This window comes from Trichosurus vulpecula, chromosome 2 (assembly GCF_011100635.1).
Source record: "Trichosurus vulpecula isolate mTriVul1 chromosome 2, mTriVul1.pri, whole genome shotgun sequence".
NCBI lineage: Eukaryota > Metazoa > Chordata > Mammalia > Diprotodontia > Phalangeridae > Trichosurus > Trichosurus vulpecula.
This window is the reverse complement of record NC_050574.1, coordinates 121,512,205-121,656,383: the sequence shown is the minus strand read 5'-3', so window position 1 is coordinate 121,656,383 and position 144,179 is coordinate 121,512,205. Positions and strand designations below refer to the sequence as shown.

General features: G+C 41.6%; 2 protein-coding genes across 2 annotated transcripts; one reads left to right on the top strand and one right to left on the bottom strand.

The window, feature by feature from the left end:
* The first annotated feature begins 15,001 nt into the window (after positions 1-15,001).
* LOC118837774 (calsequestrin-1-like) lies at positions 15,002-21,655 on the top strand. Its single transcript, XM_036744867.1, has 3 exons — positions 15,002-15,093; positions 18,538-18,825; positions 21,450-21,655. Exons 2-3 carry the CDS (start codon positions 18,543-18,545, stop codon positions 21,581-21,583), a joined length of 417 nt encoding a protein of 138 aa, XP_036600762.1. The 5' UTR covers positions 15,002-15,093; positions 18,538-18,542; the 3' UTR covers positions 21,584-21,655.
* A 31,752-nt stretch (positions 21,656-53,407) lies between these two features.
* MAP6 (microtubule associated protein 6) lies at positions 53,408-125,088 on the bottom strand. The gene is made up of 4 exons (XM_036742630.1): positions 124,239-125,088; positions 123,698-123,779; positions 61,087-61,300; positions 53,408-53,614 (listed from the first exon to the last, which is right to left on the bottom strand). Exons 1-4 carry the CDS (start codon positions 125,044-125,046, stop codon positions 53,408-53,410), a joined length of 1,311 nt encoding a protein of 436 aa, XP_036598525.1. The 5' UTR covers positions 125,047-125,088.
* Between the last annotated feature and the right edge of the window lie 19,091 nt (positions 125,089-144,179).

Sequence of the window (144,179 nt, the reverse complement as noted above, 5' to 3'; positions counted from 1 at the left end):
GCCAATATACATAGGTAGTTTTCTCTCTCCCTCATCTTTTTATTTTAATGCCCCTTTGATTAGATTTGCAAGACATGAGACAGATACATTTTTACCAGGCATGGTTAGATGCTCTTCATTCATGCCAGGAGTCTGTCATGTTTTCAGCTGTGGTCCAGATGTCCAAATCCAATTTTCAGGCACCATCTTCTTTTGCAGCTGTCCACTTCCAAAATCAGATTTTCTCTTTTGTATCTCTTGCCTTCATTAGGCAGGCTTAAGAAAAAACACAACCTAGTCCCCTGTGGTCTTTTGGTTCTTGTCTAAGACTGTAACCTTTGCCAGTGCATTTAAGGCTCCTTTGGGCAGTATTATTTTGTTTACATAAATCACCAGACATGTATAGTAGCCACCTGCCTTGAAAGTTCTTGGGGGGTTCTCTATCATGGCTTTTAAAAAATAAGTTGTCAATGTTTTCTGTTTCTTACATCATCATAATTATCCCTGGTATCCTTCCCTTTCTGTCCCAGAGAGCCATCCCATACAACAAATAGTATTTTTAAAAAATTTGACTTGATTTGTTGTTTTGTTGATTGTTTAGACTTTAGAAGAGTAATGGAGAAAAAGTTAATAATGCAAATGAGATTTGAAAGCCTATCATCTATACATCTCTGCTCCTCCCCCCCACCCCCGCCCTGCCTGTTCCCAGCCAGTTGTTAAATATTTGCCAGCATAACACCATATCTAGCCCATTGTCACCACCTCCTTTTCTTGCTAGACCATAAAAAGCCAGATGAGTTTTATTCTGTTCGGTCACCAAATGAAACACACAAACAAAACAAAAGCAAGGTTGTTTCTTTAGCAGATTCACATAATGGACTTTAATGAGGGATTGAAGAAAAATGTCTGACCTTTTGCAGTATTAAGTATAGTGCAAATTGATCCAAGTATGGTGTAAGCCAGTGAAATGTAATCCAGTGTGATGTGATCTAATGTAGTGTTACCTAATGCAATGCCATCCTGTGTGTGGTCCAGGATGGTGTCATCCAATGAAGGAAAACCCAATGTGTAATACTCCAGCATAGCTTAATTCAGACTGGGGTGAGCCAGTGTACCATAAATCTAAGGAAATAGGAGCTGGCTTGGAAAAGAAGAGAGGCCATCTGAACTTTTTGTTTCTTATTTATGGAGCCATTTATACATAGACCAGAGCAGGGGATTTCTAACCTTTTTTGTGTCATGGTCAAATACACAGTACTCTGTTTAAGCCAATTGATCCCTTCTAAGAATACTGTTTTTCTTTTTCTTTTTTTAAAATTAATTGATTAATTCCTAGTTTTCAACATTCACTTCTGCAAGATTTTGAGTTCTAAATTTTCTCCCTCTTTCCCTCCCCAAGACACTGTGCAGTCTGATATAGATTCTACATATACATTCATATTAAACATATTTCCACATTAGTCATGCTGTAAAGAAGAATTAGAACCAAAGGGAAAAAACACAAGAAAAAAGAAACAAAAACTAAAACAAAAAAAGAGAGAAAATAGGATGCCTCAATCTGCATTCAGACTCTGTAGTTTTTTCTCTGAATGAGCATAACATTTTCCATCATAAGTCTTTTGGAATTGTCTTAAATAATTGCACTGATGAGAAGAGCTAAGTCTATCAAAGCTGGTCATTGTAAAATGTGCTGTTACTGTGTACAGTGTCCTCCTGGTTCTGCTCACTTCACTCAGCATCAGTTCATGTAAGTCTTTCTAGGTTTTTCTGAAGTCTGCCTGCTCATCATTTCTTATAGAACAAAAGTAAAGAATACTATTTTTAAATGCATAAAATAAAAGTGCACAAAATACACAGGGTTGCAAAGGAAACCAATTATATTGAAAGATAGTCTTCAAAATATATATAAAAAAACCAAGTTTATAGACCCTAGGTGTTAAAGTTGGGCCCCTGGACAGCTCAGATTGTACCCTCAACATTATTATACTTGATGAAATTCTTGTTTGACAGTAGATTGTCCCTTTTCCGTTGACACATGCTTTATACCTGTCTTTTAAACTTTGTGCTTCTCAGAAGGATGAGATACTGGTTATGATGTTATGCTAAGAGGTGTAGCTCACAGCAGATGCTGACACTAGACATTGAGATTACCTAGGCAATATCCTGCAGCCAGATACTCTGTGGCTCTGAGTCACAGACTCTGGTAATGGATCATATAACATTTTGTGTTATTCTTTATTTCAGGTATATTTCATCTCCTTAGGAAGATTGTGAGCTTCTTGTGGGAAGGAACTAGACCATATTCTTTTCTGTGTTGTCTCAGAGACTTACCACAGTGCTCAATCAATATTTGCTCAGGGTTCAAACCAGCCTTTTCTCTGAGGATCTAGTCTATTTAAATCTAGCAAGCTGTTGTTCTCTGGCTTAAATATATGAGAGTGTCTGCCTTTGGCAAATAGACCATTAATCCTCCAGTTCTCTGAGCTGCCAAAGTGTCAAAGAGCTGTTTTTTTTTTCATGTGGAGATATAGAATGGACTGAAACCTGGAAAAGTTTATAGGCTACATAGGCATATGAAAGACCAGGAATGCAATTAGTCTGGGAAAGACAAAGACCTTGCCTCCTGGGTCTAGTTTTGTCTCAATGTCTCTTTTCTTCCTCTTCATTTGCATAAGATTTATGAGCAAAAGAGTTTTGGAAAAGAGAAGTTGAGAGACTTCAAATTCTGAGAGCCCTTGGAAGTTTATTGTGGGGTTGGGGGGGCAGCAGCAGAAGCCGCTAATGTTGACAGAAAAGCATTTACCAATTTACCATGTGGAGATTAAGCAGTGAATTACATAGACTTTCTGACATGTGAGAAACATGGTTTTGGGGATCACTGGACTTCCCCAAATTGTGAGAACACACGGCTTTGGGGACCATTGGACTTCCTGGGCAGGGCCAAAGTCCTGAGGAAGAACCCTGTGATAATCCCTAGGGAAGGCTGTACAGACCACAGGACTCCCAGAGGAAGACCAAGTGGTAGCCATCCCTTAATCTGTGGGGATCACAGGGTCTCCTAGGGGTTAGACCCTAAGGAGGACCCAAGCGATGGCCCCTTAGGATGGCAGTAAGATCACAAGGCTCCTGAGACAGGGCCGGAAGTCACAAGTGATGTCCCCTTAAGAAGGCTGTGCAGACCACAGGGTTCCCCAAGGGAATCCAGAGTGGTAGCCCTCTTAACACCGCAGTGGGGATCACAGGACACCCCAAGAAAAGATCCAGGAGTAAGCCGGGCAAGCTTCTGCTGCCTGTTGCTTCCCTTCGCTTGACCTTAGGAAAATCCATGTGATTTGCTTATTCTCACCCAAAGAACTCAAGACCAGAGTGGGCAGAGGAAGGCATTTTATTATGCTGCTCGAGAGAGTAGGTGTAGTGCTTACGGGAACACTCACAACGATACAGCTGCAGGAGCAGAGGTAACCATTCCCTCCACTCTTGCTAGAGTTATGGTTAGTTTCCAGTTTTTGTTTTTTTACATAGTTTTCCTAGGTTATACAGTTTATACAGGTAGGATAATAAGGATACAGAAGCAAAAGTGAAGTTAATTAGATTTTCCTTGTCTTAGTTACTTCCCCTACTTTCCCTCTTTAACATCTGCAAATTATGCAAATCAGTAGGCCTGGATTCTTGACCAAGACCAGACCCTAGATAAGCTTGAACTGGTTCAAATGGGTTTGGCCTCTCTAATTCCCCAGACTGCCTTCTCAAATAGCATTCATTTGCATACAAGCCTCTGACCTCTCACCAGACTGATCTTGAGGCCTGGTCTCTGCTAAAGCTGGCATGGGGGAGGTGGGGAAGCACACTTTTAGTTCTGTGGAAACAAAACTCCTCCTCCCATTTCTTACAGATGCTAAATCAGAGTGAGGCCCATCAAAAAGAGGCAGCCCTTGGTGACCAAGTGGTACAGGACAAAGGACCCTAGATTTAGAGTTTGAAGAGAGCTAAGAGGTCATCTCAGACTAAATCCCTTGAGACCTAGAGAATTCAAGTGACTTACCTAAGGTCATACACTAAGTGGCAGAGTAGGGATTTCAACTTTTTAAAAAGAACTTTTTTAAAGAGAAAAAATAATCACTGCAAGTGAGGGATACATTGAAAAAAATCTGAAATATGTTCAATGTACAATACCTATGGACCTGCTACCTCCATGAAGAGGTGACTTGGGGGTATCTTCTCCTAATTCTTCATTTGAGTCCTTCCCTGATGTCATTGTCCTCTTTGGATTGAAGAACAAACAGCAGTGGTTCTGATCTCTATCTTGTCACTGGACCCAGATGGCTCTGGTGGAAAGAATGAGGCTGGTGACTTTGCATAGCCCTCCCTCACCTAAATCCAATTCACTTTCATGTCATGGCATCACCTGATGTCATGGTCCTCTTCAAGAACCAAGGTCAAACAACAACAACAGCCTGATATTTATAGTTTTGCCACATTCACTTTTGATATTTTGTGTATGGTTGTTCTTTCCATTTACAAGGTTATAGCCATTGTGTATATTGGTTTCTTGGTTCTGCTTACTTCATTCTGCATCAGTTGATGGAGATCTTTCCATGCTTCTCTATTTTCATCACACACATTGGTTTTTACAGCACAGTAATGTTCCATTATATTCGTGTACCGCAGTTTCTCAGTCAATGGATATCTACTTTGTTTCCAATTCTTAGCTATCACAAAAAGTGCTGGTGTATATGGAGACTTTTTTCTGTTATGTCTTAATAATAGACTTCTCTATTGCTGTTATCATGTTGACAAATAGCTGCTTCTGTACCTCTCTACATGGAGTCGCCAACTGTTTGTACTCTTCTTTCTCTCACCTTTCCTTACTGTTCTCTCAATTAATGGTTTTTATGACTATCATTCCTTGGAGGACAAGCATACACCTCCTCCTCAGAACATCCAGCTCCCTTCTCTTCTGGACGAGCCTCTAACTTAGTTTTTAGTTACTCTCCAAGTAACTAAAGTCAACCATAAATAAATAAGATGCTTCCTAAGGAAGCCTAGGAGGGTGAGGCAGGGATCTATTCTCTAGGGGAAAGGAGGCTCCCTTGCCTTTCCCCATGATAACGTCAGTTGAGGGGGATTCATCTTCTTCCCCAAGCATTTGTTTGTTCTGTGAAATTTGGATTTAGTCAAAGGGCCACACTTGAGGACCTAGAAGGTCATGTGTGTCTTCAAGGTCGCAGGTACCCCTCTCCTGAGTCAGGCTTTGCTCATCCAGTTCTATTGATTGTAACTGATTGGTGATGTGGCCCTGAGCTGATCAGATGCCGTTGCATATCTATGTTTCTGGATAGCCTCCCTTCGGCAGCAGTAAGATGCTGACCCTTCAACAAAATCCTCTTGTTATGTGTGGAAAGACCCCAGGATTTAGGAGTTAATAACATAACACAGTTTCCAATTAGCTTTGGAACTAGCGTAACTCAGTTAAACCTGGGGTATTTTGCGTGATACTCTTTTGATTGACAGCTAAGTGGAGCAGTAGATTTGAGTGTTGGGCCTGGAGTCAGGAAGCCAGAGTTCAAATCCTGCCTCAGACTTAGTAGTGTGGGACCCTGGGCAAATCACTTAAACTTGATTTGCCTCAGTTTCCTCAACTGCAATGTGGAGGTAATAGTAGTGCCTACCTCTCAGAGCTTCTGTGGGGATCAAATGAGATAATAATTATCAAGTGATTGGCAGAGAATAAATGCTACATAAATGTCAATTGGTAGAGAGAATGCTGACAGCACATTGCATGCTTGCATAAGGAGTGGAGTTGGTAAGAGTGATTGGGAGAAGAACCACCTCCACTCTTTCTGCAAGAGCACAAATGTGGTTCCAGACTCTCTTTGGGACTGACTCCAAATATTGTTGGGTTTGTCCTTCATTCTCAAAGAGGAGCATAACCTCAGGGAGATGATGATGTGACTTGCAGTTGACTTTAATTTGAGTGAGGGAGGGCTGTGCAAGGTCACCAGCCTCACTTTCTCCTCCACAGCCATCTAGGTCCAGTGGCCAGATATTCATCAGGATGACTAGAGATGGCCCAGGATGTGGAGAGAAAGAAAAAGACAAAAAAAAAGCCACAGATACATAGGGAAAGTCAGCTCCTCAACATGCCCTTATTTCTAGCAAGGCAGGGCCTTAGAGGAACTTTCCTTTGAGTGATGATAAGGTTTCCTTCTTCACTGAGCTGAGATCTCATCTTTCATCTAACGAGCTCATTTACTCCTATGTATTTTCAGGTATATTCTAATATGTCAAAATTCTCCAGTTTCTGGGAAACTGGATAAAATATTTTTGGATAAATGGGTTTCCTTGCTTTTACTATGTGTGATGGTCCTTTGTGTAACCAGCATTTAGCACAGTGTCTGGCACATAGTAGGCACTTAATGTTTGTTGACTTCACTCAATAATATTTGGTGGGAAGAAGCCAAACTGACAAGTGTAAGCCAAGGGAAGGGGGGAGGGAAAGAAATACGCATATCTACATCTACATCTACATCTACATCTACATCTACATCTACATCTACATCTACATCTATCTATATCTATATCTATATCTATATCTATATCTATATCTATATCTATATATCTACACACATAATATATATACACACATAAACATATACATACATATGTGCACATATACACACATATGCATATATACATGTATATGCATACACACCAAACACACACACACATACACAAACACACACATGCATATATATATATATATATACATACATATATAAAATATTTGTTAAACCTCTACTATGTGCCAGGCACTTATCTGTAAAAGCATATAGCACAATGCCTGGAACATAATGTGTGTGTGCGTGTGTGTGTGTGTGTGTATTGTAAGACATGGGAGATAGAGCACAGGACCACCTAGCATGGTGTGCCCACATCAAAGAAGATACTGTACTCTATGAGCAAAGCTGAATTGCAGTAGCTCAAAAGAAACGTGAGATGTGCAAATTTAGAGGCATCTCCACTCCAAATGTACATATGGACTATTTGTGTCTGACTGGTGGTAGTGCATTCTGAGCTCGTATTGGTCTGATCAGCCACAGTTGGACACACTGTACCTTGACCTCAACATAGTGATGTCATTTTGGTCTTCTCTGAGAATAGACAACAACCAACCATGTGCTGTACACAGACACACACACACACATATACATATATGTGCATGTATATATATATATATGTATATATATCCATCCATATATCTACATATTTTTATTCTTTTCCCCTCTCCACTTCCCTGGTACTTTTACAGATATTCTCTTATTTGATACTCACAACAACACTGAGAGTTAGGTGTTATTATTATCCTCATTTTACAGTTGAAGAAACTGAGGCAGATAGAGGTTAAGTATCCAGAGATTAGCGCTGTGCCTGGCACATAGTGAGCACTTAATAAATGTTTACTGATTGACTGACTTGTCCAGGGTTACACAGCTAGAAAGTATCTAGGGGAGGGTGCATTTGAACTCAGGGCTGTCCGACTCAGGGTCCAGTGCTTTCTCCACTGTGCTACTCATTTTGGCAGAGGTAACTTTTTTTGTTCTGAACTTAAAACTCATGCCCTTAGACCAGGAATATTTTTATGGGGGCGGTGGGAGGTAGACATTTTAGTCTAGTACATCTCTCAGAGACTCGGGGAAAGAGTGCCCAGGCTTGTGGGCCTTCTCCTACTTCCCGTCAAGCCAGGAATTGCAGCATGTTTGGAGGAGGGGTGTGTGAAACCCCAGAGATGTCAGCGCCTCTCACTGGATAACCCATGTGGACACAGGAGCGCGGCACATACTCTTGCACCTGTATATTGACTATTCTTCCTCTTCAGTTTCCACCGAGAATTAAAAACAAAACTGCATTTTGCAACTGCTCTAGGACTCTCTGCCAAAACCAGAAAAGACCTGGCCCAGCTCTTTAAGCAGGTGGAAGTCCTTAGAGTGAGCATAGGGGAGGAGGGAGAAACAGAGTGAGGGAAAGAGGGAAGGGAGCCTTTAAGAACCAAGGCGTTGGTGGGACCAGGAAAGACAAGAGGGTCACCCTCCAGCCCACAACCAGAATTTTCCCTACCCCTTCCTTCTAGCCCCAACACCACCCCACCACAAACATAATTATATGTATGTGTGTGTATGTATACACACAGATACACTCTCTGACTACTCTATGTAGGTAAAGGCCATGCATAATAGGGTTGGGGCTATACCAAGATAGATAATTAATTCAACAAGTCATTTATCAAGCATCTACTATGTGCCAAGACATGTGGATACAAAGACAGAGAGCAAAACAACACCTGCCCTCAAGAGGCTTATTTTCTATTGGTGTCAAAACAAATATACAGACAAGTAAATATGACATAATATGCAAAATAGGTAAGAGGTGGGGTACTGGGGAGAGGCTGGAGGTGGAGCACTCCCAACTGGGGGAATCTGGAAAGGCCTTAGGAGGGAATGGGTACTTTTTTCATTGAAGGTCTGTTAGACAATACACAGGAGGCATTGGGGGTTTGGACTCCAGACTCTAACAGGTTCACTCTTGATCTGGTCAGACAGGAAAGACAGTTTCAAAGGGGTTAATAATAAGCTTTATTCTAGTCTAGTCTTCTCTAACACAGTATTGCTGATAATGGAAGCACCACAAACTCCTACAGCATTCCCTAATCACCCTTCTTGAAGGGACCACAGAGAAGGGGGACCAACAACTCCTAAGTCTCGATGGGGCCAGTCGAGATGGGCACAACTTGTGTATTCAACCCTAAAGGGTTCCTCTAAATCCCCTCAAGCCTCAGTGGAGGCCAGTTGAGGCAAACACAGATTCCTCCCTCCCAAGCTTTGATGAGGACCGATCAAGGCACACAGCATTCTAGCTTGTGCATTCAACCATAAAGGTTTCCCAACTCACCGACCATTGACCACCTGTTTTTATAGGACATCAGACAAAGAAGGCGTATTGCCAGCAGTAGCCTCACAAGTTTACATCACCTCATCCCTATATCTCACTGCGCAGTCGCAGTGGATGTTTACAGTTTCAGCACACATGTTTATATTATTTATGCTTATATAATGCTGCTCAAGCGTTGTGGAGATGTTTTGAACCATGGGCCTGGGGACTCATATCTAATACCTGGGAAACAGAGATTGTTATGGCCACGGATCCTGGGAAACAGAGATTGTTATGGCCACGGATCCTGGGAAATTGAGGTTGTTATGGCCATAGATCTTGGGAAACTGAACTCTAAGAAATAATAACAAAAATCCACTTTACACACACTAAAATCTACCTTACTTACCCTAAAATCCACCTTGCTGACAAGGTCTCTAAGCAAAGGCAGGATAATGAAACTTGTTGAGGATGTTGCACTGGGGAGTTCCCCCTGCCCCAAGGTGTCTGTTTGTTTGGACAGTTGGGATATCTTCCTACTCAACTCCATCCCCTCTCCTCTGCCTCACCTGAATTTGTTCCAGGAGCCAGAATTTCTAATTATTGCCCTTGATTGCGAGATCTTAGAGTATATTAGTGATATAATTGAATGCTGATGAAGAATGAGTAAGAGAACACTTTGAGTTGATTACCCTGAGAGCCTTTTCCCCCACATTGGGACACCTTTTCCTGCTTCCTCTTTCTAGTATCGAAGAAGACCTGACAGATGGAGTAGATTGAAAGATGGAGCATTTGTCAAGCACTCCATATATGCCAAGCACCATGATAAGTCCTAGGGATATAAGTGCAAACAAACCAGACACTCCTTACCCTCAAGGCATTTACACTTTGGTGGGGGAAGACTTCCTAAAAGGGAGCTGGAAAAGAGTGGGGTAAGGCTGGTGGTGGAGGTGGAAAAGTCCAGAGAGTGAAGAAGAGTGAAGTTGGGAGGGAAGCGAATGTGGGCACCTCGTGAAACAATGATGGTCCGGGCCAGAAGTGTTGGCCACCCTTCTAGGAGCACACGGAATCCATCCCGTGTCCTTTCGAACACAGAGGTTTTGCCACATCAGTGACAGATATTTTGTTCCTTTGGACCCTGGCCCGGTCCAGAGGAGCAACGTGTCCAGTGCAGTTAGTTACTCTAAGTCATGTAAGGCTCTGAAGACAAGCCAATTAATTGGTGCAATGCCTTTTTTGTCTAAAACTGAATATGACCTGGAGAGATCTCTCCATTATTCGGAGTTCAGCCATGGGGAGGACGCTCTGCCTGGGACCTTTTCCTAGTCTGTACTCTGGAGGCTAAACCAGGACCCCCCACATCATGACCCAGATGGAGGTGTTCCCCCTGATTTACTGATGTATGTAAATATAGTTATTATTCTGCTAGGCTTTATTTTTATATGTATAGTTCTATATTTCTTTAATCTTGCCTTATATTGTCCCTGTGTACAAAATAAATACTAATTCTAATCTAGTGTGAGTGTGTTCATTATACTGTGATCCTGAAAATGAATATATGCGGCTGTTGAAGCAGCCGCATATATCTCTTTAACGATACAACCACTAGGTGGCAGTTGTTTATAGACTCACCCCCTGGAAGCTCTGGAAAGAACGCTTAGGCACAAAATGTCAGAGCTGGAAGGGGCCCTAGGGTATAGAATAGACTCAATCAATTAACGAATATTTATTAAGCATCTGCTGCGTACCAGGCACCGGGCTTGGTGCTAAGGATACAAGAAGAAAAAATAAAACAACTCCAAATCAGAATGAACTCATTCTAATGGGGGAGACAAGAAGTACCTAAATACACACAGAAAAAATATAAAACCAACAAATGCAGATGTGTACAAAGTGCATCAATACAAAGTACTTTGGTTGGGAGGGCACCAGCAGAAAAAGCTTCATGGAGAAGATGGTGCTTGAGCTGCAGCTTAAAGGAAAAAATAGGCTCTGTCAGCAAAAGGGAAAGATTCCAGGCATGGAGTTCTGTGCATTCCAGAGGCACAGAGATGAGAGATGGGTGTTGTATGTGAGGAGCAGCCGCTGAGTGGTACAATGGATAGAGCTCTAGGACTGGAGTCAGGAAGATCTGACTCAGACACAGCTGTGTGACCCTGGGCAAATCATTTGCCCCAGTTTCCTCATCTGTAAAATGATCTGGAGAAGGAAACGACAAACCAGTCCAGTATCTTTGCCAAGAAAACCCCAAATGGGGTCATGAAGAGTTGGACGCAACTGAACAACATAAACAACAATTTGAGGAATAAAGAGAAAGTCATTTTGGTTGGACCACAGAGTATGGGGAGGGGAGCAATAGCTAACACAAATACGAATTACTTTGGCAGCAGTGTGGAGGATGGACTGGAGTAGGCAGGGAATGTTACAGTGGGAAGGGACCTTAGAACATAGAATAGCATAACTGGCAGGCAGTCTAGAACATAGAATGTCAGTGCTGGAAGAAACCATGGAACACAGTATGTTAGTACTAGAAGGGCCCTTCTATCTAGTTCTATCGCCTAGTCTTATAGATAAGGAAACTGAGGCCCAGAAAAGATACTGATTTGCTCAAGGTTCCATATTAAGATGGAGGCGGCAGGGCCAGTTCTTTTGGTGCTCCAGGTCTTCAGATTCCAAGTCGATTTAGTAATAGCTAACCTTTTATACAAAATCCAAAAGGAAAACTTCCTATCTTGTTAACCAACCGGCCAATAAACCAATTTAATAAGTCACATTAATAAGTCACCGAAGTTCTCTAAGTCCAAGGTTCCTTTTCAAAGTAGTAATTCATGCAAATAATTTACAGACCAATTGGGAAATCTTATTCTTCGAATGCTTCCTAACCTGTCCCCCACTGCTGAATTCTACGGGTATTAATGAAAGCGGGAGCGCACGAGGAATTCTCCAGCTGATGGGGTTTGGATGAAATGGAAGGAAGGGATGGACGAGTAATGAGGATGAGGATGAGGATGATGAAGCGCATTTATGTAGAACTCAAGATGTGCCTAGCACTTTATATTATCCTCACATCATCCTCTGAGAGGTAGGTACCATTATGATCCCCATTTTACAGATAAGGAAATTGAGGCTGAAAAGTTGTTTTTGCCCAAGGTCATAGAGCTAGCGAGAGTCAAGGATTCTTGACTCCAAGTCCAATATTCACCTAGCTGCTCAGATGTGATGTGAAGGAGTAACAAATCAAATGCCTGATTTTGTCTAATGCGACAGCTGCTCTGTCTCCTGGCACTGAACTCATGTCCTGAAAGCCTAGACCTTGTCTCTCACTAGGCCCTATCAGATCTCACTGTGAGTCTTTGTTTATTTGTTGAGACTGCCTCTCACTTCTGGGTCTTTTTTTTCAGCTTGCAAACCTGATGGGTTCCTGGTGTTAGTTTGTTGCACTGTGAAAATGGAAGGCCTTTGTTCCCTTTTCTCCTGACTCTTACATCACAGAAGGCTGGCTGAATACCAGAATGCTGCCTACCCTCTGTCCTCGTCTGTTATCAGTCTTGGTCCCCACAGCAGCCAGACCATAGGTACCAGCATAAAACAACTCTCTGGAATTCTCTCAGGATATCTTTCTCACCACAGCTGGCAAATTGACATCCACAAAACACATTTGATTATGTCATCCCTCCTAAAAAGTCTTCAATGGCCCTAAGACAAAAGTGAACTAATCCTGCCATTTAAATGATCCATGGTGTGGTCCCATCTACCTTTCCAGTCTTACTTTATTATCATTTCCTTTGATGCTATTTCTGTTCCATTCAAACTAATTCTACATCTAGAGCTCTTGGTGTATGAACCCCTGGAATGATGAGGGTCAGTCCTTAGTCCACTGAGAAAGATGAGGAATTTATATCAGGGACTCAGAGTCTATAAACTACACTGTCTTTGTATCATAGCAACACAGAGCTTAGGACTTAGAATGTTGGACCTGCAAGGGACCTTAGAATTGTCAAGGATTTGTTACTGATAAGAGAAAATGCTCAGCAGCTGTTTATTAAATGTCTATTATGTGTCAGGCTCTGTGTCAAATGCTAGGGATAGAAAGAAAGGCATGAGATAGTCCTGCCTTCAGGGAGCATACAGTCTGAGGGAGACAACTTATAAAAAACTATGTGCAAACAAGTTATATACAGGATAAATTGGATAGAATCCACAGGGGGAATATTAAGGGCTATTAGGAAAGGCTTCTTGCAGAAGGAAGGATTTGAGATGAGTCTTGAAGGTAGCCAGGGAACTGGGAAGGGAGGGGAGAGGCGAGCATTCCAGGTATAGGGAACAGTCAGTAAAAGAGTAAGGAGATGGAGGGAGACATGTAAGGAACATTATGGAGGCCATTGTCACTGTATATCAGAGTCCATGAAGGGGAGTATAAGAAGACTGGAAAGGTAGGGAGACACCGAGTTGTGAAAGGTTTTAAAAATCAAAGGATTTCATATTTATATTATATATATATATATATTTGGGGAGCCATTTGGAGTTTGAGCAGGGATGTGACATCTTTATACCTAAGAATTAGGAAAATCACTTTGGTAGCTCAGTGAGGGATGGAATAGAGTAGGGAAGAGTTTGGAGGCAGGGAGGCCAACCAGAAGGCTGTTTTAATAATCTGGTGAGATGATGAAGGCCTGTGCCAAGGTGCAGCTGTGTGAATGAAGAGAAGAGGGCTCATGTGAGAAGGTAGAAAAGATAAGACTTGGAAACAGATTGGATATGTAGGGTGAATGTGAGAGAGGAATTGAGGATTGCTCTGAGATGGTGAGTTTGGGTATCTGGGATGATGATGATGTCTTCGATAGTAGCAGGGATGTTCTGATGAGCAGAGGATTTAAGGGAAAAGATTAGGAGCTCTCTTTTGGACATAGGCTTACATGCCTATGGGACATTTAATTCAAGATATCCAAAAGGCAATGGCAGGTGTGAGGTTGGAGCTCAGGAGAGAGGTTAGGGATGGATAAATTAATTGGAGAATCATCTGCAGAGAGATGGTAATTGACCCTGTGGGAGCTGATGAGATTGTCATTTCCCTGGGCTCCCCATTTCTGTTTGGGCTTAAGAGGTTCCTGGCAGAGCCAGGGCTTCTGTCTCAAAATCCGTGGGGCTGACAGTTCATTTTGTGCCCTCTGTTGACCTCCTTGCTGTCGTGTAGGTGGTAGTGGTGGGGTACGGTGCTGGGTAGACAAAACACAGATGCAGGATGTGAAACTGAGATGACGTTGCTGGCACTGAGCACCGAGTTGGTGTTTCAGTTATTCAATAAACACTAAGTGCCTACTGTGAGACAGCTCCTGTGCTAAGCTCTAGGTATACAGAGAAAGACAAAAATATGGTCCCTGCTCTCAAGGGATTCAATTTCTAATTGCAGAGACAACATGCAAATAGCTATCTGCAGTAAAATCTACAGTACAAATGGAAGGGAATGGGTGGGGGATTGGGAAAACCAGCAAAGGCCTCTTGCAGAAGGTAAGACTTTAGCTAAGACTTGAAGCCAGGAAGTGGAGGTGAGGAGAGAGAGCATTCTGGGCATGGGGGACAACCAGTGAAGAGGCACAGAGTCAAGAGATTGATTGTCCCGTGTGAGAGACAGCAAGGAGACCAATTGCCATTGGATCACAAAGTCCAAGGAGAGGAATAGAAAGTGTGTGAAGACTTGAAAGGCAAAAAGAGACCACGTTATAAAGTGCTTTAAAAACTGAAGCATTTGACATTTGATCCTGGAGGTAGTAGGGAGCCAATGGAGTTTATTGAGTGGGGGAGTGATGTGATCAGTATTCCTTTCAAGTCCCCAGGAAGAGGAGATGAGAGCATCTTTTTATTATCATGGTCTCTTTTCTGGGTGGGGAAGTAGCCATGATTTTTCAAGTCAAGGTAGTGCTGAACCCTGTTAAGCCCTGTGATGTTGTGAACACTCCAACTGGCCCAGCCCCTGTTGACTGGCAACCCATGAAAGCTGGAAGCAGCTGCCTCTATGACCTCAGCTCTGCCTGGTCCCTCTGCTTTGTTTACCCTCCCATTCGGTGACCCTCACTAGCTCCCCTGGGGTTCGATTATTATCTCTGAGCCAAGCTCCCACCTCCCCACTATCCTCTCTGATACTCCCCCAACCAACACTGGAGTAAAGCTGTCCTTGCTGATGATTGGAGGGTAAGTAGATCAAAGACCCAGGAGTCTTCTTTAGGACCTTAGGGCTGGAACACTCGGCCTTTTCCCATCCATCCTCAGATCAAACCATCAGGATCCTGGATCAGGACCAGGACCTCAACACAGATCTTTGTCATCTGTCCTTACTGCCGCAGTCCTCTTGCCTTCAGGCCCCCCTTCCCAACTACCTCTCTTGCTCAGGGCAATTGATAGAGATGCCCCATCTTTCTCTGTGGACCCAGTGACAGTGGCCTTGTTCCTTGTGTGGCACTCCCAACTCCCAACTGCTTTGAGCTGGCTGTTCCCACACCCACACCTCTTCTTTTCACCTCTTCCTTCTGGCTTCTTTCAACTTAGCTCAAAGCCATCCTTCTGCAAAAGCTTTTCTTGTGTGTCTCCCACCCCCAACACTGCTAACGTCCACCCTCTGAGATCACTCTCCATTCACATAACTATTTGCACAGTCTAGTCCCCACTGAAGGCAAGGATCATACTTTTGTCTTTCTTTGTGTGCTCAGTGCTCAGCATGGTGCCTAGCACATAGTAGGTGCTTAATAAAAGCTTATTCACTGACTGATTGGACTAAGGCTGCCTCTAACATTTTCCTAGGTGTTGATTATACAGGCCACTTGATTAGGAATCATAAAATGGTTCAAATGGCAGCTCTGCTCTCTACCTATGTAGCCTTGGGTAAGACACTTCTCTCTGGGCCTCAGTTTCCTCACTTGTAAAATGAGGAGATTGGTCTAAATGACTCCTTCCTGGTCATTTGGAACAAGACTGGGAAGAAGGAGCTTAGGTATAGCAGAGACAATAACCTCAAGCACACTCTTCTCTGACCAGTCTAAGCCCTTGCTCTAAATTCAATTTGATTCGATTACATTAAGCCCCTGATCTATTCTAGGAAGGCATTGTGCTGGGTGCTGAGCATACAAAGACAAAAATGAAACAATTCTTGCCCTCAAGGAGCTTACATTCTATGGGGCTATGCGAACTTTACACAGATAACTCTTGGGATTTAGGTGTCATTTCTAGTGGAAAGAGCATGAAAACCAACCATCCTGCAGCTGGCAAACCTCTTAGAGTCCCTATAATTCAAATTCTTAGACAGCATAGGTGGTCACACTCCCTTCCCGTTACCTGCTCCCTGGTCCATCCATCTTCCTACTCTGCAGATGTCCTCACCCTATCTCCCATTATTCCCCACACAAAATCTCTTTTATTCCTCTCACCTAGGGACAGCTAGGGTGGCACAGTGGATAGAGCTCTGAAGTCCTGAGTTCAAATCAACTTATTAAGCTGTATGGCCCTGGACAAGTCACTGAACCACTTATCTGCCTCAGTTTCCTCAACTCCAAAGTGGGGATAATAATAGCACCTACTTCACAGGGTTTGTGTATGGATAAAATGAGATGATATTTGTAAAGCATTGGTAGAGTTTCTGGCACATAGTAGGTGCTTAATAAATTCTTATTTCCATTTCCCTTCCCTTTATCTTGTGCTCATTGGACCAGAACCAATAACTGTATTTTACATAATTATAACTTCAAATAGTATGAATTTGAATACATGCAACCAACCACTTCAGGGATTCATCATTTGCATTAATCAGGATCTAGCTCAGGGATGGGGAACCTGCGGCCTCAAGGTCACATGTGGCCCTCTAGGTCCTCAAGTGCAGCCCTTTGACAGAATCCAAACATCATAGAACAAATTCCTTCCAAGCTGTATTCCAGTCAGTCACTGGGAATGGGGGTATATATACCATGGCTACCTGAAGGATGATAGGAATGTGAATTTAGAGCTAGAAAGGCCCTGAGGAAGCATCTAGTCTCTCCCTCTCATTTTACAAATGAAGAAATGAAAGCTCTGGGGAAGTAAATGTCAGATCCTGGGTCAGACCCCCAGGTCTCCTGACTCCAAATTGAGTATCCTTTCTAAGGAAACTAGGTGGCCCAGTGGATGAAGTGCTTGGTCCCAGCTGGAGTAAGGAAGACCCGCCTGAGATGCTTACATAGCTGTGCAACCTAAATCTTCTCTTGACTTGGTTTTCCTAGCTGTAAAATGGGGATAAAGAACAGCACCTACATCACAGGGTTGTTTTGGGGATCAAATGAGTTAATATATGTAAAGTGCTTTGCAAACTTTCAAGTGCTATATACAAACGTGTTTCAACAATCCGGCTAGCAGCTGCTGTGGGGGTGGAAGACCAACACAAGCCCAGCAACAAGAATGCTGCCAAACCTAGGTTCTTTTGATCTGCTTTACTAAGGAAAGCAACGTTAAGGCATTGACAATCTCACTTTAATCCAGCATACAAATACTTAGTTCAGGGGAAAAAGCCAGCACCCTGAACTTCAGAGCAAATACAAACAAATTACAAACATCGACAGACAGGCCAAATACAATTCATAGTTACCAACATCTAAGTTCAGCCCAGGAGCTCATAATAAGGGCTGGCCCAGAGTCACATGCACCACCATGGCTGTGGGTAAGAGCACCAAAAAAGAGAAAGCCAACCCCTGCTTTTATACCTTCTTCAGGGTCAAAGGTACATGCAACTCACCCACATGACCTGAAATCGTCACAAAGAGGCAACTTAAACCTACGTGGTCTAAAAGCCTCTGATGTCCCAAACATGCCACTCAAACCCATGTAAATTTACTAGGCCCTCCCCTGAGGCAAGGAGGTCACCAAGGACTCCCAATCTAGTCAAGGAAACAAAGGCCAAACTCTTCAAGGGCACTTGATTGAACTGAGTGCTAAGAGCCCATTTTGATTGACAACACAAAATGCTAGCTAGCTATTAGCTGTGCATTAGGGAGATGGACTTTGTCAATGGCTTTGTCCTTCAACACTGGAAGAACCAGAAAACCAGAAAACCAGCCTCATGCAGTAAAGAATTTGGGCCTTGAAGTTATAAGGTCTAACGCCCTTATTGCTACAAATGGGTCTTAGAGATCAATGAGGTCAAACTCAATTTACAGCAGAGGAGGCAACAGAATCTGGTTCAAGAGGAAGCTGAGTGACTTGTTCAAGGTTACTAAGTCAGGATTTCATCCTTGCTTCTTTGACTCCAAATCCAGGGCCTTTTTCATTACACCATCCTACCTCGCTCACATACTCAGGAGAACTGAATTCTAATCCTCGTTTTTGCATTAACTTAATGTATGGTATTGGATGGACCACTCCCCTTTAAACCTCAGTTTTTCATTATATAAAAGGGGGCCAAGAGGTCATTCTCGCCTTATTTACTTCACAGTCTTGTTTGGATGGAGAAAAATGTTTTCCAAACCCTTAAATACTATGGAAGGTGTAGCCGTTATCACCATCACCACCACCATCATCATCATCATCGCTATTGTTATGGTTGTTATTATTTTTCTGTCAATACTTAATTTCCTCCTCTCTCAAATTTGCCAGGTCACCTCTTTCTTCCTCTTCCAGGTCAAATGCGTGTACCAGCAGCTATGGACCAGCATCTGACCAATTCTCTCGATGAGCTTGTAGAACATGAGCTGAGGAAGTTTAAGAGGAAACTATACCACATTGCACTAAAGAAATGTTATAAGCCCATTCCTTGGGGAAAATTGGAACCCGCCCACTGCGATGATCTTGCTCAAATGCTGGTCAAGTATTACGGAGAAAAGTATGCCCTGGAAGTTACTTTGAAGGTTCTAAAAGCCATTCACCAGCAAGATGTGGCCAACCTACTCCTTAAGAAAATCCAACAGGGTGAGTTAGGCCTGGGACTGATGCTCTGCTGTTGCCTTTCACCATGATGGCACCACAGAAGAGGACCAGCTGTCTTCTTCCATGGGGGCCATCTTTTGAAGATAGAGATAGGAGAGCCTTACAGTCACACCTTCAGACAAGATCCTAGCCTGATGGGCCAGTTCTTATCGGCTAGCAGTGCCCCTTTGCCACCAGAGCAGCTCAAGCTAGTCCTCGTCCCTCCTTAGGCTTAGACACAGACCAAAAACATCTCCCCTTCCTCCTCCAGGGGTTCCTGCTCTTCTGGGAACACAAGAACAAATTAAATCCCCTCTTGGATAAGGTTCTGACCAAGATAGAGACATAGACACTCCTTTAAGGGCCCAGTTCACCCTATGATGCTACATGCACACAGGGGCAGGACAAGGTCATGGGCAAAGCCCTGAACAAGAATTGATTTTAGCTGCAGAATTTCACAGAGTCTCTCTACTGTAAACTTTCCTGGTGATCAGGGAAGGCAGTAGGCACCAGATCACCAGTGTTGGAGACTTCTCCAAAGCTGACCGATGCAGCTAGCCCACACTAACTATTTTCTGAGGGGTTAGCGTGAAAAACCTGGGAGACTTCTTTCAGTCTGCTCAGCTCTCTTATGGCCCACGGTTCCCTGAATTGGGTATGCTGTCTCAAACCAACTAGTGACTGGTGGTGGTGGTGGTGGGGGGACTCCAAGTTTTAAATACTTCAAACCTCAGCATCGCATTATATAGAAGGGGGAGGTGTGGGGGAGTTTATCCTTGACCCAGCTACCTCTGTGGGAGATCTATGTTTCTGTCTTTATGGTTATTTGCTTTTGGTAATATCAAGATATACTTCAGTAAAAGTTTACTAGTCACATCTCAAGGGGCCTTAGGATTCAGGAAAGATGATAATTCAGTGATATTACAGGGCAGCTAGGTGGTACAGTGGGTAAAGCATTGGGCCTGGAGTAAGGAAAACTCATTTTCCTCAGTTCAGTCTGACCTCAGATACTTACTAGCTGTGTGACCCTGGGCAGGTCAATTAACCTGTGGTTGCCTCAGTTTCCTCATCTGTAAAATAAGCTGGAAAAGGAAACAGCAAACCAGTTCAGTATCTTTGCCAAGAAAACCCCAAATTGGGTCACAAAGAGTTGAACATGACTGAAACAACTGAACAATAACATTATGAGTTATTGGTGTAGTGAATAATTTTATAGTGTTTTGTAGTTTACAAAGCATTTTTCTCCCAAGAGCCCCAGTGAAGAAACCAAAGTGGTTAAAATAATAATAATAGCACTTTAAGATCTATAAAGCACCTTGCTTATCTTATTTAATCCTCACAAGCACCCTGGGAGGAAGGTGCTATTATCATACCCCATCTTACAGATGAGGAAACTGAGTCAGAGAGTCACACAACTAAGAAGTGTCTAAAGCCAGATTTGAACTCAGCTTTTCCTGACTCCAGGCCCAACGTTCTATCCACTGCACCACCTAATTCAGTAGAGACTGGATGACCATTTGTTGGGGAATATTATGGTAGAGTCTTCCTGTTTAGGTGTGGATTGCGGAGGTCCTTTCCAGCTCTGAGACTGTGAGATTCAGTGGAGCTAGCGGATTATTAGGCCCATTTTACAGATTGGGACACAGAGGCTTAGTAGAGTGATAGTAGTAGTAATAACAGTCATAACTGGGACTTGAACCCAAATCTTCTATCTCCAAGTTTAGTGCTCTGTTTACTTCCTTAGTATTATTATTATTATTAATTATCATTTGTTGTTGTGGTTCAGTTATCTCTAACTCTTTATGACCCCATTTAGTGGGGTTTTCCATGGCAAAGATACTGGAGTAGTTTGCCATTTCCTTCTCTAGCTCATTTTACAGATGAGAAAACTAAGGTAAACGGAGTTAAGTGACTTGCCCAGAATCACACAGCAGCTAGTGTTTGTGGCTGAATTTGAACTCAGATCTTCCTGATGCCCAGGCCTCTATCCATTGTGCCACCTAGCTGTCTAATAACTCATAATATTTGTGCAGTAACACCACTTAGTGTCCCTTACTCCTTTATGCTGCTGCTCAAATAAAAAAAATCCTCCTCATGTTTCTATAGGTTACAAATCAGAAGAGATAGTAGGATGTAGCAGACAGAATTCTGAACTGGGAGTCAGGAAGCCCCAGATTCAAATCTGACTTCTAAAACTACCAATCCTCGGGAGCCTGGGTCTCTCTCACTTAGGTTTCTTCACTTCTAGTCCACAGTTCTTTTTATATCATGAAAGCTGCCATTATTAAATCAAATCTAACCGTTCCTAGTCAGTGATCCGAAGCGGGAATCAGGGAATCACGGGAGTCTAGAGTCAGACCCTTGCATTATGTCAGGTGTCGGAGGGCAAGATTGCTTTTGGGGACAGTGTGGTCTGGTGGAAAGAGCCCTGGACTTGGTGCCTAGGAGTCAAGTCCTGTTCCCAATCCGTCTTTGCTCTCTATGTGAGCTTGGACATGTCATCTCCCTTTGAGACGCCACTTTGCATCTGAAAATTGATCCCTGAATATCCCTTTTGTGATGGGGTCAATCCCTGCCCAGGCCCAAAGGAGGACATTTTTGTTTCATGAATTTCGTTTACTTTTCAGAAGGAAGTGATGAAAATGAAGATGACAAAGACGAAAGTGACGAGGGTGAAAGCGATGAAGACGAAACAGATGATGATGAAGAGGATGAAAGTGATGAAGATGATGAAACAGATGATGATGAAGAGGAGGAGTAAGATGTCAAAGGAAAGCACTGGGAAAAAAGAGATGATGAAGATGATATAGAAAAATAAAATCTTACACTCAGCTCGATGGCAGTGGTTAGAGAATCATCAAAATAGAGAATCTGAAAACCATAGAAACATAACCTTAGAGTCTTGGGAGCCCCGTGTCTCAGGGGGGTGGAATCACAGAGCTGGAAGGCTCCTCGGGCCATTGAGCCCAGCTCATATCTGAGAATGCCCCTTACAACACACCTGACAAGAGATCATCCAGCTTTTTGACTCCTCCAGGGAGCTCACTACTTCCCAAAGTAGTCAATAGCACTTGTGGAGAGCTCTAATTGTTAGGAAGTTTCCCCTTATATCGAGCCTAACCTTTCTTCAAGTTTTCCCTCCATTGCTCCCTAATTCTTTTCTCTGGGGACAAACTAAAGGAAATTGAATTAATCCCCATTACATAGGAGTGTATTTCAGATCCCGTGGAAGCCAGTTAAAACGTCCTCCTTAAGTCTTCAGGCTAAACCCCCAATTCCGTCAAGTACTTTGTATATCCTGAACCCGAGGCCTTGCATTTATCCTGGTTGGTCTGTCAAGTCAAACCAAGAAGCATTTATTAGGCAATTACTATGTGCCAAGCACTATGCTAATGCAAATACAAACAAAATGAAATTCCCTCTCTGACCTCAAGAAGCTTCTATTCTAGTGGGGGAAGGCAATCCATAAAAGGGAGAAGAAAAGTGGAGAGGGGAGCAAAGTAGGAAGGTAGCCAAGTGGGGCATAGTGGTGAAGTCCAGGGAATGAAGGATGGGCTCTTTCTCAAAATGGAGGTTCTGGAAAGAACTCGCCAATGGGAGCAGCGGGAGAAGGCAACTGAGTTACAGCCTTGGAGTCTATAGGATGACTTGACTTTTTGGAGCTCTTTCATTTCATAAAACTAAAAGTCAACATGTCCAACATAGATCCATTACCTCCCCCCCCCCCCCGCCCAAACTCACTCCTCTGCTAAACTTCTCTATTCCTGTTGAGGGCACCTATGTGGGTCCAAACATACTGTGCTCTAGTAATCACCTGGATGAGAGGCAAAACATAATTATAGGGAAGGAACTTGTGTGTGGCCCCAAGGATAATATGATAACAGTGTCCAACAGAGACACAAGTTTATGCTATAATGCTTGCTCAGGCCTCAGTTTTCTGGTAGGCATGTGTGTGATATCCAAGCAGGAACTTGTTTGAGGATTCAAGGATTTAGCATTATCTTAAGATCACAGGGTAGAGAACAAGTTTGGGGGTGGATTGTAGAGGGCCTTGAATGCTGGGATCAGGAATTTGGACTTTGTCCTATAAGTCAAGGAAGGTTTCTGAGCCCAGGAAGTATGTGATAAGAGCTGAGCTTTAGAAATATGAGTCTGGAGGGATCTAAGAGAGGCAATAATCATGAACAAGTTGAAGGCTTGGATTCTTGTTAAAATGCACATCTCTTTGGTAAAATTCTTACTCTCAGATGTACTTAGTCATTCATACCTTAGCTTAAATTAAGGATGGGGGGTGGGAGAAGCAGGCATAATAGCAGTGGTATGGGGATAAAGAAGAGGGCCTTGGAGCTATAGGTAGAAAGAACAGCCTTGGACCAGTGTATCAGAATCTTTGGTCAAGTGACTTTCACAACAAGCCTGTGAAAGATTCAGGGAGAGTTAATATACTTAACAGAAGAGGAAACAGAAAAGGGGTATGGATTGCCCAGGGTTAAACAGGGAGTCAGTGGCAAAGCTGGGAATAGAATCCAGGTCTCCAGGACACTTTACCCTACATGACTCTGTCAAGGGGATTCTCTGGGGGGAGGGGCGGAAAGGTAGAGGTTGGGCGGAAAGGTACAGTTCTACCATCTCCCAGAATTCTTCAGAAGGGAAATTAATCCGTCCTTTCCTTTGTCCTCCCTAAATCATCCTCTCTTCAACTAAACGCCTACCTGTTTCTGTCTCCTCTCTTTTCTTTCTTCCTGGTTATATTTCTCTCATCTGTGTCTTTTTTCCTGTCTCATTTTCTCTCTCCAATCTTCTTATACTTTCCCTCTATATGACCCCCCTATCTGTCACTCACCTCAAATTGGATGTCCATTTGTTCACTGTATCATACAGGAAATTGCTTTTTCAGATACAGTTTGGACTAGATGCCTTCTGAGGTTCCTATTAACTGAGAATCTGATTCTATCAGATGGAGACAGGGAGAAACAGAGACTTTTCTTTTTCAGTGACTTGAAAGGGGTGTGGGGCATAGAGCTTTGGGTGATGGATGGATAGGGAGGGCATTTAGCAGGAACTAGAGGCTCTTCCCATCCTTGGGTAGTACTCTGGCATCTGACAAAGGTTTTTCAGAAGCTACAGAGACCAGAAGGAGGCTAGGCATGGCAATGGGGAGGCATTGGGAGGCAAGAGAAATCCAGGTGGAACCTCCAACTTCTGAAGAGATGTTAGATGGGAGATGTTAGAATTGCACTCATTCCTTCCCTTGGAAGAAATATATCCTTCCCTGCTTTCCTTCAAATCCTACCTTCTGCAGTAGGCCTTTCCCAGCTCTCCCTCCCCCAACCCCCCAGATTGCCTCTCATTTATACCATACCTATATGGACACAGTTGTTTGTATGTTTTCTTCCTGATTTGAATGCGTTATTGCATGCAGGGGTCTTGTTCTTTCCTTCCAACATTTGCTTAATAAATGCTTGTTGACTGACATTTTTTTTCTGAGTCTTTTTCTCCTTTTTTAGTAGCAGACTCAGAAGTCCTTTCCAAAGGCTCACACTCTGCTCTTAGATGGAAGTGCCAGCTTTCCCCTTCCCCTGGGGTTAGTGACCTCACCCAACTGGAGAGCAGACTTACCCCATGACATGGATCATTCATCTTCCTCAGCTGAGTGACCTTTAGCTCCCCCTCCCCCAGGCACTCAGTCATGTTGAAAGACAGAAGAGGAATTATGGGTGAAGCCTGGAAAGGGGAATGGGCTAAGGGGCAGGAGGGAGGTTCATAGCATTTAGGTTGCAATTCACATCAAATTCAATGCTCTTGCCTCTAGACTTTGGGAAAGGACTGGAGGAGGGGAGAACAGTCTGGATCAGGAGGAAAGACTGAGTCAACAATTCTTCTCCTAACTCTGCCAGCTAACAATGGGCTCTTTGAACTATACAGCATGTGACCAACCAACAGAACAAAGAGAGTTTGAGATGGCAATGCAGCATGGTGGAAGGAGTGCTGCAGCATATGGAGCAAAGGCCTAGGGTTCAAATCCTTCCTCAGCTATCGATGGTTTGTATGACTTTTAAGCAAATTACTTAACCTTTCTAAGCCTCAGTTTCCACCTGTGTAAAATGATGACCTCTAATTTCCCTTCTAGCTCTAAATCTATGATCCAGTGAAAGCCTCTAGTTTGACAGGGCGTAACAACAAAGCTACTTGCTGCTACTGTGGCTGTGTAAGGCCAATAACACCAGCACACTGGAGGGCTGCTAGCACAAGTTCTTTGATCTGCTTTTCTAAGGAAAGCAACTTAAAGGGGTTTATAATCTCACTTTAATCAAACGTACATATATCATTCACTTAGTTCAGGGGAAAAAGTCAGCACCCTGAACTTCAGAGAAAACACAAACAGAAATTACAAGCAGAAATTATGAACAGAGCAAATAACACAAATCAACAGACAGGCTTCTGTCTGTCTGACTGTAGCAATACATACACAATTACCAGAGAGAGAAGCACCAACGTCTGGGTTTTCAAAGTCAGGGGATTCCTTACTGGCTACCCAGAGTCTCCACACTAATACCCTTCCAATGAGTGAGCCCCCAAACAAAATGCTAAGCTCAGAGTGTATATACACTTCTTTAGGGTCAGAGGGCTTCACACTTCTTAAGATCTAACTAGCAAAAGGGTTGCTTTAGTGCTAAGAAGCACTTCAAAAGAAAAAAACAGTGAGAAGTCCCATTTTGCTTGCCATTAAAGGGGGAAGCATAGCCCTTGCACCTGTCCTCAAGAAGTGGAGGGGGAGGGGGGGGAGAAGGATGGAGGAGAGAGTGAGAGGGAGAGAGAGAGAGAGAGAGAGAGAGAGAGAGAATGAGAGAGAGAGATCGAAAGAGAGAGTATGTATGCATGTAGGAGAGGGACATGGCTCTACCCTCAAGAAGTTCCTGGTCTGGGGTTTGGAGATAAGGCACTGCTTTGAGAAAACCTCCTATCTGAGAAAGAAGACACACTCCCTGCCTTTAAGAGGCCCCTATTACAGGGAGGGAGACACAATTCTGTTTTTAAGATAGGGAGACTTTGAGGGAGCACCTGGTCTCAGGGCTCAAACCATTGTTAAATTTTCAGTGTAAGCATTTACTCACACTGGAAATCTGTAAACACTACAAATCAGGGTTTGATTTATTGTTTTGTTGATTTCTAGACTTCAGAACGTATTAATAATGCAGATTAAACTTAAGGGCGTGTCACAGGTAAATTTTTTTTTCCTCAGAAAGACAGTGGTTAAATATTTACCTGTACACTTCTGTGGGGGTGGGGGTGGGGCAGAACTGGGTACATGCAAGAAAAAATACCTTCACACAATCCAAGGCCATCTGCAAACAACAGGCCAGTTGAGAGCTAGATGGAGAGAAATATGGTAGGATCAGAGCCAGGTGAAATGTGAAGGCTCCTTAGGGAGATGTATCTGTGGTAGGGTGAGAAAAACAAAGGAACATGGACCAGTGGGGGGAGGTGGGAAAAGGTTGCAGAGTTGCGAGGAGATTGAAGGCTGGCGCTGGAATTCTAGGATTCCCTAAGCACATTCCCCTGTCACCCAGGGATGGTGCCATCTGCCTTTCTTTGTTTTCCCTTCCTCTCTCGTCATGCCTCTCTGCCTCTTTATCTGCTTTCCTACCTGGGTCTATCTTGTTGTTTGTGCCTATCTCTACTTTTGTCTCTCCTTGTTCTTCCTCCAGCTGATTCTACATCAAAGAGTTAATTATCTGCTCTCAGATGGAGGGTACCACATTTTTTCTTTGTACATCTTTTCTTTTCCTTCTTTCCTTCCTCTCCTCTCCTCCTCTCCCCTCTCTTCTCCTTTCCTCCTCTCCCCTCCCTTCTCCTCTCCCCTCCCCTCTCCTCTCTTCCACTCTCCTCCTCTCCCCTCCTTCCTTCCTTCCCTCTTCCCTCCCTCTCATATTTTCTTGCTCCCACATCTATTATCTGTATACAGGAGCTGAGAAAATACAAAGATTAAAAAGCCCTTGCCCCTACAGTGAGGGAATTCATAGTCTAGAAGTGATAATGGTATTACCTAACTGACATTTATGTAACACCTTAAAGTTTTCAGAAGAGATGTAATGCACTACACATGGGACTTTGGGCCAGTCCCTTAACCACCCTGGGGTTCTCCTACCTCATCGAGGGGCTTGGACTAGATGGAACTTAAGGTTACTTCCAGCTGCAAATCTGTGGATCAATAATATATAGGAAGACCCCGCTGACCATCAAACCTGTCTCTCCATCAAACCTGAAATCACATAATTAGTACTTCATTCCCTTAGGGGTCAATATTGCTCTATTTCAGCAGCAGCAGAAGTATTAGGAGGAGGAGGAGGAGGAGGAGGAGGAGGAGGAGGGGACTTTTCTTTCTTAGAAAACATTGTTATCGATGTGTTTTGCTTTTCCATGACCACTCTCCCTGGCTGCCTGCAGTCTGAGCAGCCACCTAGCTCAGCTAGCTGTGAGGGGCTGATTGCCAGGTTGGCCGCAGTGATGCAGCTACTCTCTGGCACAAAGCTGGAGAAGGTTCACGCAGTACTGGCACAGACGAAAAAGCCTGGAGCTTTAAAGGACTGATGTCGCATTGTACTGTTGACTCCCGTTGAGCTGACGATCCACTAGACGGAGAGTCCAAACCATTCACTTTAAGGCTCAGTGTGGGACCTGAGAAAGAGCACCATGGAGTCAGAAGTCATGCACTTGAATCTCGTCTCCAGTACTTACTACCTGTGTGTCCTTGGGTAAGGCATTTACAAACTCCCTGAGCCTCAGTTTCCATCTGCAAAATGAGGAGATGGACTTGGTGACATCTAGGGTTCCTCCTAGCTCTAAATCTAGGATCTTATGGAATGACTTGGGTCAACATGAATGTCTTTCTGAAGATACTTTCCACTGGAACTCCTTGTCTTTCTCCTCAACTATGGCTGCATTTTGAGGCAGCTGGGTGGTACAATGGATAGTGCTTGATTTGGAGTTAGGAAGACTGGAGGTCTAATCCTGCCTCAGATCCTCAGCTTTGTGAGTCTGAGCCTCATAAACTGAGCCTCAGTTTCCTCATCTGTAAAATGGAGATAATGATACCACCTGCCTATCAGGGCTGTTGTGATGATTGAATGAAATTACATATGTAAAGTGCTCAGCAAACCCTGGAGAGCTGTATAGATGCTGCCATATTTATTATGCATCTTGTCAGTGATTGGCATGTATACATTGGCACACACACACATATGTGCATGTGAATATGTATAGAATAAAGGCCTGGACTGATCTCTGCTTGATAATACAGGCTAGTGCAAGGCAGTAGTTTTCATAATGGAAAAATTTAACACATCAGAACTTGGGTTAAGACATTTCTTGCCTTAGTTTTCTTAGCCATAAAATGGATGTGTATTTAAGGGACTGAGAAAATTGGGTCAGGTAAATTTCCTGTGGAGTAGCCAGATCTAAGGCCAGGCTGGAGTTCCATAAAGGCTAGCTGAATTCAATTGGATTGAACTGTGCATCGAGACAGAGAGGTGGATGTCAAGGAGGAGGTACTGCAGACTGACCAGCCACCAGGGGGCAGCTGTCTCCCAATTATTCCCTGGTATTGCTTAATTGGCAATAGGGCTGTTCAAAATGGCATCCGGAAAGTCAGGCCAGATGCCAGTGATTGTTATGCCGGCCCACCAAGTTCTGGGGAAGCCCAGGTGCTTGGCCATTGCAGGGACTCTTGGTTTGGGAGATTAGGACAGGTGTCGGGAATTCCTATTGATTTAGGACTTCAGAATCATAGGGTCATAGATTTAGAGCCAGACAGCGACCTCAGAGGTCAACTAGCTGGACCCGTTCATTTTCTAGATGAGGGAGCTGAGGCCTGCGGAGGTTAAGTGACTTGCTTAAGGTCACACAGGTAGGAAGTAGCAGGTCCTTTAATGTCTAAATCTGCCAGTTGCTGAACTAAAACAGCCTGTGAGATCCAGGCTCTGGGAGGGCTCCATTTTGGGAAGACAGTCGCTGATTCCTGCTGACTCCGAGGAAAATAAAAGCCTTCCTGGCAGAGATAAGAACTTTCAAGGTCTCCCTCTCTGCTTCTGTTCTTTGGAGTGCCTGGCCCCATCTGCCAGGATCTGGGGCTTTTATGAATTTTCTAGTCTCTTTGCTGATGGCTTAGTGGGAGAATGACCCACTGCTCCATTTTGAGAGGTAGTGATTTCCCTCTAATGGGAGACTTTTAATGAAAACTGGGTGATCGTTTCTCAGGTGGAATGGCAGGCTGGCTGATTACAGTCTTGACGGTAAGAGCCCAGCCCTTATAGCAATGCGGGGATATGTCCAGGGATGTGTGCTTATTATCTGGCTTCAACCTTCTTCTAGTCATGAGATGCGCTAAGGAGTTTTCTGGTTGGTCTTGGTGCCAGGAAGACTAATGATTGAAACAGAACTGGGTTTGCATACAAAAGAATCGATATACTTTCTCCCTCGAGCCCTTTTTCTACTTTCTCTTCTTGGCATCTACAGAAGCAGAAACCCTTTGAGCCCTCAGATGGGGTGGGGGTGGGGAGGAGCAGCTTGCAACGTGTTCCTTAGTGCACGGCGCTTCCTTTTTTTGTGTTTATTCTTGGCTGATCATAGGTGAGGGCACATCTTGACATGGGAGTGTCCTGGTAATTGGTGAGCCTGGCAGATCCATCAAGGCTGTCTGAGGTGGCACCTATAATTGGGGTCCTGGTGCTGGTGCAGTAGCTGAGTCTAGCAAGGATCCAGTGTAGACGCTGGGCAACTTCCTTAATTCAGTTCAGCACTGACCAATCAGTTAAGACAGCGAATATGACAAGAAGTTAAGGGTGCAATGAGATGCCAGTCTCAGAAGTGAACTTAGTGGGTTCTCTAAGAAGGGAGAAAAGGAATCCTCAAGCCAGGAGTCTTGAGGTACCCCCTCCCCACTCCAGCCACATGCATTTTTCAGGTTGAGCCCAGGCTCCCCTACGGATTGAGAGTATTCAAAGGGAGGGTGTGCCTCTGGTTTTGGGGGGCGGTTACAAATTATACCTTCTCTTCCTGCTATACCTTTTCAGTAAATTCCCAAAAAAAGCTCATTGAGATCAACTGACTAACTGAAAGTAGGGAGATTATTGTTCAGTCATTTCAGTCCTGTCTGACTCTTTGTGACCCCGTTTGGGATTTTCTTAGCAAAGAGACTGCAGTAGTTTGCCATTTCCTTCTCCAGCTAATTTTGCAGATGAGGAAACTGAGGCAAACAGGGCTAAGTATAGGGGAATGTCAGTTGTTTAATTGATATTTTGGAAGAGCGCACCAGATGGGGGCTCATGAGGGACAGTATTAAAAACACCAATCGCTCAGGGTTACCCCTAGAACGCAGAGGGGAGGAGGTGTCAATTGCCAGGGTGGGTGGTAGTTTGCAGAGTCATCCTGAAGGGGGTGCTACACAGCAAGTATTCCTGCTCAGGCCTCGGTTGTCCTAGATGACCCCAGGGGCCCTTCAGGCTCCCAGGTGCTGTGATCTTGTTCCGTAGCTTCCATATCCATAGCCCTGTTCTGGGTCCTACTCCACTGTCCCCGTCTAGACTCCCGACCCAGCTTCTAGCTCTTCCTTAGAGGCAGCAAGGTGGTCCAGAGGGTAGAGTACTGGGCATAAAGTCAGGAAGATCTGAGTTCAAATCCAGCTTCAGACACTTACTAGCTCGGTGACACTGAGCAAATCTCTTAACCTTTGTCTGGCTCAGTTTCCTCGACTGTACAAAGGAGATCATAAGAACATCTCCGTCTCAGGGTCCTTGTGAGGATCAAATGAGTTCTTGGCACCAGGCCTGGCACATAGTAGGTGCTTAATACATGTTTTATTCCCTCCTCTTTTCCTCTGTGATAAGAAGGGCTCATAATTTTTTTCTCACAACTGCGGTAGGCAGTTTTATTACTTTCATTTTACAGAGTAGGTTGGGAGAGGAAGACTTGATTCCTAAGTATCAGAGTTGGGATTTGAACACAGGTCTTCTGACCCTGACTCTCTCTAGTGTTCTTCCCATTCCATCAGGTTGTCTCACAGCCCTGGGCCCCACTTCCCTCCCTCCCTCCCTCTGATCCCACAAAGCCCTTTACGTACTGTCTTATGCTGCCTCGTGTGTATCTATGTGTGATGCCAGAAAGCATAGATGGGACAGTGGGAGAAGAAATGAATTGGTATAAGACAGGGCAAGTGTCTCATAGATGAGATGGCGGGGGAGTCCCGGTTGTGTAGTGAGAATCCCAATCACCCACTCCATGCAGTGATACCAGAAGAAAGAGAAATGAAGAAAGAATACTGTAGTTGAAGTCCAAAGACCTGGGTTCAAATCCCAGCTTCTGACACTTTTTGGTTCTGTATCCGTGGTAAAATTGCTTTGGCTCATCCAGCTTTGGTTTCTTCCTTTGTCTGTAAGACAGGAATAACGATACTTGTCCTACATGTGTACCACAGGGATGCCAAGGGGCAAGCATCCTGTAAAACGTAAAGAGCTAAAAAGAAACGTCAATTGTTCTTATTCATGAGGTTCCCAGGAGCATCAGACAGAAGTCAGCAGCTGCTGAGCCCCTCCCCACTTGGTCCTATTCCCCATAAAATTCTTCCTGGACACCAGCAATGACTGGAAACCCCCTTGGATCTTCTGTGCATTGACTCTTTGTGAACTTGCCTGGTCCAATGGAATGAAGGAAATAAGCATTTATTAAGTGTCTGTCGTGTGCCAGGCCCTGTGCTAAGCTCTATACAAATATTATCTCATTTGATCCTTGAAGCAACCCTGGGAGGTAGGTACAATGATCATCTCCATTTTATAGCTGAGGAGATTAAGGAAGACAGAGGTTCCGTGACTTGCCCAGGGTCACAGAGCTAGAAAGTGTCTAAGGCTGGATTTGAACTCAAGTCTTCCTGACTCCAGAACCAGTGCTTTATCCATTGCACCACTTAGGTACCTCAATGGGTGAGAGATTCCCTCCCTACTTTTTAAATAACACTCAGAAGGCAGGAAAATTGAGTTATGGGGCAGAAAGATAGAAACTGTTAGCAAGAGCCTTGATGAGGACATTAGTACGTCTCCCTGTTTGAGGCTTCCTGTAGCCTGCCTATAAAAAGCAGACTAGCATAGGCTTCTAACCTAGTGTTTTTCACTTGGCTCTCACAGACCAGTGCTCACTGGACCTTTGGGAAGGCAAATGAGAAACAGGAAGCCAGAGCAGAGGAGACTTCTTTGAAACAATGCAGTATGGTTCTGGGGAGTTTGATTACTGGCCAGGGCCCACCTATTACACAGAGACATAATCACCTGAGCTGGGGGCATGTCTGTGGGACATATTCACCTGGGGGGTTTTAAAAAGAGACTACATTGGTTGGCTTTGGCTATTGGACTGAAGGTTGTAGTGCGTAATTTTCAAGGTGAAACAGAAAAAGAGATTATGGCAGCTAAGTGACAGAAGTTCTCCTCGATGCTCTGGAAGCCATAGATGACTGCCAGGCTGCAGCTGTAATATTCATTAAGGTAGGACTTTTTTTTTACTGTTTTCTCTTTGAGAATTCTGAAGTAATCAAGTGCCTTTGATTAAATCTTACTAGGTGCAAAGCACCAGGCCCACACCCTTTTGCTGATTAGGTATGAAGTCTTCAGGCCCTAAGAAGGGTATATATACTCAGAAGTTAGCATTTTGTTTGGGGCTCTCACTCACTGGAAGAGTGTTGGTGTGGAGACTCTGGGTAGCCATTGTTAAGAGCCCCCCAGCTTTGAAGAAAACCCAGATATTGGTGCTTCTCTTCTTGGTAACTATGTATGTGATATATTGATCAGACAAAGTCTGTCTGTTGAATTGTGTTATTTGATCTGTTGATATTTTCTGTTTGTAATTTCTATTTGTATTTGCTCTGAAGTTCAGGTTGCTGGCTTTTCCCCTTGAACTAAGTGAATGATGTATGTATGTTTGACTAATGGAGATTGTTAACTCCTTAAAGTTGCTTTCCTTAGAAAAGCAGGTCAAAGAATCTGTGCTGGCAGCTCTTGTTGCTGGTCTTGTTGGGTCTTACACCCCTACAGCAGCTGCTAGCCACGTTGTTGTTACAGCAGGTGAGTGGGTACAACCTGGAATATATTGGAGCTGAATGTGGGTAGTCTTCTGGGAATGATACCCAGAGAAGCATGTGCTTTCTTTCCTGCCCACCAGTTTTGTAGGCCTACAAGACCCAGGCTGTTTATGCCCTTGGGTTTCTTCATACCTACTGATGTGAAAGGGGTTAAAGAGAAGTAAATGAGAGCACTTGAAAATAGCTAGAAATCGGAGAGATGGCTGGGAGAGAGAGACAGTGACAGACAGATATGGAGAGACAGACAGACATACATGGTGGGGGAGAAGGGGGACAGAGAGACAGACGGACAGAGAGAGAGAGACAGAATGAGAAAAATAGAGAGAGACAGAGAGACACACAGAGAGAAACACAGAGAAAGACACAGAGACAGTCAGGGACAGACAGATGAGGAGACCAAGAGAGAGACATGGAGAGAGAGTCAGGGCTCATCCCTAGATGCAGTCAGTTTTCAGAGTCCACATGACCTTGGCAGATGTATTCCAAGTTTCTGTATCATACCAAGAGACTGAACACTGACCACCTGAGAAGTTTCACTGTAAGTGGAAATGCTTTAGGATGTTTACCTCATCAGATCCCTGTGAGAACAGCTAGGAGGGAAGCTGCCAATAGACTAGAAGAAGAGGAAGGCTATTGTTCTGGGTTAATTAATGGTGCTTAATTGATTTCTAACACTTTGATAAAAATTTTGGTAAAAATTTTGGTAAGTGAATCATGAAGTACAGGCCAATATTATCATAGAATGTAAACATCTTGAGGGTAGGGATCATCTCACTTTTGCATTTGTGTTTCTAGCACCTAACGTAGTTTAGTGCCTGGCAGGGTGTGTAGTGTGCTTAAGAAATGCTTGTTGATTGATTGAATGGAATGAAAGGAAACAGTTTTCTCAGGAGGATGGGGGCTGAGCCAAGAGCTTGATCAGGGCTATTTATGTGTGAATTGCTCAGGCTAGGAGACAGATGATAGCACCCCCATGGGGCAGAGCTAAGGAGAAAGAGGCAATCGGCTCTCTGAGTATCAGAGAGCTGAGTCATTACTTGAGAGTCCCCTCTGATGTTGAGTGCTGTGTTTAACAAGTGGGGATAATTTTGTTTGATTGATTGACAGCCACTGGTTCTTCCTATTGACCCACAACACTCCCTACTGAGACTTCTTGATGGCTTTCTTGATATTTCTGTTTGTCCTTCCCTATGTTAGCACATCTCCTTCCCTTTGTTAGGGAGAGCCTCATGTTACTGAAGGTCTTAATATATCCGAATTGGGCAATGTTAACTCTCATATAGTAAATCATGGTGACATTCTTGACAACACCCTTTTTGGTCCTTCTGTCTTTTCTCATGTGGTTCTGAATCAGAGGTTGATCCCCTTCCCCACAGGCATATCCCACCCTGACCAGACACAGTTGAGCCAATTCCATCAATGTCACCAGTTTTATTGGACTCCAGTGAGACAATACAGCACATGTTTCATGCAGACTATGAATGTGTCTTCACAGGCCCTCGGAAGGAAGCTCCTTCCCTGGCAGCTCTTTTGGCAGCGGTTCAGGGACTGAGGGGTTAGGTGACCCTTCATTACATTCTGTCCTGGGTGCTTCTGGGATCTCAGCCACAGCAGGCAGCTCCTGGCCTACGGGACCTTGATCCTTATCTGAATCCCCAGCGGCGGCGGGTTGAGCTGGGTTGGTGGGTTGGGCTGGGGTCCTGGAAAGGAGAGAGATGTGGTCACTGTGGAGGCCATGGAGGGATCGCGATGGCCAGGAGCCAAGCACATACTGTCTGATGGGTTGTGGCCTAATAGGGGACACCCCAGGGAGACCCAGGAAGATGGACCCTAACTGGAGATCCAGTTAGAATGCTGTTAAGGCCAGCATGTTCTCAAGGCTAGAACTGGGGCTGGGGTCAGGGTTTAGCTGTTCAATGCACTTGCCAATTGATTATAACCTGCCCGTGGCCCACAAGTACAGATTCCCAATGACATGATGATGATACTATACCAAGATTCAGTATCCTCTGGAGGGCACATCTGGCCCTACCATTGGCTTAGGCCATAACTGTTCCTTCTTCAAGTTAGCATGGTATGTCCCTTCCATGTTGGATCACAAAACAAAGACTCCAAGAGCTAATACCACTGCTGTCTCCTCACTTTGTCCCACCTTCCAAGGTCACCAGGAACACGTTTTCTGAAGTATTCTTCTCCCCATCTTCTGATGTTTTATTCCTCTCCCTGTCAAAGTGGCGAGCATGGGCTGTGGGCATTTGAGGAAACAGAGTCCCAAAGGGGGGAAGTGACTCTTCCAAAGTCATCTGATCTTCAGGGAGTGAGTGGGGAGGCCCTAATCACTCCTTATTTAACAGATAAGAAAACTGAGGCAGAGACAGGGGAGTTGACTTTTATGTCATCTGATCTACACAATACTCTTTGGGAGGTGGGTAGAGCAAAGCACTCCCCCAAAGAAGAAGTGAATTGCTTGATTTTGCACAGGAATTTTTGTGCATTTGGTGGCTTCCATTCCAGGTGGGGCGAGGACTCTGAAATGATAGCAGACATGAAGAAGCCCTTACCTCCTGCTCCCACTGACTCCCACATCCCCATTTCTGCACTGTCCTGTGGTCTTTTAGTCGCTTCTCCCCTTGCCCTCGTGGGCATCCCTGTCATAGAGGTCACAATGTAAAAGGTGGTGCCACGTGTCACTGGAGTGGAGCCTCATTCATTTGACCCCTCAAGGGCAGAATTTCAGTGTTTTAGTACGGGCTAGGCTGAGGTCTTCTTTGGAACCATGTGATTAAAAGCATATGTTCAGCCCAGGGATATGAAGACTTGAAGCCGGAACAGACCTAAGGCTAAATAAACTGTAAAGCCCTGTATAAATATGAGCCATTACTATTGTTATTATAGGGCACCAAGCCAGGCATCCTCCTTTTACAGATGGGGAAATCAAGGCCCACAGCAAAACCAAAGGAGAGTGGAAATGCTTAGCCTCCCTAGCAGTAATCTACATTTATATAGCTTGACCATTTTTTTCAAAGCATACTTTCCCCATCTATTTTCTCACATAAAATAGGTTATTAAAGTTGGAAAGGGGCCTTAGAATATAAATATTGGAATCAGAATGGACCGTAGAATACAAAATGTCATAGCTGGGAGGGATGTTAGAACATAACATTAGCATCCATTTCTATGGGCTTTAAGGTTTTCCTCACAACGACCCTGTGGTATAAGTAGCGCAAATATAAAAATAATAATTATAATATAAAATATAATAACTCCCTTTTTACAAATGAGGAAATTGAGACTTGTGGACACTAAATGATGTGCTCAGGATCACTCAGTAAATGGCAGAGCTAGGGTTTAAACCTACCTATTCTGACATCCATCCATCCATCCCCCCATCCATCCCCCCATCCATCCTCCCATCCCCCCATCCATCCATCCATCCATCCATCCATCCATCCATCCATCCACCCATCTACCCATCCATCCACCCATCCATCCATCCATCCATCCACCCATCCATCCATCCACCCATCCATCCACCCATCCATCCATCCACCCATCTACCCATCCACCCATCCATCCATCCATCCATCCATTCATCCATCCATCCATACACCCACCCATCCACCCATCTATCCATTCATCCATCCATGCATCTATCCATCTCATCCATCCATCCATCTATCCATCCATCCGTCTATACATCTATCCGTTCATTCATTCCCTGGACAATTGCTGTGTGTGGCCCTTTCTTCAGCATTAAGGGAGGATAAACAGATGCATGAGATGCAGCCCTTGATCACAAAGAACTCCCAGTTTCATAGGAGGTATAAGATATAGACACAAACAATGATGAAACAGAGAAGAATGAGATAAGGGTTATAAGAGAGAGAAGGAATAGAGCACAGCTTGTTAGAACTGGAGCATAGACTGTTACCATATTCTATAGAACATGGAATATGAAAGTCGTAATGGAATTTAGAGAGATTATTCATTCCAATCATTCCATTTTACAGAGTGGGAAATGGAGTCACAGAGATAGGAAGTGCATAACCTGAAGTCACACAGCGAGTCAGTGTCAGAGCTTGGATTAGAACCCTGCTCTCCTGACTCCCAGTCCAGTGCTTATTATATCTCACTTTTTGATCAATGAGCACTAATTATTAAATGTTTCTTCTCTTTAGACTGGAATCTAGCCAGGAATAAGTAAGAGTGCTTTTTACTTGATGGGGTCTTGTACAAAAATACAGTTGATTGAGAACTGCAACCTCAAACAAAAGCATGGTAACAGGTGAAAGGGCCATTGATGATGGAATGCACTGATCCAGGTGTTCAAATTACCCGATGCATTATTTCACTCATACCCAATGGCACAGGGAAAACAATTTATTAGCTATTCTCTACTCCCTTTCAGATTGTAAATCATTGAGGATGATAAAAGAGACTTTTTCTCTCTAGTTTTTGGCAAAAAATATATATGTGGAATAAAGCTGGAGGAAGGCATCCAACATTTTGGATGGTTACTTTACAGAAGATTTTTTCCAGAAAGGCTTGGATGAGACAGGATGACAAGGTATGGAAGGTTTGTGATCTGAACCACTGGAGAGGGCATTTCCCGTCTAAGAAACCTAAATAAGTGCCAAGCAATACTGTGAATAAAATGTTTTCTATTTGAATTTTGATGTTTTTCAAGGTACAAGCATAGTGTGGAAATTTGGAGCATTGAACTCTAAATTCTCATTTTCATACTGGAAATTCCTTCATCTCTTCAGTTATGTCTGTTGTGACTTTAAAGACCCTATGGATTTCTGTGTATTCAATTGTTGTGTCTTAGAATAGACTTCCTTATGAGGCAATGAGCTTCCTCAATAGAGATGCCCTCAGGAAGGTTGGACCATCAGCCTTACAGTAGATGTAAAGGACAGCCATTGCTGTTTGGTCATTTCAGTCATTTCTGACTCTTTATGACCCCATTTGGAGTTTTCTTGGCAGAGATACTGGAGTGGTTTGCCATTTCCTTCTCCAGCTCCTTTTACAGGTGAGGAAACTGAGGAAAACAGGGTTAAATGACTTGCCCAGGGTCACACAGCTAGAAAGTATCTGAGGCTGGATTGAATTCAGATCCTCCTGACTCCAGGCCTGGTGCTCTATCCACTACACCACCTGGCTGCCAAAAAGGACAGCAGTAGAATCACACAATCTCAGAGCTGAAAGGGACCTCAAGGGTCATATAATACAACCTATACTCAAGTAGGAAGCCTCTCACAATTTCCATGACAATTGGTCATCCAGACTCTCTCTGGTTGATGACTTCCATTAACGAGGAGGCAATCCTTTCTATTTCTGTACAGCTCTAAATGTTAGGGAGGCTTCCCTGGCATTGACCCCATAGCTGCCTCCTTGTAATAGCACTTGAGACACAATAATAACACAGATCTACTTGCCAAGCCCTGACCTCTCTCCTGACCTCCTGTCTCCTACCTCCAAATGCCTTTTAGACATCTCAAACGATTCCTGAAGGCATCCTATACTCAACATGTCCAAAATGGAACTCATTATTTTTTCCCACAAGTCCTCTCCCATCTTCCTAACTCTGCTCTTACTGTGGAGGGCACCACCACCCTCCTCATCGTGCAGACTTGCAACCTAGGTGTCATCCTCGAGTCCTTAATATTTCTCATCCCTACATATCCAGCCAGTTAAGTCCTATCATTTCTACCTTTATAACATCTCTTCTATATCCCCCTTCTTTCTTCTGATGCTGCAACCCCGTCCCCTCTCCTTCCACCCATGCAGACTCTCATCACTTCACCTAGACTATTACAACAGTCCACTGATTTGTTTTCCTGTCCAATCCTCCACCCAGCTGTCAAAGTCATCTTCCTGAAATGCAAGTCTGATTATATCACATCCTTATTCAATAAACTACAGTGGCTTCCTATCACCCCTAGGACCAAATATAAAAGCTGCTGTTTGATTTTTAAAGCCTTCATAACCTCCTCCTGCCCTCTACGTCTTTCCAGGCTTCCTGTATCTTACTCTTCTCCATGTATTTTATGATCCAGTATCATTAGCCTCCTTGTTCCTCAAAAAAGTCAATCTATCTCTCAACTCTGAGCATTTTATTCTCTGAACTTTCTTTCTTTCTTTCTTTCTTTCTTTCTTTCTTTCTTTCTTTCTTTCTTTCTTTCTTTCTTTCTTTTTCTTTCTTTTCCCTTCCTTCCTTCCTTCCTTCCTTACTTTCTTAACAGGGTTAAGTGACCTGCCCAGGGTCACATAGCTAGTAAGTGTCTGAGGCCATGTTTCAACAATCCAGCTAGCAGTTGCTGTGGGGGGTGTAAAACCAACAACAACCAGCACACAGAATGCTTCAAGCCCAGGTTCTCTTGATCTGCTTTACTAAGGAAAGCAACATTAAGGGGTTAACAATCTTACTTTAATCCAACATACAAATATCATTCACTGAGCTCAGGGGGAAAAGCCAGCACCCTGAGCTTCAGAGCAAATACAAACAGAGCAAATAAACACAAATCAACAGATAGATTTCTGTCTGACAAAATCACAATATACAGTTACCAGAGAAGCATCAACATCTGGGTTTTTTTCGAAGCTGGGGAGCTCATAACAACGGCTTGCCTAGAGTGACGTGCCACTCCTGCTGTGGCTCAGAGCTCCAAAAGAGAAAGCTAACCTTTGGGTTTATATATCTTGTTCAGGGTCAAAGGTGAGTCACATATGCAACTCACCCACGTGACCTAAAATCGTCACAAAAATGCAACTTAAACTCACATGGTCTAAAAGCCTCTGATGTCACAAACATGTCACTCAAACCCATGTAAACTAGGCTTTCCCTTGAGGCAAGGAGGTCATCAAGGACTCCTAATTTAATCAAGGAAACAGAGGCCAAACTCTTCAAGGGCACTTGGTTGAATAAGTGCTAAGAGCCCATATTGATTCCCAATACAGGCCAGATTTGAACTCAGGTCCTCCTGACTCCAGAGCTGGTGATCTACCCACAATGCCATCTAGCTGTCCCCCTCCGAGCATTTTATTTCATGGGACTGTCCCACATGCCAGGAATGTTTTTCCTCTTCATCTCTACTTCCTGGCTTCTCTGATTTCTCAGCTAAAGTTCCACCTTAGGCCAGAAACCTCTTCTAATCCTTAATTTTGGTGTCTTCCTTCTGAGGTTACCCCCAATTTATCCTGTATTATCTTGGTTGTTCATAGTTGTTTGCATATTTTCCCCCCATTAGACTTTTTGAGAGCAAAGATGATTTTGGGCTTTTCTTTGTTAATACCCCCAACCCCCAGCGTTTAGGTAGCATGATTCCAGACACACAGTAGATGCCTAATGAATATTAGTTGACTGATTGAATTTCTAATTATGTGAGGAAATCCAGGAACTGAATCAGGGCATTTACGTGAAGTCCAATGGAGGGAGAAAGAGAAGCACTGTCATAACCAGAGACCATCTAAATAAAATAAAGAAGTTGATGAGAAGTTTGGGAAATGGGTCACAAGCCTGGTACAGAGGCATGGTATAAGTAGTGATTGGGGATCTCAGTTTTCTGGATATCTGATCGAGCTCTCTCTGGAAAAAGCAGAGCTTCATATAACTTCTCTTCACTTGCCTTAGAGATCATTTTGTCCTTCAGAAGGCGGAGGAATCAGATATTCAAGAATTAAATTCTGAAGAGACAAAGAGAAATAATTGCGATGAGAAGGAAAACAATTGGGTGAAGAGACTCTCGCCGAAACACAAATCCATGCGTTTCGCTTGTTTCCTTTGCTGAGGATGGTCTTTGACTGGAAATGATGGGACAAAAATGACTAGCTGGGAACTGGTACCCCAAAAACGAGGAGATTAGTAAAAGAGAGCACTTACTTCTAGCTTCCATTTGCTCGTCACCCCATATCTCTCATGCCTTTTCCAGTCAGGCTCCTGGAAAAAATCTGCCTTCCCTTATTCCTCAGTGTTCCTCAGTGTTTTGCAATCTGGCTTCTGACTTCATTACTCAACTGAAACTGCTCTCTTCTAAGTTGCCACCCATCTTTTCTCAGTTTGAATCCTTGATTTATGTGCTGCATTTGACCCTCTTAACCCCGCTTTCCTCCTGGATGCTCGCTCCTCCCTGGGTTTTCATGACTGGGCTCTCTCCTGCTTTTCCTTCTACCTTACAGCTTCTTGTTTCTTTTGTTGGTTCATCCATATCATGCCCCCGACAATGGGAGTTCCCCCAAGGTTCTATTCTGGGACCTCTCCTTAACCTTATCAGTTCCTATGGGTTTAATTACCATTTCTACCCAGATGACTCACATTATCAATTCACTTCAGTGGTTCTCTATTGCACCTAGGATACAAATACCTGTTTCCCCTCCCCCTGCTCCTTTATCTTTTAAAGCTCTTTACAACCCGGCCCTAACCTATCTTTCCAGACTCATTTGGATAACATTTTTTGCACCTCTTGTTACAAGCTGTTAGTTTTCTTTCCAAATCTTTCTTCTACAGCTCTCATTTCTTTTCCCACTTTTTCCCTTTACCACTCTCATTTTAAAAAGTCAGTTTTGGATTTAGAAGAGTTGTTAAGGATTACCTAGTCCAACTTCCTCACTTTACAGAGAATAAAAGTAAGGCCTAGAAAGGGAAGAATTGACCTATCCAAAATTACAAGCAAATGAGTGACTGAGTTGGGACCAGAACCCAGTCCAGCACTTTATTTCTAACCTAATCTTGTGGTTGTATCTAAAGTCAGACTGTTTATTATTTGTTGCTAATGCACTTGTCTCTTTATTCTGCTCCAGTAACATCTGCTACAGCCATTGGCTTGCCAATCCCCAGCCAGTATGGTATGTGATACATCATTTTCTAAAGTATTCTTGTGGGGCACAGACAATATCTGGTAGTATCAAAAAAAAAAAAAACCCGAACATTTCCCCCTTACTCTCGTTCAATGACAGAATGTTCTGTTAAATATGCAAACCTCAGGTCTGCAGGTGTCTCTTGATATTAATATGTCCCCACTGTTATGCTTGCCACCCATGCTGTTGAAACTGACAAATGGTTCTCTCAGGTGGGGCTCCAAAAGATTTCCCAAAAAACTAAATTACTATGTCCGTGTCAATAAAAATAAACCAAGTAAGATCCAGGAAAGCAAAAGTTGCTATCTTTGGAGATTGTAATTTTTAGATAATATAGAAAATGTAGGAGCTTAAGGGGAGTTTAGAACACAGAACAAAGAATATTAGAGCTAGAAGGAAGCTTAGAACATAGAATGTTAGAGATGGAAAGGAATTTAGAACACAGAAGAAAGGTTTGAGCTGGAAGGAATCTTAGAACATAGAATGTTAAAGATGGAAAGGAATTGAGAACACAGAAGAAAGAATGTTTGAGCTGGAAGGAACCTTGGAACATAGACTGTTACAAATAGAAAGGAGTTTAGAACACAGAACAATGAAAGTTAGAGTAAGTAGAAATCTTAGAACACAGAATGTTGAAGAGGGGAGTTTAGAACACAGAACAAAGACTGTTAGGGCTAGTAGAAACTTTACAGAATGTTAGAGATGGAAGGGAGTTTAGAAGATGGAACAAGGAATATTAGAGTGGGTAGAAATCTTAGAACACAGAATGTTAGAACTGGATGGGATCTTAAAGCATAGACTAGATCTTAGAGCATAGACTATTAGAGCTGAAAGAAGCCTTAGAGATGACTAATTCAACCTCCCCATTTTATACATAGGGAAACAGGCTGTGGGAGAGGAAGCAACTTTGCCACTGTTAAACAGCAGAGATGCATGAAGGCCACCAAGTCACCTTAAATCGCTCATCTAGTAAGTAGCGGAGCAAGGAATCCAATTTACCTGGCTGGGTGTCCTCTCCACTACCTGCTTGCCATCTCTCCACAGAAACAAAATTTAAAATATTATTCTACATGGCTGCTTACAGTTATGGACCATTGACTGGGGTAAATGATGATTGTTCCTTGTCCCCTTCAACAGATTCCTTAGATGTCTCCTAGTGCTTTGTCCCTTCTGCTTGTGCTTGTTCTTATACATGTGACCTTATAACTCTTCTTGTCCTCATCTCCTCCTCCTAGGTTATAAGTTCCCCTTGGGCATGGGCAGGTGAAGGGAACATTGCCTTTGGAGTCAAAGGGTCTGGATTGGAACCCCAGCCTTGCAGCTGACTATGTGTGTGACCTGGGGCCTCAGTTTCCTTATCTTTAAAATGAGTTAGGCTAGATGATTTCCAAGTCCTCTTTCTGATATAAAGCTTGTGTTCTTGCAGCATGGCGTAATGAGAGGAGTACTACCTGCCTTGGAGCAGTCATTGGAACCGGCATGCATTTTAGCTTCAGACTCCCTATGTGACCCTGGGCGAGTCCTCTCATTTCTCTGTGCCTAGTTCCTCTAGTGAAAATGAGGATGATAATTCATCCTTCCACTATGACCCACATGGAACCATCATGAACTGTGCTTGGAAAATCTTGAAGTGTGATGTAAAGTACTTGTGCTGATACATGTGTAAAGGAAATGCTAGTGAAATGATGCTGGTGGTGATGGTGACAATGATGACTGTGATGATGACAGTCTTTGTATCTCCCTTAGAGCCCAGCAGAAACTCTAAAACAAAGCAGGCATCTGAATAAATGTTTGTTGAATCGAATAGTTAAGGTTCATCTTTTTCGTCTTAGTTAGACATTCTTTGTAAAGGCCTTCAGCCTGGTACAAATCCTTTTTACAGAACTCTTAGAGGTTAAACTTTGAAAAGGCTAGGGAAGGGAAGGGAAAGGAATAAGCCTTCATATAGCACCTACTACATGGCAGGCACTGTTCTAAGTGCTTTTTACAAATATCCCATCTGATCCTCACAATAATAATTCTCACACAATGTTGTGAGGTAGTGCTATTATCCCCATTTTACAGTTAACTTCTGTTATCTGTGAGGTTAAGTGACTTGCCCAGGGTCAAACAGTTAGCAAGTGTTTGAGGCTAGATCTGAACTCAGGTTTTCCTGATGCCAGGATCTATCTTTTGCACCACCAAAGAATATGCATGATCTATTATTCTCCCAATACTTGACAAGTTTTCAGAGTTTCGATCTCATCATTAATGACCATGGTACCCTTAGAAGGTAAGGTGTTGAAAGAGTGGTACGTTGTACAATGGTACATTGCTTGAGCTGCAGAAGTGATGGGCTCAGGGGGCAGGGGGAGGGGAGATGCAGTGCGCCCAACCAAAAAAAAATACATTTGTCTAGAGAGTTGTGAACCAAACCAACAAAAGTTTAAATTAAAGAAGAAAGGAAAAAACCTGTTTAAATAGATTGGACAAACTTGGAACCTTAAAGAATTGTGGGTATAGCAAAGAAAGGGTCAAGAATAGTACCAGCAATAAAACTTGAGGCTATCAACATCTATAAACAAGTGCACCAAAGATGGATACTAAAAACAAGGTGAATTAGAGATTATAATCCAAGGAGGCAATTTTATTTATTCTTTTATTTTTTTTGCAGGAGAGAAGGCAGGGCAATTGAGGTTAAGTGACTTGCCCAAGGTCACACAGCTAGTAAGTATGTCAAGTGTCTGAGGCCAGATTTGAACTCAGGTCCTCCTGACTCCAGGGCCAGTACTCTACTCACTGTGACACCTAGCTGCCCCAGGCAATTTTTATATTATAGATATCTTTGAGACTTTGTAGGATGGGACTAGCAAATATAGATCTTACTTAAAAAAAAACACCAGAAGAAATGAAAGTTTGCTAAGCAGGACAGCACTGTCTAGTAAGAAAATACATGAGGAAATCCAGGAACATAATGGTGGTGGGGAGGGGACCATGGTGGAGAGCATTTGGGTAAACATCAATAGAGATAGAAAGAGAGTATTGTCAATAGAGTATACTACAAGCCATCTATACAAAAGGAGGAATTTGAGGACCATGGGAAACATATCACAAATTAGGAATGGAAGCTTGATATAGTTGTGATAGGGGCTTCAACTATTTGGGCAGCTACGTGGTGCAGGGGATAGAGTGCCAGGCCTGGAGTCAGGAAGACTCATCTTCCTGAGTTCGAATCTGGCCTCAGACACTTAACGTGTGATCCTGAGAGAGTCATTTAACTCTGTTTGCCTCTGTTTCCTCTCTGCAAAATGAGCTGAAGGAAATGGCAAACCATTCCAGTTTTGCAAAGAAAACCTCAAATGGTATCACAAAGAGTCAAATACAACTGAAAAAAGACTGAACAACACTTAAAATCTCTCTTCTCCCCTTTCTCACATACAGAGCAGCAGATGATTTGTGACTTGTTTTAATGCTAATTTAATCATTTTTAAGGTGAAAGAAGAGACAAAGGGAACTGCTATTCTAGAACTAATACTTAGGAATGAGATTCTAGAAACTGGCTGCTTCAGGAGAAAGAACAGGGACTCTAGGAACAAGTGACTCTTGTAGGAAGTCCTGGACTAAGATAATGGAGGATGGCAAGAAAGCTGAACTACCTGAACTCTTTGTTCCTGCTTTCCCTTCCCCTCCCCATGTTCTCTTCCATGTACAATTACATTTGGACTAGGAAGACTAGAACAAAAAGAGTAAACAGGGACTGGAGACTCAAAATAGGTGAGGAGATGGTTAGATGGCAGTCACTAGTCCCATATAAGCTACACCCCAAGGTACAGAAAGAACTAGCAATGTGATTGCTGAACCACTGTCAGTGAACTTGGAAAGGTCCTGGAGAAAAGGAGAAGTGCTGTAGCATGGCAAATGTTGTTCCTAGTTTCAAAAAGGGGAGAGAAACAGTCTACAAGCTATAGGAAAATGAGCTTCACTTTAATTCCTGGTTAGTTTCTGGAACACATGATTAAAGAGAGGAATTGTGGGTACTTAGAGAATCGCTAAGTGATCGCTAAGAACCAATATGGCCTCAGTAGGAACTCATCTTGCCATGTGAGACTCATTCCCAGTCTTGATGGGGTGTTCTGGCTGTTAGGTCACCAGAATGCTGTAAATGCTATTAATCACTTGGATATGGGCATGCCAAACTTTGTAGATGACATGAGGAATAACTAACATTTTGGAAGACAAGGTTCAGATCCAAAAAGATCTCAATGGACTATAATGCTGGGGTGAATCTAATAGGATGAAATTCATTAAGAACAAATGTAACGATCTATACTACGGTTCAAAAAATTGACTTCACAAATATAGGATTGGAAAGCTGGACAATCTATTCCTCGGTAAGAAGATGGTGTCTGGGAATGGAGATTGGATTTCTGAACCATTGCCTGAGCTGTAGGAATAGGGGGTGATGTGATGCCTAGAGTTGACTGCAAGCTTAATATCCCTCAACAGAGAAACGTTAGCCCACGCATTAGAGAAATGAAGCACCCAGAATAAAGGGAGATAATGGTTCCATTATACACTACCCAGATTAAACCAACTTGGGTTCAAAGTTAGAATCAGCTGGGGCACAGTGGAGTGCCAAGCAAGGAATTAAGAAGATCTGAGTTCAAATTCAGCCTCAGACACTTGCTGGCTGTGTGACCCTGGGAAAATTACTGAGACTCTGTCTGCTTCAGTTTCCTCATCTGGAAAATGGTAATAATAATAAAAGCACTCACATCTCTAGGGTTGTTGTGAGGATAAAAAGGTAGTTGGATAGCACTTGGTAAACATTAAATGTAACACTATTATTTTGTAGGGGAGATTCTTGTCCAAATTTGGGTTGAACTAGATACTTTGGAGGGACCCTTCCAACTCTGAGATTCTGTACTCAAGAATCCTGGGTTCAAATCCCAGCTCTGACACTACCTGTGTCTGTGACTTTGGGCAAGTCTTTACTGAATTGAGCCTCTTAGAACTTCAGTTGCTTCATCTGTAAAATGGAGATTAACACATGTGTGTGTGTATGTTGTAAAGAGCTTTGTAATATTTAAAGCGTTATAGAAATGTGATGATACTTTTCTCAACTAATGAGGAAATCTCAATATATGATCTACCATTTTAAAACTTCCTTTTAACTCACAATTCAGTTCAATAAGATGAACATGTACAAAGAAAGCCCATGCTCAGTGTTGGGGGATATTCATGAGCTAAGCCATTTTACGCTACCTGTTGTCCTGGCTGGCATCTTAAAGTCTCCCACACTAAAAGCAGGGATAGGGAATCTTTGGCCCTTGACAATCTCATAGGGTCCATGTGTAAAGTTCCATTAGATAATATTTTTGCTATAATTTTGAAGACACAAAATGTCTTCAAAGTACCTCAGTAGCTGTGTCCTCAAAATCGATGGCCTTTAAGACTAGGATAACCTTTTCCATTATTAAATGACATGTAACCCTCCCGAATTTCATGAGCAGAGAGTTAGTTTACCTCCAATTGAAAAAGATGAAGAGAAAATTTCAAGATCATCTCTATTCCCAGAATTTCGGTTAAGAATTCAAATGCTTCATGGCAAATTTTGACCATAACTATTTTCTTTTACATCTAAAATAGTCTCTTTCTAAAAGAGAGAATTAATGAGTTATGCTAGATTTGGCAGCCATCAGAGAAGCATTTTCACAGGTTTGCTAAATTATGTATAATCACTCTCCTGCACATCATGGGATGTATTTGCTAATACAAGCTTCCCACCTTTCTTTCATCTGAGGATTTGGTGTCTTCCTGTACTTCAAACTCTCTTGGTCTCTGGATTTTTCTGCTTCTTTTTATCTTTCTTAGTTTTTCTTTTTCTAATTGTCTCTTTTACCTCTTCTCTACCCTCCACCCTCCCCGTAACACACACTTGAGGCATGTGGTGCAGATTCACAGACTGTTAAAATGGAGAAGAACCTCAGACATGACACCCAAATTCCTCATTTTACAGTGGAAGAAACTCAGATTTAGAGACAGGAAGGGGCTTGGTCCAAGTCCATGCAGTAAGTCAGTGGCCAGAACTAAGACACAAGTATTCTGATTCCTAATTTAGTTTTCTACTGGTTTATACCATGCTTTGGTCTCTCCCTTACTGGTCACTGACAACCGGAATACATACATACATACACACACACACACACACACACACATATATACATATGTATATATACACACACACACACATACACACACATATATATGTATGCATATGTATGCATCTTTATTTAGGATATGTACATAGATACATATGCATGTATATATTTAGATATACACGTATGTATACACATATGTACACATACATATATACATTCACATGTATGTGGATGCAGGCATATACATATATAGGATGTAGGCATATGTGTGTATATATACACACACACACACACACACACATTTATACAGACACACATAGAATAGAGAATCGCAGTCTTAATGAGTTAATCTGATATGGTTTTCAGTGATTTTTGCCATCTCATGGATTAAAACCTGGTCATATAATTACCATTCCTCTAGGAAATACATGCATATACATACACACGTATGTACACAGACATACATATACATATATTATAGTTGACAAAGAACTATCCTCATAAGAATTCTATCAGGTAGGTTGTCTGAATATTATTTTTCCTGTTTTACAGTTGAGGAAACTGAAGCTTGGAGAGAAAAGTGCTATGTTCTTTTCCTAATCTGCCTTAATGCTAGTGCCTTCCCTCTAAGAGTATTTCCACTGTACCCTGTATTTGTCTTGTTTGTATATAGCTGTTTGCAAGTTGTCTCTCCCACTAGGTAGTGAGCTTCTTGAGACTGGTTTTGGCTATTTTTTTGCTTTCCTTGGCATCCCTAGTGCTTAGCATAGTGCCTGGCACATAGTAGGTGCTTAATAAATGCTTGCTGACTTGCTGACTCGTGCAGGATCACATGGTTAGTAAGTGACTGAATTGAGACCTAAGTCCAAGTCTTCCGTCATCAAGTCCAGTGTCCACTTCACTCCACTTAGTTGACTCTTAGTCAATACCTGACATTTCAGAAACCCTAAAAGAAGTATGTAAGGAATCAGCCATATAGGAGGCAACATGGTATAATGAAAAGAGAACCATTGGATGCAGAAATTCTAGGCTTGACTTATGATCCTGGGCAAGTGATTTGCTCTGAGTTTCAGCTTTTTTATCTGTAAAACTGGCATAATCCTCCATGTACTACATACCTCATAGACCAGCTGTAGAGAAAGTTTTTGATAAAACTTACACACCTTGGCATGCAGGATGGTGATGATGAAAGCAGTCATTCCTTCACCAGTATTTGAAATTTTAAAAAAATCACACTACCTGGTCTGGTCAGTGGGCCTCAGGGTCCATCTTCATCTTTCCCAACATAGAGTTAATTCGTACAGCATATGTTTAGGATTTGGGTGTCAATCTACAAGAGGCAAACTGCATTATGGTGAACCCTGGCAACACGGCATAACTCATGCTGTGGGACAGGGCTCAAACAGAGAAGGTTGGAAACTCCTTCACTTACCCACTGCAGCTCATCAACGAAACGAGATCAAGAAAATGGTATTTGTCTTTAGCATTTATTTATCATTGGAAAAAAAAAACGGTGTATGTGTGTATGTTTTTTTTTGAGCAAGCAAAGACCACAAGCACGTCACAATCAATTGGCTATACATGGGTACTTTGTGTCATTCTCCTACTAACAGCAAGGACAGAAGGCTCAGCACAGTACATAGATAATCCATGAGAGGTGACAAAACCCAGGCCACAAAATAGTAATTAGATGCTTCCGATCTGGTGCAACAAGGCAAAAGTCCATAGGTCTGATGAGAAGAATGTAGCGAACAGAAAACCGCAGGGAAGCAAGAGCATGGATTTTTATTCAGCAAACTCTCAGGACAAACAAAAGAACAGCTTGAGCATGATGTTGCAAAGGGAGGTAGCCAGGTACAAGGACAAAATCCAAAATGGTAGGAAGCAGGTGGTCAAAGCACCTCCATTTTCATGAGGAGGAGATAATACATTTTACATGAAACCCACATGGATTACAAATTGGCATGGGAATTAAGCTGCAGTGGAATCTGATCTGTTGAAGTCGTACTTTAACACTTAAAGGATATGTGATTTCACTGGTGTGAGCGTTCCCCTAAGTAAGACAGACCACAACCCCTCCATGCTTTGGCAGACTCTTTCATAAGCTGCTGTGGCCAGTAAAATTCATCATCTGTTGGCCAAACCCCTGAGGAGCTATATTTGGAAATGGGAAAAAGGATTTTCCAAAGAAACACAAAATTCAAAGGAAACTCTAAATGGCATGCAGTAGGTGCTTAATAAATGCTTGCTGAATGTTGAATAAATGAATGAATGAGCTTTCTTGATGACACTCCTTAGGTGGCTTTTTAAGAATGGATGCCTACCCCATGTAACTGGTTTGCTGGCTCCCTTCTCCCTGTCCAGTCACAGTACACACCAAATGTTTCTGTGCTCTCATCACCTGGACTTCCTAGATTGAATCAGGTTCTGTCCTGGAAGGCCCAGGGCCTGAATGTAGACTAAACTATGTGCAATATCCTTCACTAAATTCAATGACAAGAAGTCAAATTCTATCCTTTGTGCAGAGCTGCAGAAGCCATCTGTAGCTTCAGGCCAAACTGAAGAGTGCATCTTTATGTATGAGAACATAACTACAAAACATTTTAAACCATGCCACTGTGTACGGTGACTTCCACAAATACAATCATTTTGTGCAACTGTGTGACATCATTGATTCACATTGATGTAGTACCATGTGATCCCAGATAAATCGCTTAACCTTGGTGAGCCTCAATTTCTTCATTGGTAAGACGGAATGATGGTTTGTAAACCATAAGGAGTTACAGAAACGTTGGTTATTTAAGGTTTGCAAAGCATTTTCATAATGGTGCTCCTGTGAGATAAATTATTACCCTTACTTTGCAGATGATGAAACAGGTCCCAGGAGGAAGGTGATTTGCTCAGGGCCACATTGCTAGTAAATATTAGAGTCTGTGTATGAACTCAGGTCTCCTCACTTCAAGACTCTTGTTACTATATGACGGACGCCATGTAGGCAACAGAGGTTAATTACCCGGCCCCAAATCATTTGTTTGGAGGAGTTCTCAAAACGGTTTTGCTGCCAGGTACATAGAACCACTACACTGTGGCAAGAATGGGGCCCACTGTTAAAATCTTCTATGTTATTTACATTTTGAAATATCAACTTGAAATGCTCAAAATTTTTAAAGGAATTCAAGATGATCTGAAAGGAATTTATATGATTTTGTTGTACCTAAAATGCAAACCATAGGGTCAACATGTCTGATGAATGCTGAGTTTTGGAAAGGGCAACGGGAATCTGAGCAATGTTAAGATTATCTGGTTCTCTCTTAACAATAGCTTCTGATCAATAACTTCAGCTAACAGCTGAGATTTGGACTTCATCCATAATGCATCTCGAAACAAACTTTCTGAAGTAGGAATGACCGGAGTTTACGGTCTGATTTCGACTAACATTGTCTATTTTCTATAGCTCTTTATCTACCTCACAGTCCTATATCCTGAGATAAAAGGCGGGTCTGATGGGTCTAACAGGCCACTGACAAGTGTCACTAGCTATTTGAAGTTCTTAGTTTATTTGTGAGGAGTTGGATAGTCAGACTCATCATAACCCATAAACAGACAAGTGTAAACAGAGGCTCTGGCCTTAAGGTTAACAATCCCATACAGCTTAGTGAAAGTCCACTTCCTTGAAACAGGAGGGACCCAAGGGTGTATTTGAAATGAGGAACTGTGAGGCCTTTATTCTATTTCCACTGAGATATATCTAAGTTTCCTTCATTTGCATGAAAGGAAAAAACACAACCAACAGCTGCTGCTTGCTGTCAAGCAGTGTTAAGGTACTTTCCTTGGTACGGGGACATTGAAGATCACTACGACTGAGATGAGTGAGTTGGGGTCCATGAAAGCATGCATGTCAGAATGAGTTATGTCCTCAAGTGGTCCCAAGACCTTGTTTCCCTGGGTGATTTCCATGGTGCCCTCCTAAGTACTGAAGGTATTTTCACATTGACATCCTAACTAGTCCCTACTCTAAAGCTAAGCTTGGGAATGATTCCCATGGTGATACAAAAAATGTGACCCTTAGACCTGGGGCACAAGCCATACAAACACTTTCCACAATACACCAGGCTCTTCACTGGGTCATTATTTAGGTTCCAAACCCTTGCTAACCACTTTTATCATACAACTCTCAATCTCCAACTAAGTTCTAGAAACTTTCCTACAAAGTGATGCTGTAGCAACCTCTGTCCTTCTCTGAGGAAGGAAGAAGAGTTTGGAAAGGAGGAAAATTTAAAAAAAAAACACCACAAATCTTACTACTATCCCTACTTTGTATCCTATCTTTTTCTAAGAGGCATGATAACCGCTTTGTAAAGCCTCTATAGCAATGAATCTTGGATTCTTCTTTCATTTTCATTACTTTGAATTGGTCTTCTCTACAAAGTCTGAGGTACTGAGCCAAGGCAATATCCAGCCACTAGGGCAAACATCTGCTTCCACCTCTGCTCCCTGGTGAACTGATCCTGACTTCCACGACATTCCTAAGACATTCCTATATTGGCTCCATGTGATCATTTAGGATATTTGTGAATTGACACAGAATTTCAAGGGTAATTACTGGAAACAGACAGCTCTATCTTTCCAGCGGAGCCTTCTATAAAAACACAATGAATCCTGACAGTTGTGACTAATTTTGTTTTATCTACATTAAGGCCAAGATCATTCGTTATTATTTCCACAAATAATTACTGACATTTTTTTGCAACACATGATAATCATCTGAATTTGATAAATGAATGTGTCTTCCATGAAAGACCCCAAAAATGAGCATGAGAAGGCGTTTCAGTGGATATTTTGAAGCAGCACCAGGAGATTTCCACAAAGGTCAAGAAGACCCCCGTGAAATTGGTAAATTTTAAGCAATCATAGAAATTCATACCCTTAAGGGCTCATAGAAATCATCTATTCTAGCTCCCTTATTTAACAGATGAGGCTCTGAAAGAATAAATGAAATGCCCAACCTCATGGTGGAACCAGGACTCAGATCCAGGCCAGTGATCTATCAATGGCACCATGCCTCTGCGTCCTGTCTCAAATATCTTTCTCAGCCTTCCCTTTGAATTCCATTCCCAATAGGGATGGAGAGTGATGGGTACTAACATGGATAGGAATGCACGGGTAATTGGAGCCCTGTGCCTCCCTCTTTTAATGGTCCTGTATGTTCAGAGTGGGTTGGAGTGCTGGAAGCATGATGGAATCTGTGATGTTAGCAATGAGGCTTTCTAGCCAGCCATGGGAAAAGAAACCAACAACCCCTCCCCAGCCTCTCCCTCCCCAAAAAGCTTCTAACAGGTTTATAACCAAAGCAGATTAGAAGCTCTAATCAATTTTGTGGCCTTTATTAAAAAAAGGAAACAAATAAACAACCCCCCAAAAAACCCAAAGGAGAGAAGAGGGGGAAGGAAGGAAGGTGCAAGGAAATTTACTCTTTTGCCTCAGCCAGTTTATTGTTCATCTCTTTACTTTGCTCCTTGTCCTGTGGCCCAGCCCCGCTGGCTCCGCTCGCTGTTGGGCCCTTTTTCTTGGTGCTCCGGCCAGATGTCAGCTGCTTCTCTTTGGCCTTTTTCAGCGGTTTATGGCTTGTCGGGGTCTTTTTTGGTTTGGGGGTCGGAGCGCTGGGCTTTTCCACCTGAATGGGTTAATGGACAAATCACGTACACAGAGACACGGAAACACAGAAACACGGAAGAGAAAGGCAGGAAAATGGATTGAGAGGAAAGACATTAGACTTGTAATTTACCTGCTGCTTTTTGTCTCTCCCTGTCCCTCCCCCAATTAATTATAACAAGAAGAATCTGGAGCAACTGTAACAATGGCTCACATTTACATAGCATTTTAAAACTGATGATGTTCTTTGTTCATGAACAACAATGTGAGATAGGTAGTGCAGGTTTTAGTGCCCATTTTACAGATGAGGAAACTGAGGCTGGGAGTATCCATTGCCACCATCCATCAGAGTGGCTAGGGCCACATCCAAGAAGGCAACAGTAAGAAGTGAAACACATGGCCTGAGGATGCCTAGCTTAGTGAACCCTGCCTTTGATATACGATATTCTGAATATGTCCTCCTTGTGGACTTGTGACTCATCTGATTCAGCTGAAGCCCTACTCTGACATTGTTTGCTGTTTTAGGACAGGGCTGTGTCACACACAACAATCATCTCATCGTCATCATTTCCATCATTAGTATCACCATCATCACTATCAGCAACATCGCCACCACCACCACCAACACTTCCATGATGCTGATTTCTAGAGAGCATAAATATTAATAATTTCCTCCCAACTGCCCTGTGAGGTAGGTGATACCTCTTCTCTGTCAGTCTCTCATTTTCTCTCTCTCTGTCTCCCTCTGTCTCTCTGTCTCTGTCTCTGTCTCTGTCTCTCTCTCTCTCTCTCTCTCTCTCTCACACACACACACACAGACACACACACACACGCACCCATTCTCTCTTTCATCCTCTCTCTCTCACACGCACACACACATTCTCTTTCATTCTCTCTCTCTCTCTGTCTCTCTCACACACACACATTTCTTTCACTCTCTCACATACATACACATTCTCTCTCTCAGACACACACACATATTTCTTTCTCTCATTCTCTCAAATACACACACATTCTCTCTCTCACACACACACACATTCTCTCTCACACACACATATTCTCTCTCTCTCTCTCTCTCTCACACACACACACACACTCACACACACACACACACACACGCACACACACACACACACACACCCCTACCTCAGTACATTGGTTTTTTAAGTTAACTGTACATCTTTGCCTCTGTTCCCCTGGTGCTGACCATGGGCTCCTGCTCTCCCCCCTCCAAATTCCAAAGCAGACTCCATGGAAGTCTGATAAGTTTCCACATCTGGTGAGCTCTATGAACTTCAAGGGGCAGTGTACCTATGGTCATTTGGCCAATTAGCAGAAGAGCCAAGGCATGACCTTGGTCTCCTGACTGAGCCAAGTGCTCTGTTCACTATAGAGATTAGCCTCTTTGAGGCGCTCCCATCTCTAGAGTAGGCCCTTTAGTATAATATCCAATACCAGGATTTGACATTTTGGTTGCGAGGGTCTGACAAATATCTGTGGACAGTAAGCAAAAGCTTCCAGAGACAAAATTTTAAACCTGAAGTCAGAAGAGCTGGGTTAAAGTCCTACCTGCAATAGTTACATCAGGGCTGTCCAACCTTAGGTTTTTATTGAAACAATAGATGATATATTTTGATTTGCCACTTTAGTGAGAGCTCTGCGGTAGCTTGGCTTCCTTTACTAAAGCATTTATGTAAATTTCTATGCTTGTAGGTGGGCCACATTTTGGACAGCCCTGAGTTACATGACCATGGACAAGTTACTTAATACTTCCCTCAGTCTCAGTTTCCTTTTGTGTAAAATGGACCTAATAGCAGGCACCTAACTCACAGGGATGTTCCAAGGAAAAGATTTTGTGAATCTTAAATTCACCTGAAATGTGAGTTGTTATTTTAGTGTATACTTAAAAGAAAAAGAACGAGCTTACAACTGTCAATGAAGAGCCTACACAACATTAATTCTCTTGCAGTCAGCTTTACTGTATGGCCAGAAGATGTGTTGGAGTCCTGAGTCATGTAACGTGATTTATGCTCTCTACTTCATTTGGTGGTTGTGGGAAAAATGTTTTATAAGTGCAAAGTGTTATAGAAATGAGAGCAAGTGTTGTAGGATCATTTTACATAATTGTAATTGGGGTGTATATATATATATATATATATATATATATATATATACATACATTATATATATATACACACACACATACACCTGTAAGTAACATGGTGGTGTTGTTATTTGTCATTTGTTTTCAAAAAGGACCAATGACATAGTTAAGATCTGCTATTGCTAGGCTTCCTTCTTTCTCACTCCCTGCCCCCCCCCCATTATTCCAGTCCATATTTTTGACCTTTGTTTCCTCCATATGATGAATTTAGTTATTTTTTTCTAGCTCTACAAAGTAATCTTTGATAGTCTTATTGGTATGGCACTAAGGAAGTTAATTTAGGTAATACTGTCATTTTTTTATTATATTGGCTCAGTCTATCCATGAACAATTAACATTTCTCTAATTATTTAGGTCTATCTTTATTTCTAGAAAGAGTAGTTTGTTGTTGCATTCCTATGGCTCCTGTGTGTGTCCTGATAGGGACTGTATATACAATGCTATAAATACTACATTCAGTAGTTTTTAAAAAGATATTTCTCTATCTTTTCCTGATAGGTTTTATTGGTAATGCACATAAATGTTGATAATTTATTTGCAATTTTTTTATCTGGCAATTCTGCTGGTTATTAATTAATTATTAGTTGACTCTAGGATTCTCTAAGTAAACCATCATATCATCTACAAAAGTGATAATTTTGTTTCCTCTTTGTCTATATTACCATAGCCAGCACTTCTAGTACTGTATCTAACTGTACTAGTGACAACGACCACCCTTGCTTAACCATTGGAAAGAACTTTGTCTATCTCTCTCCATTACATATAATGCTAGCTCTTGGTTTTAGTTAGATACTACTTACCATATTAAGGAAAAATCCATTTACTCCTATGTTTTCTAGTATTTTCAACAGAAACAGGTGTATCTTGGCAAAATATTTTTTCTGCATCTGTTGATATGTGATTTTTCTTGTTCTCATAATTAACATGATCAATTGTGTTTGTGGTTTTACTTATAGGACATATCTAATCTATGCTCTATTCTCTCCTCTGATAGTACTACCACTCTGGTGCAGGACGTCATTACTTCACAGTTGAACTATAGCAGGTGTGGGGAACCTGCGGCCTCAAGGCTATATGTGGCCCTCTATATCCTCAAGTGTGGCCCTTTGACTGAATCCAAACTTCACAGAACCAATCCCCTTAATAAAAAAAATTTGTTCTGTAAAACTTAGACTCAGTCAAAAGGCTGTACTCAAGGACCTAGAAGGCCACATGTGGGCTTGAGGCTGCAGGTTCCCCACACCCTGGTCTATTGCAATAGCCTCCTGGTGGGTATCCCTGCCTCAAGTCTCTCCCTACTACAAATCCATCTTTCACTCAGCTGTCAAACTGATCTTCCTAAAGCACAGGTCTGACTATGTCACCTCTTTTCCTCCCCACCCACCTTCCCCATTCAGTAAATTCCAGTGGCTCCCTATTACCTCCAGGATCAAATATAGAATTCTGTTTGTCATTTAAAGACCTTTATAATCTAGTCCTTTCTCATCTTTCCAGTCCTCTTATCCCCTAGTCTCCTCCACGTATTCTATGATCCAGTGTCGTTGGCCTCTTTGCTGTTCCTCAAACAAGACACTCCATCTCCTGATTCCACGTGGAGAAGGCTCTCAACCATCACTTGCTTCATCATGTCCTTCATGAGGGCAAATCTTTTGAACTCCCATCATTATTTTTCTATGTCACTGCGTTTACAGGTCTTACCCAATCCTCTTTTTACCCCCTGTTGTACCTCACTTTTAGAAATATTAATTCATGAAGAAAGCAACATCAAAAGGAAGCTCTAGTGTGTAGTGGGGATTGCATTGTATTTGGAGTCACAAGGCTTGATCCTACACTCTGTCTTACTCATTTTACTTATCTCTCCTAAAAACAAGTTATCTTGACACTGGTTCTAAGTTCTTGAGCTAGGCGCTACCCAACTCTGGGGACTCATATGTCTACTTTTTTGCACTGGAGGTAGTGCTGGAAGATACAACTCTTTCCAGCCCAAGATGGTGTCCTAATAAGCAATTTCACCCAAGACAAAACCCAGTATAAGGTCTATATCTCTTACCAAAGACATACAACCAGCCCCCTAGAGTGTTCCTTAGCAGCACTTTTTCCTTTTCTCTTCAGGAGCAACATCCTCTTCTACCCCCATCCCAGTCCCTTCCCTCAGTTGCTTTTATCTTATTCTTCCACAACCCCCTTATTGAGAGACTAAAGCAATTATTTTCACTTCTCTGTTCACCTAGAGACTGGGTGAGGGTACATCTCCTGTTTCCAGAGCTCTTACCTTTACAACTTCCCACCTTGCTATCTTGCCCTCAAAAGATATTGATTCACTTATGAAGGACCCTAGGGTTTAGTCCACAGAGGGTTAATTTAGCTCTCCCTCTTTCCTTCTGGGCTTCTTTAGTGCCTCTTAAAGCTTTTTGTCCCTTGATAATGTCTGTTCTCTATATATTACCCCATGAGTTCTTTTCTTTAAACAACAACCACTAAACATGAGAAAAATGATTTCATTTCAAATGAAACCACTTTTTGTAATAATTGTATTTACCTTTGCTATATTTCTTTCTCACTGGGTATGTCTGTAAGTTGCATATTGTGCTCACCTCTATGCTGCTATTATTATTATAATTATTTTATTTTTCCCTTCAGGAATGCCTCTGATACCTTTTGCTGAAAGCCCACCGTTTTTTCCCTGCTGGATAGTTGGGCTCAGCATTGTGGGATACACTGTTGAGGACTGTGTTAACCTTGACCTTCTGTGCTTTTTAGAAATACTATTTCCTTCTCTCCTTTTATTTCTCATGACTACAGAGCTATTCTGGTTATCTGAATTGATGTTCACCTTCACAGCTAAAGGTCTTTCTTTTGGCTGCTTACAAAATTTGTGGCTCATTTAGCCATTACATGCTTTGGAGTTTTGAGCATGGATTTTTTTTCCTCCAGTACCAACGGACAGATTTACTCTCATAGTACTCTGTTGTCTTCATCTAATAGTTCTGCTCAGTTTTCTATTTTTTCTTGTCATATGATGGGTTTTGTGATTTGTCATATTTTTCTCTAGGAGAATTATGATCCTTATGTTTTCTTCGTGCTGCCAGTGCCTTTGGCTTGTACAGAATTCATGTGTTCTCTTAAAATTGCTGCTTTTGCTTTTCTTTTACAAAATTGTGTTCTGTATTTTGTATTTTCATGTCTCAAATGTGTCATTGTTTCAGAGTCTAATTCTGTGAAGACTCTCCACTGTGTCTTCTAACTTTTGTACTTTGTTTTTTAAAAAATGTCCTACTTTGAGAGCTCTGATTTTTAACCTAATTTAATTCCTAGTGCCTTTGTGAACGTTTTACTTATATTTTGAACCATTCTGGAGTTTCTTGTCATTTCATGACCTCTGGGGAATTCACAGAATTCTCTTTTTCCTTGAGTATTTTTGATTAATTTTCCATTGTAGTGTAATATTTTTCCCATTGTGTTCTGGCCTCCTTTTGAATTCTGTCTCATTTTCTTTGTCTTTTTGTGCTACTCTGTTGGTGTATCTGCTTGTGAGTTAGGTTTGTACTCAGGCTTCCTCCTTTGGACTTTTGGTCTCTTGTCCTTTTCCTTGTATTCCTAATTGCTTGTTTCTGCTCTCTTCCCTCACTCTTTGGCCTCTACCCTTTCTATTTCTTCATAGGTTGGAAGTCCTCAGCCTCCTAGTACTGGCATGTGTGCCCAAGGCTCTTCCCAGAGTAAACTTTAGGAGACTGAAGACTGGCTCCAGCTGGATGTCCATCTCCCTTTCCACAGTCGCCATTCTTTCTCCCTCTCGATGGCTATCCACAGACAACATCTTTACTATGATGCTCCCTCCCCCCCACCTCCCACCCCCAACCAGTCATTCCCACATTCCTTAGGGTAAGCGAGTAGTATTTGTGGCTGCCTTCTCTTGCAGAATGTTATGGGGATAGTTCAGGCCAAGTCACTGATGTGGGATGCCTGGGTAAGGACCTTCTCAAATAATCCCTGAAGCACATGCCTACATGACTGCACAAGCTGGATACACACTGATGGGCATATGAGATCTTAAGTACTATGGCTGTCCAGTGTTATTTCATGAGTTGCTTTTTTTTTACCTCGTGTAATACATTTCTTACCTTGGAGATTCAGCTCTAGTTAATACACAATGTATTTGTCACATAATTCCTTTTTCTGAGGACTTCAGGTTTATGGAAAACAACTACTCCACCATTTTGCAATGTGGATTCCTTTAAAAAGGATTCTTGCATGGCATAGTCTCCAGCCTTCTCCTCTTCATTCTGGTTGTCCTTCTCTGGCTTACTGTCCCTACCAAGATGTGTCATTTTGTGATATGAAAAGAACAATGATACCTAGAGCATTATACTATCAACAATGAGATATGGAATGCAATGCAGGAATGCAAATGCAAATGTAGACCTATGAAGAAATAGAAAGGTCAGGACTAGAGATCCCATTACAATGAAAATTTCTCTATAATGAAATAATTTCATTTAAGTAATATTCAAGACAATTATAAATAGCAGCAAAAATGCAAAAGTGCCTTGTGGATCTTTGTAACTGAATTTGATATATCTGTTCTTCAGTTTAGATGCAGTGAAATCAGTAGAGTTTTGGGGGGGAAATCTGTGTCTGGTGGTAGTACAATCAGGGAGCCAGTATAGTAGGATTATGGGAAAGGGAATCCTACAAGTGTGGACAAGCGCTCAAATGAGGGCATCACCTTCTCTCCCCTTAGGTCAGGGAGTCTTGTGTTGGACCCATACTATACTGGGTCCCACACTGACTGTATTGATTGGGGGAAGGAGCAAGAGTGGCATGTGAGACCTCAGTGTAGCAGAGCACTGTTAGCTCTCGGGAGTCTGATGAGCTGGGCACCATTCCTTGTGTGTCTAAATCTGTGCTCCCTTGAGGACAGAGAGAATCATGCATCGGGTTCTACTGGAGTATTAAGCCATAGAGAGTATATGGAAGGGATTACTCTATGTCACAAGGTCACTGAGTACCAGGCTTGGATTCAGGAGACCTGGGTTCAAATGTTGCCACAGACACTTCCTAGCTTTGTATTCACAGGCAAGTCACTTCACTTTCTCTTAACGACCATGTCTTCATTGGGACGATGGGTGTAACAACACTGGCACTTTTTACCTCATGGGTTATTTAGAAAGAACTTGGCAAATCTTAGAGCGCTTATCAGGGTGAATTATCACTATCAGCATTGTTGTTTTAACTGCACCTCTGGCAACACCTTTGGAGTCCTACCCTACGCTTCAGGGTGGGCCTGAGAGTACAGGAAAATGTCTGTGTGTTTCTCCATGTTGGCTCACCTTAGATGATTCCTTGAAAGGTTCACTGTAGAGGCTGCGGATTCTTCTGCGATCGATGACTTTATTATCTGCTGGTGTGGGCTTGTTTGGCTCACCCTTGAACTGAGAACTGTAGCTGGTTTCATGAGCCATCTTGTCCTCTGGCGGCTTGTACTGGGACTTGGCTCGGATAGGTTTCACAGGCTTAATATCCGTCCATGCTCTGAATTCATTCCTGCAAATCAAAAAGCATGCACAAAGACATGAAATACATTTGTGGCTAGACACTTGGACAGCAAAGCAGAGCAAAGAGTGCTTAGAATCACTGAATCTTGGACGAGGATGGGCCTTACAAGACATTTTAGCCGACCCCCTGTTTCATGCATGGATTCTTTCTACGATCTCCTTGGTGGGTGGGGTCATCCATTCTCTGCTTCCACACTTCTGACAACAGGTCATAACTACTTCATGAGGCAAGCTATGTACCCTCATTGTTACGGTGTTCTTCCTCATATTGGGCCAAAATGTGCCTTCCTAACACTTGTCACTATTGGTCTCTGGTTCTTCGGAGTAGGGTCACATAGAAGAAGCGTAATTGTTCTTCCTCATGGTAGATCTTCACATGCTTGAAGAGAGTGATGGTACCTCCCATAAGTTTTTCCCTCTTCCAGGCTAATATTCTTACTTTCTTCTACCAATCCTCCTCGAGCATGATTTTTAAGTCTCCCCCCACCCAATCCTGGTAACCCTCCTTTTGAATTTTCTTCCTTCCTTCCTTCCTTCCTAAAACATTTATTTGCTTTTGGTTACATTTGAGTACCAAACTGTTTCGCTCCCTCCCTCCCAAACCCGCACGAGAGAAGACCAACATCTGACACAGATATACCTGTGAAAATATACAATCCATAGTCATGGCACCCTTTCTAAACAGCATCCACTGCAGCCTGCTGCACTGCATGCATACACTCAGGCAACAAGCATTTATTAAGTGCTTATTGTGTGCCAGGAACTGTGCTAAATGCTGGGGATACTTAGTAGGTGTGTGACTTTTGGCAAGTCACTTAATGGCTCTGGACCTCAGTTTTGTCATCTGTAAAAATGGGGATAATAATAGAGCTGACTTCACAGGATTGTGAGGATCAAATGAGATAGCTTATATGCCGTGCTTTGCAAACCTTGAAGTTATATAATAATAATAACAATAATGTATGCTTATTGCTATGACTTTTATATAATATTTTGCAATTGACAGAGCACTTTCCTCACAAAAACCTTGTGCTAGGGGTACTACAGATAGCATTTATCTCCATTTAAAGATGAACAAACTGAGGTTAGGATTCAAGAGGTGAAATGACTTGAGTCAAGTCACATATAACTATCCAGTTGTGAAGCCAGGATTTGAACTCAAGCCTTAGGACTCCAGGTCCATGACTTTTCCCACTGTACTCTGCTTGGAGTGCACAGTAAACATTACTCTGGTTGGAGGAAGTCATGCACACATAGTTAAGTCCACAAGCATCTAATGAGCACTGCATGCCCAGCACTGTACTAAGCCAATCACAAAAGTCATAGAATGTCTGGCTGTGAAAGGAATCTTAGAACAAGGAACACAGGATGCCAGAGTCGAAAGGGACTTTAGAAACTCAAATTCCATTTGACATAGTAGTTAACTGAGGCCCAGGAAATGACGTACACATGTTATGTTGCTCCTGTTTAAGGCTGTGGACATTTTGATGACAATCATTAAATAAATCACAATCCTAACTAAACAGGGCAAGGGGACCACTGTCCCAAGTCTCCAAGTTTCAATCATCAGCAATGAGTAAGCAAAGGATCTTTTCTTGACAACTCTTTCACACTACTCCACTCCACCAGCTTTCTGAGCTCACAGTGGTCTGATCAGCCACAGCCAGATGCACTGTACGTTGACCCCAACACTGTGATATTATTTGGGTCCTCTTCAAGCATGGAGGACAAACAACTCCTCTAATGCTGCCCCCAAACCAGACAGCTCTCTGACCCCATGGAATGTACCTTAGGTCATCTGGTCTCTGAGTGTTGCCTTACGCTCTTCCCTGTGCCTAGAATGTCTTCCTTCCCTTTCTTTGCCTATTGAATTTCTCACTGTCCTTCAACGTTCAATGTTAATATTGCCTCAATTTGACAGTTATTAAATAACCTCTATGTTGAAGACCTTCTTCTTTTGCTAAGTACCACTGGACACCTTCCTGATCAAACCCAAAGTTCACAGGTTCAAAGATTTAGAAGCCAACCCTCCCATTTTAGAGATGTAGAAGGCTGAGGCTTAGGTTAAGAGACTTGCTTAGGGTCATATAGAGAGGAAGCAGAAGTGGGTCTGGAATCTAAGTTTTTTCTGACAAGACCAGCATTCCATTAACCACACTACCTCTGGTTGATAAGAATCTTCCTCCTCAGATCTCGCCTGGGACTTTGCTTCCACCTTTCTTATGTGCTCTTCTATTAATGGGTATGACACATAACTGTGTTTAGTTACTAAAATGTGAGCTCCGTAAAGACAGAGAAATGCCTCATCTCAAGTTTGTACCTTTCCTGCCAATGCTTTGCACTGAAGCATTATTGATGGCTGGAGTCTATCCAGTGGCATCACAACATGGCTCATCTGGAAACGGCATCAGCTGTGCCAATATAGCCCAAACAGAAAGGTCATAAGATCACAAGGAGAGCAAAAGTTGAGAGAAGGGATCCTCTTTGGGAGTCTGGAGGAGAGCTAGCCATGGAGGAAAGAACCCTGCTCTTAAGAGGGAATCATTCTTCACCTTTTCCCTTGCCCCTCTTCTGAGATTCAGACTGGCTAGCTTACTATCTAAAGGCCACCAGCAATGTGGCTGATCCTTCAGTCATCTAAAGTAACTATGATGGCATGACAGATAGAGCACTGAACTTGGGGTCAGAAAGGACCAGAGTTTAATCCTGACTCAGAAACTGGCTAGCTGGGTGATGCTGGAAAGTCACTTTTGTCTCTCCGACATAAGCTATTTATTTTCCACATATGTCTCCTGAGAATTTTGCTTTCAGTCACAAGCAGTGATACCACCTCTGTCCCTGACATCTTCAGTTTCTTGACTGTGACTTCAAAATCCTTAGTACTGGACTCTCACTGACTGCAATATAAATTGAGATAGGAGAGCTAATAAATCAGCAAGGATCAGCTTGATACCTGCTAATATCAAAGAAAGATTAAATAAAGTGCACCCTGGCTAACTGAGTAGTCAAATGCTCCTTAGTCATTTTGCTTGCCCTGGCTAACCAACAGAACCTTTCTGAGAGGGAAGATCATTCCAGCTTCTACTGAAGGTTTCCCTTGGGCATCTGGAGGCATTAGGGACTTAACATGCAGAGCTGAATAGGCTCTATGTGCATAGTTGCTATGAGAAAGCTGATTTTGATTAAAGGCCAAAGGTACCACTTAGTACCTTTTGTTATATATTTAGAATATATGAGTAGCTAAAGTTGATATTGCTTTGCCATGTACAAAATCCTTCACACGTATTCTTTCATTTGATCTTCATATACAGCCTTATGAGGCATATATACGGCAAATACTATTCTCCCAACTTTATAGATGAGGGAAATTAGGCTCATTGTGATTAAGTGCCTTACCCAAGCTCATACAGTTATTAGAGCAACATGAAAGTGAGGAAGAAGAAGAAATGAATGGAAAATGTGAATTGCTATCATGATGATGTATTCTTTTCCCTGAAATTAAGGGAGAAGGAAAGGGTAGTTAGGTGAAACAGTAGATAGAGTGCCAGGCCCGAAATAAGGAAGACTGATCTTCCTGAGTTCAAATCAGGTCTACAACACTTACTAGCTAGGTAATTCTGAGCAAATCACTTAACCCTGTTTGTGTCAGTTTTCTCATCTGTAAAATGAGCAGGAGAAGGAAATAGCACACTACTCCAATGTCTTTGCCAAGAAAATCCCAAATGGGGTCATGCAGAGCCAGACATGGCTGAAACAACTGAACAACAACAGAAAAGGGAGAGGGGATGGTAAATCTAATGTTAAAAATGCAATAGTAGGCGTTTCAAAGGGAAATAGAAGTGTTGTTTTCTTAAAACAACAAAAAAAACCCAAAGAAACAAAAAGGTAGCAAAGATTATGTTTAATTATAGGATTTTAATTTTTATACCATGGTTTTAAATACAGAAATGACTGGTTCTTTAACAGGGATGAGACAAACAAGGACCAGTAGAAATGTATTTGCCTGGAGTCTTTCAAGCTGAATCCAAAAGGCCTTAAACTGAAAAAGAACAAAGGGATTTCTCACGTACCAAACTAGATACCATAAGGCAGGGGTCCTTAACCTGGGGGGGGGGGGTGTGAACCTGTTTATTTTTTTTTCATAACTGTATTTCAAAATGATTGTATTTTGTTTTGTGCATTTAAAACCACTATTCTGAGAAGAGATCCATAGATTTCACCATGACACACAAAAAAATTTAAGAACTCATGCCATATAGTATACCTATAATGTAGATTTTCACAGGACCCAGAATCCAAGAAAGGAACCAGCAATAAAAATGATGGTCTTACATGGCAATATAGAATTTGCAGAGTATGACTAATAAGCAAGATAAACTATTACTGTAAATCCTAATGTGAGGAGGCATATTTGAAATCCTTGTTCTAGTCATCACTAAGGCTGGGAAGAAAAGGATACATGAAAGGAGACAGAGGTGGTGAAGCAGAATTGGGAAAATAAAAAACAGACATTTATCCCTTCCACATAGAGGAGGTTCTAGAAAATCCGTGTAAAATTTTTTGGCCCTTAGTACCAGAGAAGAAGGGAATGAGAAGAGAAGTCTGAATTATTATGATATTAAAAGATAAAATATGTTAATATTATACAATACTATTCATACTTTTATGCATTTTTGAGTTTCTGAACTTTCTGTGTTGTCTGCTGGCCTTTGCACGACACTTGCAGCTTCCACAAGACCCCCCCCCAAAATTCCCATTTAATTTCTTTTGACAACCCACCATATTTCAAAACTGCGATGGGGAAAGCCATGATGTGGAAGGGATAACTGTATATTGCTTTGAGGAAATCTGCAATGGAGAAGAGGAAAGGGGGGCATATTCTGACATCCCCAAAACAGAATTCCTCTTTCCCCCAATCCACCTTTCTATCAAACTTCCCTATTTCTGTCAAGGGTACCATCATTCTTCCAGTTTCTCAGGTTAATATCCCTGACATTAATCTTTACTTTTCACTTTCCCTCATCTCACATGTTCAATCAGTTGCCAGATCTTACCATTTCACATTTCACAATATCTCTCTATTTCCTTTCTATTCTCACAGCCCCCACCTTAGTTCAGACCCTCATCACCTCTCATTTGGATTGTTATAATAGTCTCCTAATTGGTTTTCATGTCTATAAGCTCTTTTGTTTGCTATTTTTAAAAAATTACTTTTTTTAGTCAGCAAAAAGTTTCCTCTTTCTCCCTCCTTGCTCCCCAATCTTCCTATTGAGTTAGAAAAAAACAAAATCTCTGTTACACATGTATGGTTAAGCAAAACAAATGTCCACATTGGCCACATTTTAAAAAATATCATTTTGCACTCTGAGTCCATCACCTTTTTATTAGGTGGGTGGCATGTTTCTTCATGAGTCTTTTGGAATCATGGTTGGCTATCATGCTGATCAGAGTTCCTTCAAAGTTGCTTATCTTTGTAACATTGTTGTTATTGTATAAATTGTACCATGGTTCTGCTTGCTTCACTCTGCATCAGATCTTTATAAAAATAATTTTTATTGATCTCTTTTGCTTTTTATATCACCATAGTGATGGACCCCAGTATCCCTTCTCTTCCCCCTTCTAGGGAGCCCATAAAACATATAGTATTTTAAGATAAAGAAAAAAGGAGGGAAAGAATCAGCATACTCATCAATACATTGAAAAAGTCTGAAAATATTTGCAAGGTGCAACACTTGTGGACCTCCCACCTCTTCGAAAGTTGTGTTGAGAGTATCCTCAAATATCTCTCTTTTTGAGACATGCTTCTTTCCTTATAATTTTGCAACACTTACTTTTGATATTGTGTGTGTGTTTATTCTTTCCATTTATATTATTGTAGTTATTTTTGTATCTTATTTTATTGGCTCTGCTTGCTTCACTCTATATCAATTCATATAGATCTTTCCATGCTTCTCTATATTTATCACAATCATCTTTTCTTCTAGTTCCATAATATTCCATTACATTCACGTATGACAATTTATTTAGCCATTACCCAATTGATGGGTGTCTACTTTGTTTCTAATTCTTTGATATCACAAAAACTGCTGCTATATTTTGGCATATATGGAAGATTTTATTCTTATCAAGGCTTCCTTGAAAAATAACTTCAGTAATAGAATCTCTGGGTCAAAGAGTATAAACATTTTAGTCATTTTACTTGCATAATTCCAAATTGTTTTCTAAAATTGCAAACCACTTCACAGTTCCACCAAGAATGCAACAGTGTGCCCATCTTCCTATACCTTCTCTAACATTGACTATTCCCATCTTTTTGCATATTTTCCAATTTTCAGCGTGTGAGGTGAAACCTCAGGTTTTTTTAAAATAGTGATTTGGATCATTTTTTCATGTGATTGCTAGTAGTTTAGCATTCCTTTTTTGAGAATGTGTTTGTTCATATCCTTGGATCATTTATCTATTGGAGAATTGCTTTCTACTTGCATACTTAGTTATATGAGATAATTTTCCTTAAACTTTTTCTCCCTCCCCCTGGTGCATTACTCTTCCTTTCCCTTCCCATTCTTCTTTTAAGATCACTAAGATATAATCTAATTTAGATTCTCTCTATGACCCTTGATGATGATAGGCTTCAGAGGAGATACACGTATCATCTCCCCACACTAGAATATAAACACTTTGTACTTGTTTAGTTTCTTATGTTTGTTCACATATGTTTAGCTTTTTAACAAACAGTTTCTCTTGATTTCTGTGTTTGCACTTGTTTCTGTGCAGCTCTAGTTGGAATGCTTGGAAGTTCTCTATTTTATTAAAGATCCATTTTTTACCCCTGTAGGATTATATACTCAGTTTTGCTAGATAACTTATTCTTGGTTGTAAGTCCATATTTTGTGCCTTCTGGAATATTGTACTCCAAGTTCTCCCCTTCTTTATAGTTGTGGCTGCCAAATCTTGTGTGAGCCTGATTGTAGCTCCTCAGTATTTGAATTTTTTCTTTCTGGCTGCTTGAAGTGTTTTCTTCTTTGAATTAGAAAATCTGAATTTAATCTATAATGGTCCAGGGAGTTTTTATTTTCCATAGTTTTATTTTATTTTTTCTTTCAGTAGGTGACCAACAATTCTTTTTATTTCTACTTTGCCCTCTACTTCTAAGATATCTGGGCAGGTTTTATAAATGCTTAAAATATGACATACATCTAGCTCTTTTTGGGGGGGGAAGATCATATTTTAGTTGTCCAATGGTTCTTAAGTTATCTCTCCTCAATCTATTTTCATAGGCCAGCTGTTTTTGCTGTGAGATGACATACATTTTCTTCTATTTTTCTATTTTCTTCTATTTTTCTATCTCATAGAGTCATTGGCTTCTATTTGGTTCATTAACTTTCTTTTTTTTTTGCAGGGGGGAAGGCAGGGCAATTGGGGTTAAGTGACTTGCCCAAGGTCACACAGCTAGTAAGTGTGCCAAGTGTCTGAGGCCAGATTTGAACTCAGGTCCTCTCAACTCCAGGGCCAGTGCTCTACTCACTGTACAACCTAGCTGCCCCAGTTCATTAATTTTCAGGGAAATTTTTTGCTTGGGCAAAGTTTTGTACCTCTTGTGCCAAGATATTAATTCCCTTTCAAATTCTTCTGTAGCTCTCTTTTCTTTTTTTCCTCAAGGGCTTTCATTTTATTAATAAATATATCTTACCCTAGTTCAAATCCGGCCTCAGACACTTGACACACTTACTCGCTGTGTGACCTTGGGCAAGTCACTTAACCCCAATTGCCCTGCCTTCCCCCCTCCAAAAAACAAACAAAAAACCCTCTTGCTTCATCTCTTTTAGGAATTCTAGTTGAATTTGTGCCCAACTTTTGTTTTCCTTTGAGGCTTTGCTTGTAAATGTTTTGGATACATTCTCTTCTTCTGGGTTTGTATCTTGAGAGCCCCTGTCATTTTAAGAGCTTTTAATGATGGGATCTTTTTTTGTTTGCTCATTCTTCTAGACTACTTCCTGATTTCTTATGCCATACAAGAGTCTGGCATACTTTTGGAGGGAATGTCTGGTCCTGCTGCTTTTTTCTTGGGGTATTGAGTGTTGTGGTATTTCAGGATCTTAGGGCCCAGTCAAGGTGGGGATTTGAAAGTTTTCAGTGTTCCAAAAGTAGGCTGATCTAAGGTAGAGTCTAATAGTAGCTCTCCTGGTCTGAGCTCTGCAAGTTCCTGACCTGGTTTGGGGTCTGAGCAATATACCTGTCAGATTGCCCTATTTGGATTTCCAGGAGACTGTTGCTAGACACAGGCATTATCAGCCAACTGGAAAACTCTGCTAGTTCAGAAAAACAGAATGGTAGGCTTCCATTTACACCAGGATTCCTGACCTTGTTATTCCATTGCAGGCTTTGGACTGGGCTGGAAGCTGGAAGTAAGAACCCACTCCACTACTGCGCTCTGAGCCACATAGCCATTGCTTACTTCTGAACTTGCTCCTTGCTCAGTAAACAGCCTATGGCCTATGATCATTCTTCACCCTGAAATACCATCCCTAGGTGCAGGACCCCCTCCTTGGTCCACCTTGAAACTGTGACCTGGATCTGGGAGACGAACAACAGAGTTGCCAGTTGGCCTCTGCTCCCACACCCTACACATGTTTGGGCCCCTCTATGCTGGATCAGAGACCTCTTCTTGCTTTGTGTAGCTTTTCCCTGATCTAGAAGGTTCTATGTGGCATACTCTTGGCTAGACCCAACCCCCATTGTCTATAAATCCCATCTCCCTGGGCTAGAAAAAATGTGTCACTGATTTTTTTCTATTTGATAACGAGGATTTTTATCATCGTTGCTGCCAACAACACCAATCGGGATTTGGTCTGGTGCATTTTCTAGATCTGAGCTCACTGTACTTCTTTTTGTTGCTCTGCTGCTTTGGCTCTGCCTTCTTTGGCATTTAAAACCTTTCACAAAGCGGCCCCAGCCAATATCCAACCAGCCCCACCTGACACTATTCCTCTGCTCCCCTTCCCACACTCTATGGTCTGGCCTTTTCTCTTTTCCTCACATGCTCTATCTCCTCTCTCAGTGCCCAGTGTGCATTCCTTCCTTACCTGTGCCTCAGAGAGTCCCTCATTCCTTCATGATTTAACTGAAGCACGACCTTCTCCTGAGGGCCTTTCCTGATCTCAACTGCCAATGCCTTCTGGCCACATCTTGCACTTAAGTCCATTGCATTAATTTTATATATTTTTGTGTGCATACGTATATACAAATATATACACACATACGCATACACATATATATTACAGTACAGTTTCCTAATGATATTGTATTACAGGTATTTAAGTTCTATAATACTTACATATGTACATGTTGTCTCTCCTGATAAAATGTAAGCTCCTTCTGAGTACACTCACAGAATCACAGATTTAGGGCTGACTAGGGATTTTTTCGCTTTTTGTTTATATCCCTAATGCTTAGTATAGTGCCTGGCATATAACCAGAGCTTAATAAATGCACGTTTATTGATTGACAAGCATCCTAGATTTCAGGAAAGCAGATTTTAAAGGGTTTTGGAACAGAGGTTTTTAACCTCTTTTGTATCATAGTCTCCTTTGGCAGTCTGGTGAAGCCTATGGATCCCTTGTCAGAATAATATTTAAAATGCATAAAATAAAATACATGGGATTTATATTGAAATACAATTATAAAAATATATAAAATAGGAGAGGATTCTGGGAAGATGACAGAGTAGGTCAGAAAATTCCAAGCTCTCGAGATTTTCCCCCACAAAAGAGATAAAATAGCACCTTAGGGGGAACAAAGTGCAGGTAAAGATAAATATGAATAGGGGCACAATAGGGACGATTTGAGAAGATCAGAAGAAAAATCCCAGGATGAGGTTTGGTCTGGGTGAAGAGTGAACACCTCCGGGCTAGGGTCAACTTTAACAACAAGTAGTGCTTAAACAACCAAGCAGCGAGCCCTGGAGTTAGTTGGTTTGAGAGGCTGCCTGGGCCCACCCAAACTTTTTATGCCCCCCCATAGTGAAGAGAGTTGGGCGTCTGAGCCTAGGAAGATCGAGGGAACCTCTGCTGACAAGGAATGCCAGAGCCAGCTATGCTGCAAAGAACAATGGGGGTGAGAAGGAACCAGCTCACCCCTGGGAGTGCTGAAGCAGTGGGGCAGAAAAACCCTGTCTGTGGGCACTTACAAGAGGGTGGAAGTTTGGCTTTGGTTCCAGACTAGAGGGGAGAACTGAAGATCTGGGGCAAGAGGCACCATTTCCCATACCCCAGGGCTAGAGGTGATTACAAAAATTAAGCTATTATCACAAAAAAATGCACAGGCAAAGGAGAAAGAATCCAACCATAGAAAGCTATTATGGGAATAGAGAAGACTAGGGTTCATCTTCAGAGGAGGATATTGAAGCAAAGAAACCCTCTTCTACTCCAAAGAGTAACGTCAAATGGTCACCTCCTCCAAAAGAATTTATAGGAGATCTTTAAAAAGATTTTAAAAATCAGATGACAGAGATGAAAAAAAAAAGAATCCAAGAAAAACAAGAAGATTATGAAAGGAAAGTCAACCAATTAGAAAAGGAGAGCCAGAATTGTGAGGAAAATGATACCTTGAAAATTAGAATTTGGCAAGGTTAAGCCAGCGAAATTAAGAAATAATTAAACAAAATATGAGTAATGAAAAAATAGAAGAGAAAGGGAAACATCTTATAAGAAAAATAACAGATCTGGAGAATAGATCAAGAAGAGAAAACAAAACAATTGGACTAACTGAAAGCTATGATTAAAAAAAAGAATCTTGATGCGATAATACAAGAAATAACTAAAGAAAATTGTCCTGAAGCATTAGAACAAAGGGGAGAAAGTAGAAGTAGAAAAAATCCATCGATCACCACTTAAAAGAGATCTTATGAGGAAAACTGATAGGAATATTACAGTCAAATTCCTAACCCCCCAGCTTAAGGATAAGATATTAAAAGCAACAAGAATAAAACAATTTAAATATAATGGCTCCACAATTAGAATCATGCAAGACTTAGCAGCAGAGACATTAAAGGACCGCAGGTCTTAGAACACTATATACTGAAGAGCAAAAGCACTGGGGCTCTGGCCGACATTATCATACCCTACAAAGTTAAGCATAATCCTGAATGAAAAAAAAATGGACATTTGATCAGCTGTCAGACTTCTAAGACTCTGTTAAAAAAAGCAACCTGAACTTAATACAGGATTTGATATAGAAAAGCCAAGAGAAACATAAGGTACATATCAAACTGACTACAAGGGATTCAATAAGGGCAGACCATTTACTTTTTATATATGTAAAATGCAAAACGTATGTCTAAGATTCTTATTAATAATTGGGTAGCTCATAAGAAAGGCTAAGGTAAACCTGAATATGATATGAATTTAAAAAGTAAAACCATTTAGGAACAGCTAAAAAGAGTAACTATTTTATACAAATGAGGTGCAAGAGGAAGAATCAATACAGAGGAATTAGATGGGGGAGGAGGGCTGGTAGTTCTGGTAACCTACTTTCATTGGGAATGGGTTTAAAAGGGAGCAATACATATATATTTAGAAGAGTATAAAAGTCTTCTAAATTCAGAAGAAATAAAATGGTAGGGTGATAGGGAGGAGAGAGAGGACAGGGGAAGGATTTTTAGAGGGGAGCGCAAGAGAATAGGTAAAAGGGGGTATAGAATGACGTTTAGATCAATGGGAATGGGAGGATAAGGGAGGGATCTCCAGAGGGGAGGGTGAGGGAATAGGTTATAGGGGGATATAGGAGGGTGTTTAGATTTGTGGGAATGGGAGGATAGCGGAGGGATCCTCGAAGGGGGGGTAGGCAAGTAATAGGAAGGCAAGGAAGTGGGTAGAAGTAGAGGAGGAAGGAGGAATAGGAAACGAGATAGGCATAAACATAAAAATAAAGATCAGGAGTAGAATGTGTTTGGGAAAGTATGTGTCTCTATATGTATGCATACATGTATATGTGTATGTATATATCTACAGCTATACAGAAATATATCCATACTTAATTGTAGCCTCGGGGTGGGGGAGAGAGGGGAAAAAAGAACAAAGTAAAAAAGTGCACCACAGAAAATAAAAGAAAACTTACAAGGAAGCAGAGAAAAGATGGACAGCTCAAAACACAACGTGTAGTATTTATCATACAGGCTTTCTTGAAATGAAAATTTATCGTTACATATTTTGAATCCTCTCATGTTCTGATATGCATATGGCATGCTTTTTTTCTTTCTTATTTTCTATTTAAGTCCCAATATTTGAGTTTATGCTATGTTTTTGTTTCTTTTCTCTATTCTATATTTGTGTTCTAGTGTTTAAGTCTAAAATACAATAAAAATAAATAAAAAATAAAAACAATTCATAATAGAAGGAGATACTAAATTTTAGTCAGGGGTTAGTGAAAAAAAATACACATTCACAGACCCCAGGTTAAGAACTTCTGGCTTACAGAAAGGATAGGTAGGATTCCATGACTCTCAAGAATAAAATATTGAAGAATGAAAGAAAAAGAATGTCAACGACCAGGAAAAGTGGGAGTTGTCAAAGGAGACCAGTGCGGAATTCACTGACTGACTTAGATTTATTTGAGAGGCATATAGAAGAAGGGAGGAGAATTGGTGATGACTAGAAAAACATGACAGTATGTTAAAAGAATAGTGACAGTTCAGAATGAGCTGAGCTTGGTAAGGAAAGCCATGGATAATAACACGGGTGGTTGGGGTTTTTCTTAAAGCCATATTAGGGAAAAGAGGAAGAAAGGAATTAAATTTAGATCAAAGAAGAGACATTACTGCTGCTGGAAGTTAATGGGAATGTGATAATAGAGGACTGAGATAAGACACTGTAGCCCACTTCATAATTTTCTTCTCTTCTTGTTTTTAATATTAATATAATATTAAGAAAAATGATCTTTGGATTGGAAAGGCTAGAAGAAAAGTGGCTAATGGGTAGATGATCCTCAAGATAATTTAGGAGATAATAAGAAAGCACCCAGTTATTCTGGATGGATAGAAGTCTCCAGATCTGGATAAACTATATCCTTGGGTATTGAGGCAACTGGCAGATGTGATTGTTGAGTGACTGGCAGTGATCTTAAAAGGCAGTAGAGAGCTACATAGGACTGGAGAAGAGCCATTGTGCTCAGTCAGTCAGTAAGCACTTATTAAGCCCCAATTATGTGCCTGGAACTGTGCTAAGCACTGGGGATGCAAAGAAATGCAAAAAGACAGTCTCTGTCCTCAAGTATGGGCAGCTAGATGGCACAGTGGATAGAGAACTAGGCTTAGAGTGAGGAAGACCTGAGTTCAAACCTGGCTTCAGACACTTCCTATCTGTGTGACCCTGGGCAAGTCACCTCACCCTGTTTGCCTCAGTTTCCTTATCTGTAAAATGAGCTGAAGAAGGAAATGGCAAACCACTCTAGTATCTTTGCCAAGAAAACCACAAATAGGGTCAGGAAGAGTTGGACACAATTGAAAAATGACAGTCCTCACGTAGTTCACAGTCAAATGGTAGAGATAACAAGCAGAATATTATGTACAAACAAGCTTTATACAGGATAAATTGGGAATAATCCATAGAGGGACAGAACTAGAAGTGAGGGAGACTGGGAAGGGCTTCCTGTATAAGAGGGATTTTAATTAATTTAATTTACAGGACTTGAAGGATGCTGGTCTTGAACTTTCAATGGGCTTAATTTCAAGACTCAGCCTCCTAATACATCTTAGCCATACCTTTCATGGGTCTTAATTTTATTGTTTGAATTTTGTTTTCAAATTTGTTTGAATACTGTTTTACTATTTGAATTTTGATTTCCTCCTCCATAGAGGAAAGGTTGATTTTGCAGGATGCTTCGGTAGCTAATTTTGTGCTCAGTAATTCGAGGTTGGCAGGCTCTGTGGAACTCACTCTTCTTGTCTGTCTGGGAGCTATGGAAGTGGCTAAGCATAAGGAACCATGGAGCATTTTTGAACAGGACAGTGACATGGTCCAACTTATATTTTAAGAATATTAATTTGGCAGATATATGAAGGATAGATTGGAGAAGGGAAAGACTGGAAACACGGAGACTATTTAATATTGCAGTCATACAGGCAAGAGACGATAAGGGCTTGAATTAAATTGGATTGGATATGGGGGTGAGGGAGAAGAAAGAATCAAGACTATGAGGTTGTGAGTCAGGGTGACTGAACTGGATGGTGGTTCCCTTCAACAGAAATAGGGAATGAAAACTAGAGAATGAGTGGGTTTGGAGGAAGAAATCAGTGCATTCTATTTTGGAGATGTTAAGTTTGGGAAACAGGAATTCATGACTCACTTCCCCATCAAGTTAGTTGACAAACACAGAAAGAAATCGGAAGGAAATCCCAGGTGGTACGGTAGGTGATTAGAGTACTGGGCAATGGAATCAAAATTCAAATTCAGCCTCAGAGACTTACTTATTAGCTGGCTGATCTTTAGCAAGTCACTTAACCTCTGTCTGCCTCAGTTTCTTTATCTGTAGAATGGGGAAAATAATAGCACTTACCTCCCAGAGGTGTTGTGAGGGTCAAATGAAATAATATTTGTAAAATTTGCTAGTACAATGCCCGGCACATAGTAGGTACTCAATAAATGTTAAGCTATTATTATCACTATTATCACTAAGCTACTGAAAATTTCCCTGAGCCTTACCTGATCATTTATTACTGAATTCTCCCAGACACACACTGAAAACTGCACACAGTGTGGGCTGACTTGCCAATCATACACATAGAATGAGGATAATGAGTCTTTTGCGCATTCAGCATTTCTTTCATGTGGACAAATAAATAGCTGTCTCATACCTGTTCTATACTGTACACAGACACTCTAGCTGTGAGCCACACCTAAGCTTTAAGTGATTTCTCCCAGGGTTCTGGGGTTGGGACATTAAGACCCAGAGTTATTGAGAAAGCCCAAATCCTTTCTTTAGAGGCCAAGACAAACCAGTTTGAGTGTGATCCTGGAGCTGGGCCCTCTTAGTGTTTTGTAAACCTTCAAGTATAAAAGATATTTGAGTTGTTTTTTAATATTACTATATTACCTGCTCACAGATGGGCAGCTAGGTGGTGCAGTGGATAGAGCACTGGCCTTGGAGTCAGGAGAACCTGAGTTCAAATCCAGCCTCAGATCCTTACTAGCTATGTGACTCTGGCACCTTGTTTGCTTCAGCTTCCTCATCTGTAAGATGAGCTGGAGAAGGAAATGACAAACCACTCCAGGATCTCTATCAAGAAAACCCCAAATGGGGTCAGGGACAGTCGGACATGGGAGAAAGTGTCCTGAGCCCCCTTGGTCTGTAATGACACCTCGGTGCTGAATGTGGTGCAGACCTAGTTGAAACAATACTGCCCTAAACTATGTGAGGGTGCTTTCTCTCAAACTCATCTCCAGTTTCTAGTCCAGCCTGGGTTTCTCATCTGCCACCCCTCACATTATCACTGTCAGTCCACTGCTTTCCAGCATAGGAATCAAAGAAGCAGAGCTACAATGGCACCAAGGCTTTTAGGCCTTAAGCACAGAAATGGAGAAGGAAGGTTTGAAAATTTTTCCATGGTGCACAAATAACAAATGTTTTCTGAAAAAGCAGGCTCGACCGAACATGAACAGAAAACGCTAACTGCTGATACAGAAGGGATGTACTGGCTGTCGTTAGACTCCATCCCGACAGTATCAAATGTGCGGAGTCTCACAAAAGTAACACTGTCTACTTACACATGACATGTCCCACAGCTCAGAAAAGGGCAACAACAAATTGCTTTCTGATATTCTAATGTATTTTAATATGACGGAGAAAAGTGTGTGTGTGTGTGTGTGTGTGAGAGAGACAGAGAGAGAGAGACAGAGAGAGAGAGAGAGAGAGAGAGAGAGAGAAAGAGAGAGAGACAGAGAGACAGAGACAGAGAGAAAGAGACAGAGACAGAGAGAGACAGAGAGAGAGAGATAGAGAGACAGAGACAGAGAGAGAGACAGAGAGACAGAGACAGAGAGAAAGAGACAGAGACAGAGAGAGACAGAGAGAGAGAGATAGAGAGACAGAGACAGAGAGAGAGACAGAGAGATAGAGACAGAGAAAGAGAGAGAGACAGAGAGAGACAGAAAGAGAGACAGAGAGAAAGAGAGAGACAGAGAGGGACTGGAGAGAGAGAGAGAGAAGGGAGAGACTGGAAGAGGGGAGAAACGGGGAGAGGAGAAAGATGGGGAGAGGGGAGAGATGGGGAGAGGGGAGAGAGAAGAGAGGTGAGGGGAGGAGAGGGGAGGGCAGTAGAGGGGAGGGGAGGAGAGTAGAGGGGAAGGGAGGAGAGGGGAGGAGAAGGGAGGAGGGGGAGGAGAGGGGAGGGGGAAGTCGAGAGAGAGAAAGGAGAGGGAGAGAGACACACAGAGAGAGCACAGAGAAGAAAGATACAGACAGTGGGGGGGGGGGAGAGAGAGAGAGGAAGAGGAGAAAGACAGGAAGAGGGGAGAGACGGGGAGGGGAAGAGATGGGGAGGGAGAGGAGAGAGAGGAGAGGAGGGGAAGTGGAGAGAGAGAAAGGAGAGGGGGGGGGAGGAGAGAGATAGGGAGAGAGAGATAAAGAGAGAGAGGAGAAAAAAAGAGGAAGAGGAGAGAGAAAGAAGGAGAGAGAGTCCAAGGGGGTGGAGGGAGGGAGGGGAAGAGTCTTTTTTATTATGCACAAAAGTATATCAGTTGAAACCTGCTCTGTGTGGGTGCTGGGCTTGGCTGTGGGAGGGGGGAGATTGATAGGACAAAGCCCTCACCCTGGGAAGGTTTACAACTCATTGGGAAATTTGGCTTTCGTTGGGTTTCCTAGGACACAGCTAAAGGTACTTCCGAGATCATCTGGGTCAGTCTCATTTTACAGATGAGGAAACCAAAGCCCCCAAAAGTTCAGTTCACTTTATTCAACAAATAATCCTGTCTAGACACCTTCTCCCCCTGGAAGATCCCTCCATCTCAGCAGCCCGCCCCCAGTGGCGAGCTCTCTGTCCCCTCTGAGGCAGATCCAAGTATTGGCTACTGCCATTAGTGATTTACTTAAGACTTTCTCCTTCAGCAATGCTACAAGGCAGATAAGAGTCGGAGGTTATTTCCATCAGTGAGGATGTGTGAATAGCACAAGGATGTGTTCAATAAATAGTTACTCATTTAATTTTCAAGGATTCTGCCCTCAGGCACACTGCAAATAAGCTAAGGACAGAAAATGGACTTCCAATTTCTGAATCACTGTGAATGTTAAGAAAAGGACGACATTTTGAATCAGAGGATCTGGGTTCAAAACCTTTCTGCTACCTACCACTCAATGCATATGGCCTTGAGAAAATCACTACCCCTCCACAAGTCACTCTTCTTCTTTGTATAATGAGCTTCACCAGACCTTGACACCCACAGAAGCAAGTTCTTTGTATCTGAGCAACTAGGTAAAGCTTTCATAACTGTCAACAAATCTCTTATTTTCTTCCTCAGTGTGGGAGAATTAATATTTCTATGGTGCTTTAAGGTTTTTCATGCCATTTCATTCAATAACCTCAATCGAGAGGCTATCACTATGGAAACTGAACTCTCCAGGAAATAGTCTGCTGCTGAATCTTGGCAGCATGCCAAGTGGGAGGCAACACTTAAATTACCATGGCAGCCTTCCTGTGGTGCCATCCTTAAAAAACAAGTAAAAATATTCATAGCCTTTCTATGACTAGTTTTTCCCCAGCTGCCTCCATATCTCTCCTTCACGTTCATATAATACACTTTTTACAGAATATTCCTCACAATAACCCTGTGTGGCAGGTACTATTACCCCCATTTTACAAATGAAGAAACTGAGGCACACAGGTAAAGTGACTTGCCCAAGGTCACACAGTTGGTAGTTATTGGAGACTGGATTTGTATTCAGGATCTGCTCACTAGTCTCAGTGCTCTGTCCATTGTGCCAAAGGAAGGGAAAGGTGTTCAACAGATGGAGATGGGGTAAGAAAGTCCATTCGCAGCCCTGGAAATGGTGTGAGAAAATGATGGAGGCTGGAAAGCACAGGGTAAGATTATCCAAGCAGTGATGTGAAGAATGGATAGGAGAGAGGTGAGACTGGAGGCAGTGATTCCCCTATCAAGTTGTAAACTCTTTGAAAGCTCGGGCTGTCTTTTGTCTCTTTTTGTATCTGTAGCACTTAGAACCGTGTCTGGCACCTTTGTTGTTGTTCAGTCACGACTCTTTGTGACCCCGCATGGGGTTTTCTTGGCAGAGATACTGGAGTGGTTTGCCATTTCCTTTTCCAGCTCATTTTACAGATGAGGAAACTGAGACAAACAGGGTTAAGTGACTTGCCCAGGGTCACACAGCTAGTGAATACCTGAGGCTGGTTTTGAACTCAGGTCTTCCTGTCTCCAGGTCTAGCACTCTATCCACTGCGCTGCCTAGCTGTCCCCATCTGGCACACATTAGGTCTTTAAAAAACATTTATTGATTGATGATTTTATATTATATTGTATTTTTACTTATCTCTGTGTGCCTTTTACTCCTAATAGAGTATAAGTTACATAAGTGCAAAGACTATCTTATCCAAACTTTGAAATATCCCCTAGCCCAGTGTTCTGGGCATTTAGGGCATTTAATGGTTGTTGAAATTAATGAAATATGTAGTTGAAGTGAAGATAAGTTAGAAAGCTATTACAATGGTTGGGGAGAGGGCAGGAGAAGAGGGTTGGAACCAGAGTGATAGCAGTGGGAGTAGAAAGGAAAGATGGATATGAGTAAAACCAATGGAGAAGGAAGACACCTGCATGTGACAGAGCTGTGTATGTAACCTATTGAGTTAGCCCATCAACATGGAGGGTTTATACAAATGCTGCAGACTGACAGTAAACTGGGCCCAGAAATGAGGAAGAGAAGGAATAAGAAGGAGAAGAAGGAGGAGGAGGAGAAGATTGAGAATTGGGAAATTTCAGGACCTTCAATGAGCCATAACTGCTAAATTAAAAAAAATCTATTACTTTGTTACAAATATATTTCCAATGATACGTAACTTAAAATGAAGAGACAATAGATATAGTCTAATAGAAAGATGTATGGTGGGTGTGGGCAGGCTACAGAACATCATTAACAATGATTTATGGATGGAAAGTGATTATCAGAGACATGTGACTGAAGGATGGATGGTCCCAGAGACCACAGATAATTTACTGGGGTGAATATTTACATCTAATAATTTATGCTACAGTACCCCTTTATGTGATTGGGATAGTAATAGTGTTAAATAATACTACCTCCGATCACAGGCAGCTAGGTGGCTCAGTGGAGAGTGTTGGGCCTGAGGAGCTGAGTTCAAATCCAGCATCAGACACTTACTAGCTGTGTGACCCTGAGCAAGTCACTTCATGCTGTTTGCCTCAGTTTCCTCATCTGTAAAATGAGCTGGAGAAGGAAATGGCAAACCACTTCAGTATCTCTGCCAAGGAAACTCCAAATGAGGTCACAAAGAGTTAGACACAACTTAACAACAATGGCAACCTGGGATCACAAGAGATGGCCTTAGAGAGCACCTAGTCAACCTCTCTTATCTTACAGAAGAGGAAGATGAGGCTCAGAGGGGTTAAGTGTCTTACTCAACATCACAGAAGCTACTGCTAGCAAAGTATGCATTTGATATGAAATTTTCTGACTCCAAATCCAGCGTTCTTTCCACTACATTGATCAATCAAGAAAAAGTCTATTACTCTGATATCCATTATGTTTCCTACCTAGCAGGGGGTGATGAATTCTAGATTCATTTATGTTAATTCCTAGTGCAAATAAATTTAAATTCCTTTCTTCATTGCTTTGGAAGCAAAATTTCTGTCAAAAGTGTTGCTTGACAACTTGAACAGAGTAGAGTTATTATTATCTAGCCTTTTAATTTTCTGTTCCCAAGACAACATGAGCTTTCTCCAAGGACAAATTTAACAGGAGGACATGACTGACACTGTTCAGAAAGATCTCCAGGAATGCTAGACCCCAAAGGTATGATGTTTTGCCATGAGAAGATTTTGCTTGTTTTTTTTGTTCTCCTCTCCTTCTAACATAGACAGCTAGGTGGTGCAGTGGATAGAAAGGCTATCCTGGAATCAGGAAGACCTGAGTTCAAACCCAGCCTCAGCCACTTACTAGCGTGTGACCCTAGGCAAGTCATTTAACCCTGTTTGCCTCAGTTTCCTCATCTGTAAAATGAGCTGAGGAAAGAAATGGCAAACCACTTTAGTATCTTTGCCAAGAAAACCCCAAAATGGGCTCACAAAGAGCTGGACATGACTGAAACAACTGCACCTTCCAACACACACAGAGATCTACACCATCAGTATGTATAATAAACACAAGCCCATAGGTTCCAGCCCACTTTGCTTATATCTCCTAACTAAAGGGTGGGAATTTCCCTAGTGATTCTCTCTAGCAGAAACTATTGCCTTTTGGTCCACTGATTATCATTATTACAAATGATAATAACACATTTATATATCACTTTTGAGTTTTACAAGGTTTACTTTTAACTACCCCTATCTCTTTGATTGTGGTAATATGTCACTCCTGAGTCAAAGGCTGAACTAAATTACCTCTTCAGAGCAAGAGTTCTATGACGCTTTTGTCTCTGCACTGGTCATCCTCCAGGGCACTGGCTAACACCTGTGGCCAGAATCTGACTTTCTGTTTCACATTCTACTTCACCTTGATAATCAGAAGACCACTGAATAAAGTAATAATACTTCCCATAATACACTATCCTCTAAGGATGCTTTCAAAAAACCTGGAAAGATTTACATGAGCTGATGCAAAGTGAAGTGAGCAGAACCAGGAGAACATTGTACACAGCAACAGCAATATTGTATGATGATCAGCTGTGATTGGCTTATATAGTGATCTAAGACAACTTGTGATGACTCGTGATGAAAAATGTTCTCCGTATCCAGAGAAAGAACTGATAGAGTCTGAATGCATATTGAAGACTATTTTTTACTTCTTTTTCATGCTTTTTTTGGTCTGTGTTTTCTTTCACAACATGACTAATATGTAAATATGTTTTGGATGGCTGCACATGTGTAACCTATATAAAAAAGTGCTTGCCATCTCAAAGAGGGGGTAGGGATGAGAGGGAGAGAATTTAGAACTCAAAATTTTTAAATGAATGTTAAAAAATTTTTATGTAATTGGGAAAAAATAAAATATTAACAAACTACATTATGCTCCAGACAAAATGGATTTCTTTCTGCCCAATGAATGTGGTTAGAACCCTTCAGGCTTCATGTTTTTGGTCATGTTATTGTCTATGCTTGGAATGACCTTGCCCTCTCTACTGGTTGAAATACTATCCATTCTCTAAAACCCAATTCAAATGCTACCTCCTCCATAAAGTCTCCCTTCATCCCCCTTGTTATCCTTTCCCCTCAGACCTCACATAACGTACTTTGTTTTATACTTCCTGGATATGCTTAGGTTGTAATATTGTATCATATGTATGGTTATTTCTACATGAGTCTTATATCCCTAACAGACTTAGTCTTATCATCACTGAAATAACATGTAAGAGTAGAAGAGGTAGCCTCAGCATCAAAAAGATTTGAGTTCAGGGTCTGCTTCTGATGTATATTGGCTGTGTGACCATGGGCGAGTGCCCCCAGGAAACTCTAAGACTATAAATTGTAAATTGTTGATCATTAATAAAAGGAATCTCCTCTTCAGGAGTTCTGCACATTAGAGATGTCAAACTCAGGGCAGTCTTCCTAAATAGATTTAAACATAATTGGGAAATGCTTAACAAAATAAATAAAATTAAAATACAACATAGATAATGATAATTTGTGGTTCTCTAAGTCAATATGTACACTGCAGGAATCCATTTCTATTTGAGTTTGACACCATTAACCTTCACCAATGAAATTATAGATAAGAACCAAAAAATAAATGATCATATTCTTGAATGTTAGAACCAGAAAGGATCTTCAAGGCTATTTAATCCAATTTCTTCACGTTATATGGGGCCCCACAAGTTAGCAGCAGAGCTGGGTCTCCTAATTCCTGTGGGAATCTTCTATACCATAGACTAACAGGAAGATTTCAGTTCTCTCCTATACTCAAATAGATGTGATCTCATCAATCCGAGAGTTTCCTCTGGTGATTGAGATTGAATTCTCCCATAGTTGACCATCTGGTGTGACTCTTGCCCAAATCTTTCAAATGCTTTGACCCAGAGGGTCTATCCAACATGCTGGAGGCTTGACTCACTTTCTTATAACATTGCAGCGGTACCAGTGGAGCCCTCTGGCTGTCCACTTAGCCCACCTTCTCTTCTTATTGTATATTTCTTTGGTGTCATCTTTTATATTTATTCTTCAAAATTCCTCATTGTGTATATGTTAACAACCTGCTCATGCCCACCATACACCTCTCCATTGCCCTCTGTGCCCTATTCACGTTTAATTCTTTGAGGACTGTTGAACTTTGTGTCTCATTGCTATATAGCAACCCTAGGGTAATGTTGGTATTAAAAGATAGGCCTTTTATCCATAGGGAATTTGAAGTCATTATCAGTTCAGATAATTTGGTATAAATTCAGAGAAAGAGTAACTCCCAGATGCTTCAATATTAACCATCGGGTTTACTATTCCTTCTACCACAGCCTCCAATTCCGAAGCTACTAACCCTGTTGCTAGTTAAGATTGCTAGTTAGTTAAAATAACTCAGGCTTTCAGCCACCCTAGAGCCATAGCACAAAAGTATCCAAGAGGGTTGTTGTGAAAGCATTTAATATTTAATGTAAAATGTCTACCCAATCAATCCTATCTGCATTCTTCAACCTCATATATAATATATAATGGTCATCAGGCTGTGTCTCTCAATTACAGTACTTGAAAACTAATGCACTTTCAATGTCTTCAACTCTAACACAAAAAAGACAGAGGTTTGCTAGATAAAAATAGAATGGGCTGGCTCTGTAGGTAGCTAGCTCCCCTACTCATCAGGGATATTATAGGGGAGATCTTTGTAGGACATATTGCTTCAAAATTAAAAAAAATTATCAAACAGTTCAGTGAATAAAGTACCAAGGAAAACATCTATGCACAAATGGGATATCCTCTTCCACAAATTACTGCACTACTAGTGTAGTACATACGCCGAGGAGACATATGACTTGTTAACACACATGAAAGAGCACATGCCTGGAATCCATGTGGCTGGGTCACAGATGGAGAGGGCACACACATAAGGGACGCATATGCACTAGTCAAGGTGACTCACACCTTTCATGCTAGAGGAATGCTGATGTCTTTTGGGGATGTCATGCTACTACACAGAAGGTTATCCCAGTCAAACAAAAGCTCTGGCATCTCCAACAGAGATGGGAAGTCTTTGCATACAGGTCCAATGACAGACTGACAATGCTAACGAGGCAGAGTCAAGACTTCAATTGATAAAATCATGTGATCTTAGAGTCAGAAGGAACCTCAGAGGCCATTAAATCCAATCTGTGAGTGAACACGAATCCTCTCTACAACAAACCTGACAAAAGGTCAACCAACCTCATGCACATTCTATTTTTGGATACACAATTTTTTTCTTCCTATCAAATCAAACTCTGCAACTTTTCCCCTTTGTGGGGAAGATCTATTCTCTGGAGCCCAGCGAAACCAGTTTGCTCCTCCTTTTGGTGAGAGTCTTTCATACACTCAAAGAATTTTTCACGTCTCAAGTATTGTCTTCTTTCTCTAAGATAAACATTCCAAGCTCTTGTCTTTTTATAGAGGCTGCTCATTCTTACTGTGAGTAAAAGCTCCAATGTCACTGCAGGACAGACTAAATAAATGAAAGGTTCTTATCATGGAAACAGTAACTACATGGAGTTCTATAGAAATAAAAATAAAATTCTGTTCCAAGTGTTGGAGCATAACACATCACATTTCCTTTGGCGATCCAAGGGTTTACTGACCTCTACAGTGGTTTTCAGACTTCTGAAACTGTAGGAAACTAAAACTTGCTTATGTGGCTGCATAAGCATTAATCATTTTATTTGCTGCAACCATAGAATATCAGCTAGAAAAGGCCTCAGAAACTATTAATTCTAGCCCCATCAATTTTATTTTTAAAATTTGGGGATTTTAAAATTGTGAATTTAATAATTAACAATATACCATTTCAATATTAAAAGAACAAAATAAAGAGAAATGTGAACTTGTTATGGACAGTTAAAAAAAGAAATGTATACATATAAATATGTTAACTATAACCAGATAGTAACAAAATTGCTTTATTGGCTTGTGTGCCGTTCTATATTTCTTCTTAATTTCAAGTAACAAGGAGGAATCAGTTGCTGATCCGAAATACCAGGAACTTTTATGAAAGTAAACACATTACCTTAGAATTCATTGTAGCAAAGGAAAGATACTACATGCATAGCCAGAAATGTGCACTTGATTTTATGAAATTTTGTTTTTAAAAATTTAGAAATAACCAGAGCCAGAGATTTTGGAAGGGAACATGGCTCAAGAAATGTATGTATCTAGAAACAAAATTCTAACTATATAATTACAAATGATCCCAGTGAGGAAGAAAATACTAGGCATCTAAAGAAATCAATGGAATTGCACAAGTAGATTTCTAATAAGTTCTGATTTTTTTTTTTTGCTTTTTGGCTGGGCAATTGGGATTAAGTGACTTGCCCAAGGTCACACAGCTAGTACATGTGTCAAAAATGTCTGAGGCCGTATTTGAACTCGGGTCCTCCTGACTCCAGGGCCAGTGCTCTACTCACTGTACCACCTAGTTGCCCTGATAAGTTCCGATTTTAAAAGGGCATAGATAAAGGATGGGAGGAAGAAACTGGAGATTCAAAATTCACTTTGTCAGGCCACTGCTGGTTATATCTAGCACTTCAAAGGGATGCTGAATGCTGCATGTGATCAAGAAGAAAGCTTGTTAAAAACACTAAAACTGCGGTGGAAAAAAAAGGATGGAAGGAAGGTCAAAGAAAGACAAATGTAGAAGAAGGGCACCCACTTGTAAGAATGTCAGTAAAGCTAAGCCCAGAATGAGCCAAGGCTAGAGGCAAGAAGGAGCTAATGCCTACAACAAAAATAAGGAATAAGGAAAAGCACAGTCCTACTTCTTGAGGAAAATGATGGAAGGTTAATGGATGGAAGGCAGAAAGTAGAACTACTTAATAATCTTTCCCCCCACTTCTTCTCCATCAAAGATAAAGATATATAATGGGGAAGGGTGAAGCCAACATGGCTGTGAGAGAACCAAGGACCATGGTAGGTGAGGTGATGGCCAGAGAACATTAAACGATTTGAAATGAGTTCAGGTTTCAATGGATTTTATCCCATTTAACTAACTAAATAACTAACTAAGTAGCTAATGTGAAGATATAACAGCAGAAACATTTTCAATAATTATGAGACAAAATTACAGTGGACAGAAATGTCAAAAGATGAGATGAGAGCAAACCTCTTGATTTTCAAAACTGAAAAAGTCGATATTGCAAACTATAGATTGTTAAATCTGAAGTTAATCTCAGGCAAAATTCTAGAAAGGATTATTAAACAGTTTGTGAGCAGATAGGAAAAAGCAATGATCACCAAGAATTAAATGTTCATTAAGATCAGGTCATGTTAAATTGATTTTATTTCCTTTTCTCATGTGACTAGAAGGTTGGTTAAACAGGGTTATACTAAAACCACATTGATTCTTGATTCAAGCTAGACTACAAGACAAAATAACACATCTTTTTAGACAAAATGGAGGAATATAAGCTAAAGGATAGGAGAGTCAGGTGGATTCATAGCTGTTTAACTCCTTACAAAGAAAACCAATGAATCGATCAGTGCCAGGAGGAAGGGAGGTCTCTGCTGGCATGTTTCATGACTCTGTACTTAGCTCTGAATCCTATTCAGTATTTTAAATTAATTACTTTAGTAAGTAGACCAACAGCTAAGTGAATATACATAGATAGTCTAAAACTGTTTAATAAAAATATATTAAAAATAAATAGTAGGGGTGTGAAACAACCGATATCCTGGGATCTATCATTCAGAGCATTCCCTTACAACCCTTTGAGATCTTTGAGCTGGGAAAGGCACGTTAGTCACACTGAGAATTTTAAAAGAGACACACAGCCTTTGGGAGAGCAGACTGGAAGGAAGAAGCAGGGAGATGACCTCTTCAACCCCACCTGGGACTCAACAAGCCAAGCTGGAAAACATCAATGACACAGAGGCAGCAACAGCTAGAAAAAGCTGGAAGGAGGACAGGGAGGCAGCATAGAAGGGAAGGGTTGAGGTGGGCCATTGGTCTTCTGTAGGAATCTTGAAACTTGACTTGGGCTGAAGCTCCACGTTGTACTCACCTTTTAAAGAAATGTTGAAAAATAAAAGGTCTATTCTTTCCTCAGCTTCATGCCTCTGTACCTTCCCAGTAACAGACATTGGAATGTACTCCACTTCCCTCTTTTACCTAAACATTTCCTTTATTCTTATCCTTGGGCAAGGAAGGGAGGGTAATGGCACAATGCCTACAGGGTGTGTGTATGCCTCATACTTCCTTTAGAATTGGTGATCAAGTATAGATGTAAAAACTCTGGACTTGGGGTCTTGGCTCATTCATGACTTAGAAGAGTGGGACATGAGATCTGGTGCAAACTGGAGCTCTGCAGTGTTGGCCTGTCTTCAATTTCAGCTGCCTGGCTGCTGGCAAGGACCAGTGACCTTGTCTAATTACTGCTAACTGATCACTGAGTAAGGTGAGAACCATAAGCTGGAACTCTAGGAAAAAGCCCCGCTATCTACCACTGAATGTTCTTACGTCCTTTTCATTCTGACCTTGACTACTATACCCTTGCTGCAGCCACTGTATCAGGATACTGCACCCTCCCCCACCCCCAGACCCTACCACCACTAACTCCTACCCCAAGCTTCTTCTTTGCTCCTTGCAATAGTGGGGAGGGGTAACTATAGGACGAGAGAGCATTGCAATGATTTAGAGAAACATAAGCTTAAAATGGATCTTTACTAATGAAAGACACATACTTTTGCCAGCTTTAATATGGTAAGCATTTCTCAGTTGCATCCCTCATCTTTTGACTTCATGGCTCCAGTAACCTCTTAACCCTAGTCAGTATAAATCAATTATTTTAGTAAGAGTACCAACAACTAAGTTAATAGACACAAATGGTTTAAAAACATTTCCTTAATAAAAATAGTAAAAGATGTATATCTTCATACATTATTATAATATGATATATTATAAATAAATATAAAAAAGATATGCCTCAGCACCAATTAACAGGAAAAGATTGACAGCAGAAGCAATAATTATGGAACAATATCAGATGAGGTTGAAAAATAATTTGCTTGCTAATAATTATTTCATAAAGAAGACCCTTGTAATTGCTTTCTAAACAATAGAATTAGCACTGTCATTCTGCATCAGTGAACATTGGAGATATCAGAAAAATCCCTGGGGGACCTTGAAAAGAGACAGTTGAAAATCCATCCGCAGATGACCGTTGTGTACAACCACTTCCTAATCAGGCAGCAACAAAGAACAATATAACTATATTGACAAGTTACTGGTGGTGTTTGGAGCAAGTCAGCCCAGATACTACAGAATTTCACTTAAAAGGGATCTCTGAGGTTATTTAGTTCAATTTGGATCTAAACAGGAATCAAATATTCAACAACCTTGGCAAAGGATATCATAAATGCAACCGAAGGTCAGGTGCCAGATAGTAAGTATTTCTTTCACCTCTAAAATTCTGGGATTTGATGCTCATCCAAGAGTTTTCTTCTCTCTTCTACTCCCTTCCTCTTAAATCTTTCCTTCCAATTTTCCTGGCCCTTTAGGTTCCTGGGCACAAAACCAAGCAATCACTAAACAATATTATTATTATAAAAGATATTGTTATAAAGGATATAAAGGATAGTTATAAAGGATATAAAGGATCTTTGTATTTGAAGAAATTAGAGAGGTTTTTTTAGGTGTATTTCTTTTTAAAAGCCAGAAAAGGTTGGGAAACAAACTCAGAACTGGGAGAGACCTCAGACATCATTTAACCCAACCTATATTTGAACAGAAGTCCCTCTATAACATCTCCCACAAGTGAGGATTCCAGATTCCACGTGAAGAAAACACCAATGAAAAGGTAGCCAGGAGCTGACAAGGCAGCTCATTCCATTTCTGGAGTGCTGTAATGGCTGAAAATCCTTCCACCAATCCCCATATTTTCTCTCTGCAACTCGCACCCATTGCATCTGGTTCTGTCTTTTGGGGCCAAGTAGAACAAGTGTAATCCCTCTTTCACAAGATGATCTTTTGTATGTGGGAACATGGCTATTACACCCCCTCTAAATATTTTCTTCTCCAAAAAAATGAGAAGATAGAAGACCATGCCATAGGCAAATACAGGAACCAGTTCAGAGCTCTTAATATAGGGGCCTATGCTAAGGAAAGGGGCTAGTTGTGAAAGGTCTTAGTTGCAAACAGTGCTCAAAAGAATTGCAAAGTATAAGTAAGCAAGTGAAGGACTGCTCCAAATCATGACAAATAAGAGAAATGCAAATCAAAATAATGCTGTGCTCTCACTTCATACTCAGCAAATGGACAAAGATGGAAAAAAGATAGAAATGGTCCCTTTTGAAAGGACTACAGCAAATAGGAAGATAAGTATGCTAATACATTGTTGGTGGAGCTGTAAATTGGTCTAACTATTCTGGAAAACAATTTGTTGCTATCATTTATTATAGTTTATCATTAATATTATAGTTTTATTATAGTATTATCATTATAGTTTTTATTATTTTTACAGTTTTATTATTATCTAACACAAAGCATTTTAAGGTTTATAAGCAAAATGGAAGACACAGGGTGGTATAGTGGAAAGAATACTGGCTTTGGAGTCAGAGGACCCGGGTTCAAATTTTACCCCTGTGTCAGTTGGGGATAGTCACTTAACCTCTCTTAGCCTCATTTTCCCATCTGTAAAACAAAGGGGTTGGACCATATGGACTCCAAGGTCCCTTCCATCAATAAAGGTGTCTGACTGTGCTCTCTATCCCCTCTCCCAATTCAATGAACTACAGTGGCTCCCTATTACTTCCAGGATCAAATATACAGTCCCTGGTTTGGCAATTAAAATTCCTGATAATCTAGCCTCTTCCTACCTTATTTTCTACTCCTTTCCACATACTCTACAGCCCAGCCACTCTGACCAATCTGTTGTTCTTCAAACAAGACACTTCATCTCCTGTCTCTGTGCCCTTGAACTACCTTGTATGAACTGTTCCTCATGCCTGGAATGTTCTCCCTCCCAAATTCTGACTCTTAGAATCCCTAGTTTCCTTTAAGACGCAGCTTGAATCAAGGAGAGCTGAATTTAAATCTGACCTTAGACATTTCTAGCTGTATGCAGTCATAGTCTCCCTATACCTCAGTTCATTCACTGGTAAAAGGGCCAGGTGTGGGTGATAATAGCCCTTTCCCCCCAGACAAATATGAGGAAGTCAAAGAAATATGAGAAATTGCATGAATTGATGCAAAGTGAAGTAAGTAGAACCAGGAAAACAATTTATACAATTACAACAATGTAAACAAAAAGAGTGATAAATTGAAGTTGAATACTATGTAACTGTAATGACCAGGCTTGGCACCAGAGATGAGGAAATGCTTTTGTTAGGCAAGGTGGGATACTAGGGGTGATAAATGTGTCATACACTGTGAGATGAAGTTCATGTGTCAATTGGTTTGCTTAACTGGGTGTGTGTGGAAGGTGTAGGGCAGAGGGGCTCTATCCAGAAATGACTGTAATGTAAAGTCAAAAAGCCTTCAATAAAACTTAAAAAGACCTATCTTAAAATGAAAAGCTTTGGTTGATGGCATTGCTGAACCCTGCTTCAAAGGATGGTGAGCTTTGAATTAATTTTGCTCCCAGACTTTCAACAGTGATTTACTGACAAAGGATAACAGGCTTTACTATAAATACTGAGACATGCAAAATGTACCGTTTATTCTGAGACCAAAGGGATTTAAATGAAAAGAGATTATTTCTAAGTTGCTATCACTTGCCTTCCATCAAGGGATTCATTACAGAATTATGTAATGGAAAGGAGGCTGGCCTTGGAGTTAGGAGACCTTGCTTTGTGTCCTAGCTATTTAACTCCAGATTTCCTCACCATATGCCTGTGCCTAGTTGCCCACCCCCCACACCTCTCACTCCCACTGCTTTTCAGCTTCATTTTTTTGTGTTGCCTTCCACCATTAGAATGTAAGCTCCTTAAGGGTAGGGATTGTTTTTCTTTCTCCTTGTGTTGGTATTCCCAGAATTTGGCACAATACAGGATATAGCCTTTAATAAATGCTTATCAATAGCAGAGAATTGGAAATCAAGGGGATGCCCATCAATTGGAGAATGGCTAAACAAGTGTGGTACATGAATGTAATGGAATACTATTGTGCTATAAGAAATGGGGAAGATATGGACTTCATAATAACCTGGAAAGACCTACATGATCTGATGCTGAGTGAGGGGAGCAGAACCAAGAGAACATTGTACCCAGCCATAGTCATATTGCTTCTGTGATGACTAACTAACTTAAATAGACTTGGCTCTTCTCAACAATGCCAGGGTTCAAAGATAGCTCCAAAGGACTCATGATGGAAAGAGCTATCTACATCCAGAGAAAGAATTGTGGAGTCTGAATGCAGATTGAGGCAAACTATTTGCTCTTTTTTCTCTTCTTTTTTGGTTTTGTTTCTTCTTTCTCATGATTCATTCCACTGGTCATTATTCTTCTTTACAACTTGACTGTTGTGTAAATAAGTTTAATGTGAAAGTATATGTAGAACATATATTGGATTCTATACTGTCTGGCGGGGGGGAGAGGGTAGGGAGGGGAGGGAGGGGAAGAAAATTTGGAACTCAAAAACTTGTGGAACTGAGTGTTGTAAACTAAAAATAAAAAAACTAATAAAAAATAAATGCTTGTTGACTAATTGAAAAAAATAATTTAAAGTGCTATATAATCTCAAGTTTAATCAAACAACAAGCATTTCTTAAGTGCCTACCAGGTGCCCAGCACTGTGCTAAGCATTGGAGATACAAAGACTATTGCAATAGTCCATGTGGAAGGTGAGGAAGGACTGAACCAGAGTGGTGGTTGTACAAAGAGAGAGGAGGGGAAAGATATAGGACAACAGCTTGACGAAATGGTAGGATCAAGTGAGGATTTTTGAAAGACAGGGAAGACCTGTGCGTGTATGTAGGCAAAAGGCAAGGAACTAATACATAGGGAAAAACTGAAGTTAGAGAGAAAGATGAGATGATTGTGGGGGCCACAAACTGGAAGAGGCAATTGGACTTTTGTACATACAGAAGGACCGGCAAAGAAAAGAACCACTTCTTCCTCAAAGACTGGAGTAAAGGAGGAGAGAATGGTAATGATGTAAAGGGGTTTTGAGATGTAATTAGGAGAGAAGAAGGGAGCTCGTGGGGAATAGCCTCTTTTTTCAGTAAAGTAGGAGTCTACTTCCTCAGCTGGGAGTTGGAGCAGTGGGGAGATGATGGGAAGCTTGATCAGATAAAAAATGGCTGGGAACAGCCGCCAGGGGGAGTTTAATAGAGTACTAGTTTGAGAGTGGTAAAAGGGACAGTTTGGGGCAATGTGGGGGCCCAGTTAAGATTAGATAACATGTATTCGTATCGAACCCAATCAGCAGTGTTTCGTGACTTTCCCTGGTTTTGTTTTGCAACACATGGTTAGGAGTGGAAGAGAAAGATGTTGGGATTAATGGGTAGGATAAGGGAGCAAGGGATTCAAGAGTAAAGGACAGTGTTGAGTTGGACTGGTTAACTGTAAGGTCATAAGATTGGGAAGATGGGAAAATGAAGCTAAAACAAAGGAGATGGCCTAGGATAGTTCTGTGGGCTGGTGGGACTGGAGATCACAGGAAGGATGGAAAATATGTTTAGGATGCCTAAGGCATGAGAAGACATGAAATTATGGGAGATGTTGGTGAAGGAATTTTGTTGTGGTTTTTTTTTGGAGGGGGGAGGCAGGGCAATTGGGGTTAAGTGACTTGCCCAAGGTCACACAGCTAGTAAATGTGTCAAGTGTCTGAGGTTGGATTTGAACTCAGGCCCTCCTGACTACAGGGCCTGTGATCTATTCACTGCGCCACCTAGCTGCCCCTCAATAACTCTTGATCACAGTAACCGAACACCTGCGAGAGATGTTAAGCTCACTGTGTGTGATCACTGTGGAGTATTATTAAATTGTAAAGGTTTAACAGATACATACTAGGTTATTGAATTCAATTGTTTCTGATTCTTCCTAATCTAGTCTTTTCTATGGATCTGCTTTTTAATTTTTTAGCCAATACCAAATACTTTCGATAGTTACTGCTTTATTGTGTAATTTGATGTCTGGAAGTGCCATTGCCCTTTCATTTCTACTTTTTTCTCTATTACTTTCTTTGAGATTTGTTTCTGGAAAATAATTCTGTTATTATTTTGCCTAATTCTATAAAGCATCCCCTTGGTAGTTGTTTCATTGGCACAGTAGTAAATTAATTTTAGTACTACTGTCATTCTTATTTTGTTGATACGGCCCAATCATGAGCACTGAATGACTCTTCATTTGTTTTTAAGACATTCTTTATTTCTTTAAGGGGAGTTTTGTAATTGTATCTGTGTAGGTATTGAGTTGTGCCTTGGTAGAATGACTCTCAGAAATTTGATGCATTTTTTAGTTATTTTGAAAGGAACTTCTCTGTTATTGTCTCCTGGGTTTCATTATTCCTATGTAGATATGCTATTGATTTTTGTGAGTTTATTTTGTATACTATTACTCTAATAAAGTTATTTATTGTCTCTGGAAAGCATAGAATGAGGGGGTCTTTTCCTAACATACTATCTATCGAAATCCAAGAGCAAACATATGTACTGGAGAAAAGTTAAAGAGGCCTTTCCAATAAGATTGGAGTAAAGCAAGAATGCCCATTAACATCATTATTATATAACACAGTGCTACTAGTGCTAGCTGCAGTGATAAGAGAAGAAAGAGAAATAAAAGGAATAAACATAGGTCAAGAAGAAACAAAATGATCACTTTTTACAGATAATATAGTGGTTTACTTCAAAAAACCCTGAAGAGTCCAACAAAATTTATTGGAAAAAATTAAGATTTAGTGAAGTTCCAAGATGCAAAATAAATTAAAGTAAATCACCAGCATTCCTATATGTTATCGAAAAACCCAGAAGGAAGAGCTAGAAAGAAAAATTTCATTCAAAATAACTATCGTAACTATAAAATAGTTTGAGAGTTTATCCATCAAGATTTATCCAGGAGCTATAGGAACCCAACTATGAAACACTCTTTGTAGAAATAAAGGCAGTTCTAATAATTAGAGAAACATTAAGTGCTCAAGAGTAGGTCAACCCAATACAATAAAAATTAGACTACTACCTACATTAATCTGCACATTCAGTATTATAATCAAAGGATATTTTTGAGGAGGTAGTAAAAATTATAATGGAATTCATATGGAGGAACAAAAAGGTGAAGAATCTTAAGAGCAATGAGAAGAGCGGGAAGGAGGAAGTTCTCTCAGCACCAGGTCTCAAACTGTACTACAAAGCATTAATCATTAAGGCTGGTTAAAAAATAGTGAGGTTGATCAGTGGAACAAATTGTATACACAACATAAAGAATTGAACAAACATAGTAGCGGGGTGTTTTTTAAACCCAAATCCCCCAGGAAAGATTCACTATTTGACAAGAACTGCTAGGAAAACTGGACAGCAGTCTGGCAGAAATTAGGTTTAGACTAACACCTCATACCGAGCTAAGTTCCAAAGGAACACATGACCTAGATATAAAAGATCAGATCATAAACAAATTACAGGAGCAAGAAATTAGAAGAAAATAGCTTTCAGATCAATGGGCAGGGTAAAGAGTTCATGACAAATGATAGAGGGGATCACACAAGATAAAACGGACAACTCTGATTATATAAAATTAAAAAGTTTTTGCACAAACAAATCTAATGGACAGTAGTTTAAATTAGAAGAGAAACAAGTAAATGAGAAAAAAAATCCTTGAAGCAAATTTCTCTGATAAAGGTCTCCTATCCAAGGTATATAAGGAAAAGATTCAAATTTATAAGATTATTCAGTGCTGTTTGGCTACAATAGCCATTGCCTCACAGTTAATTGGCCAGAAGATACACAAGCTATCAACAACTATATGGAAAAATTATCCAAATCACCAATAGCTAGAGAAGTGTAAATTAAAGCAACTAAAGTTCCATTTCACACTCATAAGACAGGTAAAGATGGCAAAAGAAGAAAATGACAGATGGTGACAGGGCTGCAGGAAAACAGGCACATTGGTGGAGCTATAAATAAGAGGCAGCTAGGTGGCACCATAGTGGATAGAGCACTGGGCTTGGAATCAGGAAGACTCATCTTCCTGAGTTCAAATCTGGCCTCAGACACTTATTAACTGTGTGACCCTGTTTGTCTCAGTTCACTCATCTACAAAATGAGCTGGAGAAAGAAATGGCAAATCACTCCAGTATCTTTGCCAAGAAAACCCCAAATGGGGTCATGAAATGTTGGTCATGACTGAACAACTCAGGAACACAGGAGCTATGAATTGCTCCAGTCATCCTGGAGAGCAATTTGGAACTATGCTCCAAAAGTTACTAAACCATTCACACCCTTTGACCTAGCTACACTACTACCAGGCCTATATTCAAAGAGATAAAAGAAAGAATAAAGGGGCTATATTTATAAAAATGCTTATAGCAGTTCTTTTCATGGTAGCCAAAAATTGGAAATTAAGGGGGTGATTGGGTAATGGCTAAACAAATTATGGTATGTGAATGTAATAGAATATTTCTGTGCTACAAGAAAGGATGAAATGGACAGATTTAGAGAAAGTGGACGGAAGAGTTCTATGAGAAGATGCAGTGATAAACAGAGTCCAGAGACTGAAGATGAAATGTGTCATTCCCCTCCTGCCACAGAAATGATGAACTTAAAATGCAGAGAAAGGCATATGTTTTTGAGCACAGACATGGTGGGATTTTGCTTTTCTGATCTATACGTTCTTATGATAAGGGATTTATTTTTCATGGTGTTGTTCAATGTGGGGCAATGGAGAGAGATAGATTTTTTTTAAACCAACAATAAGATAAGGGTAATCTCACAAAAAGGTAACTTCTCATTCTGTATCTAGAATTTTAAAAAATGATTAGTATTTAAAGACCTTGTTTTTGTTGTTGTCAATGTTCAGTTATTTCAGTTGTGGATGGCTCTTTGTGACCCCATTTGGAGTTTTCTTGGCAAAGATACTAGAGTGGTTTGCCATTTCCTTCTCTGCTCATTTTAGAGATGAGGAAACTGAGGCAAACAGGGTTAAGTGACTTGCCCAGGGTCACACAGCTAGCAAGTGTTTGAGGCCAGATTTAAACTCATGAAGATGAGCCTTTATGATTCCAAGCTGAGTGCACTATCCACTGTGCCACCTAGCTGCCCCTTAGAAATAATCCAACCCCTTCATCTGATAGATAAAGAAACTGATGCCTACAGAAGGTTGAGAGATAACGTCTAAGGTCCCTTACTAATTCTAGAAGGGAATTCTAAGATGCCTGGACACTATGTGACTTATATTCAAGGCTTTTTTAGGTTGAAAAATGCCTGACCCCTTAAAGAGAAGCATAATAACTGACACGCTGGCATTTTTTTTCAGAGTACCACAAGCACTTTTAATGAATGTTTAGAGTTTTGAAAACTTGTCATTTGTAAACTCTCAGCCATAAACATTCCTTTTCATCTGTCTCCTATTGGGCTTTCCCATGCCAAGTTACTAATGATGTAATTACCAGCATACTAATTACAGTATAGTAAATTACTAGCAGAATGGGAGTGTGTGCTGAGAATAAGCAGCTCAGAATTCAGGATGGATGAGCCCTGGATATTGACCACAATTTTGTAGCTAGCTAGGTGGTGCAGCAGATAGCTGACTGGACCTGGAGTCAGGGAGATCTGAGTTCAAATTTGAACTCAGACACTTACTAATTGGGTGACCCTGGGCAAATCACTTTACCTCTGTCTGCCTCAGTTTCCCCAATGGTAAAATGAAGAATAACAATGGCATTATATTAGGTAAGTAGAATGGGATAGTGGCAATAAAAAAGGTATAGATGAAGCACTGTGGTAGCTCATAAGAAACAGAGATCATGTGTAGAGATGGATATGGGATAGGAGGGGGAAAGCTTAATGGAGCAGTTAGCAATAGAACTAGGCTTTGAAGGATGGTTAGTAATTGGATAGGTAGAAATGGGGCCTGGGAGAAGATTATTTCAGTTAGATTTAATATCGTGAATAAGAGATGGCAAAAAATTGGAGGAGAGATTCATGAACAGGCAAAATACAGGCATATCTGTAAAAAAGGAAGAACATACTAGGTTGTGCAGTGGGTAGAGCACTGGAGTCAGGGGGATCTGAGTTCAAACCCAGCCTCAACACTGACTAGCCATGTCACTCTCAGCAAGTCACTCAACCGGGCTTGCCTCGGTTTCCTCATCCCTAAGATGAGCAGAAGGAAATGGTAAACCACTCCAATATCTCTGCCAAGAAAACCCCAAATGGGGTCATGAAGAGATGGATATGACTGAAACAACTGAGCAACAACCAAAACCCAACAACAGCAGTAGAACCTTTCCAGGTCTTCTGGGGTGTCTGCAATGCTCTCTGTCTCCCACTTCCTCATTTCAATCACTGAGTATTTATTTTGCATCTCTCTTGTATTTTCTCATCCATAATTAGGTGATATTCTACCCAGGGGAATGTAAAGTCCTGGAGGGTAGGTGCTCCTTGTCTTTTGGATTCCTATCATTCATCCCAGTTGCCTAATATTATATTACTCAGATCTCGAGCAGTACCTGGTACTGGATTAATAAATGCTTATCCATTAAACAAGGCATTGTGAATAATTAGTAGGCAATTCTTTAAAGAGCTATGACTCCTTCTCTCTTTTAATTTGTTTTAAATTAATTTGTAATTTTAAATTTAATTCTCTTTTAGTTTGTGGGGAGAGTGGCTCCATTTACATTAAAAGGAATCTGAATCCTATTCTCCATTGTCTCTGCCGTTTACTTTCTTGAAGTGCATAAGGACTGCTTTGAGGACTTTGGTAGGGGGTTAGCCAGAAAAGGGGAGCACAAATCTCATTCTACATTTAGGAGTAGCAAAGCAGCTGAGCTTTGTGATTTGAGATTTTATCTTATTCACCTCTGTGTCCCTCTCAGGGCCCAGCACAGCACTGAACTTGTACATGACAAGCTATTGTAGTGTGGGAGATAAGAATGCTTGATTTGGAATCAGTAAGACCTTGAGGGGAAAGGAAGGATTTTTATAATGCCTACTATGTGCCAGGCACCACACTTTTACAAATATTCTCCTCAAAACAACTCTGTGAGGTAGGTGCTATTATTATCCTCATTTTACAATTGAGGAAACCAAGGCAAACAGGAGTAAGTGGCATGCTTAGGGTCACAAAGCTAGTAAATGTCTGAAGCCACATTTGAACCCTGGTCTTCCTGACTCCAGAACCACACTTTATCTACTGTGCTACCTTAGCTGCCTCCCAAGACCTGGCTCTAAATCCCACATAATGCTTACTAGCAGGGAGACCACGGGCAATCATGTCACCCTTTCGAGTGTCAGTCTCTTCAGTTATAATATGGGGATAAAAATATTTGTAGGGACTCCTTTGCAGGGTTGTTTGGAGGCTCAAATGAGATAATGTATGTAAAGCCCTTTACAAACCTTGAAAGTTCTAAATCCATGTGATCTGGGAGAAGATAGTAAGTGTTTCTTGAATGAATTAAGCAATGAACTACTCAGACTCACAGACTGTCAAAACTGTGAGGGACCCTGGGACATAGAATATAGAATTTTAGAGCTGAAGGGGACCTTAGACATCACTCTGTTTGCAGGTACTGAACATGTTGGCTAGGGGCCAAATACAGCTCACTTTACCCAGGGAAGGATCCCACCTAAGATGTTTCAGCAAAGAAAGGTTTTAATTAGCTACCATACCAGAACTAATAGGTTAGTAAGGAATCATCCATACATACACAGTGACCCCTCTCTGTCTGCTTCTACTCTTGAGTAACTGCCAGCTGCCATCTGAGGATCAATTTATAATTGTAAAAATAATGTCATGGCTTCAACCTAGCTTTATTTCTGATCATGTGGTCCACTCATGAAAAAACCCCAGATGCCCTTGGTCTAGTCCACCCATTTCCCCTTATTTTACAGGTGAGCCTTGGAGAGCCAGTAGATTTAATACCTTAAAGCTGAATAAAGACTTTTGGAACACTGACTAACTTGTTCAAGATCAATTAATCAGTGAGTATTTATGAAAGTGCCTACTATGTGCCAGGCATTGTAAAGCAAAAAGACAATCTCTGCTCTCAAGCACCATATATTCTTTTTTTTTAAAACCTTATGTTCTAATGTGCGAGGCAACATGTACGTGTATGAATATATACAAGATACGTACAAAGTAGACATGAAGCACGTACAAAGGTGCTAGGTGGCACAGTGGATAGAGCACTGGTCCTGGAGTCAGGAAGACATGAGTTCAAATCTCACCTCAGACACTAAGCCATGTGACCCTGGGCAAGTTGCTTACCCTGTTTGTCTCAGGCTCCTTATCTGTAAAATGGAGATAAAAACAGAACCTACCTCCCAGGGTTGTTGTGAGGATCCAATGCGATATTGTGCCTGGCACATAGTAAATGATATATAAAGATGAGCTTCTATGATTGTTATTATCATCATTATCCCCTTTGGAGGGGCAGGCATTAGCAGCCAGGGGGAGAGAGAACAAGCAAAGACCTCTGGCAGAAGGTGGTGCTTGAGCTGAGTCTTGAAAGACACCAGGAATTCTAAGATGTACGGCTGAAGAGGAAGAGCATTCTGGGCATGGGCTGCGAGGGTAGGGAGATGTGTGGAAGGAACAGCAAGTGGGCCAGCATGATTAGCATGTAGAGTGTAGAATGAGGAGGAATGTGTATGAGGACTGGAAAAGCAGGAAGGGAGGGACTACATTGTAAAGAGCTTTAAATGACAGAGGGCTTTCTATCTTCTCTTAGAAGTAATAGGGAGCCATTGGAGTTTATCGACTAGAGGGGAGACAGGGAGAGACCCTGGAACATCACTTTGAATGGGAGGTGGAATGCAGTGAGTCACTTATTATGTACCTACTATGTTCCAAGCACTAGGGATACAAAGAAAGGCAAAACACAGTGCCTGCCCTCAAGGGGCTCACAGTCTAATGGGGGACCATGTACAAATAACTTTGTACAAACAACATATGGGCAGGATAAATTAGAGATAATTGACAAAGAGAAAGCACTAGCACTAGGGAAAGGCTTCTTGTAGAAGGGTGGATTTTAGCTAAGACTTGAAGGAAATGAGGGAAGCCAAGGGGGAGAGATGAAGGGGGAGAGAATTCCAGGCATGGGGGATAGCCAGTGAAAATGAATAGAGTTGGGAGGAGGAGTTCCTTGTCTGAGACACAACAAGAAGGCCAGTATCACTGAATGGCAGAATATACTGGGGTGAGTTAAGGTATAAGAAGCCTGGAAAGGTAGGAAGGGCCGGATTAGGAATGGCTTTGAATGCCAAACAGGGGATTCCATATTTGATCCTGGAGGAAACAGACACACATTGGAACTTATTGAACAGGGAGATGGCATGATTAGATCTTTGCCTTAGGAAGTTCAATTTGACAGTTTGAGTGGAGGAAAGACTGGCGTGGGGAGAGAACTGAAGAAGAAAGAACAACCAGAAAGCTACTGTGAAAGTCCAGTCATAAGGTGATGAGGACTTGAGCCAGGGTGGTGACAGTGCCAGAAAAGAGAAGGAAGCATCTATGAGGGATGCTATGAAGATAAAATCCACAGGACTTGGCAAGAGATTAGATATGAGAGGTGAGAAGGAGTGAAGAGTCAAGGAAGCATATTTGAGAGAGGTGGAGATGAAATAACAAGATTTAGCAGCTGGTTACATATATGGGGTGAGGGAGAAGTCAGGGATAACACTGAGGTTGTGAACCTAAGGATGGTGGTGCCTTCAGCATACAGGGAAATATGGGAGAGGGGTGGGTTTTTTGGGGGGGAAAACAAACTCTGTTTTGGACGTTAGACCTGACATGTGTAAGGAACATCCAGTTCAAAGTATCCCAGAGAGATAACTGAGCCCACGGTAGCTGATGAAGTCACTGAATGAGAGGGTATAGAGAAAAAAGGGTGCCTACAACAGACCCTTGAGGGATACCACAGTTAGAGGGCATGAAGTAAAGATCCAGGAAAGGACACTGAGAAGAAGTGGTCAGACACATAGGAGGAGAACCAGGACAGAGCAGTGCCATGGAAACTGGGAGACAAGACAGTATCTGGGGGGTGGGGCAGACACTAATGTCAAACGCCGCAGAGGTCAAGAAAGATGTGGCTTTAGAAAACAATGTTAGGTGCAGCCATTGGCAGATCGCCAGTGATTTTGTAGAGAGCAGTGTCAGTTGAGGGATGAGGTAAGAAATCAGATTGCAGACGCTATTTAGGACAGGAAAAAGAGAGAAAACAGAGGCACTGAGGGTAGACAGTTTTTTTCATGGAGTTTAACTGAAAAGGAGAGGAGAGATGTAGGATAATAATTAGCAAGAATGGTAGGATCTAGGGAGGGTTTTTTAAGGATGAGGGAGACTTGGAATGTTTGTGGGAAGCAGAGGAAGAACCAGTAGATAGGGAGGGAGTGAAGATGAGAGAGAGAGAGAGAGAGAGAGAGAGAGAGAGAGAGAGAGAGAGAATGTCAAGGAAGGTAACTTTCCAGAGAGAATGAGATCATAAGCAGACAGTTGACCTTGGCAATGAAAAGGGTCTCCTCTTCCTCAGAGACTGAAGAGAAAGAGAAGATAGTGGGGATGATGTTGGCAGGGGGTGGAGCTGAGGTGTAGGAAGAGAAGGAAGATGGAGCTCATGGCGAATGGCTTTGATTCTCTCAAAATATAAAGAATAGTCCTCGGTGCAAGGGGATGCTCCGGAAGGCTTAAGAAAAGAAGAGAAGACAAGACAAGACAAGACAAGACAAAATAAGACAAAAGAGAAGTTTTGGAGCAGCTGCTCTGTGGATTCAAGCTGTGAGTGGAATCAAGAATCAGTTGGGGAGGAAAAGGACCACTCTGCTGCTAGAAGGGCTCAGTTGAGATTAGATAACATCCCCCTTAGATCTCTCCTTGATCCCACTAGATCCTAATAGATGCCCCCCCTTGAGGGCACCCTCCAGTCAGTGTGCCTCATCTAAATTTGTGCTTTGTACAAAAAAGCCATTTTCTAAATGGATGTTAAGTTGAACCTGTTTTAAAGAAGCATAATTGGGATTTGAATCCAGATTCTGACTCCAAATCTACTGCAGAGCTCCCTGCTAGGGCCTGATTTTAATTCCAAACCTCAAGACAAATGTCTCCTCTGCAGTGCAAACCCAGGCAGTGCCCTGGCAAGCAAACATGGTTTCCCTCCTCTGTCTGACCTCAGCACAAGTCTGCGGGCTGCTCGAGTCTGGAGCACCAGGTGCTGGGTCTGGTTTATCCACTCCCTGCCGAGCACATAACGCTGCCTCACTCACTTCGCCTTTCTTCCAATGCTCCTGTCTGGCCGGCAGCCAAAGAGCTCTCCGACTACAGTGTTCCCATGGATACTTGCCTCTCTCCCAGACAGTCTCCATCTCTCAGTGCAGATGGTCAAAGGCTGTCACATTTATTCACTGGGCATTGAACAGAATCGGCTGCTGTGATTGTGCCCTGATTATTTTTGCGATCAGACTCCCAGCCTGGCTCCTTTCTTTTCTTCAGCCTACAGGGAAACCTATGCTTCTACAGATATATTTCCCTAAAACAGGGAACGGAAGAACTTCCCAAGTCCAGTTTCAACTCAAAGATAACATTATCTAATCAGATTCAGATATAGCTTTTTTGGGGGGTGGTCACCTAGCAGGCATAAGGTATTCTTGTTTTCCCCTTACAGGAGGGGATGTTGGAACTGAAAAGGTCCAGGATGATTTAGTCCCAAAATGTCCAATCAGTGGTCCACAGGGCCAAATAAAGCCCCCTTGAAATGTTTGGGTTTTTTTACCTTATTATCACACATGAACATGACTAGCTCTCTGCTATAATTGTGTAACTGACGTCCATGAGGTCGGAGGCAGACAATTTGTAATTGTAACTGTAAACAACCCATGTGCCTCCAAACACATAGGGATTTCTGATTATGTGGTCCAATATTAAAAAGAGAAAGAAAGAAGTAAATGACTTTAACTCAAGTTCACATAGTGGCAGAGTGGATGGTGGGAGGTGTGGGGGTGAATCTAGGTCACAGCACATTAGAGCTGGAAGAGAACTTAGAAACAAGTTAGTCCTGTTCCTTAATTGTACAGAAGAGAACACTGAGGCACAGAAAGGCACACAGCTAGCAAGCGGTACAACTGTGGTTGATTTGAAATCCATGGTTCTTGCCACACTAGCACCCTGGCCCCTTTAAGAAGCTACATTGCTACAACTTGTCCCCTGGAATTGGAGTCACCAAACCACTCTGTGATTTATAGGTTGCACTCAGCTGATTAAGAGGAAATGTTTGGTTTGGCCAACAGACAGTGTGCCACCACACTTTGTTGGAGGTTTTCAAGCAAAAGCTGGATGACGACTTGTGGCCATGTATATTATTAATCGTGGAAATTCTTTTTTGGATGAGTGAAGACTTGAGTCTTCAATTCTGAAATTGATGATTCTGCGGTCCCAGGGACCTAATGCTTTAAGAAAATCCTTCATGATTACAATTCCCTTTGGGGTTATTGGGTTGTCTCCTGTGTAGTTCCTGCTGCTGGTGTGGTGGAGATAACAATTGAGTTGGAGTCAGGAGATTCGAGTTAGAATCTGAGTGCTGCCATTTACTGGCAAATTACTCTATCCCTGTAAGCCTCAATTTCTTCATCTGTAAAATGTCCATCATAATATTTGTATTAGCCAACCTCCTACAGTTGTGAGACAAGAATTATGTTTATCTACCCTGTTGTTAATAATACTCGTATTTCTATAGCACTTGAAGGCTGACAGAGCTCTTTCCTTGTAACACACCTGTGAGATAAGGGGTCCCAGTATCATTACTTCATAATGCCTTAATTTAACAACCTGTAATTCCCTGCCCATGGACTCAAGGACTTGGTAGATAGTCTTCAAGAGTGGTTATGACTGAAACATCATCATCCTACACAGACAACCTGGTGATGAGCCTTTCCAAACCTCTCTCTACTGGTTCTTGGACGCACGGACCATCACCGAATCCAGAGCAAGAACTTTTATCCCCATTTAATCTCCTTCCTTGTCTTCCTTCTACAAATGCTTCCACCAGTTGTGATTTGCAAACCTTCAAGCAACATATAAATGTGAGTTATTGTTATTACTGCTCCTAGTTTGGCCCCCTGGGAACTTACTTGTACTTATAGCCACTTTCCCTCATTGATTGTCACGATCTGCTAACAACCAATACTACACAATGGGGCGTCCAGTACCGGCATAGTCTTCCTTGCCATCAGACACCAACTTATAACTCATTATCTGTGAATACAAAGAAGGTTCTCACACTGGAATTAGCTTCCATCCCCCATGTCAGATGTAAAGAAACAAGCGTACTAGATAGTTTCTGAGATCCCTTTCAGTTCTAAATTCTTTGGTCCTGCTTTGGTCCTGTTCTTTGGTCTATGAGGGGGAAAATGAATTTTGTACAGAATTAGGCCGATGACAAGCTAGGAGTCCTCTGATGTTTAGTCAGGGAGGCACTGGCTAATCAAGTAGACAACCTAACTTGTCTCTTGGAAGGGCCAGGACAGTATTATCTTAGAAAGAGTTATGCTTTCTAGGCCATTCGCCTATTTCTTCGATTATTGTTTTGGTGTTCAGTCATTTCAGTCGTGTCTAATTGGGGTTTTCTTGGCAAAGATACTGGAGTGGTTTGCCATTTCCTTCTCCAGCTCATTTTACAGATGAGGAAACTGAAGTAAATAGGGTTCAGTGACTTGCCCAGGGTCACACAGCTAGTAAGTACTGGAGGCGACATTTGAACTCAGAAAGATGAGTCTTCCTGACTCTAGGTCTGGCATTCTATCCACTGTGCCACCTAGCTGCTCCATTTACTTAATAATGAACACTAAATGGAGAAAGCTCTGGACTGGGATTTCTGTAGCCAACCTGGGTTCTGATTACAATTCTTCTACTAACTCTGTGCCCTTGGCCAAGGCACTTCTCCTTGGATAAGATGTTTCCTAAGTCTGGGCTGTACTTTTCTCTTCAGTAAAATGAATGAATTGGATTAGCAGCTTAAGGAAGTATAAAGCATCTTTCAGACCATCCTGAAAATTGGCTTAACAACTGGCCACCACCTTGTCTTGCCAATACCCCCATGAAAATGAATGATATTTACAATCCCAGCTCCCAGAATTACTACTAGCCCTGTGTCATTGGGCAAGTTAGCTTCTGCTAAGACAGCTTCTGCTGCCTCATTTGTAAAATGGAGGTGATCACACATGTACCCTCTCTCTCTCACAGGAATGTTATGAGAAGGTGCTTTTAAGATCTTGAAGCATTAAATAAATGTGAATGACCATAATATGATTGGAAAAGTAGATTGGAGCCAGGCTCTGGAGGACCTTGGATGCTGGGCAGAATCTGTATTTAATCCTGGGGGCACTGAAGATTTCTGAGCCAGGAGAAACATGCTCAGACCTTTGCTGTTGGATTAATGCCTCTGGATTTCAGTTTCTTTTTCTATTAAATGAGGAGTTTGCACTAAGATTCTCTCTACCTGTCTAGTCTGTGATCCCAGGTCCCAGATCTGCCACATTCTAGGTATGGAACAACCTATGGATGAACCTCTCAACCTTTTTAGTTCACAGTTTTTTTTTCTCCAAAAAACCAGGAATAGTTAATACATATCCCCTATATTTCAGAGGGTTGTTATGAGGAAAATGTACTGGAAATGATAAAGCTTGTATGGTGAACTTAGTGACTTAGCTCACTGACTCGCTGTGGGACCCCCAAAACACACAGTGGTTACAAAGTGCTCAGTAAAGATAAGTTATTATTCCTATTACTATAACTGACTTTAATTTCTAGAGCTGCTATGAAGTAAATTGCAGAGTTTTTGACAGCATATGAAAGAGTTCAGCAAAGTCATAACAAACATGCCCAATTCTTAGGAGAGAGTCTATGCAGGCTTTCAGGAAAAAATCAGTAGAATGCTGCCAAATCAGCCCAGAAATTTAAATTTAAAAAATTTTTTTTAAAAATTTAAATTTAAATTTAAAAATTAAAAAAAATGATTCAATGGATTTCGGTAAATTGCTTAATATTCACTTAAAGATCGTTCCTAATTCAAACCTGTTGCAGCAGAAAGAGCTAGATCTGAGGACAGTTGAGACATTTTTGCTAGTTATAGGACCTTAGGGGAGTCCCGGGATCCCTGGCCGGCTTCCTTACTTGCAAAATAAAACAGCTGGATGACCAGATCTGTAAGGTGGAATTTAGCTCCAACATTCTGTGATTGCTTCAAGACAATGCTGTCTGTTGGAAAGATGACCAGACTTGTCAGAAGACCTAGGTAAACTACTCTCTCTCTCTCTCTCTCTCTCTCTCTCTCTGTTACTGCTTTTGTAAAAAGGGAAGGATACTGTCCATCTCACAGACACTCAGAGTCTTAGAGCTAGAAGGAATCTAATTGGTCATTCTAGTCTGATTTCCTCCTTTCATGTAGGAGGAAACTGAGGCCCCAGAGAGAGAAGTAGTTTGCCCATGGTCTCAACTTTGCACGGCTCTGCCTCACTTCAATCCAATTCACTTGCAAGTCAAGACATCACCCTGCTAATGTCACTGGTCCTCTCCGACAATGAAGGACCAACACAACAAGAATGACAACAAGAACAACCACCACCACCATAAATGAGTGGTAGAGCTTAGACAGGAACTCTGCATCTCATGACACTTAGAATGGTGCTATTCTCAAAGGACTGTTGTGAAGCTCAAACAAAACAATGAATATACAACATTATACAATCACAAGATGCTATACAAATGTTAGTTTTAAAATTATTATTATTATTAATAATATTAATAAGTCTAAGTTACAACAAAAATTTTAACCTTTCAGGAGTCACCTTAGGCAGGGCTATGCTTTTGTAGATAGGAACTGATAGGCAAAAAATCCAATTTCTATACATAACAAAAATTGGCATATAACCGTTAGAGCTTAGGGCTTCCCAGATGCCTGCTAATCTAAAAATGCAAATTAGAAAAATTCTATATGTGCATTTTTGTGGTTGTTTTTCCAAGGTCAGAAAGCTTGTTCCTGAGGGACTCAGAAACTATGGTTAATATAACACATGGTAGGCACCATGATGTGTGTATACATATATGTGTGTGTATGTATTATAATTCTTGATTTACTATGTATTTATATGTATATATACATATACAAATACAAATACATATGCACATATATGTCTCTAAGTCCAGTGTTCTTTCCACCATACCAGATTTACTATTCAAAATCTTAAATTGATATATATCAGAGTTCCCATTATGTGTCGTATTATAGATGTATATATAACAAGATATTCTAATTCTTGAATTTTTTATTTAAATATTATATATACATATAAACATACGCATGTATACATACATTAAATATGTTCCTGTTTTATATACATGCACACACAAACACAAATTTAAGATTGTGAATGATAAGTCTGGTATACGTTGTACAGTAAGAAGAGAAATGGGTTTGGAGTCAGACACCTTGATGTAGGGTTGCAGAAGCACAGAATGTTAGAGCTAGGGATAAGCTTATCCAGACCTAAAGGATGAGCTCCTTGAGATCAGCATTCAAAGCGTCTCTAACATCAGAACCTGGTTTACTGCTAGGCATATAATGAATGCTCAACGAATATCTGTTCCATTTAGAGGGAACCAAGCCTGCATGATGACATTCAGAGCCTTTCATAACTTAGCCCTCTCCTATCTTTCCAGTCTTCTTACGCCTTACCCCACAACATGCACTCTTCAGTTCAGTGACACTGGCCTTCTAGCTCTTCCACAAACAAGACCAACTATCGCTCGGTTCTGGGCATCTTCTCTTGGTATTTGTAGACCCTCAATTTGGTAGACAGCCTAATACCTCTTCTCTCCCACATTTTCCTATGGAACCTCCCAAACACTGAACTAACTCTGGCAATGTGTGCATCAACTTCATTATTTATGTGTACATCCCTGAAAAGCATACTGCCAAGGTAAGTGACCTTAGCAACAGCATTCAAAATCTCTCCATTTGCTGTAACTGATGATTTTTGTATGGATGGTGTTTTGCTGGCTGGTGGAGAACCTTTGTTTTCTTAGTATTAATTGTCAGGCTAAAATTAACACAAGCAGAAGGGAATCGATCCATACTCTGCTGCATCTCTGCCTCAGAGGCTACATTGAGTGCACAATCATCTGCAAACAAAAAGTCACACACCAACCCTCCCTCCACTTTGGTCTTTGTTTGTAGCCTTTTCAAGTTTAATAATTTATCATCAGTGCAGTAGCTGACCTTGAGGCTGTGTTCATCCTCGTTGAAGGCATTTGACAACATGGCTGAAAACATCACGCTAAAAAGCATGAGAGCAAGCACACAGCCCTGCCTCGCTCCACTGGTGACTAGGTGTCGTGCTTTGACAGTATTGTTCATCATCCAGAACCCATGCAAGCATGTTGTCACAGACCTGGTATATAATACTGATGAACTTCTCCAGGCAACCAAATGTTGCCATGATCTTCCACAAGCCCACATGACTGAGAGAATCAAAGGCCTTGGTCAGATCAATGAACATTGTTTACAGACCTCTGTTCAGCTCCTAGCATTTTTCCTGGAGTTGTCAGGCAGCAAACACCATATCAACTATTCTTTGGCCCTTTCTGAAGCCGCACTGGCTCTCATGTAGATGATCATCTTCCAAGTGAAGGGATTGGCCTATTAAGGATGACTCTGGCAACAATCTTATGAACAATGACTTAGAGAGAGACTCCCCTGTGATTGTCTCAGGACAATCTATTTCCTTTACCTTTATAGAGATGGATAATGGAGGTGTCCTTGAACTCCTGGGGGACAACCTCGTGTTGCTAAAATTTGAGTCAGCTTTTGTATGAGCAGAGGACCCCACCTTGTAAATCTCAACTGGAATAGAATCAGCACCAAGTGCTTTGCCCCAGGAGAGGAGCTGAATGGAATTCAAAACCTGTTCAGTTGGAAGTTCAGCCAGAGAGAGATTGGCTTGAACCTGAGGTATATAGTTAATGGCTTCAGTGTTGATTGATGATGGTCTGTTGAGAACATTATGGAAGTGTTCAGCTCATCTCTTCAGGATCACGTCTTTATCACTAATCTATGTGGCTCCATCAGCACTGAGTAGTTGAGATGCACCATAGGTCTTTGTCCCACAAATAGTCTTCAGGGCATCATAAAAGCACTTTGGATGGTTACTATCAGTGTAAAACTGAATTTCATCTGTCTTCTTACTGAACCAAAAATCCTGCATCTCTCTAAGCTTTGCTTGCACTTTGCTTTTGATGGAAATAAATGCCCCCTTCTTGGGACTGACAAACTTTCCTGCTGGTAAACCCTGTGGAGTTCTTGTTTTTTACTTACCAGCTTCTGAATTTCCCCATCATTTTTGTCAAACCAGTCTTGGTGTTTGCAAGTGTTGTGGCTCAGATGAGAAATGCAATGCTGTACAACAAATCCCTGAAAGCTGCCCACACCTTTTCTGCTCTACTGGTGTCAATCCTGTTTTGGCTCAGCTTTCCCTCCAAGTTAAAAATGAATTTTTGCACATAAAGAGCTCTAATCTGTTGACAGTAAGTCTTCTGGTAGTTGTCATGCCTTGAGGTCCTTGCTTTTGTTGAATGTAAATATTTAGCATGGAGAAGATAAGTCCATGACCAGTCCAGCACTCTGCCACACAGCCTCTTAGTCATTCTCACATCTTGTCTGTCTCTTCTCCTTACAATGATACAGTCTATTAAATGCTAATGCTTGTTATGAGGGTACATCCATGAAATTTTATTGCTTTTAGGTAAATGGAAGACAGTGTTGGTGATGGAGGCACAAGTCTTTAGTAGTAAGTGACCATTGCTGTTGCTGCTTCTGACTCCATTCCTCCTAGGAACTCCCTGCCATATCTGGTAGTCTATGCCTACTCCTGCATTAAAGTCATCCAGAATTATAATCTTGTCCTCTTTTGGTACATTGATGATGAGGGTCTCCAGGTCTTCATAAAATTTTTCTTTGACCTCATGAAAGTTTGTCATGGAGGTGTCCTTGAACTCCTGGGGGACAGCCTCGTGTTGCTAAAATTTGAGTCAGCTTTTGTATGAGCAGAGGCCCCTACCTTGTAAATCTCAACCGGAATAGAATACGCACTGATGGTGGTGGCACTGTGCTTTCCTGCAAGTGGCAACCACATTGTCATGAGCCTATCATTCACTCCCTTTGGTAGGCATACAAAGCTGTTGTCTAGATTAGTTCTGATTGCAAAACCTATACCAGCTTCGTGGTGCCCCCCTTCACTGCGGCTACTCCAGGAAAATGTGTATCCAGCTCCAACTTTGGTAAGCTGGCCCTCATTTGCCAGCCTCGTTTCACTCAGCATTGCTATTTGGATGTGATCCCTGCTGAGTTCTCTCACAAGAGCTGTTTGTTTTTCATGTTTAACTGGATTTCATGCCGCCCATAAGCGTGCACATGTTCCATGTACTGATGGCAGCTGGAATCATCTTTGCAGAAGTTTTTGTACATTTTTGTGTGTGTTTTGACCATAAGGTAGGATCTCTGTTTGCTGCAGTAAGCAGGCTAAGGGTTGGGTGAAGCACACAATTTTAGGGCACCTTTTCTAGTCCCTTCGTCACCCTAGGAGGTAAGCAGTGTGATCCTTAAAAAAGGTTACTCAGATACCCAAGGAGCTGCTAAATCCCACTGCTGCTTCAGTCCAGTGAGAAGATGACCCTATGGCCTGGGCCACCTGTGTACAGGAATGTGACTATAGCTCCCAGAGCATCTGCATCAGGTGCTTCATCACTTGCCAATTTCCACAGTACTTTGAGGTAGGTAAAAATAGTAAAATGGTATGGGTGATGTCTTTTGATTCACGCATAAATTGGATCTAAGTGAGGCAAAGCTTCCCAAAGTTGTAAGGCTTCACTCTCTCTTCCAGAGTCTACAACTCTCTTCTATGTCTAACCAAGGTCTAAGTGCTCCGCAGCACCTGCTTCAGCCACCTTCATGGCTGCTGGAACAAATTGTTCTCATCCACCCGATGGGGTGCTTGGATGCTTGTGCTTGGACCCTAATTCTAACATCACATTTCTCCTTAGCCTCTGCTTGGGTGCCTGTGCCTGGACCCCAATTCCAAAACCACATCCAGTTCTAAAATCACATCTCTCCCTAGCCTCAAAATACTGACTCAGGCAGTTCCTCTCCAGTTCAAGGGCAGCATGCCCTAGCAAAATACTTATCTCTTCTCCTGATACTGCAGCCAGCTGTACTTATAGAATGTATTAGTTTGGATTCCCTGTGTACATGCTGAACTGGCTGTATACTGGGTCATAGAGATATTTACTACTCATTGGCCTATCATGTGCATGCTAGACACAGACATATGTATACTCCCTTACATTCGTCTTGTCTAACAAGACGTTGATGGAAGCAGCTTGGATATTTCCAGTCAGCCCTGACCCTTAGTTGACTTAGTGACTCAGGGCTAAAACCACACCTCCATCTAGCCCTATCTTGGGCTATTTCCCAGTGAACTCTGGGTAAGATACCTGCACAGTGCATACAAAAAAATGTGTGTTCCTTTAAGAACTGACCACCCCTAAACCACTCTCTAATCCCACCCCAAAACACATTAATTAACTATATTATTATGTTAACTAATTAACATATTTGGCCTATATAAACTTTATCTGCACCTACTGAAAAGCATAATAAATATTTGCCACCTTGACTTAAAGAATGCTTGGGTCTGAGAATTCATTCCAGATGGCCCTGACCCTCTCCAATACTCAGGTCCTTGAGGGATACTCCCCCTCAAATACCCTATATGGGAATTCCAGTGTTGGGGTTCCTAGAACTTGTCTCCCTCAACCCTCAACACACCCATCCAGGTGAGGGAAGTCTTCACATGCTTGGGGTAGACACCCCCCTAATTCACCAGAGAGTTGAGACCCCTCGGTTACCCTCAACCTGATTAGCCCATCTGCTAAAAGGATTTACCAGAGTGTGACTGCTGTGCATGCTACAGCTTCTTGGAGCCACAAGTGAGAGTTGGGTGAATCAGGTGGATACTAAAGGTGGAAAGCAGCCCTGAAAAGGGTTTAGCAGTCCTCACACCAGAGGCACTAGCCTTCCCTGGACACACCCTACACCCCTCTCAGCCAATACAAATAAACAGAATTTGGAATCAAGCCCTAACTGAATAAAAAAGTCTGAACTATATAGTTTTATTAAAACAAAGGTATATTGTAATTTTTAGACAAAATCATGAAAATATATATATATGAAAATGTATTTGCTCTCTGTTCCCTTTCATTATCTTTTCCTTCTCATAAAGCTTAGTTATTTAAATATCATCAATGTTTACTTTTTTTTTCCTGATTTTGCTCTCCTCACTTTGTATTACTTGATATGTTCTATCATACTGTTTTGTGTTCTTCATGTTTGTCACTTTCCAGGTTCACAATATAATCTATTTATAATTTTTAAAATGTGCATTTATATCTTTTGTTTTTACATTGCCTTAATTTCCATATATACATATAAGGATAAAGGTAGATAGATATACATACATACATACACACATATGCATATACATATATGTCCACTAGAGAAGGAAATGGCAAAACGCTTCCGTATCCTTTCCAAGAAAGGATTCGGGGGTTACTAAAAGTTGGACATGATGAAATGACTGAACAACAACACACCTATATGTATATATGTAGATCTATCTATCTACCTATACATAGCCCTTCTCCTTTTCTCCCTAGAGTTATCTCTTGTAACAAAGAATGAGATTAGAAAAAAGAATTCAGCAAAATTAACCAACACATCGACTGAGTCTCAAACAATCAACCAGCATTTATCAAGTACCTACTCTGCGCTGGACACTGTGCTAGAGCAGATGCAATGTTCCAATTCTGCGAGGAAGGGAAGGAGATACATTTTTTCTTCTCATATTTTCCTCATGTTCAGTCATTAAAGTCATGCAGTATTCAGCTTTGTCAACCTTCTGTTCCATTCCATTTACCTTGCTATGTGAATCCTTTTCTTTCCCCAATTTCCCCATTTCTCTCAGTTCTCATCCTTCTTGACCTCTCTATAGCATTTGACACCTTTGAATATCCTCTTCTCCTGGATACTCTCTCCTCCAGGTCTTTGTGACACTGCTCTCTCCTGGTTCTCCTGCTACCTGGCTGGCCACGACTCAGTCTCCTAATGCTGGATCTTCTCCAGGTCACACCCAGCCCCTCCCACAGCCCCTCAGCCATGGGCTTCCCTCTTCCCTCTGACACTGCCTTCCATTTACTCTGCATATATCTTGTATGTTCATAGTTGTTTGCATGTTGTCTCCCCCATTAGAACATGAGCTCCTTGAGGCCAGGGACCTGTTTTTGCCTCTCTTTGTGTCCCCTTTATATAAGTACACATAAGTCTTTCCATATTTCTCTGTATTCTTCATATTCATTATTATGTTTTTATCATATTTGTGTACCTGGCATGTTGTTTTAATGGACTTTTTTTTCTGGAAATCACAAGGCATTACAGAATCCTGAAGTCTCTAAAGTTGGATGAGACCTCAGGGCTTATCTAATAAAACTTCCCAATCATGAAAAGATCACCGTTACAGTATCCATAACAGGAGGTCATCCCACCTTCAGTCCCTTCCTTTTACCACTGCCAAACTCATCTTCTTTATGGATGGAGCTAGGCACGTCATTCATTGCACAGCTCAAAAGTATTCAGGGGCTCCCTATTTCAGAATGTTAGAAGTCTAAGAGACCTTATAAATCATTACCTTATAAATCATTTACTAGACTCCATCATTTTATAGATGAGGCTGGAGAAGTTTGTTCAAGGTCACACAGTTATTAAATAGCAGAGATAGAGCTCAAACTTTAGCCTTCTGATTCCAAGCTCAGTGTTCCTTCACTTATAACATGGTCATTTCTCACTGCCATGTGGTTATAACCTGTTTGCCTGGAATTCAATGTCCTCTACAACCTGATGCTACCCAGCCTTTTAAGTCTCATCTCATGTAACTCCATGCAATTTACACTCCATCCAAACAGGACAACTCTCTGCCTCCTAAATATACTCTGGGTTCTTCTCCCTCTCTGGGCCTGACCTCATGCACCCAATGCCTGGGATATCCACCCCTTTCCCTTCGTCTGCTATATTCCTACTCATCCTTGAAAGTTCAATTCAAATTCCTCCTCCCTTCATAAAACCTTCCCTAATCCCCTGGACAGTGGTGACCTTTTCCCTCAGACCTCTCAAAACACTTTGCTTTCACTGTTCTTATGTATTTAACATGTAATACATATAGGTCATATTCACTGCTACAAGTTGGTTAGACCAGGCACTTTTCAAAGGGGTTGGATGGAGAGGGGAGACTAAGTGTTGATAGATACAGACAAAATAAATGGATTAATAGCTACGAATATGGTTCCAAACGCCAAAGGAATTTTATCAACTCCTATGTCTAACTTTAATTGACCTCCTGGTGGTTGGTATATTCAGGGTACTTGGGATACCCTGGACTTGTACCCCTGCTCCTTTTATCTACTTCTCTATTAAAATTAATAGCCTGTAACATCCTCATTCCAACTCGAGTTGTCCTTTGCCTGGGTGGAGATATTTTTGTGTTAAACATGAGCAGTTAACATGTATAACTGGCTTCCTTATTCTTAGAGCCCAACCAAGATCCTGGAACCCAAGGACGGTGGTGGAACAGAAACTTATGTTCCTATATTCTTTTTGTGTGAATGAGTGTTCCACAGGTGGTCTGAAAGCTATCAATAAAAACCTTAAGATGGAAGAGATCATGTTCTTTGAAATCCCAAGACCCAACTGGTAGGAGATCTCTTATTAGACTGTGAGTCCAGGGAATGTGTTATATTGAGACTTTGTAGCTCCTCCAGCCATAGCCTCACAGGGCTCTGCAAACCATGACTTAGTAACTGTTTGTTGAATTGTAGCAATTTAATCAATCAATCAATGAACATTTAAGTGCCTCCCATATGCCAGGCACTGTGCTAAGTGCTATGACACAAAAAGAGGCAAAAGAAAGTCCCTGCTCTCAAGGAGCTTACAGTCTACTGGGGAAGACAATAAGCAAATGTGTACAAACAAACTATATTCAAGATAAATAGGAATACAGAGGGTCCTTGGACTTATCCTTTCCCTTCTTGGGGCATATGCTTAATACCAGTATCACTAGATCAATGGATAAATGTACAGTTTAGGAAAATTTGGGGGGCGGGGTATAACTCCAAATTGTTTTCCAGAAAGGTAGAATCATTCACAGATCAACTAACTGTACGTTGGCTTGCCCATCTTCCCATTATACCTCCAAAATTTTTTATTTTAATTTGCACTTATCTTATTATTAGTAATCTGAAGCATTTTATGTGATTGTTGATAGCTTGTTGTTCAGTCAATTTAGTCATGTCCAATTCTTTGTGACTCCATGGACCAGGCATGGGAAACCTGCAGCCTCCTTGCCATTCCTCCCACACAATACTCTATCTCCTCTTTATAAGTTTTCAAAGGCTATTCCCCTTCTTCATCTCTGTCTCCTGGATTCTCTGGCTTCCTTCAAGTCTCAGCTAAAACCTTATTTTCTGGTCTCCCCTGAGACTAATGCCTTCCCTAAGATTACTTCCAATATGTCCTGTATATATCTTGTTTGTACATAAGGTTTGGATTTTTTTTTCCTCCATGTTGTCTCCTCTATTAGATTTTTGACTCCCTGAGGGCAGGGCTGTTTTTGCTTTTCTTTGTATCTTAGCACAGTGCCTGACACATAGTAAGCACTTAATAAATGTTTGCTGACCTCACGTGTTTCCAATTCAATTTTAGTTAACTTCAGGGTTCTTTAAATAAGCCACCACGTCATCTACAAATAGTAATATTTTTATTTCTTCTCTGCCCATGTCTATTGTGTCATTTTCTTTTTCTTCTTCTGACCCAGTGATCATTTCACTATACCATACCATCATGGTCTTCCCATCTTTTGAAAATAAGTTAAATATCACCTCCTCTGTGGAGCCTTCAGTAATCCCTGACATTAATTGTGATCTTTCCCTCAATGGAACTCATCGCGCTTCTACTTTTCTTATGCCCTTATCTTTTTCTAAATTGCATTGTATTTACTTATCTACACATTTTATCACCTTTATCAGATTATAAAACCAATAGCAGAGGCACTGTTATTTTTAAAAATATATTCATATCTACCTGAGCACTAAGCACAGTGTCTTCTATGTACAGGTAGGCACTTAATACATGGATGTTGAACGCTTTTGAAAGTGAAAAAGTAGAATTTTTATAAAAACCAAATCCCATTCGATAACTACTTTTTACTTAACATTAAACTGTCAGGGGGAGGGATATGAGTGGAAAGAGAAAAATATTTAGTTTTATCAATGTAAAACCACAGAGTTAGCTGATCCTTTAATATGCTCCCTCCTAGCCAAACACATAATTACAACTGGAAACTTGGGAGAAACAAGGTTACTGTCTCAGGACTGCAGATTAAAAAGGAGGGAAAGGCTAGGCATAGTCTATTGGCAGTGTGATAGAACAGGATGACTAGATTTGGAGTCAACTTGGGTTTGAATCCTAATCTCCTACTTGCAGGACTTGGCAAATCATTCAACCTCAGGGTTTCAGTTTTCTCATTTGTAAAAGGAAAGTGTTGGATGAGACCATCTCCACTGTCCTTCCTACTATATCCAATGATCCTAGGATATACCTTCTAAATTTCAAAAGAGTGAATTTCGAAGAGATCAGAGCAAAAACAGGCAGGAAATTGGGCCATCGACTGAAAATTCCACAGGGAAATTAGACAAAGAAGTATTGGGCGCTACCAGGAAGGAAAGACCAATGATCCAAACACAAATGCTTCTGATGAGAAAGAAAAGGGGGAACTAAGATACATTCTAAATATGAAAACAAGGACAGATCAACTGTAAATGGACTGAAAATGAGATCCTGGGGGCAGCTAGGTGGCACAGTGAGTAGAGCTCCAGCTCTGGAGTCAGGAGGACCTAAGTTCAAATCTGGCCTCAGACACTTGACAAACTTACTAGCTATGTGACCTTGGGCAGCAAGTCACTTGACCCCAATTGCCCTGCCTTCCCCCCTCAAAAAAAAAAGAAAAAAAAAGAAAATGAGATCCTGAAATGGTGTTAGGAGTCTTAACACCCTCAAACAAGTCCCATGTTAGTGACAAATGTGAAAGAAAATGAGATCCAAGGCCTGTTAAGCGTGAATAAGACAATGATAACAGACTAACGAGAAAAGGCAGAAGTTTGTGCTTCTTACCTTGCTTTTATATTCTCTACCAAAGAGGAAGCCCTGCAGACTTGAAAAGTATAGAATACAAATGATTAAAAGGGAATTCAAAACCTAAGGTGGATGAAGAGTTGGTAAGAATTCAACTAACCACCCTTCAGTGACCAGGCCTAGACGAAATGAAAGAACAGGTAGAGATGGTTACTGAGCCACTACCAATGATCTTTGAAAATTCATGGAGAATAGGAGAGATGCCAAAAGGCTCCAGTTCTCCAAAAAGAATGTGGGCTCTTCAATAGGCCAGGGAGTGTGACTTTGGTTTTTGACAAAATTCTAAAATACACCATTAAAGGGATGGTTTGTGAATGTTTGTTTGTCTCTTTGTGGGGGGATGCCACTAACTTCTGGAATTCAGCCCGGTATTTTATAGAGTATCTTCTGATATCATTATGGGTCAAGTTGAGAGAAGTGAGATAGCTCATGGTACAATTATATGGATCTAAAACTGTTTGAAGGGCTGGAACCAAAGAACACTGATTAATTGATTGGTGAAAACCTAGAAGGAAGCAGAGTTTCTAAAATAGTTCCTAATGAGGGATCTGTCTTTGTGCTGACCACAATTTCGATATGAGTCAATTGTTTGACATGGCAGTAAATAAAAGCTAATGCATTATTAGGTGGCATGAAAAAAGAATCATGTCCGGAATGAAGGAAATGATAGCTTCAGTCTCATCTGCCTTCAGCAGAGCATCTCCAGAGCATTGTCTTGACTTCTGGGACCACATTTAAAATGTACATTGATAGCTGCTATGTTTGAGAGGAAACAGGAGATGGAGATGATGAAGAGGATTTGAATCACACCATTCAAGTATCCATTGATTATTCAGCCTAGGAAAAAGAAATTTTAGGGGTGCACATGATTCAACCCCACCACTGTTTAAATGCTCACCATGACCAATGAACCACGATAGGTTCACACACACTGAGACACACACACACACACACACACACACACAAATGTGCACACACACATGCACACAAACACACATACACACACACTCAACACAATAACAAATGCCTGCAAAATACTTAGGTTCTAATTGCATTTTTCAAACATTCAAAGGGCTGAAGATTATAACTGGTATTTCACTTGTTTTGTTTACTCTCATTGGACAGAATTAGGAACAATGAATGGAAGTTTCAAAGGCCAATTCCAATTCAATATAATAAAAAACTTCCTATTAAATCAAAGTGGAATGCAAAGTGGAATTACTTCATAATAATAGGTTCCTGATTAGTGGAAGTCTTGAAGAGGAGCCTGGAAAACCACTTCACAAGATGTTATAGATCATCTAGTCAACACCTTTATTTTAAAGATTAAGGAGCTGAGGCCCAAATAGAAGAAAATTAGTGTGAGATCTAAACTAATGTCAGAACAAGGCCTTCTCCCCAAACCAAGGTGCTTTTCACTGCACCTGTGTTATTGAAAGGTCTCCTGCTCAGATATGGGTTGGACTAGATTTGTTTCAATTTAAAAGGAATTCTCTGATTCTATGAAAAAAGGAGGAAATAACTATTTTCTTTCCTGTTGTCCATGTAAAATGTGATTTTCATTTGGCACTAAAAGATAGAGCCTTCCCCAGTTTCTCCAGCCTTCTTGGGATGGCCCTAGAATATTAAACTCAATGATTCCTTCTTTTGGATGTCCATGTCACTTTTCCTCCTTCCTGAAATTCTCTCTTCTTGGTTGATAGATTCTATCTCCCAGAGCATCAGCTGCCTTCTGCCATGAAAGGTCTCTCCCATTAGCATTCCTATGGGGAGCACCTGCTACCCTCATCCATCCCTATTAACTCACTGCAAGGGCAGAGAGGTTGATTAGAAGGGTAATTTTCCCTCTCCCTCGCCTACCTCCCCCTAAAGAGCATTGTTCCTTTGCCCAATGACAAATTGATCTTCTAAACAAGTGTGTCTGCTAAATCTGTTACAAAAGTCTGCCCAGAGAAATGCACATTTAGGATTATAAACAGTGACAGACTTGGCAGTGTCATAGTTCATTGTATTAATTTAATGCTGTGTGTCAACTCAAAATCACACTTCAAATGGCACTTGATGGCAAAATCTCATGATGATGTGGCCAGACTATGAGTTGGGAAGTCTGCTAAATAGGGGTCTCTCGAAATCTTCATGTTATTAACAATGTATCTCTGGAACAACTACATTTCCCGAGTAAAGACACCTTATTGTCATTTATGGTTTTAATCTGGGTGTCAAACTACAGATACATTAAAATGGTAAATTATGTGAGCTTTTCATATGTAAGTGAACTATCAACATTAATATCATGCAGCAGATGCCATCTTTACAGCCCATGAGATTAACTAATTAGTCATTGTGCCCTGAACACATTGTGATTTACTCTGGAAGGGATGAGGAATAATAAATCAAATTGTCATTGAAGTGGGACCAATATGGCCTCTAAAATCCATTTGAAACAGATGAGGAATATATTTGAAGCAGAGAAGTGCCTAGAAACACAAGAGGGCAAGGACTTTGAGACAAGATGGGCACATGGGGAAATCAATGTTTCAGGGTAGATCATTTCCAGATCTTTCAGTCCCTTGTATCCAAAATGTATCTATTTACTTCACAACTGCTTTCCTCCAAAGTACATACCTCTATTATTGGTCAGTCTTCCTTCTGAATCAAAAAAAAATGTTAAGTTTCACATCAATTGTTATATATTTTAATTGCCCATTAAAGAAGTGGAACACTGTCCAAGACTGTGCTTGGATTGTCAAGGTCATTAAAAACTTCTTCCCTATTTAAACGGTTAATTCATTAATTTGTCTAGAAACCAATCATCTGTGTGATAAATTTGCATGTAAAAGGAACATTAAAAATAATGAATAATATGGATGTTGGTAGCTCTAAAATCACTTCTCGTCAGCCCTCATTACTATATGCAAGAATATTTTTTAAATATTTTCCTACGTATATAAACACATATATAACAAGATATGGCAATAAATTCTAATATATGAAGTTAGATTTCAAAATGATTGTAGCTTTTGGCAACACATAACAAACCTGTGGTCTTCCTCTTTGAATTGCTGTGAGAAAGAAGCAGGTGGCTGTGGCCCTCATGCAGGGCCCTAGGGCCACACACTGGACACCTCTTGTCTAATTATTCATTGTACACATCTGGATTCTCCAGAGACCTTAAGCCCAGCATTTCATATTCAGTCTCTCCAGAATAATCTACAGCACAATCTGTTTACTCATTAGCTTGAAATGAAAACTCAAACTAGGAATGGAAAAAGCATGTACTGGTGGGGGGAAAAGCCAGAAGGGAGGTGGGAACCAGATAGCCAGGTGGATAGCCAGAGAAAGGGGTTGTTACAAATGTGGGGAGCAGAATATTTACTTGAAAATTGTGATGTACTGAGGAGAAAGTTATTCTGATGTGTTCAGATAAAGAGCAGTAAGTGGTAAGGAGACAAATGAATGAAAAGGATTTATTAGGTGTTCGCTGTGTGCCAAACCCTGTGCTAAGTACACAAGATGCAAATGCAAAATTAAGATTATCCCTGCCCTCAATGAACTTACGTTCTAATAAGAGAATGGTGGCCAGGAAAGGGAGTTGGGCTTTTCTAAATGACAGCAGAGTGAAGGATGACTAGTGCGACTAGTAGAAGGCTAGAGCTTTTCGAAGAAATAGGAAAGTTAGGAGGAGGCAGAATTCAAAGTCTCCCTTTTCCTCCTGGGTCAGAAAGGAGCCAGTCTGGGTGATAAGGGAATGAAGGAGAACATGAAGGAAAGGGAAGGTGAAAGGAGCAACAGAGCAAGAAGACCGGAGGTTTGGGTTGGAAACAAGGGAAGGAGTAGTTTAAGCAGCTTGGGGAAAAAAGCAAAGGCCTTGGGAAAAGAGTTGTGACATGGGTAACAAAAAAGAGGTGATATTGGTTATTGTTTGTTCTTGATTCTCAAAGAGGACCATGACATCAAGAAGGAGATGTCATGACTTGCCAGTGAATTGGATTTAAGTCTCAGGGCTGTGCAAAGTCACCAGCCTCACTCTCTCCTCTGGAGCCATTTGGGTCCAGTGGCAAGATATACATCAGGAAGACTGGAGATGGCCCTGGATGCAATGGGAGACGTTGGCCTCTTTAAGCTAAGGTCCTTAACAGGTCTCAGTTTGACTGAGGCAACACCCATTCAGCCATAAAGGCTAGGTAATAAATGAGGCAGAGAATGGGCTCTTTACCTAGCTAAAAAAAAGTCAATCTGGGAGGGGAAGACCCTCAGAGTTTCTGGCCAAAACAGAAACAACTGCTTATTAACACTCACTCTGAGCCAAAAGAATCCAAACAATGACCAGTGAGGCTGGGGCTGGGACTCATTGTTGGCCAATCAATGAGAGTCAGAGTGATTTGGGCCTAAGGCATGGTCCATAAAAAAAAAAATCTGGCCTGTAAACCCCAAGATATCTTGCTAGGTTTCAGCAATCAAAACTGATATTCCTTTGGGCAGAGCACCTGCAGATAAGGGTATGATTCCCTACTTGGACAGAGGGAGTGGTGGGAAGGAAAGAAGGAAGGAAGGAGGGAAGGAGCTGAGTTGCCCACCTGGCCAGTTGGATCCCAAGTGGGGCAGCTACTACTCCTTACAGGTTTCAAAGAGGACCATGACATCAGGAAGGAGAAGTCTGTCATGACTTGCAAGCGAAATGGATTAAGTGGGGGGGGGGGGGGGGCGGGGCGGTACAAAGTCACCAGTCTCACTCTCTCCTCCGGGATCATCTGGGTCCAGTGGCAAGGTACCAGGAAGACTCAAGATAGCCCCGGATGCAGTGGGAGGCCTTGGCTTTTTTTGTTTTTTTGAGAGGATGAAGGATGGATCAAAAGGAGAATGTGAATAGAGAACAAGATGACCGAAGTACTGGGATGTTGTCAACAGCATGGGAAAATTTGTGTGAAACAGAGCCCAGGAAGAAGGCTGAGAGGAGATAACCCACATAAGGGTTTAGTGGGTTGGTAGTAGACTATCAGAGTAGAGAAGAGAGAGCTAATCAGGATAGAGACAAAGTAAGGCTAAGTGGACTTTGTGATGGCAGTAAGGGTGGAGTGGAAATGATGCGAGGTCCCTTGGCTACCAAGAAAAAAGTCAGATACAAAAATGAGAGGAGAGCAGGTTGAGGGGAAGAAGAGCGTTGTGGCTCCGGGGTTTGGGTGGGGCCATGGCCAGCCAGTAGTCAGTCAGCCAAGTAACATTAAGCTCCTACTAAGTTTCAGACACTGGGCTAAACTCTGCAGACATAATGGAGAAAAAAAAAAACCGATCCCTGAAAGTAGCCTCCAGAGGTGGGTGGAGTCATGGACACAGGGCGGGGTCTAGTCCCAAATCTAGAGCTGGAAGGGACTTTAGTAGTTATCTAGTCCCACCCTTTCATTTTAGCTGGGAAAACTCTAAGGCCCCGGGAATTACGGTGACTGAACTAAGGTCATACAAAGAGTATGAAGTAGAGACGAAATTGGGCTCGGGGTGTTGGGGCACCAGCAGCTCCCCTCCCTTTCTCTTCCCTCCTCCCTCTTCTTTGCCGGGACTGCCTCACCTGTACGAGCTGCTTACAGCGCTCGCCACCTCCTCGCGGATCTGGCGATTGACGGCGTCGGCCGCCGCCCGCCCTTTGCCGCCTCCGGCTTCGGGGGGCTGCTGCGGCTGGGGCTCGGACCCCTGCAGCCCCTGGCCCTCTGCCCGCCGCAGCATCCACGCGGGTCCCGCCTTCTTGCGCACCTCCCACCAGTCTGATCCGGACGCTTTCCCGGCAGAGGGCTCTCCTCCACCCCCCTCTTCATCTCCTGGAGCCTGGGCAGGGGCCTCGCCGGACCTCCACTCCTGGCTCTGCTGAGGCCGCCGCCGGCGCTCCTCAGCCTTGGGCGGACCGGGGGAGGCCGGCTCGGACCCCTGCAGCCCCTGGCCCTCTGCCCGCCGCAGCATCCATGCGGGCCCCGCCTTCTTGCGCACCTCCCACCAGTCTGATCCGGACGCTTTCCCGGCAGAGGGCTCTCCTCCGCCCCCCTCCTCATCTCCTGGAGCCTGGGCAGGGGCCTCGCCAGACCTCCACTCCTGGCTCTGCGGCCGCCGCCGCCGGCGCTCCTCGGCCTTAGGCTGGCCCGGGGAGGCCGAGGCCGGGGCCGGCTGGGGCTCGGACCCCTGCAACCCCTGGCCCTCTGCCCGCCGCAGCATCCATGCGGGCCCCGCCTTCTTGCGCACCTCCCATGAGTCTGGTCCGGATGCTTTTCCGGCAGCGGGGTCTCCTCCTCCACCCTCATCTCCTAGAGCCTGGGCAGGGGCCTCTCCGGACCTCCACTCCTGGCTCTGCTGCGGCCGTCGCCGGCGCTCCTCCGCCTTAGGCGGGCCCGGGGAGGCCGATGCCGGGGCGGGCAGCGGCTGTGGCGGGGGCGGCGGTGCCGCCTTGGGGATCCAGGGGTGGTCGCCTCGCCGGGGCAGCGGCCACGCCCGGAAATCCTTCTGGTATTGGGTCTCCTTCTCGAAGGGCGTGTCGGACGGTTGGTACTCGCTCCGGGGCTTGCAGCTAGGCTCCGGGCGCTGAACCTTCCACGCCCTGTAATCCTGTCGCATCACGGAGTCCGCCGGACCCAAGCCGGCAGCTGTCTTGGCCTGGGCCCCAGTCTCCCGCTCCCCGCTGGGCCCTGTTGCCCGGGAAACAGCATCCAGGTCGCCGGGGGCTGGCTGCGTCTCTATGGCAACGGAGCGCGCCGAGGGGGGAGCATGCTGCGGCTGCGCCGCCGGGGGCTGCTGCGATTGCGGCGGGGCACCCGGGTGGTCCGTGGCCTCCGAGTACTTGGTGAAGACCAGGGGCACCGCGATGTCTGCCTTATCCAGTTGGTTCCAGAAGCGGGCGATACAGCAGGCACGGGTGATGCACGGCCAAGCCATAATGCTTGTGTCCAAAGACCGTTCCTTCTGCCTGCCTTTTCTCTTCCCACCTAAGCGAGCTAGTCTGCACCGATCTTGCTCCCTTTAAGAAGCTAGCCGCCTGTTCCTTCCTGCGCTGCCCCTTACCCACTACCGCTAAGTTTTTATTTTATTGAAAAGCACACACCCACCCTACTTAACCAGCCCCAAGGTTCGAGGTCAGTACTGTTCTCTGGGATGAAAAAATCTGCAAGCGTGCAACCTGCCCTGCAAATGGTGCAGATGCTGCTTTGCAAAAAGGCTGTAATTGCAGTACAAAGGTGCAAGACCTTCTCCTGGGCTCGCGCCGCCCGTCAGCCCCAAGTAGAACCAATAGAGGCTGCTGCAGGCATAAGCCCTGCTGCAGACGGGCGGGGCTGTCTGGCAGCCTGCAGGGTCCAGGGAGGGGTGGCTGGCTCCGGGCTCCTCGATTTTCTTGCCCTGTGCGGTGCCGTACCCCAGATCCTGCTCCCCACTCTCAGCTCCCCGCTCCCGCCTGGGCTACTTAGCTCTTCCCTGTTGGCAAGGCCAGGAGGAGAGAGGACAGAGTGACCTGCCCAGAGGCGATCATCTGCTGGGAATCCGGAGCATCGCTGGAACTGCTGCAGCCACTGCTGCCGCCGCCGCTGCTACTGCTGCTGCAGGGGAAGCGACCCCACCCACTACCAGCAGGGAAAAAAAAAAAGCCCACACCAGGAAAGATGCTGAGGGAGAGAGCTTTGCGGAGAAATCACCTGCTTTCGTCAGCGCGCAGCGTCCGTGAGCTCGTCACCCCACCCCATCCCCAGCCTTTCTGTAACTCCTTCCTGCTCAGCTGGGAGCCAGGCCTCAGAGCAGCTGCTCTTCTCGGGAAGGATGCAGAACGGAAAGAAACGGTTAAGTCGGCTGACCCCTTTCAAAGGTTTTCCCCCTCCCCAACCCATCGCAGGCAGCTCAGCCGCGCCCTGAAAACACTAAAATCCTTTTTGGGAATTCAGTCTGATGCACGCCACAAATGTTTATTTACTTCTGTCTGTCCAGCTTGGTGAGAGGCACACAGTAGGCCAGACAAAGCGAACACAGTGGGAGGGGGGAGGTTTATTACCTCCTATTTGGTAGGGAGAAGAGAAATTTCTCCTATTTGGTGGGGAACACATTTTAGTCAGCCTCCAGGCTGACTTCCTTAGGGAGAGGTACCCTAGGACAGAGTGGTTATTCTCCATGAGTAGTGGCATTGGCCTTAGGAGAGTCTCCGATCCTCAACCCTCGCTCCTCCCCACAGCAAACTGATGGAATGGAGGGTGCAGACCCTAGCTATTCAGCACCAAGGAAGGGACAGCAGCAGAATCCGGGCTTTTTCTCACACCCTGAAACCAAAGGACTAGAGGACAATGTCTGTGACTGGGCAAATTCTAAGGCACTGGAAATAATAAGATACTTTACATCACTTTACATTTTTTTTCCTCCTTTGATCATCACCACACAGCCCCTGTAAGGCGGATTGAGGCCCAGAAAAAGATGACTTGCCCAGGCAGTCAGTCATACAATTAGTAAGTGCCAGGGCTGGGACTTGAACCTAGATATTCTAATCCACAATTGAATCCCTTTTGCACTTTATCTTACCTCTCAAATTAAAATTCACCTGGGTCTCTTCAGACTGAAATTTGCAATTAGTTGGTTAGATCCTTTCCTGACTTTCTGACCCCTTCCCCCCCCCCCCATCTTCTGTGCTGTCCTTTGGCACAACAACCCTGACAAAGGCAGTGTGGCATAATAGAAAGAATGCTGGATTTGGTGTCAAAAGACCCGAGCTTGAACTCTGGCTCTGCCACTATTGCATTGTGGCCTTGGGAAGTCACTTAGTCTTTGTCATCCTCAGTTTCCTCATGTATAAAATGAGGGGCTTGCACTATATTGCTTCTGAGGTTCCTTCCAATTCTAAATCTATTACCTTAGCCTTCAGGCAGAGCACACACCTGAACACACCTGAAAATGATTTAAAGAACTTCAAAGTAACAATCGAAATCACAGTGGTACACTTTAAAGGTTCCTTTGAGATAATCTGAATCTAGTGCCCTCATTTTACAGAGGAAGAAACTGAAGTCCAGAGAAGAGACATGATCACTAAAGTCATCAAACAGGTAAATGATGTCAACATGACTAGAACCCAAGTGTCCACACTATGGATGAAGTATGAGCTGTCTGCATATTAGTGCATGGAAAAGGCAAATTAATGGATCTTGGGATGGGGTGGGGGACTGAGTTGGGAGTTAGACACCTGTCAGTGATTTGATGAAGCAAATCGCTTCTCCTTCTGAGTCACAGTTCCCATCCATAAGATGAAGTGATTGAGCTCAATGGTCTCTAAGACCCCTTTGGGCTCTAATGGTCTATGTCCTAAGATCTCCACCAGCTCTAACCTTCTGTGTTCTAAGGAACTCAGTTCTGTGAATCTCTATACAAGACATAGCTAGTCAGGACCAGGGTTTTGGACAGATCCCTTCCTCAAAGCCAAGAGGGAGGCTGAAGGGAGAGAAGATCTAGGCAAAGAACTCTCGGCTCAGAAGGAAATGGGAGTAAATGCGTTTCAGACCAAGAAACCATCCCCTCTGTCTCTGATCTGTGGGGCTTCTAGGGCAGTCCTAAGAATACCCCCAAAACTTTGGCAGCTTCCTAGAGGTATCTCTTGTACAGGGAGAATCCACTACAGTTAACTCCTGAGGTAACCTATTCCATTTTTGGACAGTTCTAAATTATAGAAAATGTTTTCTTCACCTGAAACTGAATCTTCCTTACTGTTAAATGCCTCAGCCTTTTCACTGTCCTTCTGCCTTTTGTGGCATAACAGAATAAGCTCGTTGACCCTTCCACATAGCAGAAGTCATTGGGCAAAGATGAGGAGGGAGGACACTCCAGGCATAGGTAACAGGAAGAGAGCACAGAGTGTATTTGGGGCAAAAGAGTTTTCAACTTAGCTGGAGTATAGATTGAAGGGGTGAATGTAAGGCTGGAAAGGCAGGTTGGTCCCTGATTCTAGAGAGCCTCAAATGCCAGGCCAAAGAGTTAGAAGTTTACTTGGAGGCAATAATGTGACATTGAAGGTCTTTGAATAAAAGAATGGTGTGAACTGATGTGTGCATAGAGTGTGCATACATTACAGTAAAGAATATTCAAATTGGAAGGATCTCCGAGACCATCTAGTCCAGCTAGTACCTATCCAAGCTTCTCCTCTGTAATACTCTGTCTCCAAGTAACCATCAAGTTTTTGAAGACCTCCAAGGGAGGAGGAACACACCAACTAAAAGTCGTGACACTTTTAGATAGTTCTAATTGTTAAGATATATTCCCTCATACCAAACTGAAATCTATCTCTCTTCAGCTTCCATTCTTTGCTCCTAGTGGTTCCATCTGGGACCAATCAGAATAAGCCTAATTGGGGTAGCTAGGTGGTGCAGCACATAGAGCATCGGCCCTGGAGTCAGGACTACCTGAGTTCAAAACTGGCCTGACACACTTAACACTTGCCAGCTGTGTGACCCTAGGCAAGTCGCTTAACCCCAATTGCCTCACAAAAAAAAAGAGTAAGCCTAATCCATCTTTCTATAATACTTTAAATACTTAAAGATAGCTACTATAACCCCCTAAACTTTCTGTTCTCTAAGATAAACACCATATCCTCATATAGCATGTTCTCTAGTCCTCTTAACATCCTAGAAACAGTTCGAGATATTTTCCAGATTCTCTCTGTCCTTCCCAAGGTGTCATGCCCATAACTGAACACAGAACTCTGGACGGGGTCTGATCATAATGAGTTTGCATTCCATGAAAACTTCCACATCTTTTTCTTAGGTACTATTGTGTCTCATTCATATCACTGATAAAAAATGTTGAGTGGCACAGGGCCATGTTGAGAATCCCAGGTTAGTACACCTTCAAATTTAAATCAACCCCCTAGTGGCTATTTAGTGGGTTCAGTCATTCAACCAATTCTAACTCCATCTCACTGTACTGTCATCTACCCCACATCTCTCCACCTTATCTATAACAGCATGAAGTCTTTTGTCAAATATTTTGCTGCAATATAACCATGCTATAGTATTGTAGTATTCAACCATGTCCAAAAGAAAGAAAAAAAAGAAAAGAAATGAGGTTAGCTTCAACCGTTCAATGTTCTTTCTTCCCTTCCTTTTCTAGGTCACATTGTACTAGTGTCCATTCTCCCGATAGAGATTAGGCTGCTCTCTGCCTCTTCACACCTTCCTTTTTTCCCTCTCTTTCCTTCTTGAAGCACTCCATCCACTCTGTTGAAGAACATTTAATTCTCCTGAATAACCTAAAGAATAGTGATATATTCTTTCAGTCCTTTCCCTACATTTAGCACAGAAACTACCTTGCAATTTGCACATAGATATCACTTGCTACTGGCCAGAAACAAACATTGTGCGTGGTGTGTAGGTTATTGACAATTTCTCCTTGCCCTCCATATTTGTTTGAAGTGGGATCTTCAGTCCTTTGTCTTCTTTTTTGGTAGTTCTTTTAGTTAACCCTTAAAACTAACTGCTGGGCTGGGCACGGCACACCTGAGTATGCCTTAATTGTGATCAGGTGGAAGAACAATTTGTCGAGTCTAATAGAATTTTTAAAACCCAGTTTTGAGTCTATCTAACCTCTGTGATTTCCTGTCTAGGTGACCTTGAGCAAGAATCTCAAGTAAACCTGGGATAATAATACTTGTGTTGCCAACTCAACTGAGTTATTGAGAGAAAAGGGCTTTGTAAACTGCAGAGTTCCCCATAACTATGATCTAGTATCATTTTGTTATTTATATTAACATGGCAGAGCAACTGATTGAGGCTTAGATCCAAATTATGATATATATAGGTATATGTTTAGGTAAGTAACCATACAAGGGAGACGGTTCCAGAGGGAAGTGAGGTTATTGTACAGATATCTGAGAACAAATGGGGAGCCATCTCCAGTCATCCTGATCTATAGCTGGCCACTGGACCCAGATGGCTCCAGAGGAGAAAATGAGGCTGGTGACTTTGCACAGCCTACCTCACGTAAATCCAATTCACTTGCATGTCATGGCATCACCTTTCTGATGTCATGGTTGTCTTTGAGAACAAAGGACAAACAGCAACCGGAGAACGAATGGAAGTCACCTACCCCTTCACTAGTGAGTACAGTCACTATGGACTCTGATACGAACAACCATCAGTCATGCAGTGCAGTACAGTGGAAAGAGCCCTGGCTCCAAGAGTCAAAGGAGCTGAGTTCAAATCCCACCTTTGATGCTTTCTACCTTTATGAGCTTAGGCAAGTCACCAAAACTTCCTGAGTCCTTAGTTTCCTTCTTGGTAAAATTAGGGATTACACTAGCTGGCTTCTAAGGCTCCTTCCAGCTCCAGAGCTATCATCCATGTAATTAACCCTTAGCCCCAGATTCCTAATTCCATAGTACCTAGTGGTCACTGTTGGTTCAAGAATTAGATGTAGTAGTTGGGACATTGCCCCCTTGCTGAGTAAACTCACTTCATCTCTTTTTTGGTCTCCCCAAAAGAAGAAATGTCAGGGAAGACAAGATCAGGCCACTCAGATCACTTGGTTTCAAGAGCAATTACAATCTGTAAGTGCTCCTTCCCATGCTGTATGTTCCCTATATTTATCCCATATTTAGTCAATATCCAGCATATGTATCAATCTCTGGGCCAATGAGGAGGGGAGAAAGGGTGTCCTTCTCTCCTTTGTTTGGGTAGTCAGATAGGTGCAGATACATCAACAAGTTTTGCTGTTGATAACAAATAGAATAGTTGCTTCTCTAAGAAAGAGAAGCAGTGTATATAATACTATCTATCATTCTAAATATGAGTTTACCAGACAGGAATAGGTGCCAAAAAATTCTATTCCAGGGGCAAAATATTATCAGAGCGGATTAGGCGCTAGGAAAGGGATTTGTGTCTGTGTCATCTATGGGAGCAAGGAAACAGATTCTTGAGAAACAGAAACTTAAGCAAAACTCCAGACATGGAGAAAGTGACTACTATATCTGGGTATGTGTGTATATATGTATGTATGTAATTTTTTTGTATTTCATAGAGTCATGTTTCTTAGAACTGGAAGAGAGCCCAGAGGCCATCTAATGTAACCCATATCTGAATAGCTTATCTTTTTACCTGTATCTGTTTACAACTCTCCCAACTAGGGATCATTAGGTCTTTAAGCTTCCATTCGAAGGTCTCCAGTGACAGGGAACTCACCACCTCAGGAGTGATGCATTCCATTGTTAGTTCTGGTTGTTAGGAATAACAGTTGTTGTTTGTAGAGAGCTCTTCACCACCAGTAATAAAGGATGTTTCTGGAAGAGAAAAAAATCTTTATGTGTGTTTTTAAATTAGAATTGATTGTCAAAAACAGACTTTTTACTTGGAGAATTATATGGGATGAAGGGTTGCTCAGATTTAGTCAATTATCTACTAACCTTCCTCAGGCTTAGGTCGGGCTCCTTACTGATATAATTTTATTTCCATAAATCAAATTGTGTCTCAGGCATTATTATCTCGTCACCGGGAAACACATTTCTGATAAACACCATAATCCAATCTGACTGCCCTCATTAGGAAGAAATTGGGCCGGGTGCTATGTGATCTCAGGGCTGGCTTCTTCTCAGAATACCTACAGTAATTTTGAGCTATATACAAGTGGAAGGAACTACTTTGGGAGACCACACATTCCCATCACTGGAGGACTTCAAGCAGAGGCTATAAAATGTCATAAGGTAATATTTAAAGCTAGAAGGGACCTTAGAGACTAACTGTGCTAATACTTCATTTTACAGATGAGCAAACTGAAGCTGAGGGAAGAAAAGTGACAGAGAGTAAGCATCAGAAGGAGTTCACCTAAATGCCCAAAAGTTTATTACCAATACAGGGATACCAGTGAAGCACATAGGCTGCCCATAGGTTATCCTTCACTTTCTTCTATGATCCTAAAGCTTTTAAGTTATATCTTTTATGTCCTTCACATATCCTGTATTTCCCTTTGGGTCACTTACAGTTGCTATTCTTTGGCTATTGTTGGGTCCTATGAGCCATAGTCAGACAGCATCACTGGAAGAACACTGATATTGAAAGGAGAGATTCTTTGTTTCTGGGAGCAACTTGGGATCTCTAAAAAAATGCTTGAAATTTCTCAAATTAAGTCTAGCCTACGCTCTTCCTCCTAATCTTTTTTTTTTTTTTTTTGCCAAGTTCATTGTCCATCCTTCTTGAGGTCTAGTGATGGAATAATTTATCTGTCTCAACCAGTTGGGAAAATATAACAGTAGTTTTAAGTTAGTGCTTAAAATTTAAATTTAGTTAAAATTTAAGTTATTGCTTAGATAGTTCACAGACTACTGCATGTAGTTGTCTGGACAACCATTTGGTTTTTTCCTGTGTGGATCCTGTAGCATTTCTAGGCTTGATATAATCAACTCGATGTTGTTAAAAAAAAAAAAGAGGAAAACTATTTGGTACTGGCTAAAGAATGGGAAGGTTGCTCAGTGGAAGAGATTAAGTAGACAATATACAGAAGCAAGAGGACTTAGTGGAATAGTTTTTTGATAAATCCAATGATCCTCAATTGCTAGGGTAAAATTCATAATTTGACAAAAACTATTGGGAAGCTAGAAAGCAGGCTGGCAGAAATTATGTATAGTCCAACATCTTATGGATCTATGCATCAGATATAAAATGTCATGTCATAAATTAAAGGAATAATGATTGATTTTCATTACTATGGATATGAGAAAAATTCATGGCCAGATAAGGGATAGAGAGGATCATAGAAGATGAAATAGTCAATTTTTGTTACATACAATTAAATAGGTTTGGGGCAAAAATATCAGTGCAGTTAAAATTACAATGGAAACATTTCCAGTTAACTGGAAGGAAAAACTTTGCAATACATTTCTCTGACAAAATTCTGATATCTAAGATATTTAAAGAAACAATTAAAATGTATAAGAATGATACCGTTCTCTAATAGACAAATGGTCGAAGATATGAAAAAAAATGGTTTTCAAAGGCAGAAATCCAAGCTATCAACAAATACTGTTTCAAAAGTCTCAGTGCAGTTTTTACCCTTTTGTAGCTTAAAATAATAACAGTAACAGCCTTGATATCTATTGAAGCCTAAACTTCACTAAGACTTTTGAGACATCCTGCCTGTGAAAAGCACTGTAAGTCACTCATAATGAGAGAAACACAAGTTGGTATAACTCAAAAGTTCCAGCTAATATCTATTACATGGGTAAAGAAGACAACAAAGGAAAATGGCAATTGCCGGAGGGCTGCTGGAAGCTAGGCACGTTGATGTACTGTTGGAAGAGCTGTGAATTGGTCCAACCATTCTAGAAAGCATTTTGCGATTATGACCAAAAAAAAAAAAATCACTTGCATACTCTCTGATCCAGCTATGTATTCAAAGAGATCAAAGAAAGAAAAAAAAAGAGACCAACGTATATAAAAACATTTATTGCATCATTTGTTTTGTAGTAGTCAAGATTAGAAACAAAGAGAGTATGCATCAATTGGGAAATGACTGAACAAATTATGGAGTTTGAATATAATGAAATATTATTGTGCCATGGAATGATGAAAGGGATGGTTACAAAGAAACCTGGGAAGAATGATATGAATTAATGCAGAGTGAAGTGAGCAGAACCAGGGGAACAATTTATACAGTTAACAATAATTACTTTATGAAGACTAACAACTTTGAAAGACTTAAGAATTCTGATCAATGCAACCACCAACCATGACTCCAGGGAAGTGATGAGGAAGCATATGTAAGGTCAGAATCAAAATCATCCTACTCCGCTTAGCCCCGATATATTGATCATGTAAGAACACATCTCAATTATTCGCTATGTCTGAGCAAAGCCTGGTATTTTCCCAAAGTGCAATTGCAGGTCCATTCAGATTAGTCAAGGGAATTAATTGGTCATGACCTAGTTGGAATCAAGGATTCGAATGAGCATCAAGCTAGAACAAAGTGTTTCTGCCAGACCCCTGAGAAAGAACTTCTTGGGAGGGGGAAGGGAAAAAAAGGAGGCTTTGGCCTTGGCTTTAGACTCAAGACCTCCTCCTCTCTTCCCCTCCCCCCTCCTCACAGACCAGGATTGGAGGAGAATTTTGTGAGCTTCTCAAGGTTGGAAGGTTTTGAACTTCTCATCTTCCAATCAGCATCATAACAGCACCCCCAGAATAGCTTTAGAGTAGTGTCTGCATTAAAAGCTAAGGACAGTTTACATACAAATCTGGGGCTCTGGAAGCACAGTAGAAAAGAGCCCAGCAGGAGAAATCCACCCCCTAATCTAGGACCAACAGGAGCTGTAAGTTGCCCACTTTGTGACATGGACTTTCTAAAGCTTGAATCCACTCTTTTCCTGAACTCTATGTGTACTGGTGGGAGAGTGTGTCATAGCTTTCGTGGGAGGAGGGGGGGATGTTTTTCCAACTGTATTACCATAGTAAGGACAATAGACCTTTCTGCAAGCTAATCGTTTGGCTAATACATATGAACTGATAATCGTGTCAGGAAGCAAGCCAGTGGGGGCCTTGTGAGCTTTATAGCACCAGAAGGACAACCCTCAACCCCCAGGGCTACCCCTAGAATCCTGAGGAGATGATTTAGCGTGGGACTTGGTATAGTAACTCCAGAACCCATATGGACTCCACATGCTGCGCACCTCCTGACAGAGGGATCGTGCTCCCTCAAGGGGCAGAATGAGAAATGTATTTTTGGATATAGCAAGTGTATAGATTTGCTTTGCTTGACTGATCTTATTTGTTATAGGGATTTTTTTTCTTTTTTATTGTTGAGGGGAATTTGGGGAGCAGAGGGAAGTATTGAGAGAGGTACCCCAAAAAAAGAACAAAGAAGAAAGAAAGGAAGGCCATTGAAACTTTCAAGGAATGTGAAGAAGAGAACAGAAAAAAAGTTCAGAAGGAAACACAGACAAGCAGGACAGTTTTGAAAGTACAGTTATCCCCTCCGCATTGCAGGGGTTAGGGGCACGGTGCTCCCGCGATCTGGAAAATCTGCGTAAAATTTTTTGGCCCTCCCTTCGTACCAGAGAAGAAGTCTGAATTATTATGGTATCAAAAGATAAAATGTGTTGATATTTACAATATTACACATTTGTTTGATGTATTTTTGAGTTTCTAAACTTTTTTTGTCATCTGCTGGCCTTTGTATGTCATCTGTGGCTTCCGCAAATCTCCCCCAAAAATTCCCGTTTAATTTCTTATGCTGACCCACAATATATTGAAAATGTGATGGGAAAAGTCATAATGTGGAAGGAATAACTACAGTAGCATATTGAATTTATTATATGCTTTTTAAAAAGCAAGTTGTATGTAATACTGATTTCTGTTCTCACCTGAAATGATCTTTTCCCATTGTATGTTGTATATGGAAATGTTCTTTTTTGGTGGGGGGGAGTACTGATTAAATTAAGAACAAGAAATAAGATTTTTCCTTTCCTGAGAAGTGTAAATTAAGAAGCTTTATTTGATCCAAATTTAATAACCATTACTAATTGTCTATTCTACGCAGTCACTGTGCTCAGCACTGAGGATATTACCTTTTTAAAAAATTCAATTTCATTTTATTTTTAGATATGTATTCTCTCTATCTCTCTGATCCCTCCATCCCCACCCCAGCACATATTGAGAGAGCAAGAAAAACAAATCCCATTACAGACACGTGGAATCAACAAAACAATTCCCACATTGGCCATGTAATATTGTGTGTATACACCCAAACAATAGGTACAAATATTATGTGTATGTATTTAGATATGTATTTGTGTGTGTATATGTGTATGTATCTGCACACATAGACAATATATGTCTATATGTGTGTATTTGTTATATGTGTGTGTGTCTCTCTGTATGTATCTATATACATATAGGCTTCATTCTGCACTCTTAATCATCGCTTGTCTAATAAGGAGTTAGATAAATAGTAATGTTACGAGTCTTCAGAATTATGGTAAGGACAAAAGAGAGATCCAAGCAACGTATTGCAGGAAAAATAGGGGATGTAGAGGTTTCTTCCCAACCAGGGGAATCATGCAAGGATTCACGGAAAAGGAGGTATCTAGACTGAACACTGAAAGGAGGGAGGTAATGGAACAGCCGGTGACAGTCTGGCTGTACAGTGGAGTAGAGAAGAGAGAGCTAAGTGTTCCATTTTAGATATGCAAAATGATAAATCATATAGAATCATAGACTTTAGAGCCAGAAGAACCTTGGAAATCATCTGGTCCAAACTCCCTCATTTACAAATGAGAAACTGAGACCTAAAAAGGTTAAGTGCTTTTGCCAAGATCCATTAACAAATGCTCCTTGAGGGAAAAGGTCGGGATGAAACTAGGGCGGGTCCTTCAGTTTGTCTAGAACAAAGAATGTGTAAAGGGGAGGCCTGTGAAGCAGGAAAGGTAGGACAGAGCTGATAATAAAGGACTTTAAATGCCATGGAAAGGAATTTGCATTTTTCTCTAGGGGGATGGAGAGTCAGGAAAGCTCTGGTTGGGCTATGATGAGGTGGCAGTACTGTGTATCCGGAAGATGTTAGAACAGAACATGGAGTATCAAAGCTGGGAGGGATCTTAGAATTTTATTTCCTATAGTAATCCCCATAAGAAAATGGTAATAGCTGATCTTTATATGACACGTTAAAGCTTGTGACATGTCATCTCATTTGAGCTTCACAAAATCTGATGAGGTTGATACTCCAGCTTTTGTCATCTCCATTTTACATATGAGGGAACTGAGGCTCAGAGAGGTAGCCACAGAGGTATTAAGGTGGGGTCAGAACCAAGTCCAACACTGTAGCCACTGTTACTTGATTTTAAATAACTAGAGAAATACATTGTCCTTCATTTTTAATGATGTAAAAAAAAAGACCCAAACACACTTTTGTCCTATTTTACTTGACTCGCAATATATAGTTTTCATTTTACACAGTCGGTCAACAAGTATTAAATGCATAGTAGGGTACCAGGCACTGTGTTAAGTACTGGGGAGAGAAATGCAGTAACACCGAATATATGAGGCATTTCCAAAACAGAACTGGAAAGATGTAGACTATAGACTTGAAAGCTGGTGAGGGAGGTGTGGGAACCTTAGAATACAGAATATTGGATGTATGGGATGGTTTGTAGTGGGGGAGGCTGGAGCCTTACACAACAGTTAGAAGGTTGTTGCAAAAAAGAAAGGAGGTGAGATTTGGACCAGAATTGGATTGTGGGAAAGGGGTTAACCTGAGAGAAATTTTGCAGGGTGAAAAATGGACAAGACCTGTTGAGAGAAGCAGGCTACAGGCTCTATTCATTAGACAGTGTCAGAGCTGGCCCCCCAGTGGAGTCCCTCAACACGCTAATAAGCCATGGGGATTCTGATGAGGGGGAAGAGGGCAGTGAGAGAGAAACCCCTGTCTCCCTCCTGCAGAAAAGCTGCAGATTCATTTTGCAGATTAATTGTAAACCCCAAGATCTGAGCCAATCTTCTGCAAGAAAGGGCATGGCCGCAATTGCCTCAATGGGTTTGCTGGCATGGAATCTTCCCCGTTGTCATAGGAAAATGAGCGAATACATTTTTAAAAAGATGCCTGGCTGGCTTTAAATTGTGAGGTCCCTGGCAGTCAACTTTCATTTTGCATCAATCATGTCATAATTAAAATGGAGGTGGCTGCTCTGTGCGCAGGAGTACGTGAGCTGAATTTTACCTGCTTCTTCTCAGCATGGAAGGGTTGAGTGAAGCAGAAAACCCCTGGAGAATGGTGGTGGGGCTTGAGCTACAGAATGTTGGAGATGGAAGGGGCCTTAGAACAGAGAACCTTAGACATGAAAAGATTGTGGGATACAGGATACAGCTGTTAGAACAAAGAGCACAGAATGTCCCTTAGAACACAGGAGACAGAATGTTCAAGCTGCAGTAATCTTCAAAATTGTCTATGAATGAAAAACACAATAGACTGAGGGCTAAGCACTGGGGATACATACAGAAAATTCTAGATAGTCCCTACTCTCAATAAGCTTACACTCTAGTTGGATCAATGACCAATCTTTCTGATTAACACTTACTATGTGCCTAACACTCTACCAGGTACTAGGGATGCAAGTACAAAGAATGAAAAAAAAATCCCTCCTTGCAAGAAGTTTTATCTAATAAGGGACACAAGAAGTATATAAAAAAATATGACAGATATAAAGTTAATCCTATATGTGTGTATGCATATGTAATAGATACAAAAATATATACAGATATAAATGTATACATATACACACACATCTATGTGCATATACATGTCTTATATGTATGGGTACAGTGGAGAGAGTGCTGAGCCTGGAGAGAGGAACCTGAGTTCAGATGTGGCCTCAGACACTTACCAGCTGTGCGATCCTGCGTGAGTCATTTAACCTCCAGTTGTCTTAGTTTCCTCACCTATAAAATGGGGTTAATGATTGTTGTGAGGATCAAATGATGACAATTGTAAAGTTCTTAGCACAGTTCTTGGCACCTGGTAAGCACTATATAAATATTTGCTCTTATTAGATATGATATTTGTGTACATATGTGTGTTTCTACATCCATACATATACATACATACATGTGCACAAACACCAGATACATGAGATTTTCAAAACAGAACTGGAAAGAACTATAGATATAGACTGCCTAAAGTTGTGGGGGAAGTAGAAACATTAGAAACATTTTATCTTCTTTCTTTCTCTTTCTTTCTTTTCTTTCTTTCTTTTTCTTTTCTCTTCTTTTCTTTCTTTTCTTTCTTTCTTTTCTTTTCTTTTCTTCTTTCTTCTTTCTTCTTTCTTTCTTTCCTTTTCCTTTCTTCTCTTTTCTTCCTTCTTCTCTTCTTCCTTCCTTTTCTTTCTTTCTTTCTTCTTTTTCTCTTCTTTCCTTTCTTCTTTTTTTCTTCTTCTTTCTTCTTTCTTCTTTCTTCTTCTTCTTCTGTTATTCAGCTGTTTGACTCTGTGACTCTATGGGGCATAACACACCATGGGGTTTTTTTGGCAAAGATACTGGGATGCCATTTTTGGCAAAGATACTGGGTTGCCATTTTCTTATCCAGCAGATTAAGGCAAATAGAGGTTAAGTGACTTGCCCAGGGTCACACAGCTGGTAAGTGTCTGAGGCCATATTTGAACTCAGGTCTTCCTGACTCCAGGGTCAGCACACTATCCACCAGCTGTCTCCATCTATCTAATACACACATAATGTATTATAGTATACTTAGTGCATATGTGCACATATGGAATCATATATATGTCTCTATATATACATACCATATATACTGTTACTATAGAGTGCAGTGCTAACAGCCCAGTCCCTCAGGCTCACAACCTCCGTGTCATCCTCAGCTCCTCACTATCTCTCACCACCCCATATCCAAGCTGTTGCCAAGCCTGTTGATTTTACCTCTGCACCATCTCTCTGTGCCCTGTTCTCCTTCTGATAATGCCACCACCCTGGTACACCGACCCTTATCACTGGTCTATTGCACTAGCTTGCTGGTGGGTCTCCCTGCCTCGAGTCTCTCCTGCCTCTGATCCTCTGTTCCACCAAAAATACAGAATTTCTTAAAGTGCGGGTCTGACCGTGTCACCTCCCTACTCAATAAACTCCAGTGATTCTCTATCACCTCCAGGAACAAATACAAAATCCTCTATTTGATGTTCAAAGCCCTTCATAACCTTGCTCCCTCCTACCTTGCAATCCTTTATAGTACCCAGTCATCATCATCATCATCAAATTTATCAAGCACTTACTGTGTACCAGGCACTGTGTTAAGTACAGGGGATACAAAAAGAGGCAAAAGACAGTCCCTGCCCTCAAGGAGCTCACAGTCTAACCACAATAAACAAACACATATACAAACAAGCCAGATACAGGATAAATAATAATAACATAGGAAAGAATGCTAGAACAGGGGCAGGAGGGAATGAAGGACAGCCTGGACAGCTTCACAAAATGGAGGTTCTAGAAGGAACTCCCTAATGAGTGTAGAGGGTGGGCCTTAGAGAAGGATGTTACAGGTTGGGAAGGCTGTAGGGATGATTAGATGTTCCAGGGTGAGGAGGTCCCAGACATAGGGAAATTCTAGGATGAGACAGCATTGTTTGGAAGTCCAGGAACCGGGAACGGAGCCACAATGTTTGGGCTATAGTGGCTCAGGGGGAATAACTTTTGCTTCTATTGAACTCAAGTCAATATGCCACTTCTAAATATGGCTCACAGAGTGAGGCTTAAGTGCCTTTCAATGTACCACTCTACAGAGTACCTGAGCACGTCCAAGGTACTATTTGTAGTGGCTAGGACTTGACCTAGGGGCACAGCATAGCACCACGTGAGAATTCTGCCATAGAACTGCCTGCGCCAGACGCTTCTGCAATGAAATTACACCCCAGTCTCTGTCATGTTCATCTACCCATCCCAAATAGAGGCATCTTCTTTCCAAACCTAGGTTGGAAATTAGTGACTGTAGCTCATGAATGTAGGTTAGGGAATGTCAGAGCCTTTCAGGTCATGTGACTTACAAGATGGAGGACTAGACATTGCCTCTGATCCTTATAACCTCTCAAACCTCCTCAAAATAGGGATTATGTGCAAGAGATAAAACAATTGCAGCTATTTCCACAGTGTAGGACGCCAAGATCCTAAATCAGGTAAAAAACCAATGAGTTAACAACAGAGAAGACCAATAATCCCTAACCCATTACTTGCTTGCTCAGCACACCTCCCCCCACCACCACCTACACTCTGAAAGTGTGACTATACAACTTGCACCACGAACTTACAAGAATGCCCTTTAACCCCAAGAGCTGCAGAAATATGAAAAGTGGAAATTGCTTAGGCAAGGATAGCTCTATGCCACAAGAGAGCTCAGCCAGAGAACGGGGGGAAAAGAACTGGAGCAGGAGACATATATGGCTGTGTGCCACTCCACTAAACCCAGGGAAAATGTCCAGTATCTATCTTGATCCAGTTCTATCCCTCCTATAAATCACTTGGGACACAGCTTGAAGCCTATGAAACACGAAGTGCCCATCATGGGAGGGAGATGAGATAGCTTTAAGATCTAAGCCCAGTGAAACCATCCCAAAAGGGGCAAAGGGGAAGTCAGAAAGTGAGCAATAGGGGGAAGTAAGGACCAAAAAGATGGAAATAACCAAAGATCTCAGAAGGAAGAAAACTAAATTAAAACCTTAAGCATAAGCAGATAAATCAACAAAGGAGATATTAGTAATAGAAGGAAAAATGGCCTCTAGATCAGGTGAAAAGGCCCAGGCATCCATGAATAAATACTGTAAGAGAGAAAAATGAATCAACACCTTATAAGACAAAATACCCTGTGGATTCCCACAAGTGCACGGAAGCACAGCAGGATGTTCCTGAATAGATTAAAAGAGAATAGGACTTGTGAAAGCAGAATTTATGGCCTGCACAGCAGAAATAATTAATAGAATAGAAAAATGTAAGTCCACAGTGGCAAATCTCACCAAAGAAATAAAGGAGAAAATAATTGATTGGGAATCCAGATGCATGGAAGTGAAAGACAATACGGAAGAAGAGAAGCAAAAAACAATAACATTTTAAAAAACTATCCCCATAGAAGCAAAACATACTGATCTTGAAGACAGGATGCATAGAGACAAACTAGGGATTATAGGCCTACTAGAAGAACAAAAGTGAAAAAACCTAAAAGCCATAATGCAAGAAATAATATAAGAAAACTGCCCAGAACATCTGAACACAGAACCAAGTGTCAAACAAAAGAATCCAAAGACTGCCTCTAGGAAAAAAAAACATGCTGCAAACTCCAGTAGATATGATGATTGCATTTAACAACTTCACTGACAAACAACAAATTCTACAAATGGCCAGGAGAAAGACCTTTAGGTAATTAGGCATTTAGCATAACAGGAGACTATTCTGCACCCACAAGAAATTACAGGAGGGATGCAGTAATGCATTCCAAAGCAGATCAAGATGCAATGCAAAGTAACTGCAAATGTGAGCTTCACTATTGAATTTTTTAAAAAGTTGGACATTCAATAAAAAAGAGTCTTTCAAAACATCCTTAGAAATAAAATCAGACCTGAAGAAATTATTTACTTCTCTAACACCCCAGACAACAGAAATATAAGCAACATAAACAAATATAGAACCAAAGACAGCAAACAACAAAATAACAACAGAGATATCATTAATACATTCCTTTCTAAATGCACACAAGGACACAGATAAAAGCAGAAATCAAATAGAAGTGATGGTAACCAAGAAACAGACCCATAATCTCATAGATGAAACTTCACAATGGCCTCCCTACAGGTGAAACAATATTTTCTTATGGGACTAAATTATGGAATGGGAGGGCATGTAAAAGGAGGGAGAGAAGGAAGGAAATTGAGGAGTAATATGACACGTACAATCACAAATCAAGTCAAACCTAATCAAATTAAGGGCTAACAATGAAAGAAAATAACTCCTATAGTCTCTCAGGAAGAAGAAAGCCTATAGCAGAATAAGAGAGGGGAGCAAATGGAAGCATTGAAAGAGGGGGAAGGAAACTGAGAAATTTTATTTAATTTGTGGGAGGGAGGTAGCACTGATCTATTATAGGGAGAAAAGAGATATTCAATAAAGGGAAATCTGGACCCTGGACATAATGGGCATAATCTGTACCTGTTGGTTCTTAGAGAAACTGCTCATCCTGCATCAGGAGAAGGAGAATCAAAGATTCTGGAGGAAATTGACACCCTGAAGAGTGGGGAGGGGCTTGGATCCAGGGAAGAGATTTTGAGGCAAATCGTGAACTACACTATCAGGGACATAGGAAAATTCCTACCACAGAACAATGTCCTCTCTATCATCTGTAAGAATAGATATTTCTATGAGTGAGGCACAACAGAAAAAAAAGGAGGCGGGGTGGGGGTGGGGGAGGAAAGATCACAAGGCAAAACATAGAAACCATTTAGAAGAAGGAACCCAAAATAAGTACCTTCAAAGCTTTAATTCCATGAGGAATAGACACTAAAGAAGGACTAATAAATGCGGAAGCCAGGAATCAAAGAATAAATGTCTAGAATAGATGGAAAGATAAGCTAAATATTGAATAGAATGGGGGAAAGAAAGCTTTTTTACCAAAAAAAAAGGCACAGAAAATTTTAAAAACTAACAAGTTGAAGAGGAGCTGAACAAAGGAGATTTTCTTGAGGCCTTAATTAAGAAGAATAAAGCTAAATACCTTTCAAAGTTTAAAAAGAAGAAAGAAAAGAAGCCAATTCGCCAAACCCAAAAACTAGGAAATGAAAAACAAATGGGTGGTAGAAAGGTTTGAGGGTGAGAGTAAGAGAGCTGGTGGGAAAGGTTGCCTTAAAATAGATTTAACTTAATTAACTGAAGAGATATAGAGGCCATGTTTAACAAAGAAGAGGGAAAAGTCTAATTGAAAAAAAACTCAATTATTAAAAGCAAATGGAGGAAAATGCTAATCAATTCTCATAAATCTGGTGTTAATGGACTAAAACAATCAATAAAATAAAAAAGAATGACAGACTGGATAAAAAACAAAAGTACAATCTGTTGCTTATAAGAAACAGATTTTAAAAATAAAGATATATACAGAATACAAAGGAGAGAGGTGGAAAAAATGTACTATGCAACAAGTGAATCCAGAAAAAAGTAGGAGTTGAAATTATGCTATCAGACAAAACAAAAACAAATACTCAAACATAAAAAGAGATAAACAAAGAAAGCACCTATTGCTCAATATAGGTTAGAAATATACAGCTTCTTCCTTGGGCTGAACAACCTTTCTTTCTTCTCAGGTTCCAGCCAATTCATCAACATTATTTTAAGGGGCATTGAAAAGGCTGTACAGAAGTCATGATATCCCAAAGCAAGTCAAGACCCCAGGAAACAGAAAAAGAAACAATGACTGGAAGATGAAAGTGACAAATTGAGGGTTGACATCAGATAAACCTTCCAAGTGGTCAGAACTGTCCCTGAGTGAAATGGGCTACCTCCAGTGGGAACATGCTCTCTCTCTTTGGAGGTTGTCCAGTG

Coding starts and splice junctions, on each gene's coding strand:
- LOC118837774 (XM_036744867.1), top strand. CDS start 18,543: ATGCGTGTACCAGCAGCTATGGACCAGCATCTGACCAATTCTCTCGAT. Junction 18,826..21,449: donor CCTTAAGAAAATCCAACAGG/GTGAGTTAGGCC, acceptor TTTACTTTTCAG/AAGGAAGTGATGAAAATGAA.
- MAP6 (XM_036742630.1), bottom strand. CDS start 125,046: ATGGCTTGGCCGTGCATCACCCGTGCCTGCTGTATCGCCCGCTTCTGG. Junction 123,780..124,238: donor CCAGCCTAAGGCCGAGGAGC/GCCGGCGGCGGC, acceptor CCGAAGCCGGAG/GCGGCAAAGGGCGGGCGGCG. Junction 53,615..61,086: donor CTTTCAAGGAATCATCTAAG/GTGAGCCAACAT, acceptor TAACCCATTCAG/GTGGAAAAGCCCAGCGCTCC.